This window comes from Lytechinus variegatus, chromosome 2, assembly GCF_018143015.1.
Source record: "Lytechinus variegatus isolate NC3 chromosome 2, Lvar_3.0, whole genome shotgun sequence".
Taxonomy (NCBI): domain Eukaryota; kingdom Metazoa; phylum Echinodermata; class Echinoidea; order Temnopleuroida; family Toxopneustidae; genus Lytechinus; species Lytechinus variegatus.
In genome coordinates, this window is record NC_054741.1 from 14,443,849 (window position 1) to 14,588,027 (window position 144,179).

Consider the following 144,179-nt stretch of genomic DNA (forward strand, 5'->3'; position numbering starts at 1 on the left):
ACTCTATTCAATATAAATTTTGTGAAACACCCCCAGGACTCCGTTGCATAAAACTGACTCTTTTGGTCGAAAAATGCAACTATCGTGTTAACACTAATCAACAGCCAATCAACATCAAGGATTCCATGCAAGTTACCATTGGATGATAAAGTTACCTTCATGGTAAATATTCATGCAAAGGGGCCCAGATATATGAAACTACCACTATAGGCCTACCTGAAATGAAAAGAATGCAACAATATAGGGAGACCATTTTTGACAGGATGACAGGGGATTTTTTTTTATGGCTTACAGAGACGTGATGTTATCACTGATATGAAAAGAATGCAACAATAACATATCATTAGGAGAACATTTCTGACGTGATGACAGGGGTCTTCTTTTTAAGCTCATAGAGACGTGAGGTTATCACTGTGAAATGCACTATATAAACAATGTTTATTATTATTAGCTTAGTATACAGGGGCCGTGGAACGGTTTTCAAAGGGGGGGGGCTGACCATGCAAAAAATCACAATCATGTGGTCATTTTTACGTGTTTGTACACGGTTTTGGAAAAAAATGGGGGGCTTAAGCCCAACCCCCCCACCCCCCCTCCCTGCCGCTGCTCCTGGTATATTTTTACAATCTTTTATTCTCAGTGCTTTTCATCTATAACAAAAATGTTTGGGCATGAATTAAAACAACTAACTTTAACACAATCCACATGGGAAGTTGATTGGAGATATGAAAGAAATGTACTGTGTAATAGAGTTCTGTAGGCCCCTAGATCTGATTCCATTCAAAAAGAATCTAACCCAAATGTAGAAATCTTTAAACACAAAGAACAAAAGAAAACAACAGAGAATTGGATGGAAGTTTTCACAATATTGGACGATCGGTAAAAAAGTCATGAACTTTAACTTTATCTCCCCCCCCCCATGGTCCTAGTTTAAAGTGTTACCTCAAATACATCGCTGCCTAATACAGATTTCAATCTTTTGTAATGGAGATACTTTAATTCATTTTTTTTCGAAACACAGAAAAGAGAAGCTAACCTTCATTCATAACAAGAGAAAAACATTGTAACAGGAGGGGAAAAGTTTATTAAAAATTATTTTACAAATATCTTTAAAGAACCTAACGGCATATCTATTTGTAAACATGATTGATTGAGGCATTTGTATTTTCTATGATAAAGTGGTCAACAGTATGTAAAGTACAAGGAACAATGAGAATACATTTTTTTTAAAGGCTACACACCAATCAGACAAACCTCTTCAGTGATAAAAGGAACAAAGTCAAAGTTGTCTTTGTGAGTGCCATAATTTTCCTTCTTCATGAGATGTTCAATTGAATATGGAAAGGAAACATAGGAATGGATTGCTTGTAATGTTGAATAAAATTGAGGCTCATTAGTATAAAGTCAAACTGGTTTATTTTGGCCATGTAAGGGAAACAGAAAAGTTGCCACTGGACTGGAGACGTGTGGTTTAGTAACTTACTTTTTAGTAAGTTCTATTATATATATTACATATTCCTATCAAATGGGAAATAACTTTGGTGGCCACTAAACATGCTTTTTCTATTAACAGTTGGCTGCGAAGAGGGGTCAGACTGTGTAATATAGAAATAATAAGAAAACTAATTTTAGGAACTTTTATCCATATTTATTTTCTGAGAGACAAACTTTTTCTATTATTGACCAGTGTAGATTGTAGAGTAAATTAAGGACTGAGATTTGATGACATTTTGTTGATAATTTTTGCAGCAATCATCATCATGTCAAATAGTATATTACAAATTAAGTTTAGAATGGGAAAATAGTGTTTTAAATAAGTAATAAATTAGATTCAAGCTGTGAATCCATCCTTTTTGGTGTTGGGTATCCTTTGTGCAAGAGATAAAATCTTTCAATAATTTCAGTTAGTTTATGATAGGTTTGAAAATTCAAAAAGTGAAACACACAAACTTAGATAATTTATTTCTATAAACATAACTTGAATTGGGAATTAGGAAAAATTGTCTTTTATTTGTGCATTTCCTGAGATTTTTATTCATTTGTTTTATTTTGGCAAAACCTTTGTTAATAAATAGAACCAGATAGGACATGAAAGGCTGCAATGATTGGCCTGTACTACAATGAAAATGAATACTGTAAAAAATAATGTCACTTAAATCAATAAATGTACCAAAAGGTAAAGAAAAAGAAACTTCTATAACGATGTACCATTGCATATTTAATATCGTACATATTACCCATAATTGTCTACTATTACATCAGCCCCATTTATATAACATACACAAACAGCACATGTAAGCATACTTATATTTGATAGACACATCTATATATTATATAAATTCATATCTTCAAAATATTCATCATATATATATAAAATCTCTGGAAAAATATGTACAAATCGTGACGTTACAGTCCAAATTCGCCTGTTGGAAACTGCGAGTGGGCTCTGCGTGGAACGTTGGCTTGCTTGAGAGTGTAAACGAGCAGGCATTCGAGCCATTCCTGTGCCTCCTCGTGCGATGCTGCTTTCAGCTTGTAGCAACGTTCATCAGTCTGGATGACGATTGTCCGATCGTCCTCCAGCGCAACAGGGCACCCCCGAAGGTAGATGGATTCAACGTTCTTTTCGTTTTTCCTCTTAGAGTAGTAGAGGTGACCCTGTGTTGTGAGCTCAAAATATCGCCTGTTCCATTGTGATGATAGGGGTGATTTGGCAGTGCTTAATTTCTCCATGTATCCCTCCTTGGTAGGGTTCTTTGGTAGTGGTTTGCGTGTTCTGGGACTTGACACACCCTTTGTCTTATCCTGTAAGTTCAATGGGATTCAATGGGATAGCATGGCAGAAATTTAATTTAAGTTAATTGCTGAGGAATAACCTAGTTTGCTGAAAAAAGTCTAACAAATTCATAAACTAAAACTGAAACTATAAAAACTCTAATAACATTATGAAGTGAAAAATATTGTCATCATCACCACCACTATCATCACCACCACCACCACCACCACCACCATCATCATCATCATCATCATCATCCATATCATCCATATCATCCTCATCATTTCACATCTTTTCAACTGAGTTATTAAGGCATTGCATAGATAATATCAAGATACTTTTGAAAATGAATGAAAAAAGAAATTGAAAGAAGCAGATTATATAACTCTCTGAAGGGAAAACAATTAAATATACAATGTAATACAAGACCTGAAAATCAATTTATCAAAAGATTTAAATTCCATCCCCAATGCATATATCCAAAATCTTTTCACATATGCATATAAATTGTGATTTTGCCCATGCAAAAAGGGTTTTTGAGGCAGGGGTATAAAAAAGCCTTAAAAAAAGAATTTGTGAAGTTTGTGAAAAAAATTACCTGAATAAATCCCTGTCGCTTGTTCTGGCCTGCCGCAGACCGGCAATCAGCACTAAATGCTTTACGCAAATTGGCAACACCCGCAATGCCATCTGCATCATACTGGTCAGGACAGCTTTCAGCCGAGTCGCTCCTCTCCAAACTGGTTACACTGTCAATGGCTGAGTCACGTGGCATGCTCTTTCGAGGATTTCCAGAATACTTCTTTGATTTTCTCCTATTAGTAAGAATAGAAATCAAATGTGACATTTGCTATGACAATAAAATGGGTTGTACTGACAATGTCTAGCAAAAATAATCATAGAGCAAATGATAATCTTTTCCCAGAATATTGACATTAATTCATAAGTTACAAGTTACCCAACTCCTCCCCCTCCAAAAATACATATGAATTAAATAAATCTCTATTTGGTTTTTAAAAAATGTAATTTGGAATGATTCCATTCAACAAATAAAAAAAAATAGTCTCAAGCCAATCATTTTTTTTCTGTTTCTCTTTGTTTTGCTTGTGATCTCCCAATGCAATGTCAATATTTCCCCTTAAATCTAATTATCTCCAATATAGCTTCCTGTGCAATCTCCTACTATTCATTTCATTCTTCTATCAAAAATGTCAATTTGCAAGATGAAAATGCTGCCAGGTACAACTTGTCAGTAGGGGGCGCTACTGAAGTATATCAAGCTTCCAAATGAAGCTTACACAAGAGTAATTTTTCTGAAAGCAATCCAGCTCGGACAGGCGTAAGGAAAGATCACATCATTTTGTTGATTAAAACAATTTATCAACATTAGACAAAATGTCTGTATATTAAAATATAAATGATCAAATCAATTCAATGTCCATACTCTTTCATACTTGGGCCTTTGAGGAAGCTGAATTGTATTTTTTGTCTTTTATTTCAGATGTTGTCAGTAATGCTTTCCCATTTTTTCTTGCTATGAACTTACCGAAATTATTGTTAGTCTTGTTTCAAGTCTGAATTTTTTGTTGAGTTGGACAAACTAAGTATCCAATTAATGTACACAATTTTGTTTTAAAGACTATTGTGCTTCCTCTTAGTGAATTAAAACCAAATATAGAAAAGGATTGATTTTAATGATATTTGATGAGCTGTATGTGAGTGAATGGGAGTCTGAATGACTTCTGTGTGCCCTACAGGGGTGAAAAGGTTTGGTAATGATCAATTGCTATACCTGTTGTGTTTACCAGCAGTCACCATGATAAGATCCACTTCTCTCTTGAAAGCTTTCACAAACTCAGCAATAGATGCAAAGATTTCCTGGGATTCCACATTAACATTCTCACCAAATCGCGTCTACAGAGAGAGAGAGAGAGAAAGAGAAATAGAGAAAAAAAAGAGAGACAAAAATAGAATAGTACAGTTCCTTTAGTGATTATATAATGTATTTTTTTATCAAGGATCTTTCCTTAATTAATTTTTGCACTCATTTACGGCATTTGTTTGAATCCGACACCACTGATTTTAAGGGGGAATTTCACCCTGAAATGTTAGTGATTGACATTGGTGGAACTCGATGAAAATATGTCTAAGAAGAGTTAAGAATTTACTTTTGATTTTGTGACGTCACAGATGAGCAGCTCCTCCACATATAGTGTCATATAAATTTTAAAAATGTAATATTATAAAATATTGAAATTTACTTTTATATGTGGGGTGGATGTATCATCAGACAGATTACTTCATACCTCCTTCCAAAAGAAAATAGTATATTAATCATGTTTCATTAAAAATTGAACTCATGGAATTTATATTTCAGGATATATAATGGGAGCTACCTGCATATGATGTCACAAATTAAAAACTAATAATTCATAAACATCTTATTCTTTTGATGGGATTTTCATCAAACTTTCACCAATAGTTTTCTCTATTTTCTCTGCTTTTATCAAAACAAATGTATCGACAGGGTGAAATTTCCCTTTACAGAAAATATTGTTTAGCATTCAGCAAGCATTGTATATCATAATAATAATAATACTCACTATTTATAACGCACTTTACAGTGTAACTTTATTCAAATAAAGTACATTAGCACATTTGCTCCCAATACAATTTAAGTGACTACATGAAAAACCAAATGAAAAATAAGAACTTACCAGCATTTGTTCAAAAAGATTTTTCATATCATCTGACTTATCCTGAAGATCATTTAGCTTGCCCTCATAAGATTCCACAAACATCTGCACAAAATGATATATATTCAGTAAACAACATGATCATACAACATTAATATTCAATATACATGCATCACTGACAATGAAGTAAAGACAAAGCTCTATTCCAAATTTTTGAGATTATATTTCATTCAAACACTGCATAAGTCACCTGATGTTGACATGTATGGATAACATTTTTTAATGAATGCTATATCTACATGTAGTCAAATCTTATACTGGTAGAAGTCAATTTGTTTTTTTTCCCTCCAGCAATTATGTCCTGCAGAAACTATGTAAAGTGTTCAATACATTTTTTTTAATGTAATGAATAAAATCCCTAGTGAGGAGATTTAAGGAATGTTGAATTAAGTTACATTCAATATTTGTCATCATAATGAAGATCAAGCCAATGATATATATATATATAATTTATCAAAGGCATAGTAAAATGTATGACTGTGTATATGAATATACTATTATATATATATATTTCATATTTTACTGACCTCAATATCATCACAGAATGCAATATCCCTTTCTGGTGGATTTTCAACCTTCATCAAAACAGATGCATTCTTCTTTAATTTACATAGATCCTTCTTCATTACTGAAAGAAAAGAAAAATAAGATTGATAGGTTAGAGAGCACTATGAAATAAAATTAATCGCTTTCTGTTTACTTCTTGTAAATTATGTAATGATGTTTATGAAGCACTTTCAGGGTTTCCTCTCAAAACATCATGGCATGGACTGATATCATGAAGGACTCTACAGTTTATATTCTTTCAAAATGTAACAAAGTTTCTCAATCCCTTTTAAGAATCATTTTCATTCTTTAAAAGACAGGAAAAATTACAAATTATAAATCTAAATATTGCTTCATTCAAATTACATCCCACCGCTGCCACCATAAATAAGACAACATTAAAAGTTGGACACTCGGTCACATTAGCAAAGGATTAATATTTGTATTTGTTCTGTAACACAATACAAGCTTCTATGCATGTAGGTAGATAGAAGCAAACAACAGCAAAGACTGTAATAAAAGTGATTATATTGTCTCCATCAAAAATGATACAATAAAAGTCTAAGAATAAAATGCATCCTTTTATCCTTGATTGAAATTAAACCTCTTTTTATCTTACATTTCTCTTCTCTAAAATAATTGATAGGCATGTGAAAAACAAGCTCATCATTTACTTTATTGATGGAGGGAACTATTTTCAGGGGCAAAATAATCATTACAGCTCACCTTCAACCTCGGCTTGCAGTGCTTTTATTGATGCTGTAATAAGAAAAGAAAGAATTGGAAGATTATAAATTTGATTGTCTTACACTTTTCAAAAGGTTTTAATTAGGTCTTTAAAAAAAGATCTTAACAAGTTTGGAGCTCCAAAACATCACCCTACAGTAAAGTATATTTATATAGTAGCAAAGTTTTCTAATCATTGTTTAGATTATTATTATTAACAATATCATCATGATGATCCACTGCATATATTGTGCCACATTTCTGTTAAAAACAAACAAACATCATCATCATCACCATCATATAATAATTATTATATTTACGCACAATGGTATGATTTTCTTCGGTCAACTACGTCGGGATATATCGTTTACTACAAGCCACGAGTAAAATCATTCTTAATGTGCAAACATTTTTATGAAACACCCTCCCGGTCTCATATCTTACCATCACTTGCATGCATGATAGGTTGAAGCTCTTCGATGAAACCAAGTAAGTCTGGTTCATGCTTGTGGATCTGTTGCACCAGGTACTTCAGGAGAGTGAAGTTCTTATCTCTCGCTCTGCATTCCGCTAGCTGTAAAACATAATAGAAAGCAATGTCAACGTGTTACTGTAAAAGTGGAAGTTTTGTAATGAAAATAGACACAAGAGAATATCAAAAAAATATACAAAAAGAATTTAATATCCAACTGCTCAGTTGGTATATTCCATGATCACTTATAACATTGCTAAGCCACTGCACAAAACTATTATTCACATTGATATCATTCACTAAATTTTGTTTGATACAATTTAAAAGTCTGCCCCTTTGAATTCTGATGCTACGAATTAGAATGAAGGAAAGAAAGACATTAAAAAGTCTTAAAATAAGCTTCCAGTTAATCCAAAAGGTCCCTCTGACAGGCTAGACATATGACAAATATGGTTTGCTATAAAAAAGAATGTGATGTTTTAATGAATCATAAAAGAACATCTTGTCTGTATAACAAGAGGCAGATGGACGCTTGTACTTGTCTTAAATTACAGGGGATGCAGAACTAGTGTATACTTCAAGAATGATGAAAAATATGTAAATTAACAGGTAAAGAATAGGTGAATAATTCCATGAACAATATCACTGTTTTGATGAAGAAGTATAAAACATAAATTTGTCTTTGATTTAAATGTTAACTGCTAGCTTTAAGTCCTACTGGCTGTCAGAAGGAGCAGATTCTCTACTCTCATGGGTCATGTTCTCTATATCAGCGCTTCCTCTGGCTTCCGCTCACTCTACAACGGTCATGGAAGTGGCCTCAAATGAGATTAGGGCTTGCTAAAAAGGACCATGCTCTAGCTTTTCCAGTATGTTAAAAAAAATCATGACTAACTATTTCATGTAATAATGACATATGCAGGAATGGGGAGAGGGTCAAGACAGCCGCAATATTATGATACAAGTATTCATACCTCACCATCACAACAGAAAAATTGATGTCATTCTCATTTTTAAGTTTGGTATATTTTTCATGATTTCATTAACCTTTTTGTTTTTTTCCATGTAAACCACAATTCAATGACTATTTTACAATTCAAAGATGTATTCCACTTTTTTTTCAAGCATTTGTGTTTTTTTTTAGATAATCAATCTTATATTTTAGTTTATTATATTGCATATTTTCATTATCATATTATTTTGCATTATCACATTTGTGAGAAAGTTATGATAAATCATTGATAATTCTCACTTATTCATTTTTTTCTGGGACACACTGAATCTCAAAGTGTATTTCTTGACAAATGGACTTGCTGTATAAAATAAAGCTTGATGGGTAATAATACCACTGTGGTTGTAAATGAAATGAAGTCAAACAATCTTACCTTTGGGAGTGTTGCCAATTTGAAACCCATAGCGATTCCTTTGCTGCAGCCACTGTTGATGAAGTTACCAACAGCAAGAACATATTCCAGTACTGAAACAAACCTAACACTGTGACATAACACATCTAGACTGTCCAGGACATGCTCAATTGTCTGGGAAGAAAAGATATGAATATCATATACTGGTAAGCACACTATTCAGAATGAAATTCTATCCATCATCATAATCTATATAAATGGGATATAAGTAAATATCTATTATTAAATAGGAAGAACTAAAAAAAATGATAAATTTGTAATATGATATAGTAAAGGAAAAAGGTTGAAACTGAAAGTAGAAATAGTAAGTAAAATTTGAAACTACTCTGAATGGATTTGATAAAAAGGGATAAAAAACGACTCACCTTATAATTGGTCTGTGACTGAATTTTGGAATAAAACGTAGTAGTATTGAGACAAACATCTTGTTGTGTAATGTTTTAAATCATTGTACGATTACCTATGTTAAAATCTCTGACTATGCTATCATCCTTATTAGTATAAAAGCGAATTTGATATTTAGTCAAAGTGACATCATAGCAATTGTACAATTGGCTACGATTCGAAACTGATTTGGCCTTTGCTTCAAAATAAAGGTTAGCAATATTTCAAACTTGTTATATTAGTATTCTTTGAGTTAATTTGAGCCTCAAATAAAGATACTTTTCATTCACGTTTCAGAAATGAGCAAAATGCGATTTGTTCAAAAATAGGATCATGGACCAGTCATAAGGTATGCAGTGGCTTTAAGAGACTTTGGGTGCAAGGTGTTCACATTTAGACAGGGAACTCTTTGGCAATGAGGGGGACATTGTTTTGTATTAATTAGCTACTCATTTACACTACTAGCTATCCATGTACAATCATTGGTTACAATCATAGTTCAACTATGAAGGCATTGAAAGAAACTTGTTTCATGAAATCAATTGCAAACCTGCACTTGAAATGCTAATTTGACTCTTGTATAAACTGATTTTCTACATCTAAAATTGATCTATCAATTGTAAAATTGCAACAAACAATTTGCAATTTATGATTCTTGTAACACCCCCTTGTAGAACCTTTGAAAACAATCTGTTAACAAGGAACATGAAGTGCAGAATAGACCAATGGATGCAAGGTGTTCGTATTGGATGGCGAACTCGTTGACGATGAAGAGAATATCAAATTTTAAAGAAAGACTTACTGGTGCAAGGTGCTCGTATTGGACGGGGAACTCGTTGACAATGAGAAGGATGTCTAGCCTTGTCTTGAGATGTGGTATCTCACAGAGTTGTAACATGAACTGGTCGGTTGGTTCCAACTCTTGAGATTTCTCCCTGTACTGGCTGTATGTCTCCACGTCCTCTGCTGTAGGGTGATACCTGGATGCAGGATGAATAGGGTTAGGAATAGGAGTTGATGAATAGCTTTGCTTGGTTGACCAAGATTCCATATAAATAAGGAGTTGATGTATAGCTTTGCTTGGTTAATCAAGAATCCATATAAATGAAGGGAAATTATTGGTAATCCATTTCCTTGTCAGTGTGAAAATTGTCCATATTAAAACATGATGCGTACAGAATTCTGTATTTTTATAAAGTTCATAGGCTTTGCATCTAGGGACCATCTACCAACACTTGGCCTATCATATTTTTCTTTTTCCAACTTAATTTTTGTGTGGCATACATATCCCAAAAATCTATTTGTTATGGATATTCTCGTTATCTTGTTTATCTAATACTTCTTGAATTCCCTTTCCATTCTTTTCAACTTTAACTGGTGCCTTTTAAATCTAAATCATGAAGTTTATTGAGATGCCAAAAATATAAGCTTCTACTCACAAACCGTCATTTGGCCGACTGAGAGTAGGAAAACTGTATAGCAGTGAATGCCGGTGAATTTACTGCTATTCAATTTATTCTATTTGGAAAATATTTCAAAAGAGTTTTGTACAGTCCTATGTAAAAACCTGCTATACGAAAGATATTTTGTTAGCATTTCAATGAATTACATGACAAATCATGATCCGCCATCTAGCTAAATTATTCCCTATAATTAATGATTAAGCTAAAATAGGACTCACAATCAAGGAGCAAGGTTTTACGATAGTTAGTCTCAGAAAACACTATAGGGGGTGTTGCAAGAAAATATTTAAAATCAATTGCAAATTAAGGATACAACTGAACGATGGATAAATCAATTGTAAATAGATTAAATTTATTTTTACTGCTTGTTGCAAGCACACCAAAGTCAAGAGCAAATTTAAAATCAATTGACTAATGATTGACTTCTTGACCCTAAATTGAGTTACTATTGATCCTAAGTTTCTTGCAAAGATGGCTGGAGGGAGGAGAGACCTGCGGGTCACAGTTCTGTATGTGCGCCCTTCTAGGCGACCCAGATTGGCCTGCTCCTCCAAAAATGCGCCTTTGAATGTCTTTGACCGATACATGGCACTATACAAATGCTGTGCATCATCATAATCAAAGATCCATGATACACACACACACACACATACAAAAACAAAACTATGAGATGCAAAGGGTGGGTGATCCCTATACAAAGCCTATGAACTGGATAAAAATTACCGACTTCAGTAGGTAGCCGGTTTCAATATGGACAGTGTTCATACTGAAATGCAAAAGGGATTTTCATGTGTGAAAATTGTTCCTGATCTTATCCCCACTCCTGTATAGGGACTGTCCCCATCAATTATAGACAGTTAGCAGGAATAAAAACCTGCTAACGACAGCTAATTAATGACCTGTCTGATCCTTTACATCCGGCCACCTTGCCAAACCACAGAAACCAACGGGAGCTTTTCATGAGTGTCTTGTCAGTGACCTCAAATGGACAAAGGCACTCCCAGCTAGCCAATCAGATCTAAGCAAATCGGTAGCTTGTAACAGCTACCAGTGAAAATCATTGTCGAAATCACTTCATGAGACACTCCCCTTGTGAATACCTGTTAATGAACTATGGCATTTACTTTCTTGCTCTTTCCTTGATCTGCTTCATACATGACCAAACAGTAATTGATATGGTCATCAGACAGAAGCCATGCACAATCTTGCAATAGATCTATGTCTGGTCAAAGTTACGTGTAAGGACAGATAGCACTATTCACTCAGACCTGTCTATGAAGACCACAAAAGGGACACAAGTCAAGCTGTCTTTATGATCAGGTTGTCTTTATGGAAAATGTCTTTTTAATACATGTCTCAATGGGGAAATATTCAAGGGAAACCAAAATTGCAGTCCTTAAAGACAGTACTCCTTCGATGAAACAGGAGATGGAAAAGATGTCACTATAATGATTATCAATATAACATCAAAGAATCAATCCTATAATGGGAAGAGCTGAGTGTGTCAAACTGTGTTCACACAGTCACTGTTTTGAATTGGAGCATTCTCATTACTGACTATGTGCTTATACTGTGTGCACACCATGTTTTTCATTAGAGAACACATGTCGGAACTCATTCCCAAACCCTCAGGCTTCACGATCTTACATGAGAGTTGGTAAATCATGTCACAAATTATTTGTATCCCTACATGTATCCCCACTATTCCAGCTTATTTCATCAAAGAATGAATGAATGAGATAATGCATGCAATGCTCATCTTAATATGGACTCACATTTTACATCCTATCAGAAGGACAATAGAATACAACAAATGAATTACCTCCTGATGACGTTGATATGCTCTGGATCTAGGCCTCCATCTTGCTCACTGAGGATGGTCAACCTGTATTTCAGCTCCTCGGCATCCATCTTGAAGCCAGCCAGGAAGATACCCAGATTCTGAGCAACTTTGGGATCCAAGAAGCTCTTCAGTTTCCTCTTGCTCGTTTCTGCTTTCAATGAAACATCAATGTGAAGAGGAGAATGAGTGAAATAGAATTAATAACTGATGTGGAGACGCTTATCTTGCTTCGGTGTATGGTAAAATAAAAAAGATTACTGGGAATAAGTAAAATAGAGGAAATGAACAGGACAGAAAATGAAGGACAGTAACAGGGAAGATGAGGCTGAAAGAGGATGATAGATATAGAGATGGATGGATTAGATTGGATCAAACAATAAGGATGAACCAGAACATTATACACTTCTTTGAGGTTTCCCATGAAGGCTGAATAACTCTCAATTTTGAGTTCAGTTTTTTCAAACAGACAGATGTAGGTTCAAAATCCATGCCATGGTGTGTTTTCCTTCAGCAAAAAAATTGTGCTGCACTCAACCCAGGTGAGGCGAATGGGTACCCGGCAGGATTAATTCCTTGACTGCACTAATCACCTTTAGCAGCTGGAGCTAAATCAGGGGTAATACACAGTGTGCCACTGAATAGGCAACTATAATCAGTGCCTCATAAATGCTATGTATTATTATTATCAAATTAAAAAAAAATAATAATAAAAAGGAAAGGACTGAAAGGATCAAGTTTCAGGATGATGAATTAGAAAATGTTCCATACCTGGCTCAGTAGTCTCTTTCTTTTTATCCGAATACATATCTTCAAGGACGTCTGTATCAATTAACTCTGTAAGATCCCTCGCAGTCTTCCATATTGAACCACTTACCTATATACAATACAAATACATGTAAATCAAGATCAGCACTAGTGGTGTTAGGGTTTCTTTGATTACTGGTGGCTGGGGTGAAGTCTAATGGAGGATCCTTTTAAATTGGCCAGTGTTAATTGATTACGATGGTCATGGTGCATTGATGAACAAAATAAATAGTGTTCTCCATGATTGAATGGGAGGTTACCAAGATTGGCTGACATGAAATTTTTTTTTGTACTTTATCAAAACTTTAGTTCCAATGTCCATACGATTTCTCAGGAACATTTTTATGTGTATGTGAGAGGGTGTGTGGGTGTACAGAATTTGACCCCCCACCACCCCAAAAACACAACAATTGAGTGATTTAATTTCCTTAAATATTAAATTTTACACTCATTTTGTTTCTATTGTAAAAAATTTGAAATTCAGCTTTCAAGCTATGATCAATTACAGTAAACAAAAGTATATAAACATTTAATATACTACATTATGGGTAGGCCTATCAGTGCAGTGGATAATTTTTGGTTGGGGGGTGCAACAGTAGCTGTCCCCCTAAAAAATGATAATCCTCTGTGCTGATGCCAAGGTACTAGATGTTTCCTTTTACTTACCATCATATTATTGATCTTATTCCAATGGAACGGTCTCATCTTGACCTTGGATTTGACCTTGAATGTTCTGATTGGTACAAGAGCTACAGGGGGCGGGGGAGGGGCGGGTGGGGCTGGTATACTGGGAGCTGATAAGGGAATGGAAAATGGGAGAGAAAACATATATGGATGAAATAGCATCGATTGGACCTTCATATAGTGTATAATCAAAATGAAAACATTGATCTATCCTTTGAAACTACAAAAAAGATAGGTATAAGGCCATGTGACCCAAAGCTTTGCAATTCATTTGAATGTTGATAAATATGATCAACAGCATGTTATAATATATTCATTATAATCAATCACAATATCAGCCATGTGATCATTCACTTAGCCATATAGGCTCAGGCAGGCATTTCATTAAGCTGATTTTAAAATACGCATGACATTGCACAAGGACTGATGACCATTTCATGTGCCAAATGAGCTAGGTTGGCATCTAAAACACGTTCCAATCGTGCTTAAAGCTCTTTGAAGTTGTTTCTAATATTACAAAAAACTTCATGAAACCTTCGCCTGGGCTCCGTTGCATAAATAGTATTATCATGGTATCTTTTCATCCATTATGGTAACTTTTCATCCATTATAGCAACTTTCTCATACAATGGTAACCTTAATGGAATCCTTGATTTTTATTGGCTGATGAGCACTGTTACCATAGTTACCATTGGAAAGCAAAGTTACTATAATAGTAACATTTATGCAATGGGGCTCTCGTCAAAGAGCAAAGGAAACTCCAAGCACTGTGCAATATTTATGACAACCATGCATAGAGACAAGCAATTTGTATCACTGATGACTTTTGCACTTTAAAACACCTGTATAAGGCGCACTACAAATATTAAGTATTATTAATATTATTTTCATTATTATGATTATTAATATCATTTTTGTTATTATTACTATTATTTTTTTTTTTTCAACTTCAATAATATGTTAATTGTAGCTCCTTTGACCAGATTAAATGCATAAACATTGATATTTCCTGACAAACCAATGAAATATATTTTTGGTAATATAAAATCTAATAAAATTCATGTCAGCTTCATATAATTATGATACAAGTGTAGAGTACAGTACAATAGTTGAGGAAAGCATTAAACAGTTAAAGTATAATATCAGCCAAGCAACACAATCTCAAACATATTTCCATAAAGACAAGTTAACTTTCATGCCACGCCTCACCTATTCTGAAGAACTTACGATTCTTCAACAAAAGTCGACTATACATTCATATCTTCATTAGATATTTAAAAAAAATCATGCTTTTGCAAAGATCTGTTATTTACAATGTATCCAACTGAATTAAAAAAATGATTTATATTCATTTCCACAACAATGCAAAGAAATCCATGCAAGTAACAAGCAAACATCAAATACAAAGATATCAGATAAGACATAGCTCCAGGATCAAAAGTAGATTTCCCATTTTTCAAAGGTACTTTCAACAAACCTATCACTTTCTTTGAAAAAGTACAAAAATTTGCACTTTTATGCTGATGAGATAGTTTTACCCATAGACCATCAAATTATGTAATCATGTGACGGGGAGAATTTAATGAAAAAATAGTGATTTTTACTCACTACTGTTATAATCTACTGCAAATTCTTGGATATTATTGGCTCAATTATTCAGTGAAAGTCACTGACTAAATTGTCATGATATACTTCCTTGATATACATTACATTCCAAGGTAAATGGGAGGGGGGGGGGGTAAAAAAAAGTTGAAGAAAAAGAGTGACTAAAAATCACACTTGAATTACCAAATGCACGTATCATTATAACACATCATCACACTGGTTGAATCATGCTCAAAGAATATACACTTCCATAAGACCAATAAAATTGTGTGTTAGATACTGTGTGTGCTTTGGCACTTAAACAAATGAAAAGTTGTTATTAGAGGAAAAAGATAAACCAGACAAGTACAAGGGTGAAAGTTTGAAAAATACTGGACAAAAAAGAAAAGAACATTATATGCATTTTCAAAATAAGCAGAAGTTGTAAATCATCATACCTATGTACACTTCAAATTGGCAATATTGGTGATATCATACTAATGTAAGACAGGGAGTACTCTTCCATTTGCTCCAATACACATAATGACTCAAATGTAACCTTTTCAAATGCTATACTTTAAACATTTTCTTTCATGGGGACATAAAATGATATGCTGTGCTCTATTTTAATTATTGCCCGAGGGGGATAGGTACTCGTGACAAAACCACTAATCCCTAGTAACTATAAGTACACAGTCAGTATTGAGGAAAGTTGTCTCAACCATTTTCTTATTGATCTCTTTTTCAAAGCAGCCATAACTTTCTGATCCTGTGTCCGATTTCTTTCAAACTTACACCGTTTTTTATATTTTTTTTCTTCTTCGTTTCTCCTCCCTCACACACATTTTATTGACCAAGGTCAGAATTCCCTTTAACAATCTAGAAATGAAACAAAATATTCAAGATTCGCATGCAACATGCACAAGAGTTCTCACTTGGCAGACTGTAGAAGTTGTTTACTTACATGTATTTGATGAATTAAATACAACAAAACAAAAAACAGATAAGGAAATGCTATCTGTCATCAGAGTTTATAATGAGCTAGCAAGGTGCAGCTTTAGTGGTGAAAACCAAAAGGCCTGAAATTATTCATATCCTATGGGTTATTATTTTGAAGGTTAGTGTTTAGATAGTCCAATGGATAAACTTTGTGCTTACATGCATAGTCACTGCCATATATATAGCAGTTTTGGTGTGCTGTATACCTACACAGCAAAGTATCATACAATGTCAGAACTGATGAAATAGAGTTTATGATTTTTAAACAGTGAAACAATAAACAGAGAAAAATAGAAAAGAGATAAAAGAGAATAAAAAAGAAAGGTTCCCCTCCCCACTTAAAAAAACTCCTGGTGCTGCCCTTATCTGGTACTCCTTATTTCAACATTTTGTAGTGTGAAGAAACTTTTAGTCTTTCATACTGTCACGAAATGGGTTTATTTCATGTTAGGAAATTATTTTTGGTTGATTTATAATGATTTTGTCGTAGCTGGCGATATTACATGCATGTTTCTACGGTAATAATGACGTAGATAAGACATTGAAAGTTATGCATGTTTTGAACCGTTTTTGTGGAATAACAATTTTCTGGAGATGCTTAACTGATTATTATGGTTATCACTAGCTTGATCTAAATGAAAGCTTTAATTTGATATGTCATTCATGCATATCCGGTTTTGGAGACCAAAGTTATAGCTGTTTTAAGATTGTAACAGAGGTTAACTATAACAGATATTGTATAATTAATGCATAAGTACAGTAAGTTGGTGTACTCGTGAGGCTTTGCCGATGATCTGTTGAAATACGGCGCCCACGGGGTGCATTGCACGTAAAGTATGCAGATCGATTTGGATTCGCTATCCAATAAATAAAGTTGGTGGATGCGATCGAAATGATTTATATGATCGTTCGCATGTCTTTCCACGGGGAATCCTAGGCGACGACTGTGGTTAGATTTCCTTGTATGTTGGGTCTTTTGCACGCCAGCAAGAGACTATACCAGGGCTTGCTCTTTTGGTAGTCTGGTTGGTCTGGAGCAGACGGCTGGTGGTCCGGAGCAGACGGGTTGGTCTGAAGCGGATGGTTGCTGGTCTGGAAGCAGACGGTCGGAGGTCCGGAGCAGACAACGGGGAAACTACAAGTAGAGCAGAGCCAATGGGTGTGGTCGTGGGAGCCTGAATGCAGAAGGACCCATACATATGGTCGAAGAACCAGACGTCGTTTCCGGTACTGAACAGAGGTCACTGGTTGCAGTACGGTAACAGACGAGGTTGCGGTACTGAACAGACGTGGTTGCAGTACGGAATCAGACGTGCTTGGTTGCAGTACGGACTCAGACGTGGTCGTGGTACTGAACAGACGTGGTTGCAGTACTGAACAGATGTCAGTGGTTGCAGTACGGACTCAGACGTGGTCGTGGTACTGAACAGACGTGGTTGCAGTACTGAACAGACGTTGTTGCAGTACGGTATCAGACGTGGTCGTGTACTGAACAGACGTGGTTGCAGTACGGAAATTCAGACGTTCTAGCAGTACGGAGCAGACGTGGTTGCTGTACTGAACAGACGTAGTAGCTGGTCGTAAGCAGACGACGGATGAAATTAACAGAGTCCATGGGTATGGTCGTAGGAGTATAACTACAGAGAAACCCATACCTATGGTCGAGAGAGCTCAACTACAGGAATCAGATGCATATGGTCGTAGGAGCTTAACTACAGGAATCAGATGCATATGGTCGGGTGAGCTGTTGGAGCTGACAACAAAGAGTGTAGCCGTCTGGAGGTTGCCTGGTGGTGGTACTGACAGGATCGAGGCGTGTGCAAGTGTCAACTGCGGCAGTATATCTCTGCCAAACGGATCCACGACTAAGAGTTTGGAAATCGACGGGGCGTCACGCCCGCCGGCGGCAGGCATCCTGACAAGAGCGAGCTGCCGGCGGACCGAACCCACGCCGCCGCCGAGCGGTTTCGTCACAATACTTATGAACATGACTCATATTTATAACCATAGCAGCCTTATGGATAGTAAAATGTTAGAGAAGGAAAAGTAAAATATAGGGAAGACTCATGGTTTTTAAGAATAAAAAGAGAAAGTGATAAAGAGGAGGGGAGAAAGGAGGATACAATTGAAGGGAGAGGAGGGGGAAATTAAAGATATGAAATACAAAATTTAAAGATAGAAAAAAAGAGAAATGCAAAGTCCAACTGAGATAGAGAGATACATGTAGAAATATAGACAGATACTGAGAAAGGTAGGGGACAAAGGAAGAAAGTGAAACAGGGAAAGAAAGAAAGAGGGGGGGGGGGCTGTGAGCGAGAGAATAAAAATAACATTCATTACCCAATCACCCCAATAATCTTCTTTTGGCTATTATGAACATGTAAATGAAATAACTAAACATTGTAACTACTGATGGAATATAGAATATGATGAGGTAACAATATTTTGACAATATTCCAACAGATACAAAAATAGAAGTCAGTCATGACGTCATATGATTGTCCCAAGCAAGTCTATACCCATTATTGAATTGACCGATTTAGTAAAGTTCTTCTGGAAATAGGGGTACCTCTTGGGTATAGGCAGTAGGAATACATTTTAATACTGAAAAGAGACAATTTTGCCAAAATCAATGAGTTGTTTTGCTTTTCTGCAGCCCCTCCCCCCCTTTCTACCGGCATACAGTTTGGGCATAAAATTAAAGGAGACCTCTGATAATTTGCCACTAGTTAATATGTTTCGGGAGAAGAATCCACAGAAAATATTCCATTTATTACTTTTGGGGGGTTGAATTTATTTTGAGTGCATCTGTTCCTAACATTTTGTAATTAGCAATATAATTACAAAATCTCATTAATTGCATTATACTTGTTACATTGCTAATGTACTGTTGCCTATTGTTATTTGCTGTGTGCTTATTATAGATTGTTTTACCTTGATCTTTATGTACTGATAAAATAACCCAGTTCCAGGTTAGCACTGTTCAAACATATCATCTTTTAATAACTACTACTACTGCTGCTGCTGCTTCTACTACTACAGAGATGCCAACCTCTTGACACAAAAAATCAGACTGAATATCCTCAAAAATCATATTTTTTGTGAAAAATCAAATTTTCACAAAAACTCAACATGCCCAGTGCAAGCCTTGAATTAAGCAGCTGCAGGCTTATTCAAACAACTAAGAAATCAGATTTAAATGTTTAAGTGTGTTTTGACACCCTCACTCCACATCCCCTTTACATGGGCTTATTTACTTTTCATCTTTAATGAACCACAAACAATGAACCCCCCAAAAAATCTAAATAAATGAATAAAATAAACATAAAAAAAAGATAGAATTCAGATCAAATAATAAATTTAGAAAAAAAAATCAAAGTTTTTTTCATGGTTAGAATCACGGGTGTGGGTGAGTGTTTGTGTATGATTGTGACTGTGGGGTGCACTTGGATTGCATATGAATTATGTTAAAGAAATAAAGAAATTAAATCAATATCTAACTCAGTCTATTCAAATTCCAGCACATAGCCACAGGCTACATGTAAATTTTTAAATGTACATGTATTGTAGGTTCATGTACCTTAAGTTTTTCACAAGTTATTTGAAAACGCAGATCTTCACAGAAAATGCCTTTCATTCTGGGAGAGTCTAAATTCTGTGAAAATGTATTCATTAATAACTTAAATATTCATCACAATGAAGAAATCATGAAGTTTTTTGACAGTTTTCAAAAATTAACATGAAATCTAAACTCTATCTGAAACAGAAAATCACCATCACTTAGGCCATTACTGATAGAATTCTCACCCAGAGCTCTGGCAGAGAACATGAGCTCAAACTGGCTAGCTAACAGCATACAAGTACCACACTCAAGTGCACGGCGTCCTATTTTTTTTAGATGGAGCCTTGTTTGATGATTTATTGTCTGATATTTACCCCTCACCAAGAAAGAAATTAAAAAGCTATAATTCACAACTATTGATTTTGGATTAATAAGGCTCCGTTTTGAAATGAAAAACTGTTACCGTTACTGGAAGCACGCGCGTACATTACAGGTAAAAAAAAAAGACGGACGTAGCTCACTTTTTATGGTACTGAAAAAAAGACGCACTTGGCAATTTGAAACTGTGCTTATCGTAAATTGAAAGTTACTTGATTTTGGCTTTTCAGATATTTAAATTACATGTATGATATGGCTTCACTGTTCACTCACGGCGGGCGCAATTGCACATGTGCGAACGACTAGCTGGGTGCGTGCTAGCAGCGCACAGGCAATAGTACACAGCACACATATATACGGGACAAAAACAGGACTAACAGAAAGTCGGAAAATCGTATTTTTGATGGCCAAAATCGTACTGTCGTATTTTACTTCTTTTATCGTACTAAATACGATAAAATCGTACTGGTTGGCATCTCTGCTACTACTACCACCATCACCATCACTACTGCCACTACTAAAACCACAAATCTGCATATCCATTCCAAATTATTTTTCATGAAAAATTGTGAATAAATATCACAGAGTAAGTGCTCATAAAATCATGTTTCAAGCTGTTTTATGAATATTCTGCTTAATTTAGGGTTGTTTATCTAAAGAATCTTTAGAATCATTGATGCATAAGATTATACATTAGTTTTATTGAAGCTATTTTGTAAACCCTATATGCACATTCAGTGTATGTAATGAAGCCAATATTCAATCTACATAAAGCATAGATGTCTGACGTGGAGCATTAATATCTGAATAAGTTAGAAACTATGATTTCAAGAACACCCTCTTTGTGGAACAAATTCAACTCAACCTCAATTATGGAAAGCAATGAATACCATGGTGCTTACAGCTCATCACAGATTATTTATGGTGATGCTTGCTTTCCATAGAATAGAATTATTTGCGGATTTCGTTATAACAGAATGCAAACTTAAATCTCATGAGTGTATAAACACTTTTTTGTTACATATTTATATAAATGCACATATAAGCAAATTATCATTCGTGATAAGCTTAAATTGCACAGCTCTTGCAGGCAGGGGTCCCGATTGAAATCCCAATCAGGGCAGTATGATTTTTTTTCTACCATTCTCTGTTTTCATTTTTTTTCAAATCCAATCATGACATTACCTTGTTTCTTGGTTATCAACTAAACAGGATCTCCCCTTTTAATTATGATCTACCTCATAATGAACATAAATGTTAAGAATAAATCATAACATCTATGAGTAGAGACATCATTACATGTTATCTCTACCTTCTCGCTCCCATGAATGTGAAATATGGCAAGTTTTCAATGTTAAAAGGAGAAATCTGATACAATGATTCATCTAGCAAATCTGTATTTTTAGCCCCAAATGTTGAGTGTAACTTCCTGGGTCAAATCAAATTCTATCATTATCAGACTGAGTGGGACTACAGTAAAGATGGCAGCATGGATAAGGTGTGTCAAAAAATGAAATATTGATCCTACTCCAAGACGTGAATGCCATAATACCTCCTCTTGCAAGATACAAATCAAAATATGGGGCTTGATCAAACCCAAGCACCTTGGGTGCCTTATGCCTCAATGACTCTCTCTCACAGGCCTATCAGATATGTATGTGATGTAACTATTCATGAGTGTATCTTATATTCTCTGTATTTATGCTGCATTTGTGTTACACAAATAAATTTGATTTATTTTGTGATACCCCGTGGTGAAACAAGAACCTCCCCCCCAGCCCAGGGAAGGAATTTGAAAAATAATGATATAAATTTTGATTTGATTTAATTCATTAATTTGATTTTTTTTGGCACACCCTGTAGTGATTAACCCCCCTGGTGGGTGGTGACAACAGCACTCGTCTTCTGACCTACTTCATCTTCCGAAAGCGCCAACATCTTGTCAACCTTCCTCAAACTTCCTGTCTTAAACATTGTGGGGAGGATGGCACAGGCTTTAAAGGCCCGGGATGCAAAGACTCGGAGACACTCTATAAGATGGTACGATTGTGACGATCGTTAGGTGAAATTTACAGCGCAGGATTTGGAGGGTGAATTGGAGATACCGGAAATTAGATTGAATAGTGATCTCCCTATTACAACAGGATATGGTGACTATATGGGTATGAATTGAGAGACAACAAGAAGGGGAAAAGGAGAAAAGTTTGGAGCATGCCAACGATGAATGATTGGCAGAGATGTCGGCAGAGAGAGAGAAAAAGGAAAAATGAACAAGATAGAAAGAAATATATGAAATAGATGGGGTAAGAGATGTGTGGAGAAATGTGTAGTGCATATTATACTGGATAGATATAGGAGTTCATAGACAAGAAGGGAAGAAAATCTATCAAAAGAAAAGAAAGAAAGAGAGACATCAAGAAAGGGAGGAAGAGAAATACATAGAAAAAATGATTTAGAAAGGCAGGGGAGAGTGTGGTTAAAATAGAACATGATCTGAAAGGAAGTTGAAAAATTAAGGAATATAAAATGAAGGAAAACCTATAGTGATCATGTATTGAGGCATCGGAGCAAACAGGGTCATGGGAAAATATGTCACCAATATACACAAAAGAATATCATGCCTGCACCAATATGCGTAACAATTTCCGAAGTGTGCTTGGAGTTAAAATCTCTGTCAAAAATAAACTTGAGGTCGATCGATAGTCTTGTACAAACTTATGTAAAATTCTACATTTACATTTAAGTTAAAAACACAGTGAATTGCTGCATGAGAACCTTAATTTTGAGTTAAAATCTTTTTGAAAATAAATCTTTTTAAAATATATATAATGACTAATAGCCAATCAATAGCCAATCAATTGAAATTAAATCAATTGTCTTACCCAAACTTAGTGACCATTCTATAACTCCTTACAAGTTCAAGCGTCTGTGCCTTATAGGAAATATTGTTCAGCTAACCCCAAACCCTGTACCCCCATCCCCTCCCCCTCCCTCCAATCTGTCATGCGTGGGTGAAGGGGGATCAGTTACACCCCTTTTGCAGGTGTCATCTCGCTCCCCCATGTGTTTCCTTTGACCCTACAGGACCCTTTTGGTCACAAGACCAAAATACGTTCATCAACCAAGATCGTCCTTAAGATTCTGGTACGAGCGTATCAATTGTCTTGCACAAATTTATTTACTATTCTATAACTCCATACAAGTTCAAATGACTGTGCCTTATGTGAGATATTGTCAAGCTAACCCCAAACCCCCACCCCTACCCCCCTCCCCCTTCCAATCTGTCATGCGTGGGTGAAGGGGGATCAGTTACACCCCTATTGCAGGTGTCATCTCGCTCCCCCATGTGTTTCCTTTGACCCTACAGGAACCCTTTTGGTCACAAGACCAAAATACGTTCATCAACCAAGATCGTCCTTAAGATTCTGGTATATGAGGACAAGACTCCCCCCATTCATCCCCATGTGATCCATATAGCTCCTAACTGCAGTCACATGATGTGTATTTTTATCACTGTGGGACATGAAATAATGGACAACTAATATTTCTGATATATTCACAGAGATTCAGTCAATGTAATTATGCATTATTGCTTTGGAAAGAGGCATTTTATCTCTTCATATTTTGTTAGTCAGATCGTAGTTTTTTAAGTCATTCAATAAAAATTACTTTTGCAAAAATAATCTTGATATGTTTAAAGAAGTCTACACATATATTACAAAATTGTTTGTTTGTTTGTTAGTATTATACAGGAGGGTTATCAATATATGTGCCATGAAAATTTAATTTTATCATGTAACAAAAAGGCTATTTCAGTTTCTCAATATTATTTCTTTATAGATGCTTTTGATATGAAAACCTTGGTCTTCAGAATAATAAACAAACTTCTTTGTAATTAAAACATGTATCTGATACCTCCTACAAGGTAGCACAAATTGGAGGATCTGTATAAAGTTCAAATCAGTTAGCAGCCTACATTCATATTCAAATCAATAAATTGTCTGCTTTTGTATCGTTTAAGATCTGACAAACATAGCGGTGTCATGTCACAATCAGTGAACATATCCTGTTGTTAATAGTAAGAAGACAATTTAAGACTTCACTAAAATGACATCAAGGACGCAAAGTTTACCATCTTAATTCTTGAGTAATAAACATGTGAGAGACCTGGGAAGTTTGAAATCATTTCAGAAATTGAAGAAAACAGTAAGTTACTTCATTCTTTGATTTTAGTTCTAATAAGAAGTATATTCAGTGCATCATTACAAGGGAAAATCATAGTGCAAAGAATATTGGTTGTCTTTTTTGCAAGCGATCTGTTTATGGTGACGCTATACTTCTCCCACATGCATTGGTGTGAATGTTAAGGAAATTTACTCAATCTTTGATTCATGTAAAAAAAATGTTATCCTAATTTTCTTCTTTTCAAATCATGTAAATAATATATCACATGAATGCAGAAGCCAATAATCAAATATAAAATAAAAAATATATTCTTTTTGAGACATACAAGCCTAATCCAAGGTGTATCCTATGTGATTTCAGTCTAGAGACACATTTTTTCTATTGAAATAATAATCAAAATCAAACTACAAAATAGGTATTATATATTGTGTCTAAGCCCATTTGATTGTTATCTGCCAACATCCCAACTTGCCTATGAAATCATTTTATATGGTAATTAAATATCATTACTAGCTTTCAGGCTTAGTAATGCAAATAGCTATACATGAAGGCTCTATATTTTCCCAACATTAATCACATATTGTATTTCAGGTTAGGGATAATAATATTATGAAAACTAATGTGTTCATCTTCACTGAAATTGAATTTTGTACAATTTTGATTTTGAGATTGCAACAATGTAATAAATGAAACACAATAGGATATAAGATGAATTTCATTTGATTATCCTTGAATTCTAAATACAATTAAGAGGTTTCAAACATGACTGGTTGAATACAAAACTTTCTTTTCAATTCACTCTTTTTTTTTAAATAAGAAAAATTGTGGTCTTTGTGAATTGAAAGATGAGATATTGATATCTCACTGTCTGAAACTAAAATAATCCCATTCAATTTTTGATAAGATCTTTCTCTATTTTATCATTCTCATTTCAAATAAAATCAATTCTCAAAATACTCAAAAGATAAATGTTTGGATAAACAGAAATTTACTGATATCAACAAATAGGAAAAGGCAAGTCACGTTTGAGTAACGTTATTCTGGTTCCATTCCAAAAATCACAAATTGAGAGTGATAAAAATAGTTCTAAGTGTGCCTTTGCATGAATTAAATTTACACTGCTTAGACATTTCCCCCAAATTTTTCCATACACTATTAAACAAAGCTTTAACAGAACTAAAAGTGGTTTTAGAGGAACACTTTGAAATGTGCATGTGTATTACAGAAATTCACATAAATAGACAGAGAGGTTTGGTCTATTTGAATAGAGATAATTGATGAAAGAAAGAAAAAAAAGTCAAACTTGTTAAAAGATACATTTTGTGATTATCTTGCTATAGCATACATTGTAGAAACAAATGCTCATCTTCAAATATGAAATAAATAGTGATTATTCAAGGGAGAACTAAGGTTCAGAGAATAAAATATAAAGGAAAGAGAACCCCCAAAATAACTCCTAGCTCAAATAACAGTTTCAAAATCTGTGTATGCCTATGCTTATCATACATTAATAACTAGGATTTAGTACGCTCTCCATAGTTAACTATATCACAGCGTTTACAAACGATTTCAAACAAAAGTACATAATAATTACAATACAAATACATGCAAAAGAAATTAATCGGAAAAGAGGTATGTTTCTAGAAGTTTCTTAAATTGATCTGAAGAGTTTGATGATCGAAGACTGAGAATTGAATACAGTTTTTACAATGTAACCATTGCTATATGTGATCACATGGCACGGACCTTACATGTATATGAATGGGTATTAGATTCACCTTAAATGGAACCTTCACAATACACACCATCTATCTATTTATGATATTTTCATATCATATTTCTATAACCACCTAACAGATTGCTTGCAGTGGTAATCTTATACAAATGAAATATAGTTTTTTAGTGTTTGAGCTGATGAAGAAGTCTTCTATTAAGTTTATACAAGACAGTAATGTAACTATTGTCATGTATGATAACATTGGAGTATTTGAGTGTTGACCTACACGTGACGTGCTGCCTTGCAAATTTTTATTGAAAAAAAAAATCTTGGTCTTACTGCCAATTTCTATTTTTCAAATGACTAATGATTATACTTGCTTCTTACACAGAGAAGTATACTAAAAATCTGAGAATGAAATGCAACATACTGATTTTCCCTGAAAAAAATGGTTTTCTAAATGGGTCCTAACATAAAATCTTTTGGCCTTCAATGTCATGTACCCTTGAATGCAATTGAAGTAATTTAGAGTGACGTCAAGTTGACAGGGATATTTCTTGCGTAGTACCGATGCTTCAAACCTCTGATACATGTAGGTATAAACACTCAAGGATGAAAACAGGCAGACAAAAATATACTGACAAGCACAATACACAAAGTTTGTCAATATTTGAAATTAAACTCATTGTTTCTCTACCATTCAAGTGCCATTTCTGTTACAGATGGCAGATATTCCTTATTACCACTATTGTCATGCATGATATAATACCAATTTATGAGACATTATTTAAAGACTTTGATAATTTTCAATGAAATTTGACTGACTCCATATCGTGATATATATATATATATAAAAGTTTTCTGATAATTTTCCTATAAGATTTAGTTTGATAATTGATGAAATACTTGATGCATGCATGTTGCAGATTTTTTTTTAATATTAATTTTGTGGGATTGTACTGCAACATACAGTATTAATACAGAATTTGCAAAATGGTTTGTCTTGTGTGGGTAATAGTGGTATTCTCACCAATGTTTAAGTCTATGGTATTTAAAATATTTCATACCATGCCTGAACACACTTCCAATAAGCAAGTTTTACCAGCTTTTTAACATATCTTTGACTTATAATTGGTAAAATTATGGAATGTTGAAATACATACATCTATTTTTGTCCCCATGCGACTCTGATTGCGAGATCATATCTTCCTTGCAGGCAATTAGTTCGTTCCATCTCATGCTCCTGCAAACTTGAAGGAAAACCTTGAGGATGCTCTCGACAGCTAGACATGCTTCACCATGATGCTTCTTAGAACTGGACATGCACTTCGTCCTTACCTGTAATTGTCCTGCTTGTAACTGATACCTCCTCTTCCTCCTTATCTTCTGCTGCTTCTTCCTTGAGGTCTTCTTCACTGGGAGGTGCCCTAGGACAAGGAGTGACTGACGCTTGTCTCGGTGGTAGTGGAGGCGGATCCTTGCACTTACTGGAAGAAGACGCTGATGATGGGAAGACTTTACTAATTGCAGCAGTTGACTTTGATGACTTGAAGGTCCTCCAGAAAGACTGAGAGGGGCTTTTGTGTTTCTTTGGCAACTGTGAGTTTGTGCTTGCACCATATTTCTTGTTGGCTGTACTGCTAGACTTTGCTGCATTGAATTTGTTCCGCAGTTCCACTTCTGCAGGGTCGAACACCGACTGTCTGGGAGGGAGAGGAGGTGGCACTTGGTTTTCTTCAGATGTTGATAAGTGTCCTTTGGCTGTCTCCTGTTTAGGCACTGTTTCCTTTGGCTTGTTCTCACTGGCTCCACGGACGGGCAGGGGAGGTGGTGATTTGAAGGTGAAGTTGCCAGTGGTGGCTGCGGCCTGCCACATCCGTCTCCGCAGGACCGGAGACACAGAGGCGGAGCTGAAGAGCTTCTCAAACTCCAGTCTGTCATTGCAGGATCCTGTCGGGATGAAGTGTGGAGGAGGCAGATGGGGTGACAGTGTTGTTGGAGTTGTGGTAGTAGTGGTGGTGTTGGTGTTGGGAGGGGGTGGGGGTGGTGCACGAGTTGGCATCTTTTCCCGGATGGCAAAGGTCCGCTCTAGACAAACAATGGGGCAGAAAGGTAATGGTATTAATGAGAGAGGGGAGGAACTACGTCAGCATGCACCATGCACTGTTGGGACAACATGCTTTACATTCCAATCATAGATATATGTTCATATAAATCCTTATTCACAATCATGGATCAATTTCTTCATAACACAAACGGTTACCAGAGCAAAACTCTGTATATCTTACAAAATGACAAAGTGCTTCAGAGGGATCCATTGTAGAAATGAACTGTCAACTACTCATGGCAACATTGAAGACCAAAATATATCATAAATCTGTGGCCTCAAAAACAATACAGGGTCTCATAATTTCACTAAAGGAAACATTCTGAGGCAACAATGTGAAGATAAATTATTTCCTGCAGTTTGTTAGGGAATGGGAAGCCTATACTTTGCAAAAGAGAAAGGTGCTAATTAGATAAGTAGTAAATTAGTTTGAGAGACATTTAGTCTCCAACCACAATACTACAGAAAAAACAAAAGCTGTGAAGAAGGTTTATTATTAAATGAGAATAAATGCCATGGTTTCATAGGAGGAATATACTAACAGATGATGGATACTTGCTTGATTTGCTTGATTGTAAATCAGTTTTAGAAATGTGGGGAATGACCAATAAATCAAATTCCAGGCATATAACTACGAATTACGTAATATACCAACAACGATTGTTGAAGGAATATAGATTAAAGACAAAGACACCGGAAAACCCAAGTTGGTCTGCAAGTTTGATTAATGTTTTGAATCTCTCAAGGTCTTATCAAGGAAAAACTACCTTGTACCAATTTGTGTTATGCTAAAAACTATGGAATCGTGTTCGCTACCAAAGGCCTCTGGAAGCATAGTTTTGAACATTACTAGGTACATGTATATCCAATATGTGTATAAGAAGGCATCATTTATAAGCTGAAGGAGGGGTAACTTATATTTCTTTGCACAATCAAACCACCTTCTGGTTCTGTATACATGGCACATTACCTCTGAAGGGCTGTGGATAGTGAACATGTTTTGGTGGCGGGCTGCAAAGCCCGATGGTTGCCACCGCTGCATACATAAAGTCTCCTGTCAAAAGCGCTCTCTTCTTTCAAGTTCAGGGCCAATACCCTTTATTTGTCACTCAATCCTAAACCGGTTATGGTTAATTTACCATGCATTCTCTTTGGTGAGAAGATATAATTAAAAAGGAGGCAAGATTAGCCTGAAGTCGTCATAGTATTCCAATCTGGAGATGCGTGTAGATACACATGAATTATTCCAAGCTAATGTCCATAGTGGCGATGAGAAAATCAACACAGATACGAAAGCTGTTGGCCGATATTACTCCACTGCATGCAAGGGTTTGACATATAATTTAGGTCACAAAGACACAAAAAGTTGATTCCTCTCTGTCACAATAAGGGTATTTCTAAGCAAAAATTTCCATTCAACAAATGGAAAAGGGAAATAACCCTAGCATTAATATTCCTTTAAATTCCACTTTGGCTCAATATCTGGCATTGTCAGGAAGTCATTTTTATTATTCCTCCAATATACAACTGCCAGATTTGAAAACTGGGTTTGATCAACTCATTACATGACAACTGCAGTCAATCAAAGAGCTTTGTCCATTTCCACAAGATGATGACAGAGAAGGTGAAGCAGAAGGGTTGTTAAGGACACATCAAAATCATGCTCAACATAGACTGACAGGAGGTAGTCCTTCACTCATTAGAAAAGTTGGCAAAACAGTGATCCTCTGCAAAAGTCGCTGTGAACAGACAAACGGGAACTCTTCCAGTCGGAGTACTTTTTAAAAACAGTCATCCATAAATCAACGGGAGAAATAGTGTGTCCAGCTGATGAAGTTGAGATAATCAGTAGCAAATTGCAAGCAGAGACCTTCCGTGATAAAAAACCAGGACAGGAAAGGCCGAGTGAAAGAGGGGGGAAGGTCCGTTTCTTAGCGACACCCGAATCTAAGGTCCAAGCAGGAGTATTATATGGTGGCTGTGTACAGGGTAGGTCTGACAGCTGTTTTGGCTAGTATGAGGAACAGGCAGGCAGGTTCTCTAGAATACAAACCAACTCAAGCCCAATAGAACTGCCTTGATGATTCATCCCCCTTCTCTCCCTTGAGTCTCTGCGAGCAGGCTGGCTGCATACGTGCTAACACTGGCCCATCAAACCTGATTAGAGTGTCTATTTTAGTCAATTGGCACTACACAACGATCGCTAAGTGGAACCGATCCCAGACGGTGCCGTTGGTTATTTACCCTCAGAATATCCCAAACTGAACTATAATTCACAAATAACAGCAAAGTCTCCTGTGGTGATTAAGGTTCAATCATCACATTCATATTTCTCAGGTGAACTAAAAAAAGTAACTCAACTTAATCTTACAAAAGAATCAGGTTCTACAAGCTGTCTTTCTTAATGAGCTTAACTGTAGGTCTAGACTGGTTTCAGGCAAAAACAAAATGAAAACTCTTCCACCCCTTCAAATATGTGTAAGTGTTCAAGAATTGAAGAGATGTGAAATTCAAAATGAATGATAATATACTCCCTTAGCCCATTAGGAGTGTGTATTGTTGCTATCTTAATAAGACCTACCGCCTCCATGTTCAAACATTTCTTTATGCAAAGGATAGATAATGAAAAAATTGTTCTAAAACGGGAAGTACATGTATGTATGTAAAATGTGAATGACCACTTTCAGGAATATGTAAGAGAAATAATATACAACACAAATTAGAACTTATTCAAGTTCCTGCACACTGATTGTTTCGGGTTATTCAATGTGATTTTTTAAGTGTTTTTTAGGAACAAATTTGTGTGCTGAGAATATGTTATTCAATTTGTAGGAGCTGAGAGAGAGTGTCTTAAAATAGAAATTTTCATAAAGTGCTTGCCAAAGATTCCTGACATATCAATAAAGAGGGGGTGATTTAAAGAGGTCCAGAGTATTGTCTACTCAATGTGTGTATCAAGAGGGATTATAATGTAATGATGACATTCATTGGATGGATGGATAAATGAATGGAAAGATAAAGAAAGAAAGAGGAGAGTTATAAATAGAGTAGATGAACAAAAATTTGATGTTTCATGTTTATAAAAACACAGTAAATTGACACTTCATCAATTTTTAGATAGAAACTGGGAAGAGAGGAAAAAGAGGTAAGGATAGGGCATGAAAGTAAAAAGAGGGATATAGCTGAAAAAGAGGAACAATGGATAGAAAATAGAGAGGTGCACACATAAAGGAGTGATGAATGGAGAGAGGAGAAAAGAAAAAGAAAAAGAATAATTGAAAAGAAAAGAAATGAAAGCAAAGGAGAAAATGAGGGATTGAAACCAACAGAAGTGAAAGAAAGGAAAGAAAGTGTAAAATGTCGGGCAGAAGAGGGGTACATGAATTGAGAGAAAGGCAGAGAGAGAAAAAGGGATAGAATGAGAGAATGAAAAAGAGGAAAAGAACAGGGAGAGAACAACAAATGCTTTGCTAAGGATGGAAAGAACAGTAAAAAAAATAAACATAATAAAAAAAAAGATATTCTAAAAACTTTAAATACCTACGACCAGAGAAAGAAGACATTAGTCACATACAAAGGGATACATAGAGTTGAGGCAGTATAGAATTACAGAATAATAAATTATGAAACATTATATATCACAAACAATGATTATTTGTAAGTAATGTTCAATTAAAATTAGGCCAAGAGGCACACATTCTTCAACATTAACCAATATAGGTCAATGCTATAAGAGATAACAATCAATTATCAACCCAAGTCATTTGTCACACAGCTCTCTGTGACGCACACAGCGGTTTGGGTGATTCAGTTCCCCAATTTAAAGTTGCCATGGCGAGATATAATACAAAATTGAGGTTTACAAGAAAAAAAGGGAATTCGGGAAATTGTATTAAAAGGCATAACAGATGCATGATTGTCAGAGTCTAACAATATTGTATATATTGAAATCCTTGTCTTGACACAATTTATTCATCGCTACACCATATCTTTGATTTTAAGTATTTGAACCCATAAAAGAGTAATTACCCTTTTCTTAAATGGATGGGGGCCTATTTTTAAATTTTATAAACAGTGTCATTTGGCATCACATTTTTGGTAAGAGAGAATGTATGGAAATAAAATGGGCCACTTGGGGCAATCCTAAAAGTAAACATCAATAGGTTGTTTTATAAAGCTGTTTATAATTCTTTATTGATTTTAGAACTGGCTTAAATCTCTGATGATCCCAAACATGAATTTGAGATAATCACATTAAAATTCTGGATGCTCTTCTGATGCTGATAACTTTGCACTTTGAGGATAACAATGGTTATCATCAATATTGATTAAAAGCATAAGATCTTTCATTTTGGCAGTGATTTTACAAACCGGCACAAACCTTTTTGGTCAAATTTTCAAAATAGAGTTTTTTGCATATTCTGAAAGTCTGTCATTAACTCTATAGAATGACAAATTTAAGATAAAAATTTGTATTATTAAAAAAATAAGAGCATATTTATTCGTAACGACACATATTGTGGGTGCGTCGTGGTCTAGTGGTTCTGACTCTCGCCTTTCAAACAGAGGGTGATGTGTTCGAATCCTAACCATGGCGTGTTTTCCTTCAGCAAGAAATTTATCTGCAATGTGCTGCACTCGACCCAGGTGAGGTGAATGGGTACCCGGCAGGATTAATTCCTTGCATGCACTGAGCGCCGGTGATGGCAGCTCGAGCTAAAGCCGGGGTAATAATAGCAGTGCTTTGTATCCTCAGGCAAAAGGCGCTTTATAAATACCGCTATTATTATTATTATTATTATATTCCTCCTTTGAATTTACAAAGTGGCTCAAACTATTCTTTGTGTAATATAAAGTCTCTGGGATAATGGTCCACAGAGGTCAATAACCTGACCGAACCAACCTGATGTGGCATGTACGCACTAAATTATTTACAAACTGGCTCAAACAGTGGTTTGTGCCACTAAATAACAATGCGCATGATTTTTATGATGAGACATATACCTCCTGTTTTTCGTAAAAATAAGCAGCTTCTGAAATGCATACTTGTACTTCATTTCAAATATTGAAGAATATTAAAGAATAAATTCGAACTGGAAAGAAAATTTTGCATATTATAACAGGGCAGAATGCATAATTGCTCTTGTTTAATTCAAGGTGCAAAGTTATCAGTGTCGGAAAAGCACACAAACTTTGAACATTATTATCACTAAATCGTGTTTTGCAAACCAGCTGAGGTTTGTGCCGGTTTTTTAAATCACTGACAATTTTAGAACTTGCAAAATTTTGTTCACTATTTGAATATAATTACTTAATATTTGGATAAAAACAAAGACAAGCCTTTCAGAAACAGTTTTTTTTTATATGAAGATTATAATAAAAAGCTAGGAAAGCAACTCACTGTTGCAATGTTTCGCCAAGTATCAATTGGCTTCTTTGGTGGTGAATGGTGAACCCGTTGAACAGGAAAGGCCTCCCCTTCAATGAAAAAAACTTGCCATGTCTAATCAAATTTGCGAGTCAGTAGCCATATGATCAACCAATCAGAATCAATAGCGGGATTTACAATTAATTCAAAAGCTTTATGGCCACACTTCAAGGGTGAGGTCCTCTACAAATACTGTCTGGTGATGTTCTTAACCATGTAGTTTAGTTTTTAAGTTTAGATGGAGATAGAAAATAGAAAGTGGCAGAATAAAAGAAGAAAAGAAAATATGGGTAGTGAAGGGGATGGGATGAGGAATTCACTTTTTTGACCTCTTATGCAAAATGATACTTCTTCGGTGAATGTTTTTATTCTTAAAGGGGCATCCCGTCCAATGAGTGGGGCATGCGGCAAATATGCTGATGGGTATACTGAGTGTTGACTAATCCTCTCTGAACCTGAATAAAGTACATAAAATGATGTAATATTCATCAATAACATCAAAAGGGTCCCTGCAATCGATGATGTAAAAAGGATTAGACCTTCTTACATCATCAATTTAATTCGAAGCTCTGTATGACAATTCTATGAAACAGTAATCGGTGGCATTGGAGGAAAATGGGGGTGCATGTCTCCCTCCTTTTTTTTGGGGGGGGAGGGGAATGTCCTTCAATTTTAAGGATGAATATTTCCCCTCTATTTTCTAAACATTTTATATAGATTTTGTATATTTTTACTGGTCCAAATAATGTGATACAAAAGTTTTTTAAGGTTTCAATGCTGCTTTTAACAAGATATTCATGTATGACGCATGCTTGTCAATTACCGCCCTAAAATCAACAAGCATTTATTTGCCGTATTCTTTTGTATAGATTTTCATGCTCACAGAAACAGGCTTGATCAGTTCCTGCCCCCCCACTTGTCATTAAATCGATGCTACTAGAAACAGTCATCATGAAAGATTACAATAAACAAGTCATACCTAGACCAAATCCCTCTTAAGATATTTCTCTTCTATATGAACAACGACCTGGGCATAAATTTTGATTCATGCCGTTCTAAGAGCAGGGGGAAGTTTCACAAAGATTTAAGTGTGACTTTAAGTACTGCTTCTCATTGATTAACACACAGTAGTGCACATCCCATAAGAGTAATATGACCAATGCAGTGATGTGTTATATACCTTATGCAAAAGGGAATTTACTTGTGGTTTTAAAATCAGACTTAGATCTTTGTGAAACACCCCCAGGGCAACTTTTTGGAGAAAGCATAGGAGCTAGTCTAAAAGGTCACATGGTTGCTCTGGTGATTCTTATCTTCTGCGGTTCACTTGAGTCATTTGTAGAAATGAATCATAATCCTTTCCTTGTTATTATGGGAGGGGCAGGTGAGATGGAAGGGGAAGGGGTAGGAAGGGTCCCAAAGGGGAAAGGCGTTTAAGGTAATGGTTTATGTTTAACGGTGAAGGATTTCCTTCTCCTGATGATGACAATGATGGTGATGACGACGATGATTATGGTGATGGTGGTGGTGCTGATGATGCTCATGATGATGATGATAATGTTGGTGACAGTGAAAATGATGATAGTGATGATGATGATGGTGATGATGACAATGACAATGATGGTGATGATGATGATAATATAGTGATGAATTCAATTTAGTGGCAATGCATTGTATAATGTTACAGTACTAAGTATATGGTTTTTAAAATCCAAAAACCTTTACCACTAGACCACAAAACCATTGTACATCTCATTAAATTTGGTTAAACCTCATCCCCTGCTCCAGTTCTTTGGATGGATGGGGAGGGGTGCATATACAGAGGCAAAGCATTCTCATCAACCCATTCTCTTATAACATGGTAGGGTGATTGATAAGCTTGCAAAAAGGTCCCTGGCTGACTCATCTATTGAAGATTAAAGAGGGGGGGGGTGTAGAATTGAGCAATTAAAGAATGCCTCCATTTCTTGTATGTTTTTTAGGGCGAAATGATCATAATAATAATAACAATGAATTATTTCAAATGATTTATTAAGTGCACAACATCTCATTATAATTCCATCCCAACACGTCACTGGATCTTCTGTTGAAAATAGAGTGGCGTGCAATGGAGCTATAAACCTGCCCCTATGTGTTTCTCATTTTTTCAGCGAGATGAAAAGGTTCAACACCTCTCAGGCTATTCTTTGGAAAGTTGGATTTAGGTGCTACTGAATGCAACAATCCTGCCATTATGTTTTAGGTGGGGTGGTAGAGTTTAACAGGATCCCTAGCTGCACGATTGCTGTCAGTAAACGAGGGCGCTGTCGTTTCCTTTGAGCAGACCTGGAAAAATAGATCTTGGCAAGAGGGACCTCATCCCTACACCCCCCATTGTATCTCACTTTTTTTTCATTTTTCTTATTTACATTGTCTTGTCCATCACAAGATTGCATCAATCTGCTGTGCCAATTCACAACCAAAAAGTAAAATATGGGACATCTATGGGAATATATGTGGTGCAGATTGGCAAAAAAGTGTCTGAAATACAGGAGTAAAGGAATGATTGCTTAACAAATTATAATGGAACAGAGCAAGGCAGAACAAATTGTAGTCATAATTTCAATGAAAGGATACATGCATGTATCATGTTCAAATAGACAGTCTTTAGGGAAAGTACCAATTGAAGAAAATGTTTTTTTAATTAGGAATTGTATGAAACTCATGCTCTATTCCAAATCAAGCATAAGTCTTAATATCAATGACAATTCATTTGATTTAATGCAAATTTGTAGCTGACCTGGCTTCGATTGCAATCCAACTTTCTTGCAACTTCCAAACATGCTAGACTTTGGGACTTTGCGCTTGAGTTGCAATCAAAAACAACATTCTCCCAATACCCCATAAAATTTGAAACCTTGCACTGCCTCTAAAAACAGCCTGTGAGGAGATGATAAATGTTTGGAAAACGGATGTTTTTACTACTCCCCGGCTAAAACATTTAGAATGGGAGGAAATGAGAAGCAACTATCATCACCAAAACAAACCCAGGGAATCATCATTACACGCCTGTTTGACATAATCTCATGATGAAAACAAACACATCTGGTTGAGATCATGGAATTCACATCTTCCATTGGATGTGAAATAATTATAGATCGACAGAGAATATTACGTATGATCAATACAGAAGGGCGGACTCCACGTAATGCCTTGTTTACATGTAGTCTATGATATAAGGTAAACAAAAACTTTTTGTTACCCTTTCATCTCCCCTGGGTGGTATATGATGATGATATAATTTCTTCACAGATTCTATGATTTTGTTTGAGGCAGAGTTATACAAATTTCAGAAATTGTGTGACTGGACCCCATAAACACATAATAGGTGGCAGTCTGTAATCGCATATATTCAGCAAGGAAACTTAACAATCTCTGCGCATTCTCTTCTAACCATGCAAAAACTTGCAAAATCATAACTGGCCTGTGAAAAAAATGAAGTTAGACCAAGTGGAAAAGACTGATGATTAGTTTTGGTGTTTCATCTTTATTCTCAAAAGCAAGTCTTGTATTACGGTGGCAGCGGTGGGATGTAAGGAACAGGAAATAGAGATTTTCATAAATCTCAGGACCACTGATTTTCCATATTGTTATAAGCTACTGAAATACTTGCATATGATTGGCTAAGAGCAAATTAGTCAGTAAAATCACTGCTTGTTTCATCAAACACTCCCAAGATCTACAATCACAATCCAGATAGTCAATGCCTGTATAAACTAATTCTAGGAAATATAATTTTGAGCAACTAATGTTCAAGTTTGTTTGTAGATTTGTGCCAAATGATATGGAAAGAATCATTACCAAGGGCAAGCTTGTAGGTGGTACTGATAATGCTTTAATGAGCAGCACAGGAAACAGGCATTAGAAGAGGAAAGACAGGGGTAATAGTCAGGCAGCATATGTCATGATTTACCGGCTACTTCGACAAATTGGCTAAGTCTGATTTTTCACTTTTATGTGATTGGTGACATCACAAGGAACAACTTTCAACTTGGTGACAAATTTCTAATGGTCATCTTGACCATGTGAGGGGTCAAAATGTGGTCAATAGGGGTCAATTTTTGGAATTGCCCTGATTGTGTCGAGTTATACATCGAATTGTTTGTCTGGTTATACTGAACAAAAAAGTGTACACAATCATATACTCTTGACCTCCCGTTAAAAAGTTATGACCGGAAATAGCAAAAGGTCAACGAACTTTCGTTGCATTGTATATATGGCAAATTACACTGAAGGTGTTAAGAAAGCTATTTTCCGGGGTTTTTTTTCTTTTTTGTGCATGTTTGTACTTTTTTTATTTTCGATTTTAATAAGTTCACCTTTAGAGGTCCTTATCAAGAAGATATTAGGGTCAAGACAAGGTCAGGGAAAGGTCAAAGGTCAACATGTAGCTAAAATACACTAAAAGCGACTAGAATCCTAGAAGTCTAATTTTTCGTGGGTTCTTTATTTTGAGAAGTCTGTATCTAAGACATTTAATATATTAAGGGGCTTATTTAGGAACAAAGTAGATTAATAGAGATAGACGTCGAATGCATTTAGTGTGGTATCATGGTATTGCAGGAATACCTTGAAACAACTTGAAAAACCCTTATCCCCTTAAAATCTTATCATCTTCATGATGTAATAAGTGCAACAAGCTCTTTCCGAGTTTCTCTTTTTTTAAGGAATTTAATTTAAGTTCAATTCATTTTTAATTTACTAGTCTGTGATATGTAAAGAAACATTTCCTTCATTGCTTTGTCAGAATATTTCAATCAACAGAAATTATTGTATTGTAGTAGGGTATAAGTGTAATACTATGTTAACCATGTTAACGGAATAAATATCGATTGACCAGTGCTCCCAGCTCCTAAGAAAGATGCATAACATTTCATTTGGATTAACTTAAGAATAAGATTATGAGGTTTGGATTGAGGATGATATGATAAGTTGGGTTCCAATTGCTCCTTAATTAATTCAAATGTGTGACGGATATATTATTTCTGACAAAGAGGCAACATCATGCAGGCATGCGTATTGTAGTCATGTATGTCAATTATGCTGATGTGATATATTCTGACCATTTCGATCTCTGGAGTCAAGAAGGACTACACATTTCTGGTGCTGTGCTGTTCTGAGCTAATCATCGGGGCCGTTTTGCATAATTGTAAAGAGAAATTTATAGATTTCGCGCATACTTTTGGTCAATTATTATGTATCTTTCAGTAAAGAAAAATGCAATTTTTCACAATTTCTGGGGGCAGCTGCCACCCCCGCCCGCTGCGGCATGGCCGTTGTTTACTTCAATGACATTTGTGATTATTCTTTCTGGCAACATCCAGGTAGTTCACCAAGTAGGAAAAAACACGACAAAAGAAAAATCAGCATCTATGCATATCACTATCGTGAGAACAGGTATTAAGTTTAGATTCACGTTGTATGCTCTGGAAAAAAACTTGATAAACACTTGATAAAATAGTAGGCCTAAAGCCGTGTTAATGACAGCACAATCAGAAATATTGTGCAGTCTTTTTTGGCTCCAGAAATCGAGTAATGGTCAGAATACATCACATCAGCATAATGGACATGACTAACGACTACAATGAGCATGCCTGCAAAATGTTGCCTCTTAGAAATAATATAACCGTCACTCGTTCCAATTAATCAAGGAACAATTGGAACCCAACTTATCGTATCATCCTCAATCCTAACCTCATTATCTTATTCGTAAGTTAAATTAAATAAGATGTTAGGCATCTTAATTTCTTTGGAGTTGGGAGCACTGATCAATCGATGTGTTTATTAGCAAAGTATTACACATTATACCCCAGGACATTACAATATTTTCTGTTGATTAAAATATTCTGTACAAAGCAAATGGATGAAATGTTTCTTTACATATCAAAGACCGGTAAATTGGAAATGAAAAGAACTTGAATTGAATTCCTAAATCAAGAAACTCGGAAAGAGCTGGTTGCACTTATAACATCATGAAGATGATACGATTTTCATAGGTTTTGTCAAGTCGTTTCAAGGTATTCCTGCAATAAACCATAATACCACACTAAACTATTCGACGTATATCACTGTTCATCTATTTTGTTCCTAAATGAGCACATTTAACCCCCTTTTTACCTAATGGATGATGTCTCCTTAGAGACTTTTCAAAATGAAGAACCTACTTCTAAGATTCAAACCGCTTTTAGTGTATTTTGGATACCAATGAAAATTTGTTGACCTTTTGACCTTTCCCTGACCTTGTCTTGACCCTTAATATCTTCTGGATAATGACCTCTGAAGATGAACTTATTAAAATAAAAATAAAAAAGTACACACATGCAAAAAAGAGAAAAAAAAACACAAAAACATTAGCTTTTTATCACCTTCAGTGTAATTTGCCATATAATATACAATGTAACGAAAGTTCGTTGACCTCTTGACATTTCCGGTCATAACTTTTTAATGGGAGGTCAAGAGTATATGGTTGTGTACACTTTTTTGTTCAGTATAACCAGACAAACAATTTGATGTATGACTCAATACAACCGGGGCAATTCCAAAAATTGACCCCTATTGACCACATTTTGACCCCTCACATGGTCAAGATGACCATTAGAAATTTGTCACCAAGTTGAAAGTTGTTCCTTGTGATGTCACCAATCACATAAAAGTGAAAAATCAGACTTAGCCAATTTTTCGAAGTAGATGACATATGCTGCCTGACTATAAAGTCGAAAGGAGAGACACGCAAGTTAATGGAGAGGGGTAGGAGAAATGGAAGAAGAGGATGGCAAAAGGGGTAGATAGAAAAAGGTGGCTTTGAAGAAATTGGTCTGAGACGAGAAAGAAGAGGGAGAGCAAAAAAAAGAGAAAGAGAGTGGGGGAGAGAGGCAGAAGCAGATAGATATAGATAAACGAGGGAGAGGGACAAAACAGAGAACGAGAGAGAGAGGGAGGGGGAAGAGGGAGATCAGGAAACGAGGGGCGTCGTTCCACACCCCTTCATCGTAAGCAGGTTCCGTAACATCCAATGAGTACCATTATAACATAATGAGTTTGAAAGATCACTATGATCAGCAATCAATAACACACATGAAAAGAACAAGATTTGTAGGGAGGCTGAAGATGCAATTTTCCCCTGTGAAATAAAGCTTCAGTGATGGAAAGAGCTTTTGATGGAATGATTATGAATCAACCTATCAAATATCATACTTTAGAATGCTACAAAATGATGATCATTTCAAAAGAATTTGCTTATTATCAGGGTTTTGTGATATATTTATTTTTTAGGTGCCATGGCATTGTGGTTTATTCTTCACATCCAAGGGTTCAGGATTTAAGTCTTAAGGCCACCACACACCTTACGACCCGACTGGTCGCCGACTTGCTTGCGACTGGGTGAGGGGAGATGTGACGTCACAGCGCTTGTCAGCTTGAGCGTCGCAGACCGGTCAGAGACAAGTCGCAAGGAAAATCGGAAGGATTTGACATGTCGAATCCTTATAACTGGATTGCAAGCTCAATCCAACCTCCAGCCAATCAGACAGCAGAGTTGCATAACGCGTATTATGATAAACAACGCGCATAAGCAGTAGTAAGCGCAATTTCTCAGATGCTATGCCAAAAAGCGCATGCGTGAGTCGCAGATCGGATCGCAAGGTGTGCGGTGTCGAGGCTTATGACTGCCTTGCGATTCATCTCCCCTCACTCAGTCGCAAGCCAGTCGCCGACCAGTCGGGTCGTAAGGTGTGCGGTGGCCTTTAAATAAAAATATAAAGTTTGCTTGACTTAATACTATAAAGTTCTTTTAAAAAATGTCTGTATACCTCTCTTTCTCAAAAATATATGACGTCAAATATTCAGGGTTATTTTTAGGATTTTTCCCCCATTCAAAGATTTGATTTACCAAGGCGTACGTAACAATCAGCTAATCTTGATCGGAGGGAAGCGCTACACCACAGCAAAATCCATTTAGGAAGACAGTATTTTCTGCAAGATCTACCATCATATCGCTAGATAATCGTCTCCCCTCTGACTAGGCACAAAATTGTAAATCTAATTTGTTTACTTCTTCCTATCACCCGGAGGTTCCATTCACCAAATGTGGCAATGTCCTGGCACAAGAGGGAGCTGTTGAAACTTGGGTTTTTGTTAGATTAATGCCATATAAAAATATATAGATTGGTTGATTTATTCTAATTATATGGCCAGTGACTAGTAGATGAGTAGTTGTATTTAAAAGGTTTATGACACACTATTATAATTCAGCAGTCTTCATTGGCAGCAGCATAGTTTTGACGTTAAGAAGCACACAACAATTTGTAACATTTCTTTATCATTCGTAGATTTAGATTTGTTGAGGACTGACTGAATAAGAGTCTAGATACTTCTTGCTATGCTACTCTCTTGCGCAAAGATGAGGGACAGTTTGTCAGAGGTGAAAAGGGCATCATTCTACAAAGGGATATAAACTCTCCCATGTAGGGTAAATGTGATCAGAGATCATTGAAAATAAAAACATTTTTAAGTGCTTGGAAATAGGGTACTATTGAAGGTTTAATTCCATGATTATCACCAAATCAAGAAAAACGGTGAACAAAAAAGGTAAATGTAGATCCATTAATGTTTTTCAACAATTATTTCTGCTATGAAAGAATGGAACTCTGATTTAACAAACCTCTCAAACTTTCCAATCTTCTTTGATCCTTTTCTTTGGAACTCTTTCATAATATTAACAATTAATATAAAATGGAATGTCAACAAAAATAAGAACAAAACCTGAAGAAAGCAGAAAAGCAATTTCCTCTACAATATCATAGGCAAACAAAGGAATAAAATTGCTAATATCTAGAAGGTATTTGAAAGGAGAAAATGTGGCCTCTAACTAGCAAACAAATCATGCAGTACATGAATTTGCTGACAGGAGCTCCTGAATCTGAAAATAAAAAGAGATACAGGCAACACAAACGTGCACAATCATGCCATGATAAAGAAAAGTAACAGTTTTTATAAAGTGATACACAAAAAATAAGCAAAGAGACAATATCATTGAATGCTAAATAGTACTTTGCATTGACAACAAAAGGGGACTGAGGTCCAAAAGAAATGCTTCAACAAAGCAATCCATAAACAATAAGCTTGTTTATGGAATATTTTTGTTTATTTTACATAATATCACTTTCATTTCATAATAAGTTTAATACCATCAGCAACATTGGATATATTATCATTGCATATAAGAACTGAATTCACATCATAAATTACAAAGTAGGGTAAGTTCATATCTAATTAAGATCAAATATATGACCTGCCACTCCAAAACCAACAATAAGTCACTAAAAATATATTTTGAAATTGTTATTGCTCTTTTAAAAAGCACTTTTTAAGTTTTGATATAATATACAACTTGTCAAAATCAATCTACAATAACCCATACAAGTACTTGAATGAATGTTAAAGAATTCTGGTGAAAGAATAAGGAGAAAACAAGGTTTGAAGTTCTAGGTTCACTCAAGCATGATATGTGCACACTGTACATTCTGAATTGAACTTCCACATCATCCAGAAAAAACTTTTATATCTTGTCTTTTGTGTAACTTTACAACTGTGAGTTTTTTTTTAAAAGAAGGAAACTAGAACCTCTAGTATCTAAGATATTTTGAGAAGAGTCTTGGCCATGTTTAGTGGGAGAGTTTCATACATTATCAAATAATACTGAGCGATTTATGGGGAAAGACTTCTGGGCATTTTCCTAATGTGCTAGAACCACAAGGATGTACAGCTAGAGAAGTGGCCCTAGGAGAGAAAGTGGTGAGGAAGGAACAGTATTCACTCAGTAGGAGGAGGCATGCACAAAGGCCTATAGAGTCTAGGGTAACTGCGCCATTTCCTTTCCCATCCTACTTGTCTAATCCTACACTTTTGTCAAGATACCTCACTGGAAGCATGCACTACTTGAGGACAGTTTCAGTACAAGAGTATCTGTTGATATGGATGAGGTAGTGGTGTGCTAAAAAATTCAACTTGTTTAAAGTCAGGAGTTTGATTTTAAGATTCCTGTAATGATGTTACAGGATAATCATTGTATTAAGCACAATCAGTGTAAGGATGCCCACTAAATATATTTTTCAGGGACTGAAAGGAAAACATAGAAGTAATGGGGCAAGTTCAAACGCCCCCAAAAATTCACTAATCTTTTCAAAAAGTGCATTCTTTTAAGAATGTCACACTGCTACGTAGTGCACCACATAGTAACAACAATGCGTGTTTTAATTTTTCCCTTCCTTCATCTAATATAATATGCACTCCATGGCTGCAAAATCATAACATAAAATCTTAATCATGGTATTATTTTAAAAAGAAAAATAAAGGTGGTCAATCAACCTTTAAATTTTCAAACTTGAAATAAGATAATAAGTGGTGTTTTGATAACAGACTTGATGCATGTACAGTATATATATTTGTAGGTGCTATGCATGCAAGGTAACTTACCTAATTGTGGGGGAGGGGGAGGAGGAAGGGGAGGCAGAGAGTCTTCTAAGATTAGAGGAATGTGTCCATTGTTAGGTGCATTTTGGTTGGGCGTTGGAGCAGTTGGTTTGTTCCCGTTGGCATCGGCGTCCAACTGCTCCAGGAATGCCGCATTGCTATTGGCTACGGTGGCCTCCACCCCATTCTCCAGCTTACTTTCAGGGACCGTCTCCAGCCCGCCTGTTATGTCGCCTCCATTCATCATCACGCTGTTCCGTGGGAAGATGTCAGAGAGGCCATTCTTGATGGAGGACAGTGTGATCTTTTCCGAGCCGTTGCACTGCTTTGCATCTTCCAAACTGTTCTTGATGGGGTCGCTGTCTTTGCAGCTGACGACCGATGATGTTCGCATGCCGTTGTTCTCAAACTGTGCCCAGCTGTTTCGGTAGATTATGGAAAGCCTTACAGAGTCTGTGGTAGTGTTTTTGGTGGAAGCAGATTCGTCCATACTACTCTGATCACTGATACCATTTTCTATTAAGGAATTGGCAGGACGATCACCGTTCGATGAGATGTCAGTCTCGAGAGATGCTGAATTCCCGCTGGAGCTGTCCGGCCTAAGGACAAAACACTTCAAAACATTAGGAAATGCTCACATAAACAATAGACTAAAAAAAAATTGAGCTTTATTTCAAAACGTAGTCTATAATGCCATTGAATACATAGAAATGAGACATTATTCAATTTTCATATTTTCTATTTGAAAAGGCAAAATTCTGTGTTATAGAATTTGGAGTTTTTGACAATGTGACAGAAGAGATTTATCATTTCAATCGTCTTAATAACTCAACGTAAATTTGTACATATCCTTACGTCAAAATGAAAAAATAAATGAGTACTAATGCAAAGAACTTTCTCCACTGATTGATAACAAAGCAATTGGCCTAAAATAAGTTGGACAAAAATGTATCAACATCTTATGTCATTAAAACATGGCTTATTCAATAATTGAAAGACGGGCATGTGTTAAACTTGGCTTTTGCTTATTCTCAAGGTGGGTGGTTTGAGGAGAGGGAGCAGGAAGCCATAGAAGGCATGAAGTGGAAGGTTGGTGGTTTGAGGATGGAAGATGCAATGAATCGTGAAAAGGGGAGGGAGGGGGTACGGTTTACTGCCAAAAGCATGAGGTGAATCTGGCCACTCCCATTTCAATGGGCACAAAACTAGACTTCAAGTATTGGACTACCGACTGACTATGGTTGAATCACCTTGTATCATCGTTAGATGGCTTGTAATCTGTTATGAAGCTTTCAAGATGTTTGATGATCTGTTGTAACCTCATGGCCGTCTTCTTGGCTTCAGCACTCTTACCATCCATTCCACCCATCACCGAGTTGAGAGCTTCTAATTCCTGTGACCAGAAAAAACAAAGCATTGGTTTGTTAACCAACCGCCTCCTGACAATGATGGATCCTTATTATACATAGGCAATTTGAATTATAGAATTTTGTGGCAATAGCATAAATATGGAAGGTTATCATGAGTTCTTTCATGTGGATAACCATATATTTGCTCCCGCAGAAATTGCCCCATCACAGACAGAAAGTGACGGAGTGATAGAGAGAGATGGAAAGAGAAGAGAGATAGGAAATGAAACTAAAGAGGATAGGGAAGATGCTTTCCTTCAATCATAAACTCTTTGGTGACAGAGAGACCAGGGAAGAGAAAGAGAGGTGAAAAGCAGAAAGAGGGGGACAGAGAAAGACAGAAAGAGTGGCAGAGAGAGAGAGGGAAGAAACTAATAAGGATACAGAAGGTATTTTTTCAACAGTAGCAATTCTAAACCCATTCTCTTTGCTCATCACAGGAAGCAGTCGCGCTTCTGTCGACTCCCTCACGACACACATTTTTATTTGAACTTCGTTGAGGAAAGTGAAACACAGAAGCAATACCCATTCACAAGATCAGCACAGGAAGCAACCGAATTCTCCTCCTTGTTTCTCCGTCACCTCCCGCCATCAGTTTATATTAACTACATCCTACCACCTGCCCCATTGCTTCCTTCTTAAAGGGGAAGTTCACCCTGACAATACGTTGGTATTTAATAAAAGTAGAAAAACATAGACAAAAAATATGGGGCAGGGTTGACAAAAATTTGTCAATAATGACAGAGTTATGAATGTTTAAAGTGTTTGATGTCATGGACAAGCATCTCCTCCATATAAAAGAAAAATATGGAAAGTAACTTTTCGTTGATATATTATGATACATTATGAGACACCTTATTTCATATTCTCTCTTTAAGAACAATATTTTTTATTCATCATGTTCCATGAAAAGATGGAATTTATATTACATGACATATAGGTGTGATAAGTGCATTTGACCTCACATATTAAACAAATAAATGACATAACACTTTTATTCTCTAATGAATTTTTATCAATCCTTCTCCAATTCTTTCCTCTTGTTTTTCTGATTTTATTAAAGGTCAACCCATCACAACAGTGAACTTCAGAGCATTCACTAGTGCTGAAACATTGTCGACTGGAACCAGGTGGGCCCTGTTCAAAGCTTATGGACCTTTGCAGAAGCCAGTAGTCGGCAGGTAAATTTGATATTCTTTCATAGGTGTGTACCATACATCAATATGTTTCCGCCTGACAAGAGCATTATGTTTAACATACTGGTTTATGTTGCGAGGCTGATGGGAATGCAACATTAAGTGATTGCTCTTAACTATGTGTTCCTTAAGAGCATAAGGTTCACCCATGTAACAGTTTCCCCTCACAGCTGAGCAAAGATAATTACAGTCAAAACATGGAATGACAGGGAGATGTTTGCAAAGACCATGAAACATCCCAAATACAAACAGAAGTGTGTTTTGCCAGAGAATGGCGATGAAGCACTCACTCTAGTAAAAAAGAAGTATTTCTACCAGAAAAGATTGTTATCTATTACAGAAATTCAAGAGGAAGAAAAATATAATTCAGATGGGGTATGGTAAATCTCAATATGAGTTAGGATAATGATATCTCTGTTTATGCCACTCTAAAGATGAAGTGTTAATTTAGCACTTAATTTCCTTGTATAGTGACTGCACTTTGAGTGCTGATTTTCTATACAAGGACTCTAAGTGCTAAATTAACACAATTTTTTAGAGTAGACCTTACAGTCTCAACTTTGGCTGAATTCAAAGATATCTAAGTTATTTCTATGAATGTATTTACCCTCTTCCTGGCCTGGAAGAAGTACAAAATTACCCCCTACCTAAGATTAAACATTTCCGGTTATAGTCAATTAAGTTGTTTTTCTTTTTGTTTTTTAAAGTGAACATCGTGACAATCACTTGTAACAAGTTGATTGCATAATAACATCGTACAAAGACAAAAGGTCCATATTGAATGGAGCATGAGTACATTTAATTAAATAATCCTGTAGAAGGGGAGGGAGACGGGGTTGAATGCACAAAGTTGCAGAAGAGTGAAATTCCTTTCCATTGCTTCACTAAGATAGAAAACCCTAATATTATCTCAATCATGTGACTAAAGTGATCCAGGAAATACAGACTATTCTAACTCAGTCAGTGAAAACCTTGGAAGAAAGATTTTTCCAAGGTTTTTTGCAACTTCTTGTCTACCATAGCACATCCGGGGGTGTTTCAAAATGAGGTAAAAGTTGGGATTAAATGTGATTTGTCAATCTCCCCCTCCCCATCAAAAAAAATATCAGTGAATTTTCTCTGTAATAAGAAAAATTGATAAGTTGGTTTATAAGTAAAAATGAGAAAAATTAGCTTATTCAAATGAGTTCTTCTTACTGTTAACATTCGAAGTTGGTACAGTTAAGTCCAAGGCGAGATACAAGAATTTGTTTGACTCCATTTCCTTGGACTGTCTTGCTCAGTGTCCAACTTCAAACTTTGTTTCCTCATTATATTTTTTTACTTATCAGGGAATTCATCAAATATGAGAAGGCATCTTTAAAACAGTCTGAGTAATTTCAAAAGAATCGAAATTGAATTTAGGCCTAGATATTACCTATCATATAGCCCTATCTTTCTATTTTCAATTCTTTCACTTTAGGAATCAGCAAGTATCAGTGCATAAAGCTATAAGCTCACCCATTCAGCCCTATTTAGCACCCATATGGTCCAATCAATTATTACTTAGTTACACCCCTTGAAAGAGATCTTGACCCCCTCCTATCCTCCCTAACATCCCCTCTTAGCTTCCTGATAAACACCCGGTATCCCACACCCAGAGCTAGCACATGTGATCATTAAGGCTCATGATCTAAACACTGTAACACTTCTACCAGTGGTGTGGGTGATCACATATAAATGAGCTGAATAGTGTTGAAAAAAGCTGAATAGCAAGAGCTCCCAAAGTTTTTTTGTATAAAAAAAGTATTAAAAATGGAAACATACAGAAAATAAAAAGGAAATATAGCCAAAATCATTTAAAAAGCTGACCCTTGCTTAATTTTGATAGCATGGCCAATTAATATAGACAATTTTTTGTATCAATTTCAAAGAAATCAGTTAAAATATTGCATATTTAGAGTATATTGTGGCTCTTTACTTAAATGAGGACTTGATTTTCTAAGGCATTTAACTCTTAAACACAATTAATGCATGATATTTTGGACTATGGTACATTGAAAATGTATAATGAGAGGTAATTTCAGACTGACTAAAAACCCAAGAATAATCAAAATTATGAAAACTTTCTCAGTGGTATGTCCTAAGGTTGCTGGTATTCTCAAATGGTGAGACAAATCACGAGTTACACTGTGTGTGGGAGTTGTAGAGTGCTTTGGTTGTGCTCAGCAAGCGATTTTGAATTGCGAATCTCATCTGCTACTCAGACCGATAGTGTCATCTTTGCATGGATATGAATGTGGAAAATAATTTTCACATATTTTGAGGCCTGAAAAAGTTCTTGTAAATTTATAGTTATTTTGGTGATCGAGTCAGTTTGAATGAAAAAAAATCATAAAAATTACATGACATTTTTACAGTCACAAATATCTTGAAAGTGTCCATACAATTGTTGTTTCCTTCCTGTTTTTTTTTAATCCAAATTAACAATACTAAGTACAATACACATCAAAGCTCATGATCTTTAAAAGCAAGACCTTTGTAATACTAATCGATTTAGTACCATGATGCACCACCAGCAGATATATTAAATATTAAAAATGTCTGCAGAATTGTATTATTTTCTTCCTGTGTGTTTTTTTATCTATACAAACAATATTTTTTTCAATTCAATTCAAAAAATCATTTATTTTCTCCAATTTTCACAAGATATCAATTTACAATATAATCCATACAAAATAATTTATCATAAAAGACTGTAAATATTTTTTAAAAATGTTAACAGAAGAAGGCATAATTCCCCAAAAGAAAAAATACAACACACATCAAATTTCCTGAATTTTGTTAAAACAAGACTAATGTACATGTTAATCAATGTCTTTAAAGGGTTACTCCAGGGTGGAAATAACATGATCTGACCAGATAAAGAAAAATAAGACAAATAAAATACTGAAAGTTTCATTAAAATTGGATGAGGAATAACAAAGCTATAACATTTCGAAGATTTGCACAAAGAGTTTCATGCATGTCTTTATGAATATGCAATGTTATCAGCATGCTGACGATGCATATCCCAACTTATTCTTTTTAATGTTATTATAATTATGAAATCATGTTTTTTCTTAAATTTTGTCCCCTAAGAATCAAAAGACATTGATTGACTAATGATTTCATATGTAAGATAACCACTGTTGCAACTCTTTTGTCACTACAGATACACATCATTCAAATATGTATGAAAATATGAAATAATTATGATTTTATGTAATTACATAAGAGGAAAAGAGGATTTGATATAAAGCCCACCTAATGAATATTCATGATGGCATACATAAAAAGTGGTATCACAAACTATTGCTTTAAAATTCAATAACTCCATTATTTATCAAATATTAATGAAATTTTAAGCATATTACTTGATGAATTTTACTCTATTTATTTAGATATATTTAATTTCAGCCTGAAGTACCCCTTTACTATATATTCTTGTTAAGATTACCTCATAATATCCTTTGAGCATGGTATTAATGCTTTCTCTCTGAGACTTGATGCTTCCGTTGGTGGTAACGGCACTGGTATTGAAGCTATCATCTCCAAGGTTCGCCACAGACTCTCTCCTATCACCGCATCCATAGCGAATAGCCTGAGAGAGAGAAAAAAAGGATCGCAAATTAAATTCAATCTCAATTCTGATAAAATTTCATTCATTTGTCAAGTATAAAAAAATACATAATGTACAATAAGAAATTAAGTAATTAGTAGATAGGTTTTGATGATGGCAACATAAAGCAGAAATATTGGGTCAGATGCATAAAATTGACTTTGCTAGGCTTTTGCGTGGCATTTACTTGATTCTGTATGTATAAAAGTGAGCAAGCAAATGTTTTTGCTAGTAAGCTCAAGCAATTGCTCACTGCCTGCTAGCATTTGCCTGATGATTAAGCTGAACTGCTTTAAAAAAAGCGTATGCATAAAGCAAACATTTTGCTTGTGTGTATAAGTACTTCCTTCAGTTCTTTCAAGCTCTGTGCGAGCAGCTTGCGCATTTGCTTGATCAGGGCGTTCGTGTTTCATAATCATGTTTATGCACTTGAGAGAGAGCCCCAAGGTGCAAAGTGCAAACTGAATGCCAACTACATACATTTATTAATTAGAACTGAGTTAAAGGAATAGCATGACAACACATCCAAGGATAAGGTGTTACATGAGAAAGGCGGTATTTTGCACTGCCACTCCTTTACTTTCGAGTCCCGCACTTGTTCTGTGAGTCGTGTTCCCACCAGCATGACGTTGCTATTGTTCAAACCGCTAGCAATTGCTTTCTGGAAGCAAGAAAAGGGTTTAAGCAAAAGCAAAGGGTTGTGCATATGAAATAAAGCAATTGCTAAGGCATGATCTTTTGCTTGGCTGGCAACTGCTTGTGCTTGAAGTAATTGTTCTGCTACTTTTTATGCATCTGACCCACTATCTTTATCAGAAGTCTATACATGGTCTGCAATACAGTGTACCTACTACGGCTTTCACAGAAGCGCTTTAGTGTGCTCTGTATTTCAAGAAATACACATGATTCATTTTGGTGGTGGTAACATATTACAAGTACTACACATTTTATTTTTTCTTCTTATACCACTGCATATTGTCATGATTTCATCAAGATTCTACAATGTTATTTTTTTGTCCCCAACAAAGTAAAATAACCAACTCATGTAACATTTATGTAAAGAAATTTCTATTTTAGGAAAAGGTAACGATCTATCTTTGGACTATTCATATACTACATTTTACTATTTCAAGAAGGACGTAGATTTGTAAGCTAATTTTGCCTTGAATTATTTTTTATGAATCACAAGTCCCAAACTAAGAAGTTCCAAAATAATTATCAAAAACAGCCATTCTTAGATATGGATCATAGCAATATGAAATTTTGATTTCATATTGGGCAACAGAATGCAAGTGCTGCAGACAATTAGATTCAGAGATTAAAACATCTAAATAAACAACTTTACAACACAATGAGCACAGATGAGGCTAAAAATGAACACATTACTTCCCTCCAGAATAATAAACAATGACTAGAGCTGTACTTACTTGAATATGAACAAACTCAATTGTCAAGCATGTTTCAACTAAATAATACATGATCTTGTATCACATGACATTAAGCCACGGTGAATTAAAATTCCAAAAGAGAAGGGTCATTCACTTCAGTTACGCATAAAAAAACCCCAAATAATGTAGATAAAACCAACAAATGGAGCATAAAATAATCCGCTCAATGAAGTAATAATACTTGGAAATTTGCTAGCCACGGCATCCACACACAAAAAACTTTGGATGAACTCTCTAACATTGTTGCATTGCCTGTGCATTAATAAACTAATGATCCCTCTATTAACCACACCAGACTCATATTAACACATTTTACTTCTCTCAATTTCAAATCGAGCCCTTTTAGTATATATATCCCATCATGTTCAATTATGCCACTGGGGAAGGAAACATTTGCGTTCAAATTCTTCAGATAAATACTATTGACAACAGGTTATGATAAAAGATTATCTGAATAATTAATTTCAATGTGACAAGGTCATCAGAGTTTATTTTACAAGACTAACCACGTCCAATTACATTGTGTCTATTCGCACTCGCGCACGGATTAAGATTCATGTTCATTTCCGGGCATAATATGATAGCATGATACTCCAAACATTTCTGACATTCTTCCAAATGAATTGCTACCCAAACCACTTCACTACTGTGACTCACGCATCACATTTCCTTAATGTGAATCAACGATAAGCATTTTGATGTGACCGCAAGTGACATTTTTACAGATAACACTTTGGATAAAGTGAAAATTTCTGATTCATTTTACAAAGATTTAGGAAATATCTATAAATTGTAACTATGGATAAGGCCAAATAAATTCAAACAGGTTCCTCTTATATAAAATATTTAGGCCTCATCAATATAGTTACAATCAATTATGATTTTAAGTGTACAGGAAAATACAGTAAAATACACAAAATTGAAATACAAATTTCTTAAAAACAGAATCTCAGTCTTCAAAAAGTGATTAAAAAAGGTATCCGGTGAGAATTACTGACTTATTTGTGTCATGAAACGTGCCCATGTACACAATGGAAGTTCCATTAGCCCAGGATGATTGCTGATGCTCAATACAAGTAATTAAGAACCACAATTGCCAACTTATTTATGTGTGTGAAAGGGGCTTATACCTTATGTCCATTGCATAAGGACATTAGCCACAGCTTCTGAAGCTTGCTAACACCATTTTGCTTGTCGTGGAAACAAACATACCTTGAACCACTCATCTCGATGCCTCTCTAGTTCAGCTGCAGTAACATTCCCACTCACAATGACTCGAAAACTGAGGAATAAAATTAGAGATTAGCAAAATTAACCCCTTGTTTATTGGAACTGGATGGTTCCTCTACAAAGCCTATTGCAATTACAGAGGTCAGTAGTAAATTATGACAAAGAATCAATAATGGCATGACGAAACAATTCAGATGTAGTGTATTCAATCATTAAAGAAAATGAAATTCATATTAGCCATACAGGTCAAAGTAACAATATTAATATCTGCCCATTGTCAAACACTGAGCATGATTTGACCAATGCAGTGATGTGATATATCACACATAATGGTAATTTATGAATCACCATCCTGATCATGTAAACTTTCTACGGAAAAATAGAAATAAAATGAGATATTAACCACAATTCCCATAGGAGCATGTGCAAATAGTTGAAAAAATTGGAAAATCATATTAACATACAATTATGATCAGAATGGTCAAATTTTAGATTCTTCCTTCAAAGTCTAGACAGATAATAATGTCTGAATGACCTTTTGCATTCAAACTAACCCATTTTAGCATCATCAAAATAATAGGTATAAAGGTATAACAAAATCAGATTATAAAGTTGATTGATATATGACCCAGGTAAGGAGTACTTAGTATCATCATACTTGAATGATACAAATTAGAAAATAAGAACCACATAAAGTATATCAGGCAAGCATACACCACACTATTCCACTGGGGTATTACATAAAAATAGCAATACCCAGCTGCATTGGGCAATAGGGGGCAATGGATGTATCTGTAACTGAACTTTGGATTTATCCTAATCCCACGGTGATCTGATAAAAATAGTTAGCTTCTACCCCACCAATTAGCCTGGTTAGGTTACCTATAATTATCTACTCCCAACAAATCGCTTACTCATACAATAAGAATTAGGAAAGGCTCCTTCAGATTAAGACATGCCTGATTTTTGTCATTTTCTTTCATGCTTTATACTAGTAAATTTTTTTCTTAAAAAAAATAATGGTATCAAATCAAAGGATTCATCCATTGGGTGATAAATATAAAATACTGGTATACTCTATCAAACAATAAGTATGAAAAGGCACAATTTTCGTGCAAAATATCAAGAAGCAGACATGTAATTGAGAATGCTGTCTTCTTCCTACTGAAGTTTTTGTCTGAAAAATAAATTTCTGAAAAGTGCAAAATAATCCAACATATGCTTAATACATATTGTTTGGATTTTATGATAACCAATATTCTACATCTTGTAAAAGAATAACCAATGGATTTTACCCACAAGATATCTTTAAATATACAGTTTTCTTCAAAATTTCTTGCATATCTATCACTTCAGGGTCCTGCGTCATACAGACTTGTTACATTAATAATTCACCATTGAACAAGTTTACAATCAGCCAATCAAGTTGAATGATTTTAGTAAGTTTAAACTGTTATTGCAAACTTATTGTTATATAGTTTTATGAAACGGGCACTTAGAATTAGTTTCATATAAAAGGAGATAATTAGAGCAGATTTGAGATAACCTTAAACACATCGGTGGAAATCGTGTTTTTTCTTTTCTTATCTATAATGAAATCCCATATTTCATGTGACTAACTTGGATGAAAACCAAATTGCACACATTCATGTGACCTAAGAAGTTAAAAATAAATTACTGATAATGAATTACTTTTTCTTCTCCCTTTTCCCCTTTATTTTATTTGAATTAATTTGGTATTCTAATTTGAAAAAAAAGAATCTGTCAATTCTGAATCTTTAAATTTTCATTTACAAACACCTTAGATAAAGATTTAATACCCATTTTCTTTATTCTCACTACCGCCTCAACACAAGATGTAATCATACCACATTAATGAGAACATGTTTAACCAGAAGTTCGAACTCATGACTGAAGAGAGAATTAAATGCATATGGGAAACTGATGAATCAAGGACTTTTCATCACATCAGCAATAAAAAATACATCATATCTATGATGCACCACTTCGTGATCTTTTAATTTTACAATAAAGAAATGTTGCATTTTTTTCAAGATTTGCAAATGCACACTGGGTGATTATTGAGTAAAAGGAGTGATATATCTTTTTAAAATTATTTTAAAATTTGCATTATGAGTAAATAACTCCAATACATATCCCTCAATTTATGAATCAAAAGATGAAATTCAAGGGATTTGAGAATTGCTTGATTCAATTGATCTCAACCATGGAAAATGGGAACACATTTATCAAGAATGTTAAATATATGTTCCTCCAAAATTATGAAGACTCATGAATCTACCATTTTTTATTTTTATTTTCCTTTCTTTTTTCTTAAAAATATAATTATTTTTGTTGTGATCCATAAGCATACCCTTTTTTTTTTTTACAAGAGATGTTCATGTATCTTGAAAGAAGAATTATGACAGTGGTGGCTTTCCATAATTTAGCGTGGATGGATCTATTGCAATTTTTTTTAAAGACTGGCGTCAGAATGTGTTTTATAGTAGTACTTACAAGTAGACCTTCTTCCTTGTTGAGATACTAAAGCCATTGTTATTGACCTTCTTGACCAGGTTAACCTCTCTGGAAAGCTGGAGGATGTTGAGTGCCTGTTGGTTGTCGTCGTCAGGTTTGTAGTAGGACAACTCTCCTTGCCTTATCCTTACCCATCGCCTATCAAAACAAGGACCATTAAGAGAAAACTTAATCAATGCAAAGTTTCTGACATTCTTCAAGTCCTTATCAGAGCAAAAACCTGTACATGTAGCATTGATAGTTATATTGATAGTATTCACACACTTGGGAGGTTGATTTGTTGAAGGAACTACAGATGTCCTCTTCCATACTTGACTCTCCATTGCACAAGGGATCCTTTGCTCCACACTCAAGTGGGCTATGTTTCTGAGAACGCCTACATTGATTCTGCAAATGATAGTAAATGGTAATCCATGGTGCAGTTGAAGGGTCTTTAGAGTGTTTTTCTTGATACAAATATGCACCAGATAGGCAAAGAGAATTGGCACCATATTTATGCCATCCCCAGTGTAAAGGACAGACTGGACTTGCTTTGGGTAGTTCTTAAGCTGTACCAAGACACAAAGGTGATGTTGTCCATTTAAAGATACTCCAATCAAATAAAGACATGGCTTCCTCAATAGCAATATTGATGATGGGTTTGTCCTTGATAAAATAGGACTTATTGAACTGGATGTGGATCCCAAATGAGGTTGTAATAAGTCATGTCGAGTCTTTTGGCGCCATAAGTTTTTAAAGCAGGAGCTAAAGGCAGGATTGTACTCTTGTATGCCCAACCGAATAGGCTGGAGGATGTCCTGATCTAACATCTTACTTCACTATTTTTGTTAACCATTTGCAACTTCAAATTCAACCATACAAATGTCCTTTGTCAAAATACAAACATATCCCAAATGCAGAAACACTCCTCTGAATGCAAGGTCAGATCTTGGGATCTCACCAAGAAAAGGTCACTTTAATCCAGAGCATTTCCTTATGCCCGATGTAAAAATCCAAAGATGGTTCTTTATCTCTAAAATAATATACACATGGATATTTATCAATGGCTATACAGTCGAGACACAGGAAAAGCCAGAGATATGTAATTCCATCCTATTTCTCTTGGTGATGTCCACTTGATAGAAATCTAAACGAGATGAGCCCCTTATAAACTAATATCTCTCAACTGACCTTATACCAATGGACGCTAGTAAGGGGGATATATCTACCCAACATCGCATTGCAAAAAGCCCTTCCTAATCCACCACAAAAGCCTACACACCATGCTTTGGACTAAGGTTAAACCACCCAGGGTGGAGTTAACAATGTCAAAGAGATTAAAACTCTTCCCTTCTCTACGCAATTGGCCATTTCCCATCAGCGACATACTTTAAATACCATTGCAAATGAAACTAATTAACTATTGTCACAATAAAATAGGTTTAATTCAATTTGGAAAAAAAAATTGTGAACAACTGTTGCAAAACATATAAATTGAATTTCAAGAATAGAGTATAGTTCAGGGGAGTTGTGTACAAAACACACTTTCTTTATAACGATGAAAAATATAGCAAGGTCATCAATTGTTTTAAGCAACAGGGAACATATTCAAACCAATTACAAATGGAGGAAAGAATGGACAAATATTTCTTTAACCAGTGAGTAATGATTTTAAAATTAAGGAAAATCATTAAATAAAAATGCAATGTCACAGTTTAGTATAATTCAAAGAACAATGGGAAATGATTAATACATCAGTTGTCTGTTACAAATAAAACCAGATGTGATATGATTGAGCTAGTACAATGGGTCTGCACAACATAGATTAACTTGTATACATAATCAAGCCTTAAACCTCTTTGGCATCATTATGTTTTGTTTGGCTTGATGTATGTATAATTGACATACATGATTTATTGTCACAGAAGTGTTCGATTCTCCATGGTTAAGAGGCATTTTTTTTTTGGGGGGGGGTTAGGGCCACAGTGCAGACTGGATTTGTGTTTATAAAATAAAGCCACCCATTTTGGCATTACTTTCAGTATCTTGCCTTATGTGTGCTTTATTTTCACATCAGTGTGCTACTATACATGATTAAGAGAAAAAGTAATGTTTCCTTTGGGAGGGGGACTGATGTAAGGCATTTGAAACAATTACCTAGGAAAATATTGTAATTAATCAGACATGTTGAACAAATATCAGCACAAAATCACTGAATTCCCTGATCACTGCCAAGTTCCACTAATCCACAGACAAGATTTATTTCTCAAGTGACTAATTTTAGAAATCAAAATGATGATATATGACCTGATTCCTTTCAATTGGCTAATTTACTGGGTATATTGGGTGACTCATATCAGAGGAATAGATCTATATCGACTAAATCAGGCAATTTCCCAGGACAACATAAATAAATAAATAAATTGCTTTTTTCAAGTGAAAGTTGATTGTATCTGTAGCAGCTGCACTGGTATGATGAAAATAGCCTGAATGGGTAAACACAACCAGTCTCTAGATTTGAGAGTAACCATTTTCACAGAATACCTTTAACTGACCCCCTTAACACACAATTACAGAAATTACTATATTTTGATGATAATGATTCATTATGCATACATTTATTGTGTTATTGTGTTCCAAATAAGTTCTTTTTAAATCAGTGCGTCTTTGAATTAATGTAATCAAAATCTTACTTGTCTTTCAGCAAGCTGAATAGTTACAGTTTAGGGTATACCTGAACATCAAATTTTGCAGAATGATTATATCAAACTCAACTTTTTTTTACAGGTTAGCTGATGCATTGCATGCAAGGTAATGTCTAATTAGACTGAAATCACTATTGCTTCACGTCTGTCTGCTAAGATCCCTTATGACTAACAACCTTGGATTATGGCAAGCATTCCCTTCTGGATTAACTTGAGGTACAGCTGTACTTATATCTGACTAAATTGTCTTGATCACTTCTTGTACTAGAGAGGAGTTCTTTTCAAGATAGGGGATCTGAGGAGCGTTTCATGAAGTATCTATCTTTGTCAGTGATTTCACAGAAAAACTTGCTTTCAGCAAATCATATGCAAGCACATCAGTACCTAACGACAGTTGTCAGTTTAAATCAATGAATATTTGTTTGATAAAATTTTCCCTTCATATTTACTTCATTTTTTTTGTTATTAACTATGACCTTAACATATCAAACATGGCATGAATTCAATTTTCTTTCATAGGGTCAGAGTAACTTTAGTGACCACCTTCACCAAAGGGGCACCTGTCTATTAAGACCAAAAGACCGGTTTTCACTGGTTACTTACTCCCCCCCCCCCTTTGATTATTATCACAGGGACCTTTCCACAAAGATCATCATTTGTGTCTCCCTTGGCCGGTCTTTATATACGGGTTTCACTGTATGATCAATGTAATGTGATAATGTCAGTAATAAGCAAATTCTGCAAGAAATTGGGGACGTGTCGGTAGGCTAAGTTGTGTTTCCAATAATAATTTTGGGGCTTCCAAATATTGTTTTTCTATTTTCTTTTGTCATATTTTAGTTTAGAGTCTCTTTCCTTTATAAGATTGTGTGATGAGGGCTTAAAAACGATACAGAATGAAGATGGTAATTTCAAAGCAACAGCCCGCTTTGAGAGTAAATAGATAGCTCGACAGCAGTCAACTCGTTGAATTTTTTTTTTTTTTGCAATTTAGTCAAGATGCGGATCAGTGGCGCACTGCAGACTTACTAACACATTTTCTTATAAATGTATAATACCACAAATTATCTGAACATATATTCTACATCTAAGATATAGATCTCTTAAATGATAAATACAGATAGCTAAAATAATATAATCAGCATTTTTGTAGGAGACAGAAAAGAGCAACGCAAAGACCTAAGGGATATGCTTCTGTTTAATATATCTACAATGTAAAAATATTATGATTGATGAAAATGTTACAGTAAATATAAAAACTTTTTTTTTAACTCAGTAACATTATGTTCCAAAGTGCAATGTCAGTGATCAGAAAAATGAAACAAAGATTACAATAATCACTGACCTTGTCCATGTTGTGTAGAGATTGTGGTTCTTCTTCTCTAGGAAGCCTTCCTTGATGACTGTCTGGCACTGGGTCAGCGTCCCCCTGAAGTCAGCTTGGCTCAGTACCCGCCCTGTTGCCGTCGATTTGTTTTGTTCCACAATCAGGTGAAGCAACCTGCAGATCTGAAGGAGTTTGTTGATGAAATAATTAGAGGATGACATATTGATATGAGGTAAGGTTTAGCGGTTAAAGCGATGAGGTTAATTACAGAGTACCAAGGTTCAAAAGTAGGTTGTGCTCTTCACTGGGAAGCTATTCATCCGTGATAGCTTACTCCCAGAAAGGTATGAACATTGTAGATCTCCTATGCTTCCATGAAATTAAACTCAAAACCACTGAAACAAACTGTCCACATCATAGAATTTGATGTATGAAATGCAAAACTCATACACCAATCATCCTGTGTCATCCATTTCAAACATCACACAGATCTTCGGCTATCTACGTGTTGTATGCATGATGATGCTATAACTGTCTTCATCATCGCCTTCAAGTTCAACTTAATTTCCCATAAGATTCATTAGGTGTAATCCTGGAAGGGGTATGTACAAACTGGCTGTCCCGAATCGAGGCTGTTTCTCAAAATCAAGCAACGATTTCTCCTTGATGATTCGATCAAACTTCAACACTCATTCCTTTCAAGAGTGATTAACCATTACATCAACAGCGCTGATGCAGCGTGGCACTTCAAGATGGGATTCCCTCCCAGACAAAGATAAGACTTAGTAAGCGCTTAAGATGGAGTTATGAGTAAGGTCTTCTATCAAGGAAACTAATTTTGTCCCCCCTCTCGTGCTCTTTTTTTTTGCTGCTTGGATGCCTTATAATGAGGTGCTTGGTAAAGTGAGAAAGTGCACATCTCCTACTCATCTGTTGATTAGTTCAACATATGCAGTTGTCTGGTGGTGTGTCCTTTACGGATGTCTACGCCCATACACCTTCAAATGTCAAAGGTTACTAACATTCAGTGTTGCCTACATGCACTCTTCTGTCAAGTAAATGTCCCTACCAGTTTTCGACTAAAATGTCTTCATTGCCATGGAGATGGTGAAATTTGATGAGATCTTCAGTCAAGCCTGGCCCAATGACAGCATCCAGGGGCTGTCATCCAGGGGAGAGCGGACTGGTGCAACCCTTGCTGAAACTCAAGGCACTGCACTTCGAGGACACCAAGAGGGACCCTTCTCTTCAACCAATAATCGAGAGACTCTCAATAACATACATCAACACACTGCGCATGACGCATTACATAAACTCATGCTCCATCCCCTTTGTTTACCAAGGCAACTTAATCTGATGCTGTACTCTGCAGGCACATGGATGCATTCCCAAAGTGTTTTTCCCTCAAGCTTTCACGCTTTTCCTTCTTGTTGACTCACATTAAAAGACAACATCATCACTCCACAGAGTGCCTCTTTTGTGCTCAGTTGATGCGATCTCAAACTCCCTTGGTAATCAAAGTTGTAAAAAGATGCAGTGCATGACATGGGCAACTTAAAGGAAGGTTCCTATCACACAGTGAAACACAATTGCATCTCACCCATCAAAATAAAATCAGGACAAAAATCATCATTGCTGGAAATGCACATTTACAATCCACTTTGTGCATGCATGTGGACGTGGAAAATCCAGTGGAGGTCATCTTAGTGTTGCAAATATTGAATGGGGATAGGACTGAAGATGAAACTGAATGAAGATATGTAAACCTTGAACATTTGCTCTGCAGGATGATGAAGTGTAAGGAACCAATCTAAAACATTTCTTGATGCAAATTAAAACTCCACATCTCTGACTTGCTGTAAAAAATAAGATGACAATTCAGCCACATTACATGTTTTGATTTGTAAGCCCAGGTGGATGATAACTTTGACAAAAAAGGAAAGAACACTAGCTTCGACCGTGCACTTTTGCTCTTGATGATCAGCCAAGAAAAACCTCCAGTTTGCACACAAGCGAACACCATGAGTCCACTCTCCACACCTCTTTGACCCACTTCCACGCATACAGGTCAGCACCAGACCATTCAACGAGAAGATACAAATAGACCACTTGCACCGAGACGTTGGGTAAACACGAGTGCAAGGCAGGAAATTCTCCAGCTCCCTAGATAGAAGATACCATCAACGATGCTCCTACTGCCCATCGTTGGGCCGAGCTTCCATCACCACCAGCTGATTAGGACACACTGGGAAGAGGAAGCCAAGAAAATGCTTGCCCGGATAGCTTGGGTCATGTTAGTGTAGCGTCGTCGTTGTCGGCCGAGAAAGTTGCATCTTAGCACATTACTCCAGTGGTGAATAGTAACCCTCTTTCACACTATCATATTTCATTGTATAAGACCATGCACAATCATTGTACAGCATTGCTATCATACATTAAAAAAAAAATCAATTTTTTTAATCAACCAAAAATTCAAAATGGATGTTTTGAGTATTTTTTAAAACACATCTTAGGACTGAAATACTTTTTCTTTTGAAGGTTATCACAAGTTTTTAACTCGTGTTCATCACATTGTGTTATTTTTCAAAAAATAATCTCTAGTCTATTTCTTAAAATGAATTTTAGGTTCTATTCTAGTCTGAATTTATTTGATAACAATAAGAATAACAAAAAGAATGAGCACTTCTTGATGAATCAGGTATTCTTAAAAGCTTCCTCTCTTCAATTTGTATTCATCCAATTTTATACCATTTTGGGGTAGATTTGAATTGATTTACTCAGTCGTATTTTCTGTTATTTCCCATAAAAAATATTCTTAAAAATATTGAAAAATGATAAAATCAAGAGCAGCAATGGAAAATAAATCAATAATAACACAAGTTATAGAATCACTCAAAATTTGATGAGAAAATTCATTAAGACCATTGCCTAAGTGTTTTGTATAAATATAAAAGCAGATCTAGTTTTGTTCAGATAAAACATGAATTTAGATGGGCAGGTTTATACAGAACACATTTTTCCTAAATTATCCACACATTAAACCCAGTGCCTACTGGAACCATGTGGTTCCTGTAGAAAACCTGTGGTATTTACAACATACAGTGGTCAAAGAGTTAACACGTCAACTGTATGGTGTAAGCCCAATATTGGGAAGATTCATACTCCTTATACAGTCACTTGAAAACTTTCTTCTAGTCTGAATGGGCCATTAGACTTGGTAATTACAGCTGTGATGTTGCAAATTCAGGTGCACGCTTCATTGATAGGCTAGGCAATGTCTTATTCATTCAGAGGTAGGGACAATCAACCCATAAAGATAATTCGACAAGAAAGCTCACATGCTCAAAACAAGCAACGTTTACAGGTATGTTTTTTGCTGATAAGGTGAGAGGAATTTTCATTCACCAAACCTGAAGAGAATTTAAAACTTAAAGCTATTGTATTTGTTGCAATGCACAGCCCAGTCCATAGTTGAGTCGTAATAATGTAATACTCAAAATATCCTAAAAACCAGCTGTATTACGCCTACTTTCAAATTTGACTATGACTAATTCATGAAAAGTTAAAAAGTTAACCAAAAATGAATGATATTCACACTTCACATTTATAACATTCATACTGCACTTTTTTAATCAAAAGAATATTATCTTAGTAGCTAATTTGGGTTATTAGGGCCAGTTTGCAACATCAATTGGCATTACTAATTACCTTTTCTTTTTCCTCTAACGTGTCTGCTTCCAATTCATATTCATGGTGATCTTTGAAGTAGATAAAAAACCTGAGCCCCTCCTGAAAAGAGAAGGAATCACAAAAATAAAAAAAATCATTAAAATGCAATTTTAAAACATTCTGAATATCATTCAAAAGGATGCCAGATTAGTTTGAATTGTTTAGCAGGTTAGCATTAAGGAAACATACATACAAAAACATCACAGAAAATCAAACATATATCAATAAATTGAGTTTAAAAATAGTCCTTATCTTTCTTTCTTTCTATTCCTCTTTTTTCTTTCGTTGCATCTTGAGCATTCTGCATAGTAGATTTGGTGCATAATATTTTATATCTATTTCAATTATCATTTCTTAAATTGCATTGAAAATCATTGTATGATTTGGTGAAGGGCAACATTATTTCAGAAATGAAATGAAAAAAAAAAAAACGAGAGCAATCTTTCTCTAGCAAGAGAAAAAATTGCACATTTCACCAGACATTGCTGGATTCCTTAGAGCCAAGACCATGGTTAACCTTTCTGATGTCATGAACATTACTCATATAGCAACATGTGGAGACAAAAGAACTCATGTTACATTACCCCAAGAGAGAATGGGGCGATGTTACCCCTCTGGAACATTATGTACATGACCTTTTCAAAATTGTTTAGCTTCAAACTCGTTGATATGGTTGTATTTCAGGCAATAAGACTTGTGAGATTTAAGTGTGGGTTTTGCTCATTGGTGTTTGTTCAGCACAATATGATTTTTACAAAGTATAACAAAAGATGGAAGTTGCTTCGTTAAACTATTAGAAATTTCATCATTCAAACCTTATTGGGAATATGATAACATTGCATTGGGGTGCTCAACGAGAAAGATGTTTTCTGTCACCAAGGATGGAAAGAGATTTTTCACTCCAAAGGAAGGGCCATCCCTGTTTCTTTTAAATACCATTGAGTTAAATTTGCCAGTTTTTATCTAATAATCTATTTTACAATTTGTCTTCCATACCTTTCACTTCCCATTTCTATGCCATTGTCACACATATTTTCTCCCATCTCTTTTCACCTCTCAAACATCCCACCGTCATTTCAACTTCAGTTCCATGTCTTATTCTCACTCATATTTTAAAAAGTCTTCTATTTCAACCATCCTTATTGGTTCACCAGCTCACAGAGAAACTTGCTTCTGCCTTCATGCTACTAGCTACTTAACCTCTTGAAAGTTCATCGCCAGTTGGATGTCTTAAACCACTAATGACTTGAGAAATTGTACTCTCTTTTTTGGGGGGTGGTGGTGGTGGGAGTGTCCAGTCTTCACAAAAAAGGGGAATCCAAAAGTTGTGACCTTTGTCAACTCAAAGTTTTAAAACATGAAAAAGATTCGCAATAATATAAAAACGATCAAATAAAAAGTTTTGATTTATAACTGCACACATCTGTTTGTTTCATTTTACTTAATGATTGAGGAAATCACAGATAAACAGAACTAATCACTTCATTGATCTAAAGGCTAGAAATTTACTGATACCTCAAAACAACAAAAAAGTGTACAGTTTACAGATACAGGCGGGGTGCAATGGGCACACATCCCTTTGTATTCTAACAATCCCCCATTGAACATACATGTCAATCTATGTAAACTAGTTCCACCTTCACTTTGAGATCCACAGATCTGCCACAGCTATCTATAATTTGAAAAAAAAATCTGCAATGATTTAATCTTACTGCAGCCAGATTTGTGATCTCACGATCAAAATCAATACTGAAACTAAAATGTCATGATGTGTGTAGATTATCTTAATACGTCATCTTTGGTGCGGCTTCGTTCTGAAACATAACTAGATATTTATAGACTTTCACAGCTGCTTGTCATCATAGTACTCAGGGACTGACAAGATCTGAACACAAGATGGGGCTAAATTATTTCTAAAATCTTGTGGAATAAAGTACTAGTCTGATCAATTTCAGATTTTGATAGATTAAAATCTGTTTTAACAACTCTTTCATTTAATAAGTATTGGATAAAACTTTACCCTCTTATAGAGAGAGACTATTTGGACAGACATATTATAATTAGAATTATTATAATGGTTGGTTGCAGAGTTATTTATGAACATAGTTTGCTTCCAGTCTATCACAAGGTAATACATCCTGTAAAAAAAAACCCCATCAATTTGCCCATTTTCATGAAAGTGATGGATGAGCACAAAACTAATAAGACTAATTTCAACTTAATTATTATAAATTAGTATATTCTTAATTATATTTCATTCTATTAGATAAGCTTAAATTAATTTACTGTGTTTATCTCCACATTGCCAGATTAGATCAGAATTGTAATACAATACTCATCATTTTTTTACCAGTCTACTTATTAATGACCAGTTGACTACCTTTCTAACTTTTAATTATAACTTTCAATCATTCTCTAGTTATATGTAAACATCAATCAGCTTCTGAATTTCATTATTATTTTATAGAAATTTACCCAAACATTGGGCTAGATTATATTTTGTGTAATTTGTTTTCTAAGTTGACATTTGTACGCAGTGTTACATGTGGGGGTGATATGCTTCCTAGCAACAGCTATTTATTATGCTTTTATCACCCCTGACCAGCATGTAGCACTGCTCCATTCTGTATTGTTTGTTTTTACCATGTATAATGTGATCTATGTTTGTATCATGATTTGGTCAAATAAATAATAATAATAGGCCTGTATTCACAGAAGAGGTTTTAATTGTACAATGGTACAATACCATGGACAGCAGATTTGGTACAATTAGTTTATCGCAAACTCTAGGAGAAGTACAATTATAAATGAGAAATTTTGGCAAAGGGCACCTAATGGAAGAAGATGAATTCTGAGTATATCACCATGTAATGTACACACTCTGAATAGATATCGTATTCTTATACTTATCAAATTTCTGAAATGAGTTCCCTGTGTGTATTCATCATCATCATCATCATATCAGCCATGTTCAGCCCACTGCAGGGCGAAGGCCTCCTCAAGTTGGTGCCAAAGGTGCTTGTCTTGTGCTGACGCAATCCAATTTATACCAATGAATTTTGTGAGTTCGTCACTCCATCTCAATTTCTGTCTACCCCGATTTCGTGATCCTAGCCATGGTCTCCATTCTGTGATGCGTTTGGTCCACCTATTATCATGTGATCTTGCAAGGTGGCCAGCCCATCTCCATTTCATTGATTTAATTGCTTTGATTATGTCTATTACTTTAGTCTGGCTCCTAATCCATTGTATGGTTTTCCTATCGCGTTTTGATATCCCTAGCATTATACGTTCCATACTGTGTTGGGTGGTTTTTAATTTCTGTTCCATTTTCTTTGTTACAGACCAGGTGTCGGAACCATAGGTCATTGCCGGTATAACACATTGATTAAAGACTTTTCTTTTAAGGCAAATTGGCATATTGCTCTTCATAATGTCATTGAAATTCCCAAAAGCGATCCATCCAGCTCTTGTCCTCCTTTTAACTTCTTCTAGTTGTTCATGATCCATTCTGACATGTTGCCCAAGGTAGATATAATGATCTACTCTCTCGATTTCAGAATTATCCATTATGATTCTTTGCTCCGTAGCAAATTTGTTGAACATTACTTTTGTCTTTTTCATGTTGATCTTCAGCCCTACTTTGTTACTTTCAGTGTTGAGATCGTTAAGCATATTTTCTAGCTTGAGGCCATCATCAGTGATTAGAATGATATCATCGGCAAACCTTAGGTGATGGAGACACTCGCCATCAATGTTTAGCCCTGTACTTTCCCAGTCTATTTTACGTATTATTTCCTCCAGTGCAGCGTTGAACAGTTTGGGTGAAATGGTATCTCCCTGTCGCACTCCTCTGTTAATGGGGAATTCATCACTGTCTTTGTGCAGGTGAATGTGTATTAAGGCAACCTAACAAAGGTCCTGCTCAGCATCTTTTTGTGTCTAATCCTTCTATTTCAACACACACAATGCAATGGGGAATATAACAGTGAAAGACAATGCAATGGGGAATATAACAGTGAAAGACGCTGAGCTGGATCGTATCTAATAATTGCTATGCTACATCTCAATGAATGGCTGTACAAAATGATATCTGCCTTAAACATGTCTCACATTTTATGCTAGATATCTATGCTATGATTGAATTTGTGAAAAGCACTCCTAGAGAGTGAGCCATCTGTTGACTTCAAATATCCAATTCCTTATTGGATTTAAAGTGATTGGTTAACATTGGTTTGACTTTTAAAAAATCCGAGCTAGAAGGTCACACTTGTCACCTGTGTCAGTGATATCATTGCACGCACCACGAACCGTCCTCTCTGCGCACTTCGCGAGGCATGATAGCACACTGTATCTTTTCCACGAACTGTCCTCTCTGTTACGATGCCCACTATGGCGTAAACAATTCACTTCAAGAAAATATAAAGATACGGGATGAAACTTTGGAACCTGCACTGTCGAAAGAAAATGCCAGTAAATAATTTGCTCTCCTTTTAGGTGCACTTATTGCTGGTTTTAGAAAAGCTTTTCTTTAAATGCGTTTTCTGCCAAACTAACTTTCGCATCGAAGTGCGCATAGAGGACGGTTCATGGTGCGTGCGACGATATGTTACAAAAATGAAGCCCGGAAAAAATTGCGTTCGAAAATAATTATTTAGAGCTTCAAAAATTGAAATATAAAGTGACCGGAAACACCATCTTAATTTCATCCCATACGCTTATTTGTACTATGTCTTTAAGACGCCTATTTACAAAATCGTGGTTTGCCTTGTAGTTTTAGCTTTTCATTCTCAATAATGGTTGTTTTCAGGGTTTATTAGTTCTAATACATGCACTTGTACACATGTTTCATCTTGGTTTGAGAATTTTTTAAATCAGCTGCTCACAAAGTTAAACAATACCTTTAACAAGCAATGACTGTTACATTACTTAAAAGACACACAGAAATATTGTGAGCATATTTTCAGTCAAGAATGAAATATGTATATAAATAGCATGATAATCAATAGAAACACCCTCTGACCAAAAAAGAATTCACGTTCTTTTTGAACCATAAATCAAATGTTTACAACATTCAAGATCAATCATTTTGCAAATCTAGCATGGAAACTGATACACATGTTATGATAACTAGAAGTTGACACGGAGCGTTTACACTTTACACTTTCCATGGATATTAAAGTATGAGGCTTTCAAATCATCATTTTTACTCTATAACTGCTTTGCTTATAACAATTTGAAATAACAGAATAATACAAGATGCTAACCTATCGCTTTGAATGACATCTGTGTCATCTAATGAGGGAAAGAGGAAGCCATTTATTTGTTTGAGTATACAGCATGAGTACAACATGTTCTGGAATTTGGCAAAAGAAGTGGGAGGTTGCAGATGAAACTTAGAGTATGGGTCCAGAACCTAAGATCTATCATTATTCATTTTGTTCAAGTAAGACAATATTTACAACACACAAAAGGTGATTAATGGTTAATTATTAGTCTTAGGGCAATAAAAAAATAATTTTCCTATAGCTGTTTACATACTAGATTTTATATCTTTATCTTGAATTAATACAGACACACTATTTTTTTATTTAGAAAAAAATATACAGACCACTAATATAGATGAGTAACTTTCAAAATTTAAAGAAATGTTATGCTCACATAAAACATGTGCAATAAACGGGATGTGAGAAAAATCAACTGATTCAACTTTTCAACCTCGAAATACAATTCTTTCACCTTGCGATTTTATTCCTCCTCTGATCTCTAGATCTAGAGGGCTTTTACTAATTCCAACAACCAGTGTTATGACGTCATAGTTTGCAGGGTGTCTGCGGTATCTAGTAGGATTAATTGCTATCTCATGTCACATGACTGATGCTCATTAAGAGAGTGAGAGAGAGAGAGAGAGTGCTCATGGATATTGTACCAATCATAAAATTTGTGTTAAGGTTATTAGCTGTTTGGAAGTGTCGTTTTGTACAGAGAACAGTGGAGAAATTGTGAAATGAAGTCAGTTGTCTACACTGACTATTGTTATAAGCTTCCGAAATCCGTGCATCTGATTGGCTCAAAGAAAGTTTGTCAACGGCAACCACCGAATATTTGTTTCATGCAACACTCCCCAGAATGAATCATATCATTGTGACTTCATGGAGAGATTCCTTTCTCCTTCCCTTTCCCCTGGATCCATTCTGTTGTGGAGGTGTTGTGGTGAAGTGGTTAAAGGTCTAGTCCTTTGATTTGACTTCATAAAGAAAAATCTAACACATAAATCGCTGAAAATTTCATCGAAATTATTTCATCAAAATCGGATGGAAAATAAGAAAGTTATGGCATTTTACAATTCACTTATTTTTCACAAAACATTTATATGCATAACATGTAAATGGGAGAATTGATGATGTCCCTCACTCACTATTCTTTTGTTTTTCATTGTTTGAATCATACAATATTTCATTTTTTACAGATTTGACATTAAGGACAAAGTTAACTGAACCATAAAATGATAAAATAGTAATTCCACAAGTTTAGAGATGCATAAAACTTTGTTTTATGGGATAATGAGAAAATTCGAATAATGCATATTTTACATAATAAAATACAAAAGGAATTGTGAGTGGGTGACATCATCAGTCCCATCATCAGGATGTACATATATCTATTGTGCAAAATTAAGCAAAATTTTGAAATGTCTTTTTATTTTACATCCGATTTTGATGAAATTTTCATTGTTATACTTGTTAAATTTTTCTCTTTTTATTCAAATAAACTTTTCGTTGGGGTGGACTTATCCTTGAAGTAACTTGACTCTTAAACCAAGGGTTGATGGTTCAAATCCCAAATGAGGCTAATGTCCTTTGGCCCCTTGGCAAGGCACTTTTCTGCGTCTCCACCCAGGTGTTAAATGGGTACCCGGTAGGATGTGAAAGTCAATGTGATACGGATTAGCATGTGTGCACCGGTAAATGGTGGCCTGGCCAGGAGAATCCCAAGGGAGTGGAGATGGTGCACTTTATGTGTGGAACAGTGAGGGATCTTATGACTGGGGTAATTATAATTACAATGCAAAGTGCTTAGAAACCAAATTATGAAACGCTATGTAAATGTAACTATTATTATTTTATGATTAAGCTGTATACTGTATATTTTTTTCATATGATTTGATGCTGCCTTGCACAAGTAGCTTTTCATATATATATATATTTTTTACTCTTCTGTAACTTTTCCTATTATCTTTTTAGTAAAATATATTGCTGATTGGTTGACATCAGCTTTGTCTACTTTCCATTAGACCTCGCGATTTCCCCACCTGATCTCATATTACATGTAGTTCCTATACAACAAGTCGAGTAATACCTCTGTCACATTTGCTCTACGGCGGCCCAGTATGGCAAGTCAAAAACAGCTGTTTCTTGTACCAGCTACATATAGGTAGCTTGCATTAGATTTAATAAATGACTGTTTTCGAATCGCCGTAAGGCCACTGCCGTAGATCAAATGTGATTCATGTAGAACTATTTGGTCTGCTTTCCATTCGGCCGTTCACCATGTTGCCTAATGTTGCCTAAATTCCAGTTAAGATACGACTGATTTATTGAATATCCACAAGGTCTAACTCCATTTAGTCTGTATGGTTGATTATAGGATAATCTAATTTATGAACCAAATTTTAATTTGACAAAGTAAAAAATAATAAGTAGATAAAGTGTAAATTAGTGCATTTAAAAATTACATATAAAACTAAATGAGAGTTGTAGACCCCGATCTCATGTTCTTTCTTGTAATGGTTTCCCTTAAACCAAATCATAAAACCAGTTAAGATGATCGCTTCACTCACGTTCTCATCACTATCTCCTGAACTGGTGTGTAAATTTCATGCAAATTAAGTTATTTTGTTGCCATGGGAATGCTCTCATTGGGGTCACATATTTTGCACAAAATGTGAAACAACAGCATAGGCATAATCATTGGTATTCTACACACTAGTTTGGAAGACCAGATAAAGTTGCTTCCAAGACTGCCTCATGTGTTCCCACTACACATAACCGGATTAAGTAGATGAGAACGGGGTCTTAGACAAGTGGGTATATGAGACAGCTGGGTGAAGTGTAGTACATAGACAAAATGGCACTCAGATCAAATGGGTTAGGCTGCTTAAGCTGGCCCATGTAGTAGACCAACTGGGGAGACTAAGTGAATATATAACCCAAATGACTTACTACAATACACATATTTCATGAACCTGTTAACACCCTAACCATTTGACAATATGCTCTATGTTAACAAGCAAATTAGGAGAACTTGCCTTTCAGGTCAGAATCAGCGTTTTCATACGTGATTAGTCCAAAACACGGTTGCATATCCTTACTGCGGCAGCCCGAACACGTACTGTCTGAAGACGTGTCGGGGTCCCCGGAGCAAGGTTGCATCCATGCTTACTTTCACTTAAACTATATTTCAGAACGCCAATCATAGTTGCGTTTCTTTCCTGTTTAACAAAAATTACAATGCGAAGCCAGCTGCAGATCGCAATTTTGCCTCTGAAAAATTAAGCATAATCAGCACCCCCAGAACCACGTTTGCGATCAGCGATCTGAAACGATGTTCGAAAACTCTGATTCTGTCTACGCAATGGAAGCAAAAACACAACATAAGTGAACTCGCTAGGATGGAAAAGTTCTCTTAATCATTCAGCTTTATAAAGTGATCTGAAAACACCTTTTTGATATGCAGGTAACTGAATATTGGAACTGGGGCTAAATCTAGATAGGGGTTGATTTTCCGAAATGACCTGTTCGGCTAAAATACATTACATCCTGGACTTCCTGTCTCTTGAGCCAGGGGTCTTATCGTATGGAGGTCACCTAATGGCCGGAAGAAAGGGGTTAATTAGACCTAGAAGGGGGTCGCGGATCCCTCCCCTGTCTATAGGGTGGTGTTTCACAATGCAGTTTGTAAGGTATGGGCAAGTGTGCAACAGTGGCGTAATAACCAAAAAAAAAAAATTAAATGGGCCGGAAATGGCGTAGGGGCAGATTTCTATACAGCCATGAGCAAGCAAAGATTTTGATCTTTTTTGTACAATATCTAATTTTATGAGATTTTGAAATAATATATTTCACACATTTTTTTTCTCTCTCTCTCACTCTCCCGGGGGGGAGGCACTCAGTATATAATGCATAGTGGGTATGTGCCGCGGAGGGGACCCCCATTTAAATTTCCGTTCCAAGGCATAGCTTTTTTGTCTTATTGAGAAAAAGCACAAAGAAAGCCGCTCCAAGGCATACCATTTTCTTCTTATCAAGAAAAATTAAGACAGAAATCCGCTCCAAAGCTTCGCATATTTTTCGTTACGCCGTTCAGGTCGCATTGATCTGCTGCAGTGAGCTGCAATTTTGGTGAACAGTGGCCGCAGAGCGCTATCCGATTTGGCCTCTGCGCGAGCGCACCCAGCGGAGGCCGCGCTAGCTGCATCATGCACGCATGGGGATGGGGATGCATACGGACTCGGCGATCCGTTCCAGGGACCCACGTTTTCACAAACATTTGTAGTTCCAAAGCCTGTTCCGAGGACCCTCCTTTTTACAATAAGCCCGCTCCAAGGCCCCTGTTTTTTGTCTCGCCTGCGGCACACCCCTACCACTTTTTGGGTCGAGTGCCCCCCCTCAGGACTCTCTCTCTTTCTTAGTCATGAATTTTTTCAGGGGGGGGGGTTTACGGCAACCTCATCTGTGCAGCAGCTTGGTTGGTTTCGCTCTGCATGGTTATCAGGGACAATCTACCAGTTAAAGACGCTAGTCTATATCTATCATATCACTCTATCACAAATATTTTCCTTATGTCCAAGAGTGTTTGAGCAGGAAGCCAGAGCATTACAAATATCGTAAGTTGTCTTTATGGTAACCATGGTAACAGGGAAAAGCAGCCAATCGCGATCAATGTTTCCATGGAAAAGTTACGTTACTATAATTGTAAGGCTTTATGAAATCGGCCCAGTGTTCACCGTCAAAGATTGTAAGTTGAATTTTAAGCTAGAGAACAACAACAAAATTCTAATTTATTCTTACCTCACTCTCGTAGTCTGTTACAGTTGCAAAGGTAAACTTTCTATTCAGGTTTCCTTTCTGTATGTTACACAGCTGGCATGCCTGGAAATCAATCTGAAGAAACAAAACCAGAAAAAGATGCAATTAATTATAACATTTGCAATTTTGCTTCTAAATTAGTTGTCTTCAAAGTATGTAACATACCAGATGGATTATAATTCAAATACTGCTGCTTTCTATCAGGTAGTAGTTCTAATAAATATGCAGTGTTAAGCATGTTACATAAAGGTTTGTCATCATTTCAATATAACTATTGTCATGATAATCATCTTAAAGCATATTTTTATCAATTTTAAAAGAGATTCCTTATACTATGTTTTGGAAAAATTGGGGAATACAGGGGGAGTCTATGATAATTTTTATACCTGACAAGTTCAAGAAAGAAGTCAGATACACCAAAGATGATAGGGAGAGGGGGACGGGCAGGGGGTGGGGGTTGAGATGGAGGGGGAGACAGGGATTGATAGCAAACAGGAGTAACAAAGATAAGAGAGGACCAGAGAAAGAAAAGGCAAAAGGGGGAACGAAAGGATAGCAGGGAAAGAGAAATGGGAGGGGAGAATAGTGAAAAAAATGTTTACTTTAAGAAACTAAGAAACTATGTGGGGGCATCATGGTCTAGTGGTTAAGACTTTCAATCTGAAGGACATCAGGAAAGAAGACATGGCATGTGTTCTTTCAGCAAGAAATTTACCCACATTGTGCTGCACTCAACCTAGGTGAGGTAAATGGGCACCGGCAGGAAGTAATTCCTCAAAAACAAGTGCGCACTGGAATCGGTAGACTAGCTTAGCTGGGGTAATATAGGAGCGCCTTGAGCACCTAGCAAGGTTTACAAAACTTGCATTATATCATACTGTTGAAACAAAATTAAAACAATCTACCCCCACTTTTCTATAATATCCTATCAGAGCATGATTCGGTTGTTTCTTCCAACTTTCAAACTTCATTGCTAGTGATTGTCAATGCCAAAATATACTCACTTTAACTAAATAAAATGGTTATTTTGGCAATGGGAGATAAAATGCATTTGGGGTTTGGTCATGATGCTGTATTTAGCATGACACCAGACAGACTTGGCATGACCAATGATATCTTATATTTTGTTTATAAAAGGTCAATTTTTTCCTCTGGCAGGTACCCACATCTTTACCCCCTGTGAATTCATGTGTATCATATTCAAACTATTAATAGATATTGTTTGTAATATCAAGTAGACAGATGAGAGTAGCAGCCAAAATAACTTGTTGAATTCAATGATTCCATCAAATTTGTCTACATTAATGAAACCCTAAATGTATTGACTTGATATTTGTTTTTGTATTAATGATTTTATTAGATCTGCAAGGGGGGCTAATGACAAATCACAAATATCATTTTTTTTAAGTTGATTTTTTTTACTTCAAAATGCAATTTATTTTGGAAAAGGGGGAGTTCCTAACAACAATCTGCAATATATCATGTACATCAGGCTACATTTTCAGAAAAAAGAATGGATGAAAACAAGGATTTGATACTGAACATTCGATCAAACATTGAGAGCTGTGTTTCTCTACTCTCGGTAGCTGAATGTACCAACACCAAATGAATAATTAAGTATTGGACAAATAAAATGAAGCCAATATAATCATTACCCAAGGTAAAGCATGGTATATAAGCAAATCTTAGAATTACACTTTCTATTTGACACATTAAGTATTCAATAACACATAATGACATAGAAGCAATATTTTGTGTTTTAAAAAGTGCTGTTCTCATTTAGTATTGCAATCACCATAATCTTAAAGTGGTTTACAGCAATAACATGCATGACCCTAGTCACCAATTTTGTTTATTTTTTTTTAGAAAACACAGTCAGCCAAATTCTTCAAGTTCAGAGTCCTGCATTCCCTCCTCTTCAACACCTCTAATTGAAACTGATTTAAATGGGCCAAAGATATGAATGATGGAATCAATCGCAAATCATGAGGTCTATAAAATATGGATGACTCTGTGAAAAAGACTAATCCTTAATAAACAAGACACCAGACTTAATTACCAGAGGGCAGAAGAAGACCAAGGTATTCACCACTACTTGACTGCTGCCCCTCCCCCAAGAAGCCCCCTAACAAAATTCTTTGTTCCACACTGCACAATAATCACAACTGTGATTAATATTGGGGTTTATCCTGCAATCACTTGAAAAAATACCTCAGGTCTATGACCGACCTGACATCCAACATACATGCTTTATCTATTTAACAGTCGAGTTGTAAGGAACATTGTAAGGAAACATTGTAAGGAAAGGGCCAAAAGCTCATTAAACTGCAGAAAGTGTTTTGGAATAATAATCTGATGATCAATCAAATAAAATGAAAGATAGGGGTAATTTATTTTAACATTGTCTACAGAATTTTTAAAGAAAATGAAACAATTACATGGATTAAATCTGGAGTTTATGAAAAAGTTGGAGAACCTCATGAAGCTCTAGCATTAAGTGGCATAATATTCATTTACATAAATCTTCACATATGTAATTGGCTACTGTAAAACTCATGTGACTGTGTGTATGTGTTTGTATACAAATGACAGAAATTTTACACAAATAGAATGGGTACAAGAATAGTCACGTACACAGCACAGCACTACTCAATGACCAATCAAAACTCAGAGATTCAAAAACAAGTAACAATGGCAAAGTTACCAAATTGCAGTAACTATTATTCAACCAATTAAGCCCAGTGCAAGATGTCATCATCAAAGCCATCTTTTCGTGAAGCTCTCACTAAACCCCCATATTTGAAAGGTTTATGTATGTGAATTGTAGGCGCAAAGCCCAGTTTAATCAATCACTTATATCAGGAGGCGATACCTGCGTGTCACATTCATTCAGTTTGTTTTGTTGCCTCCTAGGCACACTTAATACTTTTAACACGCTGTTTATGCCTGTCACTCTAACAAAACTTTTAATTTGTTTAAATTATTGTCAACGTCTTGTTTAAAACCTTAAACAAAAGTTACTACAGTAACGGTCCTAAAAGTGTTTAACAACATTTTTACAGTGCAGGGGATGATAGATTACTGCTGGTGCTGGTACTGCTGCTACTACTGCCACTGCCACTACCACCACCACCACCACCACCACTACTACTACTACTACTACTACTACTGCTACAAGTACTATGACTACTACTTCAACTACTGCTACTACTACTACTACTTTTACTTCTACTAGTACAAAGTAGGAAAGGTTGCGTGACAACAATCCATCCCAGTTTACATCATCAATGTGCCGCATTAAGACTGTATGATTTTATAGACACAGTGACTCATCACTGTAATGTATTAAATTCCCAAAAGAGGAAAACGGAACACATTAAAGTTGACTCAGTTCTCTGACCATCACAGCTTTTAGTTAGGAATGTATAAACTGCATCATATTCTAGAACAGTATGGCCCATATTCTGATAGCAGGTTTAAAGTTGTGGTTTAAATATGGGAAGCCAAAAGTATCAAAATTTTTATTCAGTTGTATGTTTCCTATGTTTACTGTGCTCTTTCCTGATTCATCAATGATGAAGACAATCATTTATTTATAAACTTCCTAGACAATTATGAATGATTTGAGAGCCAAATGAGCTGAAGTATAATATCTCTACAGTTAGTGATTTATGTAACAATTGGCTTTCCATACTTAAACCACAGCTTTAAACCTGAGTTAAAGTTAAACCTGCTATCAGAATATGGGCCTATAAGTTTATATCTTTAAAGGAATACTTACTAGTACTTTTGGTGAAAGTTATTTTGCAACAAACTCAGTTTCTAATTTATGTAGAATAATTTCAGTAGTTTACAACACTGAATTTTTATTCATATATGATTTGTACGAAAACCAGCAGATTTCAGTATAAAATCTTTTGTTAGAACTTGCATGACATATACACAATAACTGTCTTCATTATTTTGGCAAATGTATTTGTTCAAATAAAAGTATATATGTAAATTGCATCTGCAAATTGCCAATCACTAATCTTAATCATAGCTCAAGATACCATACAGCTTTGTAATTTGACAGGTACTGCAAATATAAATAATTTTGTTTCTTAAAAGTTCACCAAATGTCATAATCAATGTCTGAAAAGTTATCCCACTATTAATAAAAACCAAGCCTCTACTTTGATTATGGCCAGTGACCATCTTTATCCATCATGGCTACCAACCAGAGCTACTTCTTTTGAATGACTTGTGATCCTCATTTCCTATTATAAATATTTGCCCTTACACTTAATGTCCCTAAATGTGTAATGATTAGTAATCTGTCTACCGCTTTATGAATTCGGATAATTAAAAACAGTCCTAAAAATGAAGGACCAACAAAGTGTATTACAAAGAGCTATCCTCATCTCAATTATGGATAGCAGACATTACAAATAATGTCCTGATCATTTCATGAGTCTGTCCGTTTTATGAATAAACGCTCTTGTGGATAGTGTTCATTATGTCTTTGTATCTAGTAGGCTTTTCCAGTATTATTGCTGATACACATTTTACCAACAATCTTCTGTGAAAAGTACCTGTCTTGATCACCTTGACATTTAGAAAATTAATTCTCATCAGAATTGTGTTTTGGGAAATTGATAACTAAACTACAGTTATAAAGGTGAAACTAGTAAATGCCATTATACCTATTCCATTGACATACAATTGGTAAGTTTGGAGATGTTCTTTGGTGTGACCGTGGCATGATATGGTGGCAGCAGGGGGATGAAGAGACTAATAAGAATCACTCCTTACTCATTAAAGGTAAATACATTTTTTGAAAAAATAATGGCAAAATATACTCATTAAAGATTTATCACTAAAATAAGCACTTGCTCAAACTTATTAAAACAGCATTGATGCCATGCTATAATAACAAAATAATGAAAGAGAACTTTTCTGAGGATATCTTTATAGAGCGCCATGTTGTAAGAGTAAATCAGTTTAGAGTATATCACCATTTCAATTTGTATATTAATATGTTGCAATTATTGAGATATGAATTATTTGTAATTGAAAATACTTTTTTTCTGTGAAGCACATTTCACTCTAAATGAAAGAAAACTTTTTTGAGGATATCTTTAAAAAACGCCATGTTGTAAGAGTAAATCAGTTTAGAGTATATCACCATTTCAATTTGTATATTAATATGTTGCAATTATTGACATATCAATTATTTGTATCTGAAAATATTTTGCGAAGCACAATTCACACTAAGTTTGGTAATATATTCTAAAGATATCACAATCAAATCAAGTTCAACAGATAGAAATTAAAAGCCTATTTGTATGTCAATTTAAGCGCTGCTTGTAAGTTGTGTATATTCCTTATAAACCTTGGACAATGTATTGGTGCCTTCATGTCTATCCATGAAGGAAACATAAAATGTCTGACAGTAATCAAATTACCTGTACGCTCTTCCCGCTTCACTCTTGCTCGTCCTCCCTTATCTTGATATCCCTCTTACCCTTTCGCTTTCTCTCCCTCATTCATCAGCCCCCCCTCCTCTTCCAAGCCTTAATGCTAACTCCCTCTTCATTACAAACACTTTTTTTTCTTATACTCTGCCCCTTCTTTTATCTTACCCCCCCAATTCTATCCTTCTTTCTTCCGCTCTCCCATGATTGCATTCTATCCCACATCCTTCATCCATACACATGACACAATTTTTATTCCCCTACTTGATCTGTTTTTTCACCCCCTTGTCTCTCTCCCTTTCTCCCTCTCTCTCTCCTTCTTTCACCCCCTCTCTCACCCCCCCCCCCCCCCTCTCTCTCCCCCTTTCTCTCTACTCATCTCAGCTCAATTTATAAGCAAGGTGCTAAGGGACCCATTCTCTTATCCATGCCAAAAATCTCCCATTTCCCCCTCACATTGCCCCTTCTCCCTGCTACAATGTCCATCCAGGCATTCAATGTGAGTTTAAGCCTTCCTTCCGCTTTCTTTCTGACTTCCTACAAAAAGGCTAACCTTTCCTACTTTCACTCAAGTAAGTATCAGGTGCATTCTCCTAATTCTTTGTAACTTTCCTGACATTGCATCTAAATATGACTTTAAAAAGTTATTGTGTTCAATCTATAATATATAAATCTAGGGTGGAGGAGCATTAGCTCTTAAAGATACAATATCATAATTATGTGTATAATCAACATTAACTATTATTATCACTATTATCATCATTTACAATATCATTATGACTATAATTACCATTAGCATTGTTATCATTAACATGTCATTATAATTATCATTTTACTGATTACTATCATAATTGCATAATTATTATTTATACACTATTATTAGTACTACCAGCATAATAATTTTCTTCATCATTGCAACAATGTTAAACATAACATCAGTATTGAATTTTGGCTATTACAAGTAGTTTTGCTTCAATCCGGCTTATTTGAAAGATCAGTGGAAAACTTTCCAAACAATATTTTCAAGATGCAAACTGAGTGACTTCCATTTCTATCAACAAGTATGATTAATTTCCCTTCACATGAAACAAATACATTTCTGCTATGCATGTATAACAAACAATACACACATACATAATTGATAATTATCATGAGTCATGACACTTTTAAATGGATTGCCCAAACTGATACCAGAGGGTGTCCCATGAGAATCACACCCTGAGGTGTTACAATTACACCCTACAGAATAAACATAACACCAAAGAGTGTAACAGTAACAAACAGAGGTGATGTCATAACACCCATAGGTGTGGAACTGACACAAAAGTTTAAAGAGAAATTCCAGTAGTTGCAGTAAACACTGATTTCATGAGAAAGTCTGTAAAACAAGGCTTAATTGTCAGTATATCATCGAGGATCTAGATCTGGTACAATTACATTAACTGAACTTTGTGAAATCTTGAAATCTACGCTGAAAAATTTTCACACCGAAGATCCCCAACACAGATAAGCGCATGTGGGACAATGTATAATTATTGCTTAGAGCGTCGGGCCCGACGCCCTACCCGAATCCTGTGCTTATTTGCTGATTTCTCAGCAATTACACAATTTCTTCCAGAATCCTTTGGCACATGCGTTTTATTTATACAAACAGACACTTTGGTGGTCATTTCATTGGATTCTGTACGAACTCATTTTTATATCGTTACCAAAACTAGCATTTACCTTTAACACTGTCCAGAGTAAAATGACAGGTGTGATCCTCTATGAACACCAATCAACACCACAGTTTATGCAGTATATGTTCAAAGTGAGGTTCCATCCATCCACACCTTGGCAACATAGACCTGGTCCTAGATGTTATAGTCTTCCTTTCTGGAACTAAGGTCATGCTAGCCCAAGTGAACTTTCAGTTTTCAGGCTCAAACCCAAGGTCTAATATCCTCTTCCCTGTCTTAGAACCTCTCCTAAAAGTCCTTATCTCACATATCCCCTCTATTCTAAAGCCACCGATATACTCTGTAAATTTCCTCCATCGATCCAATCTTGCTTCCTTTATTTTATCCCTAAGATCCATTCAAGCAATATTTTATTTAAAGGATTATAAAACTAAACCATCTGGGACAATGGTTTGATTGTATCTCTTTTTTAGTTTTCATTGGAAATGCACTTAGCAACATGTATTCGGTTTTACATCTTGTAATTAAAGCCATGGGGAGATGCATTTTTTAGAGTAAGATACATTTCCTTTGTTAATAACATCTTTTGTGGTAAGATTGAAAACTAGGTCTTCATACCTTAGGGACAAAGTTTAAAAAAAAGTACATAATGATGTCAACACTCCAAATATTCTCTAGTTTTTTTTGCAATACATAAGAACATAATTAGAATGACGAATGTAATTACTGAATTAGGTCAATCCAACAATGTTGTTCATCTTAATTTGCTAAATTTTCTATCTGTATGATACATTTTCTTACATGTTTTAAGGAACTTTATTTCAGTATGCAGTATGAAAGTTATATCACATAATCAAGTGTCATTCTTTTATGCATATCATTTGATATACAGACAAGTCTGTCTTAAATTATTTACAATCACTTGTGTAAAAATAAACAAGTCCCCAAATTAAAATCATAATAGCCCAATTAAGTCAATAATAGCTCTTTAGTGCAAAAGAAAAATAGCCCTTTAAAATGAATTCCAACTTTCTATCCTGATGCCAATGTTTTCTATGATTCATAAGATGAACAAATCACCAACTATAGCATTGATCTCCCTGGTAAACCTACTTGCCTTCAATTTCTCCTTGAGGATAATCAACACATATTTGTCATCATACAGCTGATTTAAACAGATTAAAAAATTCGCAGGAGACAAGTAGAACCACTAATTTCTTCATAAAGATTTCCAAGTTTTGGCAATATAATAACATTTCAGTTTAGACAGCAGCCCTATTGTCATTACCTACTGTGCAGTTGAAGCTTAGATCAATGGAGAAGATTCTCAATATCTGGCACTTGGAAAACATTAGATGTAATAATTATTATCCATAAAAAGGCTTAAAAATCTGAAATAGCACCTAGAGAACCTTTTGAAGGAGACTGAGAGATGTGATATTGCATGATATTTACATCAGTCAGGAAAAATGCATTATTATGCATTTTAACAAATGTCAGGGATGGAATCTCTTAAGCATCTTTTCATAACCAGTCCTCATATTTTATTACAAAGAAAATAAAAGAATTCACAAGATAGCCACTGTCAAAGACACATTGCATGATTGCTTCTAAAGAAGTTACACAAACTGGTGCCTAATATTCCACTGTCACAATTACAATCATTCAGAGGGTCATGCATTACAATCCCACCTATGTAACTGCATTCTTTGCTAAGGCGTCAATTCACACATGGCCACTCTCCACCCAGGTGTTAAAAGGGTACCATGTAGGATGCAAACGTAAATATCATTAGCTTAGCAACTGAAGCACCTAGCTGCTTGTTTGCTGGTATACTCCTAAGAGATTGTGCAAGCCATAATAAAATGACCAGGGTAATAATAGGGTATCTATTATACCACATATATACAGACATTGTTCAGATTTAATAAGCATTAAAAGTGGAATATTATAATTTTAACATTGACCTTACCTGTAGGATTCTCCGCTGGCATGTGCGGTGTTTGTAGTACTTGTACACTCCAAAATTATACACTCTCTTCTCCTGAAAGGCGTTGCTAACCTCTGCGATGGTCCGTGCCTCCGTCTCTGCAGATGCCACGATTCCTAGCAGCCGGGAGTAGTGGACTGCATCATCTATGGATATCCTTCCAGTCTATCAAACAGAAACAAGATATTAAATCACTTTATTACAAATCTTGGAACCCATTTCATATGACTAGCTAAAATAATGATAATATGAAACATGTTTCTAAGCACTGTATATCATTACTCTGGCGCTAGATATAGCTGCCAATAAGGTGATTGCATTTCAAGAAACAAAATTGTGCCCATACCCATGTACGTCACCTAGGTCAAGTGGGGCATTTGTATGCTAACACCTTGCCAAAGGACATGAATGCTGAAGAGAGAATCAAACCCTAAACCTATCTTTAGTCAAAAGACATACCCACTAGGCAACAAATCTTTGACAATTAATGATGCCATTGTCTAAGACCTTGTCTAAATTATATCCAGGCAAATCAAATTATATCAACAGCATGTTTGTGACAATTCATTGATAACAACAAAACTTATAAAACCAGGCCCTGAAATGAGAAGTTTTGTTTTGAAAAATTCTATTGTTAAGGGCTTGAATTAGAAGCGTCTTGTCTGAAAAAAAATGTTCCCCATAAATCAAATTGATACAAGTTGGGAAAAGGGGAAGCAAAATGTGTGAAATGCTACTTGTCCTACATTGTGCACTAAATCTCAGATTGCTGATATTACCTGCTAAACTAAATGGACAATAAGCCTGACATCACTTCACAAGTGCACCCACATTTTAAAGGTCAAGTCCACCCCAGAAAAATATTGATTTGAATAAATAGAGAAAAATCAAACCAGCATAACGCTGAAAATTTCATCAAAATCGGATGTAAAATAAGAAAGTTATGACATTTCAAAGTTTCACTTATTTCAAAAAAAATAGTTATATAAACGAGCCAGTTACATCCAAATGAGAGAGTCGATGATGTCACTCACTCACTATTTCTTTTGTTTTTTATTGTTTGAATTATACAATTTTTCATTTTTTACAGATTTGACAATAAGGACCAACTTGACTGAACCATATAGTATAAAACAATGCTATCTACACATGTTCAGGGAGGAATTAATCATTGTTTCACTTGATAATGAGGAGAAAATTAGAATATATCATATTTCATATAATAAAATACAAAAGAAATAGTGAGTGGATGACGTCATCAGTCTCCTCATTTGCATACCGACCAGGATGTGAATAGAACTGTTTTGTGAAATTAAGCAAAACTTTACAATGTCATAACTTTCTTATTTTACATCCGATTTTGATGAAATTTTCAGTGTTATGTTTTGGGGATTTTTCTCTTTTTATTCAAATCAACTTTTTGTTGGGGTGGACTTGTCCTTTAATCACCAGGATTTTTAAGAAAATATACCTGTCATAATATGACATTGGTCAGACCAAGATTAAAAATGATATTCAAGGCAAAAGGTGATAATCAAATGTCTCATCATATTTGTCATCAATGCCAAACTTCTATGCAAAAATCATTCTCAAAATAAACATCCAGCTGAAGTTTTGCCAACTTTGTTTTACTTTTTCAAATGCAATGTTTTGTATACCAAATTGAATAAAGCCCATTGCCAAGTTTGCAATATCCTGATTTAATGATTTCTTAAGAAATGAGATATTCTCTTCAAATGAATTTCTATTTCAGGATGGCTTCATCAAGAGGTCCAACAGGTTATTCAAGATGTAATTGTTATGTTGACACAGGAACCAGGTGGCTGTTTTATAGAGCCTTTCATAAAGTTATGCATAACTTTACGCAAACCTGGAACAAGTGCTGTCATCGAGCACATGAAAGGGTCACTAGTTCTGTGTCAAGTCATTCATAGAATTCAAACAGTTTTGTCAAACACTCACCAGTGTGGGGGGGGGGGGGTGCTTGAAGTTCTAGAAGAGATTATAAATTTTCTTTTTTTATGATACTGGAATTCAAATCAATCCACGCGGTCTGGGGCTCAGTAACATATGATTTCTTAATTTTCCTGTCAAAATTCATCAGGGTCTACTGTTTCCAGTAAAGAAGGTTGTGGTCATTTACATTTCCCTCATTTTGTGATCTCCATGCAAATCTATCATGACCTGACTTTCCACATTTGATTGAGTGTGCCCTCTGAGGAGCAGCCAAATGGGAGACACCATATAGACAACAGTGAATCCATACAAGAAATGAAACAATTTTGTGGTACTCATATTCAAGAACTAGTGGTTTACAGCCCACCAAGGAAATATCCACTGCTCGGCAGCCTCTGTGGATCTATCTGTCTAACCTTTGGTTACTTTGCTTTCCTAGATTGATCACTCACTGGTTATAAATTCATTTTTACAATAACAATTAAGCATAAATACTGTAGTCACAACAGTGAAACCGACTCCTGGGGCACAATTTCAGTGAGAACTTTACTATCAGCCAATCAGATCAGAGAATTTCAGTAGCTTTTAACTGATATTGTACATTTGTTATTATAACAAATTTCATGAAATTGGACCAAGATCGATCCAAATTATCCAATAATAGATCAATGACATATCATTGGTCAGTTTGGAGTCTTTTTTGTTGGTGTGACTGTAAAGCATAACACTCACTTTAACAAGGTTGGCAAGGATCATTCGTTGAGCATCCCCGCTCTTGAAGTTCCTGTCCGTGGCGAACTTCTTGAGGAGGTCGTCCCTGTCATCCCTGGAGATCTTGCCCTGGGCAACCATCAGGTCCAGGAGTTCATCACTCCGCTGCCACTCCTTGTCCACCAGGATGGAGGAGCACACTGACTTTGGGCGGAGACTGGAGATCCTGGAGCCGCCGCCATCCTCGTCACCGGGCGGGGACCTCTGACGGGAGAAGTGCTTCAGGAGACTGCGCCCTCGGCTCCTGGAGGACATACGATCCTGGAGATGTGGAGAATTCAAAATAAATCAATAATTAACAAGATGGAAATGTGCTATCAGTTATCTCACTAGAGTGCTGTTTGCAGACATTACAAGGTATTATTTGTGGCTCTTATGCAACAGGAGCCCCAAAGGAAATTTAATAGATAAAAAGGAAATATATGGGGCAAGACAGCAAGAAGGTACCACATATTAAAAGCTAATTTTAATTTGGTACTGATAAAAGATTTAAAAACCTGAAAGTACATACACATGAAATCTTGTGCTTCCTTGAAAACATGAGTAATGACAAATTATCAAACTTTACTTCAATTGGAAGGTACCACATATTTAAAGCTAATTTTAATTTGGTACTGATAAAAGATTTAAAAATCTGAAAGTACATACACATGAAATCTTGTGCTTCCTTGAAAACATGAGTAATGACAAATTATCAAACTTTACTTCAATTGAAAATTATGTACAAGTAATTGTAAATGATTTTCAAATGATTGGAAAGGTTTATGGTTTTCAAAAAACACAGAGTAAAATTCATGCAATGTAAAGAACAAACATTGATGAATTAAGTGTAAAATGTGTTTTAAAAAATAGCAGTAGGCCTAAAAATTCAAGTAATGCAAAATAATGATAACACTGTTTGGCTTCTGAAAACAGTAAACAATTGAAATCAAAGTACGAAGACAGCTTCTTCTTCACAAAACAATTTCTCTCTAAGCAAAATAAAATGCTTTGTGAAACAACAATATTCAGATCTAAAAACATTCGTGAAACACCACACAATATCACCATGGGTCATATATATTAATTATATTCTTCCGGCCAGGGCCAGCTCTAAGCATATGAGCAGTCACATCACATGTAGTAGTCCTATTTATGACACTTCTATGAATGAAACACATGGGTGTTGCTGAAATGGTAAAACCTTGTATCCTGTCAAATTTAGATGGAAATTAAAAAAAATTGGTTTAACTGATTTTTTTTCTGTCTGTATTGATATTTACACAATTCAAAGTCAAATTATCTGAAGCCTATCACATAGCCGCCATACTGTATTTTATTAAGTAAAATTTTAAAGCAGTCATGTGTTTTTTTTCAAATTTCACAAAATATTTCATTATTCATATATAATTGTTGGCCCACTATCATTTTATCAATAACTCTAAAAGTTCAAAATGCAAACATTTGAAGTAAATTATTCAAACATCCATGAAGGTCTACAATAGCTTTTCATCAAAAACTATTTTTATATGACATGCGAAGAGACAAAGGGTCTTTTCTATACTTTGCATATCCTTGTTCTAAATATAACTCAAATCAAACAAACTACAGGCAAGCAACTTTTCCTAAGCTCAACTGGATTTTATACAGCACAGTACAACAGTCATGAAGTTCCAAAACTTCCCATACACTATGACATCATAGATTTCTAGCCCACATTAAACAGTAAAAATAAATATGGTTAGATCAACTTCCCAATCTCCAACCGCGATATCATGTGATTTGGAAAAAATGACGTCCCACGTCAGTGGAACAACCTCTCCATCGATCGTTTTTATAAGGCCTTTTTTATTGGCAAGCCCCTAGCTTTGACAAAAATTGTACCTGCACCCCAAAACGGCTTTTCACCCACAGAGATGTGTCAAGGCTTTAGGGTGTGAACAGCAAATTTAAGATTAACAAGGATTTTCTTAATGAGCTAATGCAATCTGCGTTCTAGAAATGAGGACCTTGAGTAAAAAACACCTTGCATTAAATATCATATTAAAATGCTGAAGGAGACTAAATAGTGCAATATCATGTATAAAAACACCATGCACTAAATACCTGTATTTCACAGTAAATGATGTATACATGTACATCAATATCAAACTTAATTCTTATAATAGTGAATTACATGTAATGTAAATTACATACTTAATACAGTGAATATTGCAACATCACTTTAAAAAATACATTGGAAGGATATGGGTATATTAGTAGATATATTACCCATGCAATAGAGACAGAGATTTCATCTGTGTAGCACAGATGTCAATTTTTTTATATCTACATGTGTACAAAATACAAATTTTCTAAGACGGCTCTCTATGCCTGCACAGAAGTATCCAACTACATTGAAATATTACCAAAGGTTCAATATTGACTAAACAACAATTTTATCTGATCAGAGCAAAATAACCAACATATTTCAAAGTAAGTTGTACTACAGTCATTACAGTTTTCAATTTATGAATCAACATGTAAGAGTATCATTCATAATTCTCAATTGTCATTTATTCAATATATACGAGATGTCAACTTGAGAAATAAATGTTTGATATCTGAAAAAGTAGGAACACTTCTCTGTCTCTCTCCTTCTCCTTTATCTTTATCCGTCACCTGACCTCCAACTTTTCTATTTTTGTTGCAAGTGTATGCATTGGTAATTTTTGTCTAACCCTCTTCATCTCTCTTACTTCCTCTCTCTCCCTTTCTCTTTCTTTCTCCCTCCCTCCCCCTCCTCTGTATTTTGCTTTCACATTCAATTCTGTCTCTTGTCTTCAGTGTAGCAATAATATACATTAAACATATAGCTCATACTCTTACCCATGATCCAATCCTACTGTTTCCATTATTAGCCGGTACTTCATCCGGGGCCATGACGACCACGTGAAATGATTCCAACTTAATGTCCAACCACAGGAGCAACCATCACCATCGACCCGTCAATCAACCACCATCCAAACAAAATGAGCTGATATGAAACAATCCGATCCCCCAAATCAAAATTGATATCCAACTGATAAAGGGAGAGCACCGGATGACACAGTCAGGAAATAATTCCAAACCTGGCTCACAAATATTGGCTCAAGGGACCCGTTTATATGCCCTCATCGCGAATCAACAATCAAATCCCAAGATATTTCTGTGGATGCCTCTTTACGTGTGTCATCCTCGGTGGAATTATCTACATTAACCGGCTCAGAAGCACCCAAGAGGCGTTTTCTAAAGCATTCGTAAGAAAATCCTCTGCAGAAAGAGTCTTAATGGAGATCAAGAACCTTCATGCTTCACAAGGGCAAGCAACGACAGATGCTATTCGCTTAATTACAGCTTTTTAGCACAAACGACGCCAAGAGATCTCTATCTCTTCCTTTCTTCATAAGGCTGACTTTCCGAAGGTTTACATAGAATTATGCATTGTTGATCAACTGGCAATTAGACACGTATCATCTTACTACTTGCCATTCTCGTGAGTAATGTCTAATACATAAGACATCTGCCCTCAATTTGCTCCCTAAAGCCACAGACAGTACTACAAACTTCTGTTGACATAAATGGTCATCGTTTATCAAGGTTGATTCAAATTAAGCAATCATTTCCAAAGTTTTGAGGACTCTTTAACAACTACCTTCCACAACTATTATGTAACATCATTAGTAATTGGGCACTAGGGTTGACGATTATCTATAAAGGTACTTTAGATGTCAATATTTTATCCTTATTTGGAGTATTCCGGATAAGTTACGTGTACCTCCTAATTAACAAATTTTCACATTTTTGCAGGAATGGTCACAATCAGTCTCCTTCTTGGTGCTCTGCCTAATCACTGCTGGAGATTCTTGCAGGTAAAAGTCTTATTCCGGTATGGCTTGTCAAAGCTTAGCAACAAACCCAGCAACAAAGATTGGCAATAAAGTTCAGAAACAAAGATTAACAAGAAAACTCAGCAATAATGCTCAGCAAAAAGCTGGAGATAAAGCTAAGCAACAAAGATTTACAACAAAGCTTAGCAACAAATCTCAGCAACAATATATCAACAACAAAGTTAAAAAACAAAGCTCAGTGACAATGCTTTGCAACAAAGCACAGCAACAAAGCATATAAATAAAACTAAGCAACAAAGCTTAACAACAAAGCTTAGCAACAAAGATCTTCAACTAATCTCAGCAACAATACATCAACAACAAGGTAAGCAACAAAGGTTTGACAACAAACTTCAATAAAGCTCAGCAATAGTGCTCAGCAACAAAGCTCAGAAACATATCTCAGATACAAAGCTCGGCAACAAAGTTCAGCAACAATAGATAAACAAAAAAGATCAACAAGAAAGCTTAGCACCAAAGCTGAACAACAAAGTTCAGCAGCAATAGATAAACAACAAAGATCAACAAGGAGAGCTCAACGCCAAAGCTCAGCAACAAAGCTTAGCATTATAGCTCAACAACAAAGCTCATCAGCATTCCTGTGTTCAAATTCAATGAGATGCAAGGCATGAAAATTTAGAATAAATCAAATATTTCAAATAAGTCTAAAGAAAATGAAAACGTGCAACATGATTGGTCCATAGCTGCAGAGGCAAACTACAGAAATCATTTGACATGACAAGACACAATAATTGAATCATTATGAGATCATAATGTATCAGGACACCATAATGAAATCATTTTGATCTCATGAGATTTTTCTCTCAAGTTTACACTTAAGACTTGAAATATATAATCAGTATGAGTGGTGTGATTTATTTCAGCGTGTCTGATGCCCGATCACTGCAGGAAATGTCACCGAGTGTAATAGCATCATGTTTGAATGATCTTTTGTTTTTCAATGCAGGTGTGTGTTGAGAGGGGAGTGGTGGGGTGTTATCAGCACCTGATATGAACTTAGAGGTCATGAGCTGGAGAGGCAATATGCTTAATGGGGTGTTCATCAAATTGCAGAGATGCCAAGGTCAAAGACCAGCTATGCGTGAGATTTTCTGTGAATCTGAGTGAGATCACAGAATTGTGTACAATGTATATGGGGATAGGTTGTGATAGTTGCGTGAGACAGAGATTTGAGGGGATGAACAAGAGTCCAAATGGACTCCAAAATGCTTGAGTCTCACGCATAATGCATTAGACTTGGTAGCTCTGAAATTGGGACCCTGAAAGTTAGTAGATTGGCAATCTAACTTTTTGTTCATTTATTTCATGATGTATCATCAATGCAATCTATCATAGATCCACGATCAATGGCTATTAAAGCTTATGTGACAGGCTCAGGCGTTATTTCACTCTAAACCTTCACTTTCGGTGCTTACCATTGAAACTACTGCATCACAACACCTCTTAATATACTCTTAATAATAAGTGTGGATGTTTAGAGTGCACACACTGTCCAAAGAAACTTATGGCGCTATTATGATTCTATTCCTTAAATGTAAATCTATGAAAATCAAAATGAAGAGTGATATTTTCTCAAGCAGAGGACAGAAAACTCCCATGAAATTAAGGATTGGTCAAAGAGGTATACATGGCATGCTCAAAGCAAAGTGACTTCACAACCTGCTAAACGTCTGAGGCACTTGATCCCTATGGTCCACATTCTGAAACCCATTCTAAGTTCAACCATTGTCTAACACTGTGCGAACCATGGAAAGCAGAAAATTTCAAATTGTGTATGTTTCTAATATTCAGTGCTTGTTCACCATGCTATTATGGCAAAAGAAAACTAATTTTGTTATTATTCCAAGACAAATATGGATAATCTGAAGGTGACATGACAATTGCTCTTGCGTCGATTGCTCCAGGCTTAATTTCGTCTAAGATGTAAGGTTAGGGTTGCAATAGACTTTTATGTTAGGTTTAGGGTAGGTTCAAATGTTATACTGTACCAAAGGCTTGAAGTTGGTTTTTCAGTTTGTGTGTGAAATTTAGAGTGGAGCAATTGTCACTGGAGCAAATGTCATGGAAAACCAATCTGAATAACAGTTAAGCTGATAAATTACTATCTAAATTAAATCAAAGAAATTATACAGCAATGAATTAATGGTTATCATCAGAGATGAGTAAGGCTAACCTCAAGGCTAAATTAGTCCTAATACCAAGACAAGATCTGCTTATTAAACTCTGGTTTAATGAAAATCACCTACAAATGCATATTCTGTTGGTCCTGGCTAACCTGGCACTTTGGGTTATTCTGTCCTCCAAAAATCAGTTGCCCAGATGTCAAATCGGGTATCAATCATTTAAAGATCATTTCACGGTTTTGTTGACAATGTATGTATTGGATTCAGATTAACTACAATGTTTTCCACTAATCATGTATTGTATTTCATTCTGTACAATCTTCCAAGATCATAACCGTTTCTAAAATCAGAATAAACAGGTTCTGTACATATAGAGGCACCCGAGAAGAAGAATTCACAGGAATATTGTACATATAGAGGCACCAGAGAAGAAGAATTCACAGGAATATTGTACATATAGAGGCACCCAAGAAGAAGAATTCACAGGAATATTGTACATATAGAGGCACCCAAGAAGAAGAATTCACAGGAATATTGTACATATAGAGGCACCCAAGAAGAAGTATTCACAGGAATATTGTACATATAGAGGCACCCAAGAAGAAGAATTCACAGGAATATTGTACATATAGAGGCACCCAAGAAGAAGAATTCACAGGAATATTGTACATATAGAGGCACGCCGAGAAGAAGAAAATCCCCCGAGCATGGGACAGAAACCACCATCGTTTTGTCAACACAAAGGCCCTGCCCTTATTATATGGCAGTTTAAACCTGTTATCCTAGAATGTATATAGGAAACATCAATTATCATATCTTTCTACCTATGACTCATTATGCTGGCACAACAACAAAAGCCAGGTTTCACTGCAATTGAAACAGTGTTCACACTCTACCTTTATCACGTTCTTTGGTAATAAAGTGTTGACTCAGGAACAATTTGCTACTTTAATACTGAAGTAATATGGCCTTTATTCATCAATCACATTTGCTCTACAGTGGCTTCACGGCGAGTTGAATATAGGTGGTTTGAATAACAAGTGGAATGCCTCTGGCGGTCTCACCTGCATTACACATCAACTTTGAGAATTGAGTGTTAAGTGTAAAATTTGCCCTTTAAACTGTATTAAAATGAAACTTGAAGAAAAAATGTGTGACTAAATTTTGGATCATCATAACCACATGAAAAATTAAAGAATCTTCAATAAATGCTAAAACTATAAATAAGAACTGCAAAACAATAATGAAATGAAAAAAAATGGGCTACAAATTAGGTCTGATTGAGTATAGGCCAAATTTGCTAACAGGATTTTTTTGTTAAACAAAAGTTACAAAAAGTGTTGAAAGTTAATTAAATAGCGGTTTATGATCATCTAACTTTGCGCCTATAGTTGATTACAAATTGAATGATGTTGGGATTCTGGACCCTTGGTCTTGCAAAACATGGTCAACAATGTTTCTCACATCATGAATTTTATATTGTCCTATGAGGCAAACAATATCAAGCACGCACCAACTTCGGGAAAACAGGTGACTGTTGCCTGAGTCACTATATGGCATTTAAAGGGAAGTATCACTTTGCATTAGCATAAAGTAGGTTAATGAAGTGTGTTTTCTGCAACTCATCTGACAGGATTCCCTGTCAGTCAGGAGAAGAATGACAAACGTGCATGTTACCATGACAGTTCTCATCTTAATACATTTTCCTGTCGTTGTAGTTAGGTGAGATTACTGGTTCTTATTTTTATCTGTAGAGGGCTCTTCTACATTTTGCTTTCTTGTACTATGGACTTTAAAGTTACAAATATACATGACTGTTTATTGTTTTGTTCTCTCTCCCGTGCCCTTTTCTCTTTTAAAGGTTAAACCTTGCATGAAAGTTACTTTTTCCCAGCTTATTCAGAATTTTGTTGATTCATATAGATGTATATCCTAATTATTACTATTTATCATTAAGTAAAATGACAGAAATAAAACTTTGAGCAGTCATGTTGTAAAAATTCACATTTATTATCTTTAATTTAGATCATCTTCATAAACTGAGTATGTACAAGAAAACAGGTTGTATATATAAAAGACTAAATCATATAAGTAACAAAGATAAAATAACTCTTAATAAATCATTTAAACTATATCTATATATATCTAAGTTAGATGTGAAAACAAGGCTAACAAGCACGATTGTTGCTGGGAAAACATCCTTGCTTTTTTAAAAGTTTTGATTTCCACCATCCTTGAGAGTGATGTGTGATCTAAGATGGTTATTTGGCCATCAAAGAGAACCTCCTTACAGAATATCACTGCCTCTTGAATGTGTGAGAAGGGGGATGGTGGGCAGCTGTGTAAAAAGACTGACATGGACTTAACTTGCTGGTAGTTTGGCATCAAATCTTGCGTTGCGTAATGACTTCTTGTAATTTTTAGTTCAGATCCCTCATTCTTACTTTGTTATCTTGTATATATATTGTAAATATGTTTTTTCTTTCTTTTTCACATTTTGTCAACGTCTTTATCGTAAGTCAACTAATCTTTCTTTTCCTGTATTATATTTACATGTATATCTATGTAAGGGACCCCTCTGTAAAACAAGCGTTGATATGTTATCAACGCTGAGTAGGGCATTCCCTCCATCGTTTTTAATGATCAATTCTTTGTAATTATCGTTAATAAATACAATACAATACAATGAAGAATGCATTGAGGAAATCCTCTTTTTTTAGAAAGCATTACTGTGTGACCTGACTGCATCATATCAATGGACAATGCAATTGAGGAAATCTCTTTTTCAGAATGTATTATTCTGGCCTGACTGTATCGCATTTATTAAAGGACAATGTGAGCCTGCAGAGGGCTTTGTGTCAAAACCCTTTGACAGTTATCTGGACATAAGTTGGTCATTACTCCATTGAAAGATCATCTTGTTGTCTCCATGAAGAACGCATTGAGGAAATCCTCTTTCCAGAATGTGTTCCTGTGTCCTGACTGTATCAGATCTATTAAAGGACGATGCGAGCCTGTCGAGGGTGTTCCTGAGGTCTGGAGTGACTCAGACAGGAATAGAGGAAACCAGCTCATCCAAACTTCCTGGGGTCCATGGAGTTCATGTATCCCCGTGGTTTGACATCCTAGCCCTTATGGGTGTACGGTAACAATAGGGGGAAGTTCCACAAGCCAAAGCGAACCCGAGCCTGAGATTCAAGAAAGATCACCTCTTAAAAGGTGTATACTATCACTCCATTCTGATATTATCTCTTTCGACATATTCTGCTCCTGTCCAAGTTAGCCCATGACTAATGAGTTCAGTCATTCTCAAAAGACTGTCAAGTACAATTAGCAACATGTTAGTTTTTCCTGAAGATAAAGGGTAGGGTCATGGTTGCAATGGAACTTCATTCCACTTTTTAAAACTAAAATCAATGACAATTTGGGCTAGTGAAAACAGGCCTACAGTACCAGGTAACAATGGTCGCTGTAAAACATGTTCCAGTTATGGATATGCCTGCCTTCACCAAGGGGGTAGATGACATTCCTTTTGATGATTCAGTTTCCTTTCTATGTATGTTACTAGCCAAGTTGAGAGCTCTTGCCTCTTAATCTAGTTTACAGACATTAAGGCCTCTATTCACCAGGGTGGGTTCATTTGTACCATATACACAAACCATGGATTATCCCTAATTATTACCATGCATGGCAAAAGTGTGCATTAATGATTGGACTTTTCTTGGTGTACTTGATGAAGTAAGCACAATAATATACACAAAATCTGTACCATATTGAAATCACCATTGTGAATTTTGACCAGTCTGTAGTGAAAAGAAGTATGAAGGCAGAATGTCTGAGGATTGTTATGCCAAAGCCATGCCTAGAGTCACGATCATATACCCTAAAATCTTAGGCGTACTACTCAACAATGACTAGATGAAAAGTGTTAGCTACATGCAGTTGCAACTACTAGTGGCATAAGGCTATTTTCTAGTCCCATTCTACTAGAACTCATCACTGATCAAAACTGAGGTGCATTAAGCATGTTAAGGGATGAATGCCTACTCTATATTCAGGCATGATATTCCCCTCTGAAAAAAAAATCTGAAAAGTAGCCAAGGGGTGGCTAAGTACCTGCCGAAGTCTGAGATGCCCTGGTTGAGGTTAGAAGCTCTTGCATAGTAAAGGATTTGAAAGTGATTTTCGAGGTGAGTCTGCATGATAGCTTTATCACTGGACTTAAAAAAGCATGAAAAAACAGTGTGAGAATGTTCTTGGGCAAAGGATTTCATGTTTAAAAAAAATCTGGAAAAAAAATGTTTAAAAAATCTGAATTTTAGTCTGGAGAATATCATGCCTGTATATTGAGAATCACTGATTGAGCACATTATAGATGAATCAAAGTAATTGCCATCTGCAACCCCTTCATTTAAAAATTTGCTCTCTGTTCCCCCTATTACAACATCCTGGATCCGCCGCTGAGCACATAATAATTTCTATGTAAAAAAGTAAGACATATATCAGAAATGTCAGTTGCACTTAGATGACTATCAATCTAGTCTTTTTGAGTGTAAACCATCAGAATAATACAAGACTATGAGTATGATAATAGAAGCAGAGAATAAATATTGGTGTAGGAAAAAATTGTAATGTTAAAACTGTATTCTTCTAAAGAAAATTCCAAATTGTTTCACAAGCATCACAACATCTTTCAAATTTGGATTGGTCCATTGGGAAATCAACTTCATCAGCATCAATCAATGATATGGAGCACTATTTCAATGAAATCAATTTTGTGCTGATTAGTTGATAACTAAGTACATGGTCTATAGAAATCATAGGGCTTTATATTCAACAGATTGATACTACCTTTCACTTCATTACCATTATATTTTCAGATCAAAAGATATGTACCTTGCCAAAATATGTTCTAAAAATAAACGCCCCCTACATGTATACCAATTCTTCTGTAGATTTCTTAAAGTCCAGAGTGAAACTGGTTGCCAAAAGCATGTTTCGGTCTGGTGGTGTGGTAATCAGCCTGAAATGGTAGAGACTGAAACACTGTTCCCTTTCAATGGTTGCCATTGACTTCCTGAGGATTTCTGGATTGCCATGGCAACTTTCAACTCCTTGAAAGTGGGGGAGTGGGGGGGGGGTACACCATCATAATCATCACCATGATCATCATCATAATCATCACCATTATCATCATCATCATTAATGTCATCATCATCACCACAATCGTCATCATCACCATCGTCATCACCAACATTATTACCATCATCATCGGACCATATTACCATGTCCACCAGACCATCTTCACAGAATCTACATAGTACAACAAGGAAAGTTGAGCATTATTAAACAGCAAATATCAAGCATGACAACCTTGCATCATAAGGAACTCAAAACTCAAGAACTTGAAGCAAATAAGGGAATAAAGTGACGATAAAAGCATCAGACATAACACTACACTCTGAAGGGTCATGTCCCTCATTTATCGCTACCTTGAATCAACTTCAAATGAACAAACTATAACATTAACCCATTGCTTTCTGGGACCTGGTAGATGCTTTGCACAGCCCAAAGACAAGAAAATTCATCAGTCAACACAGGTTAACAAAGTACGTAAGTTAGGGGTGCACAACACACTGAATTCAACATCGGTACTCTTTGTTATTAAAATAATATCATCCTTACTTTATGATATAAAATATGACAGAGTTCCCTTGTTACCAGTCTCTTATCAACCAAATGGGCCATCTCATCTCTCTGAAAATCAATAGGAGTGACAACATATTGGAAGAGCCATTACATCACATTCTCCAGCTCTAAATCTGCCCCTTTCAAATCTGCTTCTTTACATTTCAAATGATTTTTATGATATTATAAAGCAATAGCACTACTACTGGTTTTCATTTAATGTTTGTCATTTTAAATTTGTGGATTTAATATGTTATACAGTTGTACACATTTTAATCTATTGTAAATAATTTGCAAATGGCAAAAACTAAGTATAAGAAATAGTAATAAAAAGGATGATTACAATAATAAAAAAGAAAATGGTATCAAGCTTAACTACAAATAATGATGACGATGAAAAAAAAAACGATGGCAATGATAATAACAGTAGTAATAATAAAGATAATAAATACACACTTAATAATTAATAATAATAACAACGATTCATGTAATCAATGCTCATTTCATTTCAGTGCAAATTTAATACTACATATCTTTAACCATATTTCCTCATTCACTTTATTCACATGGCTATAGCAGTGTGAACATACAAGCAGCCTTAAACAAAGATAAGAACGGGCTAAAAAAACCAAAAGCCACAAACCCCCCAAGGTCTTTTCTAATTAGAAGCTTGATTTGAACTCTCAGGCAAAGATGAGTAACAGAACTGACTAACGTTCATCCACAGACATTCCTCCCTACACACTGGAATATCAAATTGGCAACACTTTTTCATTGATTTCACTTTGCATGTGCTATGTTTCATTTCAAATTCTATCTGATATGCCATAGGGAAATCACTTTATTTTTTTCACTTTTAATCAACGAGCACTTCGATTTTCAAGCTTTATTTTGTATTCATAATTTAATTCCATCAAATTCTGAATTTCAAGAGAAAGGAAATGCTAGCAAACTAATGAACAGCTACAGGATTCTTAATGAGTAGTAATTCTCATAGCCATGATCTATTAATAACCCTACATGTATGTACGTTAACTTAGACAAAACTTCACATTGCTGACTCATTCACAATCACAAGTACAATTTATTCTATCTTGCAGGAGAAAATTGTTACAAAATTAATTTCATGAGATATAAAGTATAATTTCTAACACTTTTGAAGTGATAAATGGTAGAGCTAGGGAAAATCCCATTTTGTCAGAACATGAAACTAACAATCATCTAGCCTTCAGGGCAACTTAGGTATATCATTTCAAACTGGACATATGACACTCAACTATTCATATATACATACAGTAATTTTACTAGTACCCAATTGCATTATTTAATATAATCATTCGTTAAATTGATAACTAAAAATTTATGAAAAATAGGGGGAGGAGACAGGTGTCATAAACATGTCTACCAAGAAATGGGATATTTATATTATTTTTTTTTCTCAAAATTTGTACTTAAATTGTGATAAACAAAACTCAAAGTCACTGCATTCATCAATTCTTACTTCAATGCCTCCATAGCACTAACATGAAACATGAAATATATTCTCCCCTCTAGGCCCAAATTAAAAGATTAGGTCATGGAGTTTTTAATCATGTGCACTTTTAATAAGGTGCCCAACCCTCTTTAATATTGGCATTCATACTCTAAAAATACCCTCTGTATAGAGCAGTCACATCTACAGATTAGGATTGCTTAGTCAAGTAAAACATACGACCTTTCATCTTTACATTTAAATGTTTTGCTTAGTTTTTGATGTGGTTTATGTATAAGTTAAGCCCTTTGAGTCACATCATAATTTAATGTAGTTGAAATATAAACCTTGATGAGGAAAAATTAAAGGATAATAAAATTATTACCTCATTATAGATTGTATAGATCTTCTCAATAACAACCACTCATCTGAGTACTACATATTCACCAACAATGTGAATAATAACTAAATTTATTAATACAAATATGAAAATCATACAGATTGTCTAAAGATCTATTTAAAGTCTGGTCTCTGTTATCAATTAAATTATTAATTCAGGCTATTGAGAATATTTTCAATCATTATACTTGACCATTCTGGAATTTTCACACAGCAAATGGATATAATCATGACTATAAGAATGACCCAAGCAATTGAACATCCTCTTGCTTAGTTAAGTTTAGTTTACTCCAATGATGTTGTAAGACTAAGCCTGTTCATCGATCAAAGTAGGTCTATTGCTGCTCTCCTTCAGACAAAATTAGATGTACTCCTTATGAACGCATCTTTATATCCCAGAATTCCACCCAAAAGTGCCCCGTACAGTACATGGACAAATATCAGGATTTTCTTGATTTACATGAAATGTAAAGGAGTCAATCCAAAAGATCATACAACAATCCCACAACAAATTTTACAAAAATTGGTTAATAATGTGGCAGAAATCATGAGATGCAAAGCCACACTCATGTTGCATTAGACAGGATATTGAAATTCCCCCTCAGTTTTATCACTAACATTCAGAGGGCCCTGTGGCGAAAAATTACTTTCAGACCTTCTGTTTACCCTGTAAAACTTATCTGCTACAAGCACAAGAGTGACATCGAAGGTCTAATGATGCAGATCAGAGGATACATTACAGATTTGTGAAATAAGTGTGATAAAATCCTATCTTCCGCTTAAATGCTTCTAATGAGTGAATATGTTATAATAATAATATCGGAATATTTACCCAGGGAAGCCACTTCAGTTCTCAAAACTGTTCTCTCAGCAGGCCATGCTATTAAAGGTGCTACTTAAAGGGGAAGTTCACCCTGACAAGAAGTTTAACGTAAAAATAGCAGAAAAAATAATAAAAAATATTGCCGAAGTTTGAGAAAAATTCATCAAATAATTAAAAAGTTATTAGAATTTCAATGATTTGATTTGTGACGTCATATGCGAGCAACATTCCTACATAGTGACTGGTTAAAAATCAATGAAATGTCATTTTCTCAGAAAACTGATAATGGTTTTCACTGTACCTTTTGTATATCAATAGACAAATGATTTCACACCCGATCATGAATAGAAAACAAAATTAAGTCATCAGGACCATACAAAATTTGAAATTCATGCATTTTATATTACATAACAAATGGGGCAGCTGCTCGTTTATAACGTCACAAATCCAAAACTTTGAACTCTAATAACTTTCTTACTCTTTAACAGATTTTCCTCAAACCTTCACCAATATTTTTTATTATTTTTTTTTTGCTATTTTTACAACAAAGTTTTTTTCAAGGCGAACTTCCCCTTTAATCCATTTTGATTTCACTAAAAATAGACTCAACAATATTGATATCTACATATTATGTAATTTCATATTCTTCAGAATAGTAATTCTTTTCTTATTTCATTGTCCTCTCTTATCTTTCAAGTTTCATTAGATTCCGCAATTTAAAAAAAATGAAACAGTTATGGACATCTTCGTCTCAAAAGAAATCTTGATTCCACAATTATTCTGAAGATGAATTCAATAATTATTTGGCAACACCAACTATGTATCTGCATTCTAGAAAAATAATAAAAAATAAAGATTGAACATTTCAATTGAAGGAAGTTTGCAGCGACTATCAAAATGATGTGGGACCATATTGTAAACAAAGGGTAATCTTTCTGCATTACAAGGTAGAACTTAATTTACAAACATTCTTTACTCTACAATTTATTGTAATTGAAAATATAATTGAAAGAATATTTCAGGGCTCGAATTAAGAATTCAAAGGGGCAAGGCCATTTTTTAAAAGGGCACTTAAGGAAAGGGCAGGCAGTTTTCACTTTATGGGACATCCAAGGCCACCAAAAAAAGGGCATCAATAATAACTGCACTTTTCAATGGGGCACATGCACTGGATTACCGCAGGGCACCAAGGCCACAGCAAAAAAGGGCAGTTATTTTGGCCTTAAGTCTACAAATATTTGAAAGGGCATCAAGGCCATTTCTGAGGGCATCTAAGGCCATGGCCTTGGATGGCCTTAGATTAATTCTAGCCCTGATATTTACAATTGATAAACTTTAACAGTGTCAGTTATCTATTGCAAGAAAAAAAATGCAAGAAAAAAATGGAAGAAATGGCATATTGCAATGTTTATGATGGATTTTGAGACATAAAAATGACTTGCAATTGATTGAAAAGTTTCTTGTGAGACCCCTTCAGTTTAGCTACATGAAAAAAAAGTTGAAATGTGTGAAAATGTAGTACTGTGCATTTGACTCCCACAGATTTCACACTCCTCTTTTGCAATGACATTCTGTAAGCACACAATGAGAGGAAAAGACTAAACATTGGAATGTCAGTGAGAGTTAAAAACTCCCTCTACTGTTATGCAAACCCCATAATTGCCTAATCAACACTTCGAAATGGCAGGTGCATATACTGACTTTTAATTTTGGGAAATGACTGTTTTCTACATAAAGACAAGAAAGAGCCAAAACCTTAAAAAATATTTAAAAATGAATATTTTGAAAATACTGTAAGATCTAGACTACAAATTAATCAAGGAAATAAGAAAGTTAACATCTATGCAAGGTTTTCCATTATCAATTAAATTATGAATAATCTATTTTGTCTCAATAATGACACTCCCTGGTGTTGATTTGTGATCATTGGTGTTAACTTCAACGGTACACTTATATGGCCAAGTGGATGGTTCATAAAGCTGTTACAAGCAACTTTATGAACAACTGGTGATCCTTTTCTTGTTGTACATGATATCCACCCAATTTTCAATGATGTTAATTTAGCATTTGAAAAGGGAACACCAGTTGTTTGCAAAGTAGCTGGTTACTTACGAACAACTTTAAGAAACATCTACCAGGTAGTATAGAATCACACCTTGTGGTGTTAATTTGGTGTAAATGTAATCTACGTTTCCATCATCAAGTAGTTAAATAGGAATTATTTGTTCTTGTTTTGTTTCAAATAAGAATCATTAACTAATTTACCCCCCCCCCCCCAAAAAAAAAAAAACAAGGAAAGATTTTGCAGTGACAGACATGGGTACTCATGTCACACTAACATAGATTCATTACCTGCACTCATCATTTTATAGTGATACCTGGAAGTATGGATGTCATCTATTTTCCTATACATGTTGGGCGTATATATACCCAAACATTTAAAATGGTTCAGGACTAACGGGTCATGCGGGTAATGTAAGACAGCATACCATCCCTGCCTATGGTTGTTGGGGGCTGTTTCAAAACAGTCTGAGTCATAGGATATAAAAGAAACCAACTTGGGCTTGATGCCATTCAGTAGCCAACTCTCATTAAGATCATCACATCCTAAACCTCTGATAGGAACTCCCATGCATCTAAACTACCTGGATATAATCAATAACACATGCTAAACAATGGTCTGAGATTATCATCCAGAGTACAGGTCCATGAGACGGTAAATTGCCATTCAGTCTACACCCTCTGGCCCGTATTCTGAAGTCGGGTTTAACTTAATATAAACCATGGACTAACTCTGTGCTAAAATTATGGGGAGCCAAAAATTAAAAAATCATGATGATATTGTATATTTCTTATGTTTAATATTTTGCTTTCATTATGAAGAAAAAATACTTCAAAATACTTAATATATTATTCCCAGATTATTATGAAAAATTTGGGTGTCATATGAGTTAATTGATTGGATGTGTACTGTTAGGGATTTGTGCCCCAATTGGCTATCCATAGTTAAAACTTTAAACCACGGTTTAATTCAAACCTGAGTTCAGAATATGGGCCTCTTTGTTTAAATTACATTTGGTGTCATCCAACTTGGTTTAATCTTAATTTGTCTACAACCATGTTGTCTACTATAAAAAAAATATTCAGCAAATTGACTGCTTGTTATAAAATGGCAGTTATGGTCCATATTTTGTCTAATATCTACTTGGTTTAACACCATTTAGTCTATATGGCAAGATGAACTGAACTAATTTGAATTTAAATCAGACTAAGTGTAATATAATTATTAGAGAAAGGTGGAAATTAGACAATTTGGGGCATTAAAGTAGATAAAAGGAGAATTAGACTTAGTAGGTACTGGAGAAAGTTTAGTGTGGACAATTAGACTAAATAAAAATTAGGCCAAATGGGTTAAGCCCGTGTTGTATTTGACTGCCTAAGCTTTAAACCAACTGGTTGGAGACCAAACCAAAATAAACCCATGAGACCATGGGGTTTCGATTCGGAAGAGGACGTTGAATGTGGTCACAGTCCATGGAAGCTAGTACAGTGGTAATTAATTATACTGGATCAATCTATTAATCTGACCACTTGGCCATTACAGCAATAACGACTCGCCATCAACAAAAGATTTTACTTATAAAATTAATAAATTTAGTTCTTAAACAGGCTAATTTTCAGTATTTCACATTGTCACATCCATAGTCGGAGGAATTTTGTTTGGATTGGGGGATTTTCTCCTTATTGTGCTGAGACCATATTACACCCAGAAGCAATTTTATAGAAGCCATTTCAAAATGATAAGCCTATCGTGGGCCATTAGGCCATTATCCTTTGCCCCCCCCCCCCCCCCCCCTCATTCAAGACAAAAAAAATCTTGCCTGAATTTTGCATCAATGCAACAGATTTTATCTAGAAAAAAAGAGAAAAATTACCAAGACAACTCGGCTTTACAGAAATCAAAATGAGCATCTTGATATCATACAAACATTATATTTTGCAATTTATCACTTACTGTAACCCCCCCCAAAAAAAAAAAAGTACACATCTTCAGGAGATAATGCAATTCTCAAATTGCTTCAAGTAATTCAATCTTTCCAAGAGCTTTAATGTTTCAAATGTCTATTCATTCAAACTCATTTTGGATATCCTGCCGATAAGTCCACAGCTTTGTCGAGGATTGATTCTAAATCTCATCAACGTTGCACCTTTGAAGCAAACGCTGAGGAACTCCTGTCTAAATGCTGACAAGGAGGTTGAATTAAACCTCTTCCTCAAGGGTAATTACGTGTGATATATTAGTAGGGAAAATTCAGACGAGCAGATATTACGCACAATAAATTGTATAAGTACACCAATCCAACAATGTTTGTCCATATACAAACTGTCATTCATTTAATGCCTGATCTTGATATAATTTTTTAACATTAAAAAAAACTCATTCCAAACCTTTGAAGGTGAAGGTATACAAATAAACTTTTTTTAAGATAAAAAAGTGATGATCGAGCAGGGGAAATATACAACAGATTTTAAGGATTCCAAACCGGTTATCATTCCATATTATACAAAGGTGTGTATGTCCTAAGAGCTTATGAAAACTGAAACTGTCTGAATTGATGAAAGTAATTTCATACAATACTCTTTGCTTACGTCACATCACGTCACAAAAAGAAGACATTGTATGCCAAATACATTTCAAAAGGAACATTAAATTTTTTTTCTTGCATCTGTTTTGGCTGAAAAACTAATAGCTTGGAATACTTATTCTGAAGAAGCAATGTTGCAATTAAATTATGTGTAGAAAAGTCTAATTATGTAAGAAAATTAATTGAATTGCTATGCTTTTTGGTAGTCATGGTAAATATAAACATGTCATCCAGGATTATTATTGGCGAACATATCCCAATGCTTAGGAGCAAGTGTAATAGGGCTGGTTTCAACAAATATTTTTCAAAATCTTTGAATGATTTGTTTGTATATTTGTTCATTTATCCATATATTGTATCCATACATGTATTTACACATTTATTGATTCATCAGTCATCTACTATTGTTTTTATTTATTAGTTGGTCTAGTTACTAGATGTTCCATGTACTGGAGCCTGTAACACAAAGCTTAGCAATGATCGTGGAATAATTTTCTTTGAATGATTACATTGACTAAAATGTACAATCAATTGTAAAAATCACACGTAAGATTGATTGCTGACCTTTGTGTTACGGGAACATGGTGTAGTATTCAAGGAAAATGGTGAACAGGAATAAAGATTCATCCTAATCAAAATATCTTATTTATTCTGCATTTCTAGAACTTTACATAAATTGCACATCTTTTCCTTCTCTAGAGTGGTGATTTTTCTTATAAATATTATATTATAAAAAGTTAACAGCAATATTGAAACTGAAAGGTGATGAAAAAATTGATCGGCATGACTGTCAAATTTTGTAACTTTTTTTTTTTGGTAATTTTATTATTTGAATATGTTACACATATTCAAGAAAGAGCATCCACTAGTTAGGAAATCATCTATATCCAAAAGCGCTTGTAACAAAGAATGTAACAAGTCTTTCAACTTTGAATTAATAATGAATTTGGAGACTAAAAGAAAAGTCTGACAAACTTGTTTCAAATAATCCCCTGACTGAGAAAGACAATGACAGGATTACATGGTTGTATCATCTATAGCCAAGTGTACACTGATATATACCACAAGAAAATCATGTAGCAAAACATAAACATAAATCCACAAAAAGATTGATAAATAACATTAAATTAGTAAATTAACGATCAAGCAGATACACACAAAATACTCAATAAAACTTATAATGGGTATATCAATGAGTGAATTAGTAATGTAGCGGGCAGAAAATAATTTATTTTTATTTTTCAGGGACTACTTTTCACAGCCTACTGCCTAAATCTGTAACATGGGAGAAGCTTTAACACTCGGATGAATGGAGATTTCTTGGGCTACCTTTTTTAGGGTCCAGTGCTCTTTTGAACATTTCAGGGGCTAAATAGCCTTCAGACCCTGTGTAATCGCTTTCCCTGTTAAATACAAACAAATTAATAATCAGAGAGAAAAAAAAAAAACATTCTACTCATAATCTTTGATTTCCAGTGGCAAAGACAGATTTTCTCTTATAAGGAAAGGTGAAATTACAGTAAATTTTAAGAAATCACAGAGCAATCTCAGCATTAATAAGAGCTTAGTTCTTCCCTAGTGTCTTATCCTCCCCCCCCCCCCCCGATGCATTTATCCACACCCAACCCCTACTTCCATGATCAAAGTATTTTTAGATCACAAACTGTAAGTGACTGTAATAAGTGACTAAGAAACACTGCAAGCTCATGCAATGATTATTATGTACCTCGCTTAAAGAAAATACTTCATTCTGAAAGATGTTAAAATGTTTGGATGGTTGATATTCTTTCTTGATATCAGTTTACATGAATATCATCACAGCCATAAAGTCCCCTGAACAAGATTTTAATTCAGTACCCAATTATTCAAATATTCTTAAAGAGATTGCAAAATATTTAGGATAAAAATGACACAGGAACATTCCTATACCTAACCACTTACGAGTTTGTTTTTAAAAAGTACAATTTTGTTTTTAATACTTGCCACTGATAATCTCATGTTTCATAAATCACAGTTGCATAAATAATTATCCATACAATTTCTTTCTGGAACCTTTTTTCTTTCACGATGTACCTTGTAACAACACAACAACACAATACATAACTTCAGCTTTAAACTAATCATCCCCTTAATGAGGACCCCATCGCTTGTGCAAAAGGAGACAGACAGAGCACAGTGACACACAGGAAAGATCGCCATGGTAACAGTCAACCTCATTCACCTCTCACTACAATTATGTCATTCTTCATTAGAAGGAGAGAGTAATAAAAACTTCCCAGTCTTGGAACCACAAGAGAAGAGAACAAGTTCAGGGATTTTCAGCGAAGAACATCCGCCCATTTTCTTATCGTTTATAAATGAAGAACAATGTATTTGAGGCCACAAATTACATGAACATGAAGAAAGTGCCGCCTTGATAATTATTGCATTACTGTTGAGAAATGAATAGTCTTCACCATGTCATAGTATTCTATTAAATGTCACACTCATGAAGACTTCAACAGATTTGCACTGACTTAAGTGATTACAATTATTAGTGTTAATCATTATTAGTTATCATGAATGAAAAGATTATTACTCAAGTATTGGTAATTTGGTATTGGTGTTATGTCTTCAAAAAATAAATGATACAAATGATTTAGATTAAATTTACAAGGAGACTAGATTTTGAGACAACTTAACAACTCAAACAAAAAATAAGTTACTCATTTTGTTTTTATAACATGAAGTTAACGAATACATATTTAAATAATAAGGCTAAATCAAGTTCAAATTATCAGCCATTTCTTAAACATGGAAACAATAATCCAAGGCAGGGAAAATGTAAATTTATACTCCTTTTATTTCGGAAATGAGAACTGTTTTCTTTTATTTCCTGCATCTGCAATTTAACATTTTGTTTTGTTTTGTTTGTTTGTTTGCTTGTATTCAATTATAGGGGACGATTGTATTTTTGGAAAGTCAAGTAACAAACCTTTTATTGGGGAAAGATCAGGTTTTTTGAGGAATTTGCGCATTGGGAGACAATGAATCATTTTGTTTGGTTGTTTTGTCTGGGTTTTTTTTTTTTTTTTGGGGGGGGGCATGCCAGGAGCTTTTGAAACAATCTCTCTGCCACCTGGCTTCTGCTACTGTATACCCCTGAAACCTACACAAATTATCATTCCTTATCACATAGCTGAAAACCTGGATCTGAATTCTTTAATAAAATCTATAAATAAGTTTAATGTGTTTCCTTCTTATATACTGTATGTTCAATGCCACATTACTTCTCAAGAAAATATGCAGGGTAAATTGGAAATAAGCTGCATGCCTTTTGCACTTCCAACAACCTACTTGACCTCATAAACACTCACTAAATTAATATTTGGCATATTTAGATATTAATGCAATAAATCTGTTATAATTTTTTGAAATATTATGTTTAAATCATAACTCTAGAGAATATATTTTAATAAAAGCACAAAATTATTAAATAATGATTGTAGTGCCAAAACACACATCTTTTACCATGCATATTATCAATACTTAAGTCTTTCTGGCAAAAACTTGTTAAAATCATGATCACCATCTACTGGTGAAGAAAAACGTGCATAAGAATATTACTCATACATCCTACACCCTTTGGTACCTAAAGCACTTGGATCTCCCCCAGCAATTACCCCACCCCCCCCCTCTCCTAAAAAGTTGGCATCCTGTCCTTTAAAAAGTTTATTTAAAGGAAAGAATCCATGCAACATTAAGGAATAACATTGAAAATTTGGAGCACACCTCAAGGAAATCAGCAAGAAAGATTCTTGTGCGGATAACAGTCGTCCACACACATGTGTACACAATGTGCTTGGCGTGCTCCCAACTGGCAGGGGAAAAGCCGAGTTTCTCACGAAGGAAAAGAGGTGAGGATCTCTCAAAATAGTCAGGACCCCGGTGCTATCGGAAGAGGTAGTCAAAATCACAAATGTCATTAGTCTACAACGAGCCTATCATGCAACAGTGACAGAGTATAAGATACTACGGGTGGTGAAGTAAAATATTAAAAAAAGACAAGTGGAATTTGATTAATCCATGTTGTGTGACTTTTACTACTTTTTTTCTTCTTTTACTTCATTTAAAATTCAGAAAAAAGCAAATTTTCTTTCAACTCCTTCATTTCCAATTACATACAAAAAGTAGTAACAGATTATGTGCATATATGGATGAAGGCATACATCCCCAGAAGGAGCATCTTGTGATGGTTTGTAGGAACATGGAATACATGAAGTGTGGCACCTGAGGTCAAAACAATAGCCTAAAATATGGAATTCATTGGTAAAATGAACAACATATGTTTCAACATGTGGGCATTTGATACTATAATTATTCAATAAGTTTCAGATTAATAATCTTCAATCTTGCAATATCAAACATGGAATATAACATTCACAAAGATATTAAACTTTTAAAACTTTTTTTATGTTTGAAGATATAATTACTCTCAGAGGTAGGTAGTTTACTTTTTCCAGATTATTTTTCTTTAAGCTTTAAATTCTTGTTTTCTTGCTATTGATCAGACCTGGGGACCTGGGGAAGCTGTACATTAGTTACACACTACTTTAAATATGACTTGTAGCACGACTGGTGATCCTTTCTCGCACTAATCACTTATCGCTATATAACTGACTTAGCACTTAATGGTAAAGTCCAGTTTTGGTAACGATCTCAAAATGACTTTTTACAGAATCTAATATAATGACCACCCAAGTGTCTGTTTGTATGAATAAAAAATATGTGCCAAAGGATTCTGGAAGAAATTGTGTAATTGCTGAGAAATAAGCAAAATAAGCGCGGATTCGGTCACTTCCGTCGGGTCTTTATTCCAGCAATAATACACTGTCCCACGTGTGCCTATCTGTGTTGGCAATCTTCAGTGTGATCGTATTTCAGCTTAGATTTTATGATTTCACAAAGTTCAGTTTATGTAACTGTACCAGATCTAGATCCACGATGATATAGTCATACTTAACCTTGGTTTAAAGACTCTCTCACGCAATTAGTGTTTTACTGCAACTACTATCATTTAGCTTTAAGAACACGATCCAGTCACTTGTAAATTCATTCGTAACTGTACAAACAGTTTTATGAAACACTACTCTGATTGTTCAATACACTCCGACAAAATCTCATGAAGTTATTTTCTGGATACTGAGGCAATTCATTCATTTCAATTTTCATTCACTCTAATTACATGGTGCGACCAAAAAAGGGAAACAGGTCTTTAGAAATAGATATACACTGTAACACAATCAATGAATATGCTTTATTCACAAATTTAACACCAATATTACGAATGGAATATCTAAATGAGACCAAATACATACTAAATTTTCCACGCACTGTGGAGTAAAAACAATCAATATCGAGGCATGTCAGAAATGATCTGTGCAGAAACTCTACCTGTGAATCTGAATCCATTCTGATTTAAATATTATTGACACAATCCTAACAAAAGATATGCTAATGTTCCATGCAAGCCCGTCACATCCTTAACAAATCTCGACCAATTTTTATCCACAACTTGCTTCAGACATTGAATTTTAAAACTTATCTTGCTCATCTTTGCATAAGCGATTCATATCACATTTGGTACCAAACTGGGGGGAAAAAGCTAAATTTCATGTTGATGGAAAGACTATCAATTGTATGGACAGTCTGAAAAAAAAACAACAACTTGGAATCCTGGTTTCCTTTTTTTTGTGGAATATACTGTACTGAACTCCTGTGAAACATCAATCATTAAAATACTATAGGAAGTATCAACTTCTTCAAATTATAATATTGATAACTAGAAATCCTACTACAAATACTAATTCAACATCTAATAAAGACAACCAGCAATCTCATCATTGTGTCCTGTATCGAGTGACTGCAAATTGCGACACACATAATGCCATTGTTGATTGTCTGCCTCAAAGCCAGGCCTGCAATATTTGTTTACTTCTGAATTATGTAATCCACATAGGCCTTGTACAGGAAACGTCTGGCCTTGGTAGCTAATGGGTAAAGGCACAATACTATCTATAAACGGAAAAGGGCAAAAACAAAAAACAAAGAGAGGAACACTACAGTCAATGCAGAGGCCCAATATGAAGTATTACAAGTCTAAATGTGAATCAGAATTTTTCATTCATGGTTTATTTTTTTACAAAAATTTACATAATCAAAATAAAGATAAAGGTTTGTCTAATTGACAAAAATAAAAAATAAGGTGTTGCCTCTATAGAACATACTGATATACCAATAAATACGAAATTGTCAATCTGAAAGCCTCCCAAAATTTTTAACTTGGAAGCTAGAGAAGAAAATATTGCCTTTTAAGCATATAATTTTACCAAACTTTTGGGGGTATTACCATTATTTAAATTAATCAAAAGAACCAAAGTTCCCACCTTGGACACAATACATTGCAAATATTCTATTTCACCATATACTATGCCACTGTCACACAAAATGTTTAGATGTGTTCCTTCATCTCTCTTTAACTCAAGCCAAAGCCTTTGCTTCGTCTGACTCTGTGCAAAAGAAACTCTGCACTTACATGAATTCAATAATTCAATAACTACCCTTTTCCCACCCTCACACACATTGGTGTGGACAGACACTTCTAAATTTACATCTTCATATGAGGAAGAGTCATGAAGTTGTCTAACTTCCCGTTAATCTTTGCCATCTTACAATTATCACTTCATAACGAGAGACCTACGAAATGAGCCACATGAGCGAAAGGTTTGCTGGGTTGGTTCTGCACTCAGAGAACTTACTTGTAACACATTAACCCATGCACTGCCTAATGGAACCATGCGGTGCCTGTACAAAGTCTATTGGGCTAATGTAATGCAGTAGTCAGAAGGTATTACATTCGCTTGGTCTATTAGCAGTTGGTTTACTTTTCTAATACCAATGGGCAAAACCCATTTGGTTTGGTTTATATTCGCTTGGATTACAAACAGTTGGTCTACTTTTCAGGTACCCCATACCTGCGCTAAACCCATGGTTGAATATCAATGTGGTCTTATTGTTATCTGTTCTGGATACTTGCTCTGATACTCAGAGCTAACCTCCATGAACATGTAATTTAATGCCCAATCGGACCCATTTCTCCTTCTAGATATTTTTCTTTTACTTTATCATTGAAAAAATTGATTCATAAACAGTTCTTCTATAACCATATAGACTACCAGGGGTAAGTTCACTGGTCTTAGACCAAGTAGATAAAATGGATAAAGCTGAATGGAAATAAGACCAAATATTAAATGGGCTAAATGCCAGCTAATGGCTAGAAGACCAACTGGTTGTAGACAAATTTGGATTAGGTTATATGGGATTAGACCGAATGTGAATTAGAGGAAGTGGGTGTAGACCAATCAGCAATTAACCGTCAGCAGGTGAAGTCACATGACTGATCACAATTATATTGAGGTAAATGCGGTGAATACCCAAAAAAAGTTCCAGATATGATTCTAGTTTATGTCATGATTCCCATTCATTTTCAACTCAATCAATATCAATGCACATCATTAATTGAGGAAATGGATAAAGAATGGATCAAGTCCATCTCGTGACCAAATTGAGCTAAACTGTGACTTATACATGAGCCAATCTTGTGTAGTTTATATCCCAGAATTCCACCCAAGAATACCCAAAATGAGTGCAAAAAATGACCAAAATCCTTCAAGCAAATATAAATATTCATTGTTTTTATTGAATTTATAAAATAACTAACATGTACTTGGGTCGTTTTTATGTACATATACACAATTATTCTACAACTATTGATATAAATGGCTCCAAATAATAGGAAATCAAACTTGTTGAAGTTCGTAGCATCTAAGAGTGAGACTAGAGCAATTGGAGACGTGACGAAGCGTATCACATGGGATAGGCCCATCTATCAGTACACTGTAAAGCAGAGGGATTTACTGGGGATGAGGCTGAAACAGGCTCTTCTAAATAACAGGATTTCATCAAGAATCCGGTGATATACTCAGATTGTCATCCAGACTAACTTCTATGACCCTGCTTTTTTAAGGGTTTTTGCTCAAAATATTTCATTTATTCACAATGTATATTTTAACAGGACCATGCTGAAAACAGTCAATCTGAGCTTGTTATCCTGTATAAAATATTTTAATAAATAAATAAATATTTTAAGGAAATAAGGTACCCAATTCACGATGCTCATATGTGCTGTCACACTAAATTCTTTCCCATGTGCTTTAACCTGGCTTTCTTGGTATAGGTGCAAATGAACTTGGAAGAGACTAATCATAAAATCACCTGTTGGGATGTAGACTTCTATATACAAAATTAAATATTTGGTATAACTATAATGATAATAATATGCATTTCAATAGTGCCATCTATCTAGAAGTAATCTATTACAAGGTGCATATCATTATTTCTCCAGATTTTTCTCGCTCACGTTGCTGCTTACAACACCCAGTCCATTCAAGGGATCAATCCTGCAAGAAAGCTATTCACCTCACCTGGGTTGAGTGCAGCACAATGTGGGAAAATTTCTTGCTGAATGAAAACATCCAAACCCATGACCCTCTGAAAGAAAGACGGAAGTTTAAAATGACTAGACATGCTGAAAACCCAATCAAGCACTTTAGACATAAGTGATTATGACCATCGAATAGTAAGTGATCAGACAAGCCGCAACTAAATTACTATTATACTCTGCTAAAAAATTCCTAAGGAAGGGATGGTTAAAGAACAAAGAATCTAACCCTCCCTTGAGTTTCAAATGCAGGTCATCAAATGACCTCCAGGCAGATCAATACAAATCACACAAAGTCTGACCTGCTAAAATTCAAATCGGAAATTATTCAGCAATTCTGGAAACAACCCACTGAATTCCTCTACTGTGAGATATATTACAATAAAGTATGAAAGAGATAATGAAGCCTATTTTTTACTGAAGACTTAAAAAACATTTTATACAACAATTCATATCCGAAACAACATCTGAAATCAATCCTTGTAAACATCTAGAATGGCCAAGAAGATTCTATGACTGGAGTTCCAACAGGCAACAAATTTATTCAAGCAGCTGTTCATTTCTAAAGAAGCACAAAAGAAAGAATGGCAATAAGGACCTATTGATGTCCGCCTTCGAAGCCGCCAATTTCAGTGAAGAAATCCGAGGGGTGAAATTTTACGAATATCCATTTGTATCAGTTTTCCATCTTTCATATTAATAACCAAGCCCTATTACGAGATATTTGCCCAGATTATATCAAGCAACCTTTAATTAGTGAAAAAAGAAAGAATTTGACCTTTATTGAAACTAGATTTTAACACTTTTCCGATCGTTTGCAGCGAATGAAAATTTCAAATGTGGTCGGTGGAATATTGTTGTTCATTACTGTATATGGCAGATGAGTGCCCGCACATGCCCAGACAAGCAAATTTGAGTCATATTTCAGGACATATTGCATAGTTTATTTTCGGATGCCTCCGAATTATGAACTACACATATAACCAGACCAAGATGTGGCAAAAAAGTAATTATCATCACAAAAGCATATTTCCCTTTATGTATGACCTATAGCTTCGGAGTCATGCAGGAATCATTTGTCTACACAATTGCAAGAGATGTTGAGCAAATTGCATGCCTGACATACTTTCTGCTGGCGGCTTTTAACCTTGTTCAAAGAGATTTTATTTGCTGTTACTCCATCTCATTTGAAACCTCCTTGGAATGGCAATCTTATTCTGCACTTGTAAGTAACTACAGTAATATTTGAGCTTTATAACCAAGGACCTATTCCCCAAGCACAAGGCCGTATACAGAAACTCTTTCGGTGGGGGGGGGGGTGAGGGGGACAAGACACGTACAATTTTTCGAAGAAATTCGAAAGCGAGGGAGTGAAGTGACTGAGCTTCTCAGAGGGGTGCTTTTGCATTTTTTGAAATTGAAATTAAAGGATTTTGTGCACTTTTGGTGAATATTGTGAAAATTTTCAGTAAAATAAATTTCTAGGGGGCAACTGCCACCCCCCCCCTTGCTGCGTACAGCCATGATTGCTGGGTTTGCATGGAAACTTTCAAATTAAATTTCAGTTTGCCTTCATACAATTTCTATTGAATATAATTGTTACATATTTTCCTTCTGAAAAAATTACAAGATGTATTCAATCCGAGCCCAAGGGACTAACGTTACACAAGTCTGACTATTTCTATTTCTTTTCTTGTGTTCTTCTTAATTATTGTCCTAGTTACTTTGTTCATATTTTAATAGAATAACTAGTTGTTATTACGTCATTATGGCCTTTAATATAGGAATATATTATCTTGAACTACATATGTACACATTGCAATGGATGTTAAAACATATCACATATTGAAATGTAATTTATACATCCTACATGATGATTACACAATAACTTTTGCACATCCAGAGATCTGCTTTACTCAAGTCTACTACTCACCCCAACTGCTTTCAATGAGTTAAGAATATGATGGACATAGGTGCTCCTCCTAGTCATGATTAATTTTCCAAAATGATTAAAAATAATTAGATAAAAATATGAAATCCAGTGTCCGCCAAGAATTAAGCCTCGGATTGGTCTGGGTGTCTGCACTCACTCAACGGACATCAACATCAATGTCTAGTCTAAATTGAGCCAAGGGCTCTCGAGGGTGACATAGCATGTCAACTAGCCTCCTCCTCCTCGCCTATTACTTCCTCTTTGCTTGCTTTCTCTCCCTCTCCCTTTGATACTCTCATCCTATCCCAATCCTTTCTTTCTCCCTCTCTCCCTCTCTCTGTCTGTCTTGCTTTAAATCCCTTTCTCTATCAATTTGCCTCATGTTTTATTTCCCCCAATCTTCTTTCTTTGTCTGTCTCACACTTTTTTTTTTCTATTACTCTTATTCTATCCATATGTTGATTCTCTTTGTCCCCTTCCCTCTTTCTCCCCGTCTTCATCTTTCACCCACTGTAAGTCTGTCTTCTTCTTCCCTTCTCTCTCTGATTTTAGATTTACAAATCTATATGTTCTTCTTATTGCACTTTTGTAAAGCCTTTATATTATTGTAATATATTTTCTTTTTCCCTCTCTCCTTCCTTCTCTCTCGCCCCCTGTGTGTCTCTGTCTCTCTCTCCTCATTCACATATAACATCTTTATCAGTCTATTACCCCATTTCCTCATTCGTCTTCACATATCCAGTTCACAACGTCTGTTTTGCACCTGGCCCCTACCCCCAAATCACTATCCCCCTGTTAATTAACAACAAACAATCAACTCCTATTGTCCTTTCAAAATATCTAGTTAAAAAAAATGAAGCTTTTTAAACAGGGGGGGGGGGGTAACCTATGACCATACATAAGCAGAAAAAAATATATACTAAAATCTGTATCTATCACCATCATTTAAGAAATGGGTCCTTTTCTCGAAATCGTCAAATCTTCAATTAGCCCATTTCATTACAAACAATGCAGGCCAATCAAAAATGGAAAGGGTTTATGAAATAATCATGGCTTATGGTTAATCTGAGACACAATCTGAGCTAATTCCCTTACACCTTTCTTTCCATGTTCCACATTACTCATGTTTTTACACCTGTAAATGAAGTTGTAATCAACACAATCGTCACCTAACCTGCATTAATTAAACAGATTAAGCCAAGGGATATGTTTAATGAACTCATGGCTAGGCCTTTCCTTCAGCTCCATTGACTCCAATATGGGGAAAGACAAAAGGTTTAACACACACTTGGTCTAAACTCTAACATCAATTGGTCCAACTCTAATTTCTATTTGGCTATTTCATACAGGCAAATATCTTTAGTTATGTGTTTTTGTGTAAAATACACTTGATCTGATTGGTCCAATGCCATTTGTTCAAATGTCAATTTTGTCTTTATATAATGGGAATGACAACTAGCCCTCAAATGTGGCAGATGGACGTAACCTCCCCCCCCCTCAATTCTCAAATTTTGTACAGGAGCCAATGTATGAGGGTTGTCTCATCTCCATAGATGGACCAAAAATCTCATGAAATACCCTGCCCAAAATGGGTTAGCAAAACTGGGGTGTTTCTCAAAGATGTAGGTAGGACTTGGCCACACCTCTTTTTAATGAAAAATACACAAAAGACTAATAAATATTCACTACATGTACAAAAGTGAAAGGGGAAAAGGGTGTCAGTAAATGGAAACATTTGTGAGGGGGGGGGGGCATCTAAAATGAAAATTCCCTTAAGAGAAAACCTTTAAAGTCAGTTGTATAATTGGATATGTACAGTGAAGTTAAAAGATCAAAGAAAATTTGAAAAAATTTAACAATTCAAAAAAAGTTAAAGCATTTGATTTTTAATATCACTGAAAAATAGAAATCAGCCAATTGGCAATGTAGCTAAGATTTGTGGTGTCACATAATTATGGACATCTTCCTCATTTCATTTAAATTAACTTTGTTGAATCTATCGGTAGATTGGGTGGGTAATCTTTCTATGGAAGGAATTGTACTACGCAAAATAAATTATATCATGAACAAAGGATGTCTTTTGGAATTTTTCTTGTACATTGTGACATCACATACCTTGGTTGCACTACTAATGGAATAATCTCCATTGCGTTAGAAATCTCAACATTAAAATGATCACAAGTTTCTATTTGTATATTTTCATCAAACTTCCTATTTTTTCAAACTTTCATTTATTCTTTTCTTTGATATTTTTGTTTTTCTTCTTTTTAAAACTTTCACTGAATTCTTTTATTTCTTATTTTCCAAACAATCTTGTTCCAAGGGGTTCTAATTTCCTTAAACAATATAAACATGCATGATCAGATTTAAATACTGAATGAGGGGTAATTCAAATTCATCCTGCTATCAAAGACACACATCCTCATAAATAGTCTAGTCACAAGAACTTTTCCTTGTTGCAAGAATTGGTTTGCTTTTGATTTCAATGTGTCATTTCCATTTTTTGAAGTTGTCAAACCATTGACATATTGAAGACTATAAACTTCAATCCAGGTAATTCATAAAATGACAGTTATGTTGATTCCCAAGTTTTATGTGAAATGGAAGAAGACATAAATATTGAAGGAATTTGGGAAGGATATAGGAATCCCAAGAAAACATGAGGGTAATAGAGGCAAGGGAAAAGGAATGATAATTATAAAAATAAAGCCAAAATAAATGTTCCATTTCTATTTCAGAATGCATTTATTTTTTTTCCACAAAATAGTAAAATGTATACTTTTCATACAAACATAAAATCAATGAAGATATCAAAAGCATCTAACAGGCAAAAAAAAATAAGCATTACGGAAACCCTTTAATACACATTAATAAAAGCAAACACCGGTCCTTATTTTTCTGATTTGTTATCATATTTTGCAAAGGTTAAATTCTTTTTTTTTTGTTCTACATAAATCAAACTATTCACAACATCTCTAAAATTTTCTTTGCACCAAACCTAATTTTGACAAATTCTCTCTAATCCACTAATCGCCAAGAAAATGTCCTTTTCCCTCATTTTTTATAGTAATTTCATGACTCTTCCTCCTCAGGATAAATATTAATAATCTATCTTTAGAGTGTACATCCATCTCTGAATCAGAGTGATAAGGGGTGGGGCAGGGTAAAAGCCTGAACAAAAATGTGTCATCATTGTACACCAGTGAGATGCCTGCTGACACTATATCTGGGGCAGGGGTGGTCCTGTGGGGGGGGGGGGCAGTGAGGAGATATCCACTCAAGTAGTTTGCTGTATAAAGCAAGACCACAGGTTTTCAAAGCCATGCATACATAAATACTTCTTTTTTCTTTGGTAAAAAAAAAAATTATTTAAACAAATTGATGCATTCCACAAGCTTCATTTGTACATTTTTACCCCTAGACATTTTTTTTTTGCATTTTGATTGAATTTGACACCCTTCATACACCACAGGTAAATCAGATTTTAACCTAGTACCCTTTATAAAAAAAAATTCTTTTGCATCTATACACAAAATTATGTGGCATTTCACACATACAATTGAGACCCCAAGCTTATCAGTCAGTCAGGAGGGGGAAGTTTAGTTTGGAAATGTATTTTTGGTGACAGTGTTGCAATGTGTGTTTTATTCTACGAGAAATAATGACTTATTTTCATACCATAATGTAAAATACAGCTGAACTTCACCATGCACTTAACAAAATATTCAGCCCATATGAAGTGGAAAGCATGGGGGGAATAAGGAAGAGACTCTGGAAGAGGCAAGAGGTCACAGGGAGGGGGGCTGCCCTTGCCCCCTGTCCTTGGGGAAGGGAGGTGTTTCCTCAAAAACTAATTTTAATATCTGCATCCTGGACACTTCCCAAAGAACAAAATCTGGAGATGTTTTGAAAATGCCTCCCTCTCTTCACTTGCTTCCTCTCCGTTCTTGCGCTCTCTCTCTCTCTCTCTTGTGTTCTCTCTCTGTCTTCCTCTCTATCATTATCTTTAGCACTTTCTCCCCTTCCATGTGTAGTTCTGACCTCCAACAATTCTTTTTATTCTACTTATGACACTAACACCCTTTTGGGAGAGAGAGAGTGGATTGTATAACTCCCATCCGAACATTTTTTTTTTGGGGGGGGGGACAACACACATCCATACCCGTTGATTGTAAACACTGTGACCTCAACTCCATACTTTGTATGTGTCAATGTTGAATCATGTTAGCCCAAACATGGAAGGGTACTGCATGGAGTGGAGAACCAGCAAATGTGCACATAACATTAGCAGTTTACAATTGACTCAGCAGTATCAGGCAGATGTGTTGAATTATGGATACTAGAAGTTTTACGCTAATGATGACATTCGTATGACACATAATCAATGTTGGCAACAACACATCATGCACTACTGGACATGGGCAAAAGCTTTTGAATTCATGAAAGGAATATGAGATAGTACACTGACACTATAATCATTCTGTGAACCACAATGAAAAATTTACATGGATATGTCTCAATATAAGCAATGAATTCTGCATGAAATGGTGATTGCATTCAACATCTAAACTTACCCCTGTTATTCTTGCGAGAGTAAACACAGTTCCCTGAGCATAGAGAGAGAAAAGGTGGGAAAATTTGGAGAAAAAGTTCAAGGAAAATAGTAAAAATTAATGGTACAATCATGATTGAATCCAGTCTGAAAGGGCCCCTTATCCATGCCTATTTGACTTTCAGCAGACATTTTGCAGCACAAAGCAATCTCCAGGTGTTGCCCTATCCTCAAAGTGAGGGTAGCTTCACAAACTACCTGTTTTATGGAGAGCCAAGCAAGTTGAAATCTTCCTAAAGCTTGTTTCGTACAATTTAATGATCATGAAAAAATACCTGTACGCAAAAAGGTTTTAGAAGAAATTTATAGTGAGGTGAAATTTGTAACTCCAAAATCTACTTGATTTGTTGAAAGGCAAGAAAGTTTTCTTAAGAAATGTGAAATCTTTCTAGATCTTGTTTTGTACAATTCAATAAGAATTATCGTGGAAAAAATACCCCAACAGCAGCTGCACCTAATAAAAATTTTGAAGTTATACGTTGGAAAAAAGCTTTACCCGGTATTTATAAAAGTAATCTTAAAGCACACCCTTTGAGGCATCCCTCCCCCCAAAAAAAAAAATTAATAAATAGATAGAAAATCATTGCCAATTTTAGATTCAGATTCGGCTTCATTTTGGTTTATTGCAAAAAAAAATCCTTGTTAAAACAGTCGGGAGACTGATACAGTCAAAGGTTACAAAGTAATCATAGACTCATAGTGAGATAAGTGAATCTTAATACATGAAGTGAAATAATGATAATAGTGAATTGTTCAATGTAAATGCAATATAAATGCCTGCATTTTTAAATTATTGCAAATAGGCTCTTCGATACAAGATAACCCATACACAAATAGATACATTTCCAACTTTACTAAATTGTTTCAAAGATGGAATAACTGATATTTTAAGCGGGTAGCACTGTGAAAAGGGGAGTTAAACTTACACTACTTTATTCACAGGGTGAACAAATGGTCAATATTTTTTGTATTGATTACAACAAAAGGACTAATTTCCTATTCTTATTCTGAAAATTTGCTCTGAATTTCATAAACCAATGCTCAATACTCATATTTTTCTTTCAAAATCAATAATTTTGAGGGTTGACGTTGAAGCTATATAAATCTAAACTTTCATAGGACACCTGGAATGATAGTACTTCAAATATTGCAAACAATCATAGAACTTCCAGTGACCAATCAAAGCTGCAGTTGCACACTCCTCATGTCCAAGATCTACCCTATATTGTTCTTTGACAATTGAAATTGGAAACAAGTGTTTTGAGTTCTGAAACTCTCATCTATGATTCACATGGTTTTAAACATAAGCCACCGAAGATGTGACAAGACACCCTAAAACCATTAATAAGTTGCCAGGAAAAGTTCACTCTAAATAGCCAACCTAGCTGGTCTCCAAGAAGCAAAATCTAGGAAATTAGCTCATCTGAAAAAGCATTTCTTCTCCTTCATACAGTAACCAAAATTGAATAAAAGAATAGATTAAAGAGTTTGTTTGGAAAGTGAACCCCAAACTTCGAAACTATTTTGAAATTCAGTCTGCAATCAATCAAGTACTTTAAAGGGTTATTTTTGATAAATTTTGAAATGATATAGGCTACATTGAAAATCTTATTCAGTGATTTTCAAGCTCAATAAAAATCTCAATATTCATTTTGAAAGATTTATTATTGGTTTTGGCGTGGCTGGTCACATGAGGTCCTATACTTTTATAAAATAAATTGTGTCATCAATGAAAAGTTCTTTAAGAAACCTCCTGTGGAGAGCAGTCACTTGTTTCTGACTATATGTGGGCCAATGAATCTTCTCTTTCTAATAATGAAGAGGATATGTGTATATGAGTCACCATGGGCAACCCTTGAACCAATCAACAATATTGTGAAAACTCATATAAACTTACAATTCAAGAGACCATTTATATGATGTTGTGCCTATATACATTACATTATCACATTAATGTTTTGGGGTTTATTCATTTCATTGAAAAATAATACATTAATAACTTTTTCAATTGATTTCCTTTGTTTTCTATCCAAACTTTTCTCCTTCCCTTGCACTCTTTTTTACTCGCAATAAAAACATGCAATAACTTCAATAATTATTTTTCTTGCATCCTTTTTTTCTCTCTCTCTCTCTCTCTTTCTCCCTCTCTCCCTCCCTCTGACCTCCTTTCCCTGTCCACTTTCATGTTTGCTTGTCTTCTACTCAGCTGAACCAATTTTTGTTGTTTATTCACAAGAAGGGATTGGGGATACTATTGCATCTTGATGGGACCCCCTCCTACTCTTGATGAAAGAAATTTACAATCTTAGTTCTTCCTTACATCCAGAAGCAGTAATAACGAATAAAATAAAAGTGTTTTCATATCTTATCTTGATTAAGACTGGCTGACATTATTTCAAGCTTTCAGCTTACGATAGCTGGCCTCTGCATTTAAATTCATTTGTTATTGTTTACATGAATTATGTCTATATCTACTTAACTACTATACAATTGTCACCTTTGTAATTTGATCATTAAGTATGTTTGATGTTGTTTTAAATTTGTAATTTTTATTTATTAACAAATGCAGAAATACCTGCTTAAAAAAAGAGAACAAAATTTCAAACATGATTTTAGGGCTTAAATTAATCCAAGGTCTTCGAAGGTCATAATCGTGTATGCAAGGTTGACTGGCCCCTATTCTTGGCCTTGGTAATTTATTGTGCCCTTTAAAAAATCCAATTTGCACTTGAATATAATTTAGAAATGTGCCCTAAAGAAAAACAGTCTTGCCCTCACAATTGAAATATGAAGCATGTTTTTTTTAGAAGCAATGATTATTATTCTTCTGTTCCTAGTCTTTAACATAATGTAACAACCTATATTGGAATAACATTGTCAAAGAACATTCGTTCATGCCATAATACATACAATGCACATCAGGTCAAACTTATTTGTAATCTCTTTATGATTCATTAGAAACTATAATCACCAGCCTCACACGTAAGACACTTGATGAGTATGTATGACTTACACACAATTGTTTCGCTTCATTCTCTTTCAATTACACCCAGCCTGGTAAAGGACACTTTGCCAAAAGCACCTCAAAGCTCTCGAGATCTATGAGATAAATGGTACAAGCAACGCTCTTTGAGGTCAGACTAATTAGAGCTGTTGTATCACTCAATTAGGGTAGGCTCATCTGTGGAACAGTGACATATCTCTTAAAGTACTTCACAATCCTGCTCTTTTCAATTTTACACCATTTTCCTTCATATTGGAAACTTATGTGTCCTTTCCTGATCCATTATGTTTCCATTTTCCTCCTTTTCACCTTATTCCCTCCTTTCCTTCTCCTTTTCTCCATCCTTTATCCCTCTCATCCTCTCCATCATCATCATCATCATCATCATTACCATAATCATCATCATTGTCGTCGTCATCATCATCATCATCACTCGCCGTCTCACTCTCCCTCCCCCGTTAGTCCCCTTTCTCCCTCTCCCTTTTTCTTTCTGCTCAATCTACATATATCTAAATATACTTCACGTCAGGGTGACTAGCTCAGTGCTGTTGGGCACAATTGAGAAAGTCCGTGACTGGATTACGAATAGGTTTGGCAGAGGCTAGTCACTGGAGCCCCAGAGACAGTCAGGTAAAGGTTTTAATCTCTGCCGGGTACTGACTCATCGCTATACAGGTGGGATATCTAGGAAAGAGGAAAGAAGGTGATACAGCAACAGGATGTCAGGAATGAAAATTATAAATACATCTGAATCGTAAAAAAAGTGGAAATATACATAATTGTCATGGTGAGTGCCCCCATTCCCGCCCCCGTTAGCACTCGGGCCTAAGTACAAGCTTATATGTATAGAGGCAAAAAAGTGCAAAAGGTCTAAAGGATTTCATAACAAAATGACATCACTGCAAATCAAATCTTGCAAATGACATGACAGTTTCTATATCTACCATTTCAAGTATAGTATTTTAAAAAAATACACTTCATTTTATTTCCCTCAATTCTCTATAAGCCTTGGATTAATAATTATGTATTCACTTAATTTCAAGGATGCAAACAGATATGCTCTTTGAATTACTTCATATTAAGTTCTCAGATAAGTCTTTTCGTCACTTCCTGAAAGAATTATTCACTATTCCCACTATATATCGTGACAATTTTTTTCCAAATGTTTAATAGATAGGAAAGGGCTAAAAAAATGTCAAAGATTTGAAAACCACCTAAAATATTCCATGAGAAAAACACCATATTATGTTAAATGTTCTCTTTTTTGTTTTATTATACTCATTAATTTACTTTTGGGGATTATTTATTCACTACATTTTCAAATTTTTATCTGTTTTAGTTTATTCTTATTTCATTTTGAGGGGATGAGTATTGAGGATTGTTCAATTTCTGTTTGGCTTCTGTTTTGCAGTTCAAAATGCATGTTTGTTAATTTGAGGGATTCCATTTTTTGGCATTTTGGGGGTATTTTAACTATAGTTTTTGTTTGGGGGGTCAAGCACTTTAATTTCAACACTGAGCTCATAGAAGTTCACAAGTTACTGAAGTGAGTTTCCACAATTGCTTCATATAGCTGATATGCAAAATTTTATGCATGATTTGAATAGTCATGTGTGCTTAAAGTGAGGATATCATTCAGCACAAGAAAGTGGGTTTACCTGTCGTGCATGAAGTCATTCATAACTTACAGCTTTACCAAAGTGCTCCCTAAACCTGACAATGATCTTGGGTCCATTTTGCTCCAGTGAATATACATCATGGGTTTCTATAGTCATTCCCTACTGCACAGGTGAAGGATTAATATCAAACGGTCAGCCCTGACTCAGAAAGACCAACTAATGATGGGCTAGCCCTTTGAAACTCTTTTTTTCCTAATTGACTTTAATCAACTGGATATTGGATTTTGTGATTCGAATAGAGGTTGTACATGAATTACCAGGTTCCAGATGGTAACGGGTTAGCAAAGTACCTTGGACTCTTGGAGCTACTCTACATTCATAGCCTCTGTGTTGCTCGATCGACAACGATGGGCAATGTTATGGTGGCACTCATAACCCAACCCATTAAACTTATTCAGGAGCATTTTCCTGTACCTATTTTTCATCAGTTAAGAAAACTTGCAATCATAAATTGCAAATAAATTGCAGATCTAAAAATTGATTTGTAATTGAAAAATTTGATAGTAAGTCAATCTTGTGATCAAACAAAGTCTGCATTCATTGCTGGTTAGCTGCATGTGACAGAGAGAAGACATTGACCAGCTATATATCTGATAATTGTGCAATTCATTAGCAACTGGTTGTAATTAAATTTCTTGCTCTATCACCTTAGAATATTTAATTTGTATTTGTACTTTTTTGTTTCTGAAAAGAAACAACTTTTGTAAAGGCATAACTTAAACTGATGGTATAAAGCTTCTCTAATGAAGACTAAATACACAGAATCACAGACAGACATAGGTTGGGTCCCGCAGAATCTATGTTACTCCATCAAACTTTTGCCAAGATTTTGTCAAAATCCATGTTAAATTCCAAACAGTGCCCCAACCAAGATACATGTATGATTTCACAAAACAATACATTAAGAAAGAGGCAATGCAAATAAAGGGTATTTGTTTTGCAAGATTAGATTTCTCAATCCTGTTTAAGCCCTGTGTGATCTCATAAATTACCTAAACCTTGATTTATACTTAAATTCAATAAGTCAACCAAGGATAACAACCAAACTGATCTTCTTTACCCTTCAATCCCTCAATGAAGGAGGCCATATCAAAGCTTTTTAGGAAGTTTTTGCTCAACCCCATTGTTTTAAAGCCTATCTCTAAGCTTAGCAGTAGGCCTAGAGTAAATCCTGGGGGAAAAGTGTCCCAAAGTGTGTTTAGAGTGTGGTAAACAGTGTGAAATCCCCTTCAGAGTTCAGACTCTTCAGTCAACCGTGCAAATCACATTTTCACACAGTCCACTATGTGAACACACTGTGAAGACTCATGCTGTGGAGGTGTCCACAGTGTAAACACATTTAAACATGTTTGGTTATATAAGCACACTGTGAACATTTCCACTGTAGACGTGTCAATGTTTCACTAAAGAGATAGATCTTTCATTGGTATGAAAAGGTAATGGTCAACTAGCAGTATTGTCTTTGTTCATAATAATGGCTGCTGGGAAAGTGCCCATCCCACCTAAATTGGGAGAGTCATTTAGTGACCAACACTTTTGTGTTTAATTGGTTTAATCCAGGGGGAGGGGGGGGGATGGGATGAGACAGTCAAATGTATTGCTGTACACACGCGTGGCCAAGTGAAGATAATTTGCACAGTGGACAATGAAGATAACAATGCTTTTAGAAAGTACATTTGGGTAGAAGTTTTTAATCAGGGATTTTTGCACTGCAACATAGAATCCTAGAACATAGCAAATGCATTGAAAAATGCAAGTCAAATGACAATAAAAATCTGGGAGGTCTTTGTTAAATATATTGGTGAAACAGACCAGCAGTTTCATCCTGTGTTTCGAGCTGACAAAAAATGGCAAATATGTTGTTTCGTCAGAACATAACTGCTGTTTCGAATCACTAACCCTCGACAAAGACTTCATTGTTATAAAAGGTATTTACCCGAAAGTATTGTATGTCGCAGTTACGAAGAACTTTAGACAAATAAAATCCTTAGTTCTGTTTTTCTCTATAGTACCCCATCCCAAACATGAATCCTCTGTATCTTCTCCTTCTTAAAAAGAAACCCTTTTCCTTTTTGCTTCCCCCTTTTATATTGTTCTATTTACCCTGTCCTTTGGTGCACAAAGACAAAAGTCAAAGAAACCCAAGGGATATCTGTCCTGACTTAGTCATGATCATGACAGATCTCATTTTAGCAACAATGAAATGTTTTCTAAACAAACCTACTCACATTTCCTCTTTTATTACGGCCCATTGTTTGTAAAAAAAATAACTTATCATTCCTTTGAAAATTCTTCCATTCTTACTCAGACCTTTAAAAATAATCTTTCCCCTACATATCACCAATTTTTAGGAAAGAACTTGGTGCACAATGATATGTTCAATCTTTCAATATAATTATTGCTGTCAATTTAACCAAAACTCAAAGATCATTTGATCCTTGCTCAGCCCATTCTCTGAAGTGTTGTCATCACATAAGGACCAAATTAGCACAGGAGAAGTATTTATAGACTTTTCACTTTCACCAAGAGTACAAGAGCGTGACTCTTTCACATTTTTACACATGAGGCTGGGGTTGAGACATTCTAGGGCAGTGATATAATACGCTGTCCCCATTAGTCCTAAATATTTATTGTTAATTCAATCCTAATCACTGATTGGTAAACATAGCATCATGTGACCATATGCAAAATTGATATCACATTACCAAAATCAAAATTATATACCAAATTGGTAGATGCGATTGTGCATATATTGTCAACAAGTGGTCTGGGTAATGGTTACCCAGGGCAACCAGTGTAATCAAAACATGTATCCGAATCATGATTTGCACGTAGTTTGCAATTTTGTAAATCTTGAATACAAGCAAAACAATTCTTGTAAAACATCTCTTTATATATTCTATGTCATTTAAAATACGGATGGCACAATTTATTTCTCTATAATCAGATTATTCAAGAAAGTATAATTATCATATGCACAGTTTACAGCAACTAAAAGATCAAATGAGCAACAAAATAAATCATGGATTCCTCTATGACACAAATATCACAATTTCCTTTGCGTCAGGGTAAAACCCTCTCAGAAAAGCCATAAATTTGAATAGAGGCTCTGCAAGTGAGGTATTTGTATTTCAAATATAGCACAATTATAGCGATCTAAGAAAGTGGCATGCAGGTTCAAAATTTCATTTTCAAATTTATTCGCATGTAAGCAACAATATTTGTGTAGATTATCATAAATAGAAAGATATATTAATCACAATAATGCATAAGGGTGATTGCATTCATCTCATGACATTTCTAATTTGTTTTTTTCCCACCTTTCAAACACAGCAGTCAGAAGATTATAAAAATAACAGTGCGGAGTGGAAAGGGGGTGGGTACGGGTAGAATTCAGTGATGGAGTAGGTCGCTTTCTCAGCTGACTCTCCTTCTGAGGTTTTGCTCAGAACATAATCTCTTATCCATCTCTCATTTTGTTAGCATCCACTGGGTAGGGTAAAATAGTTTACCCTGGCAGTGCAGTAGGATGCACACCTCTTTTTCTTTCTGTTCCATGTGTATTCTTGATTATTTGTTATCACTTAAGAATGATAACAAGAAGAAGCACAAATCCATCCAATTAAGTTTCATGGGCTTGTAGAGGCACTGCACCTCACTCAAGAGAAAGGAGCATGATGCAATGGACATAGAACATGAGCTCTGTGATCAATGTCACCTGATCTCAGCCTGATACCTTATCACATTACTCAAATTCACCTACTCACACCATTGCCAAATCTTTAATTCCCAATCATGTTGTTACCATGGTGACGGTATTCACGTAATACCAGGGAGGAATTGGCTGCGGCCAAGATGGCGAGATACAAGGGTGAATGTTTCTTCGGAGGGGGAAGAACCGGTGAAATAATCTAAAAGGTACAGGCTCCGCTAGGGAACAGAGCGGTATTTCCATCGAATCCTGCCTCATAACTGTCTCCATGTATCCTGCAAAGTGTTTCCTTATGAGCCCTTTGTAAAATATAAAAAAAGTCAGATTAAATGTTCAAGACACTCATCTTCGACCCCAAACACGGATCATACAGGATTCATGTACACAAAGGGGAGCATTTCATAAAACAAATTGTTACACTAATCTACAGCAAATTCTTCCTTCTGATTGGCTAAGAGCAAACAAGTCAGTGATAATCACTGATCAAACTTTTCATGCTCCCAAGATGTTAAATTCATTCTTTATGACCAGTATTAATATCATCAATAATATTGTTATTAAGATGATCTTTGAAGGGTTCCATTGTGGAGAGAATAATGGAGGGTTTTTCACGGTAAACAGACGAATAGGACAAAGATAGAGCCAGGGGTATTGAATTTATCATTTTTTATTAGTATTTTTAGTAATAAAGTTTTCTTGATAAATGTGACCAGACTTTCAGGAAATTAATGAATATATACAGACTTGTCACTACTTGGATAACTATACGTAAGTAAATTTAAACCCTACATAGTTTCACTCTCATACCAAGTTAAGGGAGTGCTATTGGAGCAACCATAGTGGAGGTGCAGAGGCTCATTGAATAAGTATGCAGAATCAGAAAAACAAGGTCTAGGCTTCAAATTCAACTACATCACTTAAAGACCCTGACCGGTGTAAAAACAATCATAAATCAAAAGAACGGTAATGATTCATACAATACAAATATACCAAAACTATTACATATATCTCCTTCCATTTCTGACAAATATTAAATAAAAATCAAAAGAAACTTCTCCAAAGTACGCTTCGATTGAGCACCCCACGTCGCCTGGAAATGATGAGGTCACATTGTGTCTGGAGGGTTGTGATTCCATAGGTTTGTGTACAAAAGCATTGGGTATTTTCTTCCATTTCCATGTTATGAATCCATTTTTTTTTCCGTTTTCAGATGAAAAAGGCACTCAAAATTATTCACTGTTCAAATTGATGTAAACCTACAACAATTCACTACCTTTTTGTGATTTCTTTGTTTGGCTCTTATTGGGCCTAAATTGCTATGTCAGGAAAAGTTGTTATACATAATCTAAATGCAAATAGAATTGAAATCTGCACCAAATAAGCAGGAAATAAAATATGGCAAAAATTAGTTCAAAACTGTAGATTTCATAAATTCAAGCTTGTGGGAAAAAATATATGTGATATCCCTCTGTGATAGAAGTGAAGAGAATGAAATGCGTTATCTGAAAGCAAAAATAATCAGTTTTTCTGTGTACAAACCTATGGAATCACAACGCTTCTTACACAACGTGACGTCACGGTCTCGAGGCAGGTGAAAAGCACAATAAAGCCTATTTTCTAAGCCGGGGTTCGAAGCCCGATAATTGGAATATTCTTAAGCAAAGTACTCAGCTGGGAAGCGGTGAAAATGCATTAAGCATATATTGCTGTATTTAGTAGCTTATAAGCTTTCGATTGGTATATAATTTGTCAATTTCATTTTTGGGTCCGGTCTGGGGCTTTAAATGCTTTAGTAAAAGGATCTACCTATGCCTCTCTCCACCTATGTGTAGAAAATGGCCACTAGGGAGGAATGAATTCAGTCAGAATTATATTTCTGACCTTTTTGTTGTATGATTTTAAGTTTAAAACATTTTGTTTCCCCCAACAGACATCTGAATCCCATGCTACTACTATTATCTACTGAAATCTCACTTATGCATGACTCAATCAACCAAGTGTTTCTCATTTATATGTGAATATTTTTTTAAGTGTATATATAATCTTCAAATGTAAATAATATTCAATGTAAACTTTGCACAATTAGTCTTCGGACTACAGCATTTTATTCTGTTTTATATCTAATTAACCAAATTGAATTGAATTGAATACTCAAGCACCTGATCAGGGTAAACATACTACAGCTGCAGTATGCACTCCGGTTACGCATGGTTAACAAACATGGTATGGAGTGCTATATAAATGTTGCGTGTAATTATTATAGGCCCAACTTCATAATGGAAAACAGATTTTGGGACTTTATTATCTGGTATTGTTGCATGAAAAAAATGATTTATTTCTCTACAGGGTAAAATGTTTCTTTCACATTCATGACATTGTAGTATTATTGTGCCATGCCCATAAATAAATGAATGGACATCACATATTATTTAATAAACTTATTAATTCAAATCAATATTTCAATTAAATGATTTAAAATAAATTCAACCAATCTTAGTTAATTAATTAAAATGAGTGAAAGAAGTACATAAAATATCACTAATCACAAATTACTGTTAACTTTAAAGTAAGAATGTATCAGTTCGTAGGTGACACTAGGTGCCTCATGATAATTGCAGTATGGGATTATAAGCAAGGATTTTCATACCAAAGGTTTACAGTTCAACAGGAAATGGTGTGGGGAATGTGGGAAGGGATTAAAGACTAATATGCAGCTTCTCTGGAATATTAACAATAATCATGAAACAATTTTTTCAATGAAATCAATTATTGTGGAGAAAATATTATGTCAGGGCTTAAATTGATAGACAATTGACTGTGGGTACTTTGAAAAGTAGCCTTGATGTCCCTCTTATTGCCTTTGGATATCCCTTTTGCATTTATGTTTCCCCTTCTGCTGTAATTTTTAGAAATTTACCCTATGGAAAAGTGGACTTGGGCTAAAAATACTGAAATATAATATTCGTCAACTTGTCTTTCTAAGAACTCAACCAATTCAGTGGCTGATTGAACATAAAATAGAATGAGAAGTTACTGCATCTTGTGTTTATCTCAATATTTTTTTTTCATTTTAACTTGATTATACACATTTTCACCAAATAAATATAAAGACATTAATACAACTGTTTAATAAAGTCTATCACAAATGTCCTTCACAATAAGCCTCTTCAGATTAATACATTACTCAGATATCACCTCAATTTCAATTTCTTTCACTTTCTTCTCTTCATAGCTCACCCCATCACTCATTAATCACCCTTGTCTTAATCCGATCCCAGACAGTTTGATTATCTGATTATAGACATTATGAGCTCATTATTTTCATTTATCTCACATATAGTATACCTGTTGCTTGTCTATGCAGGTTGCTGCTGCGTGTAGCGTGAATCTAGTGTTCTATGTGGTACATCAAAAAGATGTAGTTTCACACCTATACGATCACAGAAAATACTTTATTTTCTAACAAGGAATTTCACTTGACTGGATTATACCAGGTTTTTGTACTTTATTACCCCTAAGAAATACATAATTGAAAGTTGGGAAGATTATGAGAACTTTGATGGGATTCCTCCAAATTTTTTGCAGTGTGAAAACCTATTTTACAAGAATTTTTGAGGCAAGGCAAGAAGAATGCACATTTTTGCATTTTCCTGTTAATTGGCTATAATGCATGTTTTGTTCTATAGAGAGCATTGCATCAACATTTGTTGTCTGACGAAGTGATTCTGATTGCTGAAAAGAACACTTTAGTAACTTCTGGATAAAAAAGATAAAACATCCAATGGGTCCTTTCATTAAATGCTGCCAAAGTGGAGGTGAATGTTAAAAAACATATGATCGGACTTGGAGGGGGGGGCAAATTCTTTTAAAGTAAGCATATAATTGTTATTTGGTGGGTATGAAAGCACTATCTATGTCTACTCTATAGATCAGGAAGACTCCTAATACCCCCTTGACCGAAGAGCATCTTCGACATGGTGGGGCTGGCCCCCTCTACCCCTTCCCCAGTTATTGTAGAGGAAATTATCCAGGAAACAGCCTGTCCATCGACAGCGGGCGACTGCTCTCTTTATCCCTTTCTTATGGTGCACCATAAAGAAAGTTGCTGCCTAAGGTATGTTAAAAATAGGACTGGCTGTGCACCTCAGTGGCTATATACTACTTGTGAAAGGTTTTTACGCCTACAGTGAACTAATTGTTAAAAAAGGTGGAAATTTATATTCCAGTTTAAAAAAAAAAACTGAAGTTATTGCATCTTGTAAAGAGAGGTCTACTTTATTATTCAATTGTGTAATGTTTCATAAATATATATACACATGTACATTTCACCCCAAAACAGATCAGCATTCCCCGCCCCTTCTGTAACATAATTTAATTTCTGTGACAAAACATATAAGCACCTGATATATTTTTCTAACTTATTCATGGCTACAAAATGATCTCCAACATTCACTCTTACATATTGGCTTCTTGCCTAGACAAAACTTGACCTTCATCAAAACTCATTTACTCTGCAAGGTTAAATTAAGTCTAAATTTTCATCAAGAAATATGAAATTTTGAGTGAAAAAAGGGGATGAAAAAGGTTAAATATCATAGCATATTTATTAGTTATGATCAATATCATTATTTAGCACTTTATTAGTATAATCATAATTATCATCATCTTCATCATCATCATCACCATCATCATATGTTTTAAATATTTAATTATTGCTCTCATAATTGTATATATTAAGTACAATGTTCAATTTTAAACCTATATTATTTTCATATTTAAAATGTTTTTCTTTATATTTTTCTAAAGGTAAGTGTTAAATAGTAACTTTACATTCCACAAATTTTACAATACAATTAGACTGAAGCCCCCCTCCCCCCATCAGACTCTTGTATAGTGCAGAAAACTGCAAGTGATGTTGTGGAAACAGACAACACCAAAGAATGAGTAATAATGAACAGTTGGCACATAGAAGAGGCATTCAGTAACCTGATAAGGGAGTTCAAATGGATGCAGTTTTCTATGAAATCACCGTTCTTAAATTGCTTGACTGGTCCATGGCATGGAGCTATTTGTATTTAGTCCATGGCGGGTTTCAGTCTCATACCCCTTTCACAAACCCAATTATGCAGATAAAATCCGCATAATTTGGTTGTCAAATCAGAGCGGGACCAGAGTTATCCGCATTATTTCGATGCTGCAATTATCTGCATAATAGCAGCATCGGGAGTAGATTTTGGCTTTGTGAACGCATTTCCAAAGTAATGCAGATAATTGCCATGGTGCGGTCACAAATGGTCACCCTTTTCCAACACAACCCTATCGGAGGGGGTGTGTGTAGTTGCCATGACAATTATCCGCCTTTTTCAGGTCGGGCGCTCATAAAAAATAGTGCGGATTATTTTCAGAATTTGTGAATGCAATTTTTATTGAATTATCTGCATTACCCTTTGGCGGATAATTGGAGGATGGGTTTGTGAAAGGGGTATAAGTGATATTGGACAGGGGCACTGAACATGAGTGTGAGCATATATTCTGTACATTGAATTAAAAAAAAAGGTTTACTCTGATGTGAGGGGGTGTCGTCATTTACCTCTTTTTTATACAGTGGAATTACTCTGTCTGAGGGAGGGATGTAATTGTAGCTGTGCATGGATGTGTGTGGAGGGAGGAGGGGCCACTTTCTCTCACTATTGATGGCCTAATGTATACAACATAGAATCGCTGATTTTTGGGAGGAATGAAATAAAGGTGGCACTCCCCACCCTCTTTCCAGGCCAAAAGAAGTACCTGGGATATTGACTGGGGAGAGAAATGAAAGGGGAAACTTTTAATAAGGGGCACAAAGACCCTCCCTTACAAGCATGAATGAAGGGAAAAGGGAAACCCTACAATGAATATGAATATAAAAGAATGAAATAAATATATTGAATCAATCAATCATTTCAATAAATAAATTAATTAATCAAAATGAATGGAAAAATTATACAATAGCAACTATTCATTGATAAATGAAAAAGCAAATAAAAATTAAATAGCACAAAACATTAAAGTAAATAAAAATACAAAATATAGGCTGTAAATCAAGCTTTAATCCATCAATAAATCTTTCAATTAATTAATTAATATCTAATATTGTGTGATGGGATTGGTAGCATGTGTACCTGGAAGACCTTTAATTCCACATCTGGGGGATGGAATCAGTGTCAACCGGGGGCACTCGCCCCAAGTAGCAGGAAGGGGGTACCTAGAAGACCCTGAAGACATTACCCTACATGGAAAACTTCTTTGTGCCCTAGGACAAATACATAGCCTGGTAAAATGAAGAGTTGAACACACTTAACCACACATGAAAATACTTTAAATTCTACTTAAAATTGGTATTTTATTACATCAATTTTGTTTTCATGAATTTTAGCGATGAAATCCATGTTAATACTTTTAAAAAGTGTTAATATTGGAGGCAAAAACTATAACCACAAACCATGTCATTTTCCTTTTCACTTAACTGCAGACATTATTTACTTTCATTCTCCTTTTTCTCTTTTCTTGGTCAAGCCCCCCCCCCCTTACATATCTATACAATTGTTCAAAAGTTTCATACATTATGACAAAATCAACTCTCTCATTTGTACTTTTATGAATGCCATGCATATATGTGAAACTAAGCAAAACCTTAGAAATTCTTGTTGGATTGGGTTGGATCTTCAACTATTAAAGCCTAAGTCCAGGAGAGATTTGTCTTTTCATTGAAAAAGTCATTTATTTCCACACAGTCACTAGTCCTACTCTCTTTTATTTTGCTTACATGTATTTCTTCTCCAGTTTTAACATTAGACTTTGTAGTTAATCTGATTTCATAACTTGGTTTCCATGAAAAGTACTGTTAGATTACAGAATCAGGCCAAAAGTTAAATAATGGTGTCGAGGAGGGACAAAATAATTATAATCAATTAGAAATTCAGGATACTTCCCAGCTAGTCAACATTAACAATGTTATCATCACTTTTCAGTAATCCCAATCCGTATCTTGAAATAAAAACTCGTTACTTTCCCCTCCCTCTCCCTCTGGCATATCTTGCTCACTCTAACACTCTACATCAGTAATCTCTCTCTTTCCTATAATAGTGCAAATAAAAAGTCAAAGAGACACCAAAACAGTTATGTTTCTCTAGTAAATTAATAAACATAAATTAATCTCCACTAGTGCTCTACCTCTGAATTCATTCACTACATCACCATACAAATATCATGAAAGGTACAATTGAGTGTATTGTAATAACAAGTGCATGACATTTTTCATGTATTATTGCATCTATTGCATCTAAGGTCACAATGAGCAAGTCCTTCTCTTTTTAGGGGGGGGGTGGTGGGGGATGGCTGAAGCAATTAATACAAAAACACATCTGTGAATTTATATAGGCATCAGATTAACTACAGCAAATGCATGCAGCTAGCATTCAATATGTTGCAGAAAATCTTACTTAGTAGGATAAGGAGGAAATCAATAATTTTGAAAAGATTATTTTCTACATGTATAGGTCTATGACATTAAAAAGTGGGCTTGAATATATTCTGCTCAGTGGCGTACCTAGGATTTTCCACGGGGAGTTGGGGAGGGGTGGCAAATTCGTAAGCCAAAAAAAAATGTTTTCAACCACAACAAAGGATTTAATACCAGAAAAAAATTGAAAAGCAAAAAAAAAGGCAAATTCAAAGGAGCAGGCCACTTGTGGCTCGTCAGCGATCGGTTGTGACTTGTCAGATGGGGGCAGGGATACGCCCCCTCTGCACCCAATCCCCCCCCCCCGTACGTACGCTTGTGATTCTGCTCCACTATCTCTCTCTCTGCCCCATTCACACAAAGGTTAGCGATTAATCACTAATTTTAAATGGCCAATCAAGGTCATCGTTGCACGGCGCATTCTGCACAGTAGACTGACTAGGGGCCAATCAGAATTGCTCTTTCACATTAGCAATCAATCGCCAACCTTTGTGTTACAGGACCCAGGGTGTAACAAGTATTTCAAATGTATGAAATACCCCAAACACACACACCAAGGAAATCTAAAAAGGGTAGCTGTTAGAATAAAACCCCTCAATCACCACAAATAATCTTTATTCTTATTCATCATAACCATACCTAATATCATCATCACCATCTTTTTAACCGCATAATTACACTTGTCATTACCATCCAAGCGAACACCTTGATCTCTAAAGATGGTTAGGAGTGATATGTGCAGTCTATGACTAAAAGGGCTTCTTTCCAAACTGACCACAACAATCTAAGCTTGCAAATTTTTAAACAGGTGTGAAGAAACCTCACACTTACTCATTATTATACACTTGATCACCAACATGGTGATATATATGCCATGGGCATGGTGTAAGATTAGTACTTGTCATTCTACAGCCCGGTCATGTTGTCCAAATTCAGGATGTAACATGGATAAATGATAGAAGATTAAAAATATTCAACTAGAAGTGTTAAGTATACAGTAGCTATAGATAACTTTGATCTAATAATGATATTCATCACCCATTTTCTCAATCATCACCACTGAATGGGAATACAAGTGTGAGAACATGCACTCAATTCAATAAATTCTGCCATTAAATGACTGTTGCTTAGCAACTGAAAAGTGTGGTCCAGAAGTCGTCATCGTTCCTGAGCCATACCTGTATTTTTTTAGCTAGAGCTAAATGTAGCAGTAGCACTGATTCAGGAACAAACTGATGAATTGTAAAACGTGAAAAGGAATTCATAGGTTTGATAATCGCTGTGAAAAAAAATAGTAGTTACCTGTGAGAGAGTGCGCATTGGCGCTGAGTTGCGTGTCCTCCGCTGGGTAGCGGGCGAACCGAGAAGCGGATCATGATCCCTCCCATTCCGTTCTCCTCCCCCACCACCTGGGCCTGGACCAGGCGGGCTTCTCGGATCCCCAGATGCCCTCCCTCCCTGTTCGTGCTGACTCCGGACATATTCCAAAGCATCTTCCATGGTCATAAGACCCTGTTTCACACGTATCATCACCCATATTTGCTCGTCTGTACTCAACTCGTAGTATCTCGCCATTTTGTCCTGGTACGAGCTATCTTCTACTGGCGCTGTGCCTGTGGTTAGCAGGCGAGAAGGAGGTGCGCTGTTTTCTCTTTTTCCATTTCTCACTCCCAGTGCCGCGCTGCGTCGGGACCGCTTCGGTGAGTCAACCATCACGACGTACGGAAGTTTCGAAGGGAAGAACCCAATCAAAAAAAGGTCACCAAGTGAAACACGTCAAGACGAATTTCTTCTTGCCTTTCCAAATGTTCTGTACATTATTGCCCCTTTCTTCCACAACAAGGTCTGGAATTGTTCGTAAGATAACCGACAGGAACTATATGAAGTACATATTTTCTTCTGTTTATTTTCCCTTGGAACTGACCTCGATTTTCATATCAGGGTCATGCAGTAGGACTATTTATGGAGTCAAATAAATATAATTACTTGAGCAAATGACCGTAATCAATCAAAACCTGAGTCATTGAGCTTTCCCTTAAAAGTAGGATTTTTTCAGCTCAAAACTTGGCAAATCATATCACCGGTATTCGCAACTTTCTCTATGCAGTTTTAGGACATATGCTCTATTTTGTTGCGTGGGTCAATGGAGAAAGTTGTCAACATGACAAAAAAAAATGAGCTACACACATATCGAGAAATGATAACCATCGTTTAGGCTTTTAAGTTGAAATTGAGTTACACCATTAGCAACATTCGTGAAGACATATATTTTGTATTAAGATGAAGATTAACACTATCATTTCAGGCTATACCAAAAAAAACGTAGTAAGGTACTGATTTACACCATGGCATTAGCAACATTCGTGAAGACAAATTTAAGCTATAGCACAAAACACGTAGTAAAGGGCGTCACGATAATTCACCTAGGTTCTGGTTCTTTGACAGGATATTCATAAAAATGACAGACTGCAGTAAAAACTACAGATCCACCTAGGTTTAAAATCATCTACTCTGAAATGAAATGAGAGAAGGTTAAACTTGAGGACACTGATCCAAAAATACAGAGATCTTGAACATGGTAAAGACTACTGCGATGCGGTGGTAGTGAATTCCAAGGTCATTTTAATTTCCAGAGATATTCCAGGAAACTCCCTTTGGCTGTGACTTCCCGACAATGATCAAAGCTAATTCACAAGGGAAGGAGATGGAACATCATCCTGATACAGTTGATCCGACTATACCAATTCCAGCAACAGTTTCAAAGACCACAAAGAACTTGAAACGTAGAAGCATAACATGAGTTTTGCATAGCAATTGTGCTCGCTTTGATTATGTAGGGAACATCCAAAACTAACTTGCTCAGTTGCACAATGAGAGGGAGCGTCTCATAGCCATTAACTCAAACCAGAACAGCCGGGAAGTGTCGAAAATTCACACTTCATAAGTTCCGGATCTTGAGAGGGCCCACGGTTTCAGTTTAATCATTCCAAAACTAAAAATCATGCAGAGTGGTTGAAGAACGATCAACTTTATGATTCTCTTGATCAAAAACCACACAAGTGCTGATGAATCGACTTTCTATGAATAACACACTTCTCTACACGAGAGGAAATGGCAATATCTGTTTGAATACCCATGTTACAAAGATTACTCTCTTTTCGACAGCAATGAGGGGAAATAACCAATTACGTCATCAAGTACCAATTATCATCCCATCGATTTACGTTTAATTTAATCCTACATGGGAAGTTTTCCCTGTTAAGCACAACTTAATTCGAGGGATTATCTCAAAAAATACTCCCCTTCTTTCCCCCTTTTTAAACCATCACTCTACCAATGTGTAGGTCTGACCAGTGTGAAAGTCATAATTACAAATTATTGGTAAAAACCCGTCTTTTGCTGACTTCCACCATTGTTTTGGTCGTACAGATGTTCTCCAACAATTTTAGTGAAATATATACTATATATGTTCCTTTTCAAAGATAAATGTAACGTTTTATCCGTCCACATCTTAAACATGATGATTTGGTTAATGTTTTTTTTTTCAGTTATGACAAAAGAGAAAACAATTGAAAAAACAAGTGGGCTCTAATTGTCGATAAACTTGGAGTGCATATTCCATGGGAAAAAGATTTGCTTTCCTGAAATAAAACTAAATCGTTATTACGTTGCATAATAAAACTCTCACTCGTTGCCCCGAAATGACTAGCCTATTTCACAAGACGTTCTGGATGTCGTCTTAATGTTCCTTTGAATCAAAGCAATTTATGATATGGTAGACCCGTACCCCCTCCCCCAACAAAAAAATTAAAAAAAATAATACAATAAATAAATAAGACAAGCCCTACTATCGCTCTTTTCTTTTAGTCCAGATTTAATATTTTTTCAACAAGAAATAATAAAACCTGGAAAAATTATGTGAATTGGAGCACCGTATACAGTATACTCTCCACAACCACAAAATAGGGGGCCACGCAGATTCGGAAGGAATTTGGAGACGAAACGAGGACTTGACCCCTCATTTCTCCAACACACAGAAAAAAACCCTGCTTCCCTTTCCATACATACGAAATATCTTTTTAAAATACTATAACAATGCCACACAAATTGTATTACTGAAACAATAAAACAGATTAAATCAACCAAAATAAAGCCATGAGTCCAAACAAATGGCAAACACATCCCACCTTCGGTGATCAGGGGCGTGGTAGGTGCGGTTCTAGACTAATACAATTTTCGGAGGGTGTGGGCTTGAAAAATTTTCGACGTTGGTTTGTTCAATACAATGAAAATGGCCTATTGTGGATAGCCGTATACAGACCAAGCAGCTAGTCCCCTCTCCTATAAAAAATATTCCTAATATCATAGGGAGGTTAATTCGGGGGAAAAAGTTGCAAGGCAGTCTACTATATTGCAGGTCATTGACTTCTTATATTCACATGAATGTAATATGCATTTAGAAATTTTGCGAGGGAGCATTAACCAACCGAGCGAGAAAATTTTAGAATTTGAATAGTAAAAAGTTTGATTTTAGAGCACTTGACGACATGAATGGCGTGGTCAGGATATTCTTATGTGGATACATGGGCACCAACCTTGCCAAATGAACAGCAATTTGCAAATGAAATAAAAACAACATTTTGGGTAGAAAAACAGTTGGCATGAATAAATTAAGTTATTTACTTATTATGCTTATTTCTAATCTGGTTTCAGGGTAACCCATCCTCCAATCCTGTCTTCCTTGGAGCGCTGAATGATAATAAACACTATTCTAAACACTTTATAATCGCAGTAATCCTGACTATACATTTTGGGGGAATATTTGGGAGCATTATTATATTTAGGGGGAGGGTATTTCTATGAATTCAGCATTTTTTTTTCATTAAAAGCAGTATAAAATACTCCAAAAAAGAGAAACAGTTGACATGTCAGTAGATTTGACGTAATTTTTTTTCTCAAAAAGGGGTAATTGTAAGGCCGACACCTCTATCTTATACTTTCATTTCTTCTTTTCTTTGTTATCTCATCCTCTTTAACTTCTTTCTCCTTTCTGCCCCAACCCGGCTCACCCTCTCGTGAGAAGATAACTACTGCCAGTGTGTAGGAAATATTGTCTGAAGTAAATTGAATCACGAATAGACTGGTTATTGAAAGAGCCTCCTCATTGAGGTCTCCATGAAGACAGGGGTAGGATTATGCACGATGCGTGCTATTGTTTTCTCCGATGTCATGTCTCTAAACGGGAACTGGCGTACAGATTGGGGCGGGGAGTGGGGTCCAAGCTCCCCCATAAAAAATAATAATAAATAAATAAAGTTCCACGACCAAGAAATGGACGTGTTATTTTTTTAATATTATGCCAAAATTTATCAAAAAATAGATTTTCCTTATAAGGTCAAATTTTGCTCGCTTGATTCGCTTGGGACCTTTCATTAATTTTGCCAAACGCATAGCTTATTGTTTCCCCTCAATTTTCGAGGATTATTTCGCTACTGTGCAAGGGAGATGGTAAAAGGTGTCAAATCGATTCACAATTATATAAATATCATCAATAAAAATGGAATATGATACCCCTCCTTCATGACTTAATGTTCAGATTTTGATTAAAATTATTTTGTAATCATTTATGTAACCTGCCATCCCAAAACCAACAATAAGTCACCTAAAATAATTTTCGAGGTTTTTATTGAGTATAAATACACATCCGAAGCTTTAAAATTATTTATAACTAGTAAAAACTATCAAAAATACCCCTAACAAGTACTTGATTGAAAGCAGAAAAACTTAAATGAGAGCTTAAAAAAGGGAGAAAATGTTTTAAGATCATGTTTCTGAAGCACGAGATGTACACACTGTGCAATCTTAATGAAAATGCCAAGTAGTCTGGAAAAAACGGTGTCAATACTATTCTCTGATATATTGTCTTTTAGTTCACTTTACAACTTTTGATGATATCAAGAATAAGAACTACTCTCTCAGATAAGCTAATTTTATCATTTTCACTTCTTGAAGACCAAGTTATTATTTTGGCTATTTACGGAGAACCTTTCCTTTTGACTTAATGTTGGTTTTAGGATGGCTGGTGACATATTTATTTTGTACCTACACTGCAAAAACTCCGGTGTTAATTTAACACCAGCCCTATTATGTCCACACCAGAGGTGTGTTAAACAACACCGGTTTTGGTATTAGTCTAACACCAGATTGGTGTTTATACAACACCAAATAGTATCAAAACATCATCGGTTTGATTCCAAACTGGTGTTGTTTCAATACTTCTCTGGTGTGGACATATATAGATTCCGAGCTGGCGTTAAATCAACACCGGAGATTTTGCAGTGTAATTAGATTTTATGTCAATTTAATTTGACTATTGTTGACAGGGACAGTGCCACTCACATATTTGTTTATAAGGAAAGCAAGAGAAAGAAGAAAATACCATTATCCGATGAATTAATGTTGTTTTTTATAATACAGATTGAAATGGGATAAAAAGTTTATTTTTTAATATCATAGGCATATTTCTTTCATAGATTCATAAAACATTCAATTTGTGTCCACGCTCCATGAAAGAAGAAGCGATGTCCGCCCTTCTTGCAGCCTTCCAGGTGAGTTTTGCAAGAAGCAAATAATCATGTGCATCTAAACTTCTTCTCTCTCTCTCTCTTCGTTCATACCCAAAATGTCGCCGATATCGGTCATCTTGCTCTTGCTATGAAAATATCCCTGCGCCACCTCTAGCATGTCTGGTTCCGGATTGTTATACTGTTCTCTGTAATGATATTGTACTTTTTATCATTCATGGAACTGTGTAAAATATTTCATTCTCGTGTTGACGGTCGATCTTTATAGGACAACTATTTATTTATTCATTTATTTTATTTATTCCATACTGCAGGATAGGCCTGTTCAGTTATGCAAAACTGCTTTCCAAAGGCGCCCTGCAGTTTACAAATAACTCAACATCATAGCAATTATGTAACATATGATTAAGTAAAAGTAGAATACATTATTGTGAAATCAACAATTACTCATGGAATCATTGCATTTACAATAACTAAAAGTTATTCAGTATACTTACATGTATGACAGAATTTTAATGATTTGCAGTGTTTTTTAATGCATGAAGGGACGTGCATTTTTGTTTATCAATATTTTTTTTATTGAATACGACGGCAGCAACATCTTCAAAAAAATATTTTATAATCTGTCCTAGGACAGGGTATTTAAATGGGACTTCAGAATATCGTGTTTTATAAGTTACATTACGTTTGCAGATAATTGGTCCCAGATAAGTCATGAATAGGAACGTTTAAGTACGACAATGAAAATATAGAAAATTAGTTTTATTGCGTAATCATTTGATTCATTTCTGAAAACGGGTGTGTAACGAGATTGGCGGCTTACTTACTCATTGTAAACTTATGATAATTATTTCGCCTCCAGAGTAAGATACACACACCCCATGTTTGCTCACTCGCAAGATTTGATCTGTTCATATATTCAAATAAGAAGCATTCCCTCTCTTCCAGGTCTATCCCCGCTTCCCCCCAATTACCGTTAAAAAGTACAAACAGAGGCGGAATGTCTTTGAGAAAGAAAGTTGGCGGTGTTTACGATCACACATGTACTATTATTTTATATTAATATTGTTATCATTATCATTATCGTATTCATTATCATTATGATTATTTTCAGTATTATAATTAAAATCATTAGTGGATCCCGAAGGTCTTCCTTTCCAATCCATAAATCAAAGAGAAAATGAAAGTGGATCGAATTGTTTAATACTACTGATTGTAAACTTATTATACAGAAGTGTTGTATAATTCTAAATGTTAGTCTAGGCAACTATTATGACATCATATTACTCGCATGATGACGTCAACATTTCTCCCATCATGCATCTTCTCCCTTTCCAGAGTCAACATATCATTGCCAAATTGCAACCAGACATTTTGATTGGTTGATTTGGTTACGTTCAACATCATGTTCAAGCAGCTGCAAATCTAATTGGTCGTCGTAAGTGTGCATGTTACGCAGCACCTCCAGGCATGATCATGTGGATTATGATACTGCTACTAAAATTATCCTCTTGCGCGTATAAACTTCAGTTTTATCAAAATTATAGATTTCGATCTGTAAAATCTAAAATCAAAACTATGAGTCATGTTCACAGGTAATGTTTAGAGTTAGGAAATATGCCATAACTTACTATAACGTCTGATGCCTGTGTGATAAGGTGATGGAGGAAATAGTCGCCATAGCAACGTGTAATTTTTCATTAAGTACGCACGTTTTTTTTTTTTTTTCGAGCCCCACTCCTCTTCGAGATCCCTGGCTGGATGGAAGTCGTGGGCAGAAGCCAGAGCTGTGGTCCTCGATAGGCCAAGGTGGAGACGTTCGGTGGAAGCCCAATGTGCCACTAGGCATCTGGAGGATAAGCAAGGTAAGGCACTCCTCTTCGCGGTAAACGGGGTCCGAAATGATCGAATACGAGTAAATGTCCAGAGAATTTCCATCGAATATCAGACAAAGCTCAAGAGGCGGAGACCCCCAATCTCTCTACTCTATAATGAAATTGATGAATTCGCTTTGGTCATTTGTCAGGATCGTCATGAATTTATACTTGAATTTTATTACATGAAAAATT

General features: G+C 35.4%; 1 protein-coding gene across 1 annotated transcript; it reads right to left on the reverse strand.

Annotated features, from left to right (window-relative positions):
- Positions 1 to 1,290: 1,290 nt before the first annotated feature.
- Positions 1,291 to 85,750, reverse strand: LOC121407398 (formin-like protein 6). The gene is made up of 23 exons (XM_041598452.1): positions 85,450 to 85,750; positions 82,744 to 82,926; positions 73,619 to 73,711; positions 63,528 to 63,608; positions 59,838 to 60,001; positions 55,788 to 55,946; positions 53,253 to 53,322; positions 50,431 to 50,574; positions 45,598 to 45,740; positions 44,351 to 44,946; positions 27,642 to 28,391; positions 13,861 to 13,988; positions 13,159 to 13,264; positions 12,370 to 12,538; positions 9,887 to 10,064; positions 8,662 to 8,814; positions 7,249 to 7,378; positions 6,805 to 6,837; positions 6,060 to 6,160; positions 5,494 to 5,577; positions 4,569 to 4,690; positions 3,375 to 3,591; positions 1,291 to 2,805 (listed from the first exon to the last, which is right to left on the reverse strand). Exons 1-23 carry the CDS (start codon positions 85,741 to 85,743, stop codon positions 2,407 to 2,409), a joined length of 4,497 nt encoding a protein of 1,498 aa, XP_041454386.1. The 5' UTR covers positions 85,744 to 85,750; the 3' UTR covers positions 1,291 to 2,406.
- Between the last annotated feature and the right edge of the window lie 58,429 nt (positions 85,751 to 144,179).

Bases quoted from the DNA above. Each gene is read 5' to 3' on its own strand.
- LOC121407398 (XM_041598452.1), bottom strand. From the start codon at position 85,743: ATGTCCTCCAGGAGCCGAGGGCGCAGTCTCCTGAAGCACTTCTCCCGT. The intron at 45,741-50,430 runs GTAATCTTAACA...TTCTGGTCACAG, and splicing joins TGCTCAAAGGATATTATGAG to GAATTAGAAGCTCTCAACTC. The intron at 3,592-4,568 runs GTATAGCAATTG...TCTTACTAATAG, and splicing joins ACTGCTGGTAAACACAACAG to GAGAAAATCAAAGAAGTATT.